At 40.2% G+C, this 120,748-nt stretch overlaps 4 protein-coding genes and 1 long non-coding RNA gene across 9 annotated transcripts; 3 read left to right on the top strand and 2 right to left on the bottom strand.

The window, feature by feature from the left end:
* Positions 1-3,631: 3,631 nt before the first annotated feature.
* LOC306993429 lies at positions 3,632-8,059 on the bottom strand. Its single transcript, XR_013796450.1, has 4 exons — positions 7,516-8,059; positions 6,112-6,199; positions 5,403-5,466; positions 3,632-4,882 (listed from the first exon to the last, which is right to left on the bottom strand). It is a non-coding gene; the product is annotated as an uncharacterized lncRNA (long non-coding RNA).
* On the top strand, positions 4,736-43,000 carry LOC306992969 (uncharacterized protein). Of its 5 annotated transcripts, none has more exons than XM_079602323.1 (12): positions 14,430-14,724; positions 15,921-15,980; positions 16,070-16,130; positions 17,442-17,994; positions 25,460-25,584; positions 25,837-25,933; positions 34,618-34,718; positions 37,919-38,002; positions 38,099-38,166; positions 38,247-38,330; positions 39,611-39,665; positions 40,133-43,000. In XM_079602323.1, exons 3-12 carry the CDS (start codon positions 16,113-16,115, stop codon positions 41,153-41,155), a joined length of 2,208 nt encoding a protein of 735 aa, XP_079458449.1. In that variant the 5' UTR covers positions 14,430-14,724; positions 15,921-15,980; positions 16,070-16,112; the 3' UTR covers positions 41,156-43,000. The 5 variants fall into 5 exon arrangements, with proteins under 5 accessions (XP_079458451.1, XP_079458447.1, XP_079458449.1 ...); XM_079602324.1 differs by having other exon boundaries at positions 16,073-16,130; XM_079602325.1 differs by lacking the exons at positions 14,430-14,724; positions 15,921-15,980 and adding an exon at positions 4,736-4,760 and having other exon boundaries at positions 16,073-16,130.
* A 10,087-nt stretch (positions 43,001-53,087) lies between these two features.
* On the bottom strand, positions 53,088-69,585 carry LOC306993268 (uncharacterized protein). The gene is made up of 4 exons (XM_079602941.1): positions 69,095-69,585; positions 66,987-67,095; positions 55,913-55,976; positions 53,088-55,785 (listed from the first exon to the last, which is right to left on the bottom strand). The coding sequence occupies exons 2-4, from the start codon at positions 67,051-67,053 to the stop codon at positions 54,987-54,989; spliced, it is 930 nt and encodes a 309-aa protein (XP_079459067.1). The 5' UTR covers positions 67,054-67,095; positions 69,095-69,585; the 3' UTR covers positions 53,088-54,986.
* LOC306993218 (uncharacterized protein) lies at positions 69,563-84,232 on the top strand. Its single transcript, XM_079602859.1, has 5 exons — positions 69,563-69,704; positions 70,014-70,079; positions 70,502-70,529; positions 82,757-83,232; positions 83,306-84,232. Exons 1-5 carry the CDS (start codon positions 69,686-69,688, stop codon positions 83,815-83,817), a joined length of 1,101 nt encoding a protein of 366 aa, XP_079458985.1. The 5' UTR covers positions 69,563-69,685; the 3' UTR covers positions 83,818-84,232.
* An 11,040-nt stretch (positions 84,233-95,272) lies between these two features.
* Positions 95,273-104,858, top strand: LOC306994753 (uncharacterized protein). Its single transcript, XM_079605550.1, has 3 exons — positions 95,273-95,339; positions 95,478-95,547; positions 101,429-104,858. The coding sequence occupies exons 2-3, from the start codon at positions 95,537-95,539 to the stop codon at positions 103,008-103,010; spliced, it is 1,593 nt and encodes a 530-aa protein (XP_079461676.1). The 5' UTR covers positions 95,273-95,339; positions 95,478-95,536; the 3' UTR covers positions 103,011-104,858.
* Positions 104,859-120,748: the final 15,890 nt, after the last annotated feature.

The raw sequence follows: 120,748 nt of genomic DNA on the forward strand, positions 1-120,748 counted from the left end.
AGTATTGTAGTGGGGTCTGGAGAAGTGGCTATAATCTAACAGGTAAACCTCTAACTCTGGAGCAACAAAGTTACAGCACCTTAAATAAATCTAATCCCTGACATGACAAAGTGAATAACAGGTCATTCTGTCCTTGAGCAAGGAAGTTAACTCTAAATCCACCAGGTGTGCTCATTATGGCAGCACCATGCACCTTCAAGGGGTTTGACCAAATACAAATGGCATTTCTCATCCCTTATGTTACATTAGATGTAATTTGTAAAACAACTGGCCGCTGGATTGAAAAATAATGATGTCTGAAAAGACTGTACCTACATTAGAAGGTTTACTTTGTTTCAAAGTAGTCAATCCATAACCTGATCTAAGATATTTAGGGACACGTGAAAAAAAAAAAAAACGTAATATATTCTAACATGACTAAAAGCCATTAAAATGACAATAATCCAAATAGTAACCACATTATTCAAAATCAACATGTCCAGGCACATTTTATTTATTTGTCTTAACTAGTTCTCAAAATTAAAATGAAGAAAAATATTACTTAAGAAATACAATTTATTATTATAATATGAGTGTTATTAAAGGGATACTTTAAAATGAAAATTCTGTCATCATATACAAACCCTCATGTGGTTTTAAACCTGTATGAATTTATTTCTTCTGCTGAACAGAAAGGAAGATATTTAGAAGAATGTTGGTGACCAGACAGTTTCTGGTCTCATTGACTTCCATAGTATATATTTTTTTTCCTACTATGGAAGTCAATGAGACCAGAAACTGTCTGGTTTAATCGTATTAGCTTCCTAGATAGCTTACCATCTATCTCTCTCTCTCTCTCTCTCTCTCTCTCTCTCTCTCTCTCTCTCTCTCTCACACACACACACACACACACACACATACACACACACACACACACACACACACACACACACACAATATCCCAGCATTCATTGCAATCTTACATCGCAGCCTGCTTCAGAGCTAAGGCAGGGTCCCTAAAGAACCCGCGTATCTAACGTTAACAGTAGTTCCGCTCCGCATTACATTAATTACTTAATTTGCACGCAAGTTTTATTTCTTTTTATATATACCGTACCGTACCGTTTCTTTCGGTTCAATATATGAATACACACTACACATTCCGTTCTACTTCATACACATACAGCTAGCAATAAACAAACATAGCCTACTCTTCTAATCATTACACTGGGTATCTAGTTAATGCAACTCGAACTCCTAATATTTTACTATAAGCAAGATATAAAGATAATCAAAGCACTTACAGGATTTTCATTCAGGATTTCGCTCTTTTGCCGCGTTCAGCTGCGGGAGCACCACAACAACAATCTGTGAGTGTGACTATAGACTGTAAACAAAATATGGACGACGCCTCTTCGCGTCTCGTCTCTGACGCTGTATAGGACGCTGCTAATAGCTGCCCTGATTGCTGCCTCACGCTAGAAAATAAATAAATTACTGTTATAAATATAAAACGTCACTAAAGACCTATAATTTTCAAAATAATTTTTAATGTTAAAATATACTTGTCGGGGACCCCCCAAAATCCAAAAATAAATTCTTATGGGGGGTCCCTAAGGACTTATGGAGGATCCGGGACCCCCCCCCCCAGACCCCCTCATTTCGAACCCTGATTACAGTAAATCTCTGCTGATTTATAATACATTACGTTTGTTTTGCGTGATCCATATTAATTTTGATTTAAAATAGGGCTGGGTTAAATACCGGTACATATTTCTCATTTTTAATTGCTTCTTATTTTTATGAAGGAATATCAATTCTTAAATTCGAAGAATCAATCGTTTAATCAATCATTTTTAGTTGATGAACGAACAGAACATTTTAGTGCACCTTCTATCCTTTATATCGCTTTGTGCTTCGTTATAAAGTTTTATATTTCAAATTATGTCTATTTAATTACCAAATTTAAACAAATACCATTTTGACATTTTTAATCTTGCGTGTTATAGCTCCTCATTGTAGCTCCTCAGTTCAAGCGGTTCTTAACTGAATAACTTTTCTTCCTTTCTACTAATTTCTAAATAAACTATCATGAATAAACTAATTATGTCACATGTAATCACTCAAACTAAGAAAGCTTTAGAGCAATGTTACATTTACCTCATAAAAGTCATTCAATAAACTCATTAGACAATTAGAACAAATAACTCTAGAAAATAACTTTTCCTCTACCTTACATATTCATTATATGTAGCCTACATCTCTTTTTTCTGTATATTGAAATAAATCTAACCATCTAAAAGTTTTTATATCAACCATTTAACCCATAACGCATTATAACTTTATTATTAAAACTTCCTTGGGTGCAATTTAAGTGTTCGTATACAATTAATTATAACCTTCAATATTCTTGGAATAACTGCTAACCCATTATCTGAACTTATCTCTGATAGCATTTCTGCATCTAGGAATGACAGACTCAAATATAATTATCTGCTGCATCAGCATTCTGACCTTTCTTTAAGCCCCAAAAAGTCAAACCAAAGACACACACAGAGGACATAATGGTGTACAAATATATAGCTGAATTACTTATCTTCTAAATAATAAAATCTTCAACATCCCTACAGTGGACAGCTATTCAGTTGCTCATCATCCTATATTGGCATCAAATTGCAAGCCGTTGTGTGTCGATTTTTTCCCCGTCCAAACCAAGATGCAAATCTCACACGCTCACGTGCATTGGCTCGTTTTATCAAGTCGAAGATGACAGGCTCCCTAAGCATGATCCCATTCAGTTCGGTACGTTCGACTGCCTACGACATATGTAACCGAGACGTTCTTTCTTCTGAGCTTAACTTTTTTTCTCCACTCATTCATGATTTATGATTTGTTGGAATCCAACAAAACATGACAACGCTACGCATATTTGAAGTTCATAGAGTCAGCAAAGTCAATTGTGAGAAAAAACATCTATAAAATAGATGTTTTGAAGAATACTTCTAGGTTTTTTATGCTCAACGGAAATGTTTCAGACTATACCTTTAAAAAATAAAGTGATTTAGTTATTCTTCAAAAAAGAAAGAAAGAAAGAAAGAAAGAAAGAAAGAAAGAAAGAAAGAAAGAAAGAAAGAAAGAAAGAAAAAGTTATTGTAAAAGTTGAAAGTTTAGTTAAACTTTAATCTTATAAATGATATGGGTGACACTTTACAATAAGGTTCGTTAGTTAACATTAGTTAACTACATTAGTTAACATGAACTAATAATGAATTGCACGTATAAAGCATTTATTAATCTTTGTTAATGTTAATTTCAACATTTACTAATACTTTATTAAAATCTTGTGCACATTAGTTCATGCACTGTGAACTAACATGAACTAACAATGAACAACTGTATTTCTATTAACTAACGTTAACAAAGATTAATAAATACAGTAACAAATGTATTGCTCATGGTTAGTTCATGTTAGTTAATACATTAACTAATGAACCTTATTGTAAAGTGTTACCATTAGGCTATATAAAAAAAAACATTTTGTTTGGGAGTTAAATCTTTCTTATTTATAAATGCATTTCTGCATTTACTATAAAGAAACTTCTCAATTGTTTTGGCAGAGGTCAATTCCCCCCAAAAAAGAAATCGGTCTGTTGAAAAAAAAAGATATATATATATACAGCATATATGACATTAGGACATTAGGGTTGAAGACAATTACTTTCGGCATTTGTTTTATTTAAATACATTTGTGTGTGTTCATTTTATTGCATGTTTTGTTATGAAAGTGATAAAGTACTTAATATACACAAAATGACATCATTCACTTCTTATGATCAATAATGCAGAGCAAAAACATAATATTACTCCAGCATCTCTGCAGTTAACAAAGTATTGTTTTTCTTTATCAAAAAGAAAAATGGCTTTCAAATATGTCCTATATATTTCCAACGTTTGACAATGCTGCCATTAATCATTGTAGGACAATGAAATGTTGAAATTATCCAATGAAAAGTGATATTGTTTGCTAGTTGTGTTGTTCTCTGTCGGGTGGATCCAACAACAAGTTGTCTCTCAGCAGTTTAATTTTTAATTCTGTCACGTTGAATTGAAAATATTCTATATTCTGTCTTTTAATTGGTTTATTTCTTTCACTGAATTTTTCAACTGGCAAATTCCTTTCTGCAAATCATTAATGAATGTTTCTGTTTTCTCCTTAAACTCCATCATATATATCTGTTGATGTGTGGGTTTTGCAGACTTGTCCTTTAGCCGCTTGTTGTCTTCTATAATGTCTTTGAGGATTTCAGGCACAGAATTAACCTTGGCGATCATTTCTGAAAAGTTTCTAGACAAAAGCCCAACTTTAGACATCCGGTCTCCCACTTTACTGTCATGATCCTGAAAGAGTCGCGCTTTTCCAACGCAGGAGGAGAAATGTTCACTTAAAACCTGGGCTTTGTGTTCTGATTGAGAAAGATCTCGGAGTATTTCCTCAGTACGTTGACAGATTTTTTCCAGCTTGTCAATAATAAGGTTCATTTTATCCTGAAATCCTTTACATTCCACTTCAATGGTTCGTTTTAAGTTCTTTAATTTCTTCTCCTGCTGTGTGTTCTTGTATATCCCGAAAGCAGAACATAATACAGAGACTACAACCGCAGCTGCCACTGTTCCAGCAAACATGTCAGAAACATCTTCATCATTTAAAATGAGAGATAATGCTGCAAACAACACCGCGATTCCTCCAGATATCACTGCTGCTCGGAGGACAAAAATAGCAGGTCTGAAACCATTTTTTAACTCATTGGTGATATCACTAATTTTCTCTAAATGCTTCTTGAATTCTGGGGAAATGTCCTTATGGAGTCTGTTCAATTCCTCTTGGAGATTAATAACATCAGATCTAAAAGGAAAACAAAGCAGAGACATTTGTATATTCTGTCCATCACATAATACATTTTGTTATATATTAGTGCATATGAGCCATATTCATGTTGTATTATGTGATGTGATTCTGTCCTGTGCCACTAGGGGGCTGTATGTGCTCGTGAAAATAAACTGGCTAGATAATAGTAACATTGCTGAACTCTCCATTTGTTTTGTGTAAAGGCCGCACGGGCACACGTCTAAACTTAATCCGCTGTATTAGCAACCAGTACTAGACTTCGTTTAGGAATAGTCAGTACAATGGTTATTGTGTATATTAGCTTATGTATCAATGAAAAAGTTTCTTTAGTTTGATACTTTATGCTACATATACAGTATGACTTCACAAACTTTAGTATTATGATTATTTTAAACATTGCCTCATTATCAAAATGATGTTAAACACTCAGATAATTATTCTGGTCCTTCATATCAAGTGAAAACCCATAGATATCATGAACAGAACACTGTATTAAAACAGTAAGAGCATCTCTCACCGCATGTTAGGCGGTTCCTCAATGCTGTCGCGCCGGCGCCGGCGTCTGGGTGAAGACATCGTTGCTGTGATTAAAGAACACAAGAGTTGTGTATCATGTTAAGATTAGCACAGCACCACATTGCACATTTAAGCGACTAGCAGATCATAATGCAAACAGTCAAGCCAGTCATCTATTGCTGGATGCTGCTTTACTGCTGGTTTAAAATACTTAAGCAATCGTATAAAACAACACGAAACAACTAAAATGATTGACAACATATCTTCCCTTCCACAGATGTATGAAACGTGTTTATGAGAGAGCCACGACACATGTGTTGTGTTGATGCGAGAGAAGACAATCTTATATTCATTAAACGCTCACTTATGCACCATTTTACAAAAAATAAAAATACATAGACATACAGTATATAGACAAAATAGACATAAAGCCAAATCAACTTGAAATGTAACAAATTAAGCTATAATGACATTTTTCCTCTCCTGTAAATATCTTGTGTTAACATCATGTGACGTTTCATTTTTAATTAGCATTTTAACTCACGAACCCTTTTAATTTCTTACACAAACCCCAGTTTTGGGAAACTCTGGCAAAATGTGTTTTATATATATACTTCATGATGTTGACAAAGAATGGAATGAATATGATTATGTTCGTCATGTAATTTAAATCAGTTTTATTTCTATAATGTTAATAACTATGATCTTACCCGGGTAGCGTGTAGAAGTTGAGCTGAACTCATCAGAGTGTCAGTGTGACTCAGATTTGGCATCGGTCTTCTTTTAGCTTCTTAAAGCCTGTCAAAACATTTCAGAAGAGAAATTTGACATTAAATAGATATAAATATACCATCAGAGAGATTCTGTCTGAATAACAGTCAACACTGAACAGAAATCTTATTATCTAATATCTGAATAATCAATAGATAAACCGAAGCACGTCAGCGCACTTGCCCACGGGAATATCGTTATTACAAATACTACAAATTGCATACTTTGTCTTCAATAACAAATGTACATTATTTGATAAATAAAACATAGCTATACTTTGTACAAAATACTATTGTATACTATAATGTATTTTTATAGTATACTTTGAATGCATTGTAACAATGATCATATCCAGCACACAGTTAAAATTTACCTAAAATATATTTTTAATAACGTGGAAATAAATACACTTATATAATTTATATAAATACACAAAAATAAACTGAATTGTCACTTCAAGTATATTTTTCCTAAAATATAGCCTACTAAAGTACAATTATTTTAAAGTGTACTTTAAACTAATTTTTAACATGTTTTGTTATTTGCAATGTATTGAAAAAGAGAATATATTTTAAATACAAGTATACTTTTTTTCACTAGGGTGGCCATTCATTAAATGCGTTTAGATGAGATTTTGTGTCATCTATGGGTCAAGAATTAAACTGGGGGGATATTAAAAATTGGAGTATTTCTATAGAATGTGTGATTGTAAAGTTATTCGATCCGTTCAGTGTTTCTGGTTTCTGGTTTCGTTTCGGCCGAATTATTTTACGCTTCAGTAAAGTAGTGGCCTTGGCATGTGTACTATTCGAAATGTGAAGAATAAGCCAATTCATTGTTAAACTCTCAACCTATTTCTCTTGCTGACGAATCAGCGAGATTTGGACAATAAGTCTAGGCCAATCTGTTATTATTTTTGTAACTCGTTTGCAATGCCTTTTATTTTCACAAATAGTGGTAGGGATGTTTTCAAAACCCTTCACATTATAATAAAGATGGTAATTATTAATGTAGGAAAATGTTTTCAAACATTAACCGACGTTAATATGTCAACGATATGCAGAATAGTGCAGTCCTATACCAGAGGAAACGATTAACCATGACATGTGTACATTAATTCAACAGAAAAATCAGAGAAGCATGAAATAACAGAAGCAAGATATTCGATCGAATTAAAAATAAAAAGTGTCAATTAGATAAAACTGGTATTATACTTGACATTCTGTTCCTTCTGTGCGTGACTACTTGCACTCGCAACTCCATTACAACTTACTGCAAACTGTACATACAGAGCACACAAACAACACACACACACACACACACAACATTAACACTAGACCAACCTTTCTGCAGTCCTGATCGAGGCTTGTATTTTGCGCACTAATAACCGATTGTGATGATCTATAAATCCACATGTTAAACCGAGCTCGTGCTTATAACAGCGAGACGATACAAACTTAGTTACACTGATCATGCACAGAACCTATCTATACAATTTAGTTTTAAGACATTTACGTAAACCAAACAGAAGAAAAAGATAAAAAGTTAGGCTATTCTTTAAAGTTAGCCAGAATGAAGCTATAAACACACAGCACTCGTTTAGTCCTCTCTTCTTTCTCTTCCTCCTCCGCTCTCCCGCCCCAGAACAGGTTCATACAGGTTTACAGTACAGAGCAAACACGACATGAGCTTTCAGAACCTGCTCTACTGTAGGCTATTTATTGTAGCATATTCTAGCAACTGAAAAAATCACGGTTTCAAAACCACTATAATTTCCCGTTATTCCGTTCCTGCTGTTTCTTTATTTCTCATCACAAGTGTAGGAATCCCTCAGGTTGTGGAGAGTAACACGAGTCTTCCTGGTTACACGAGCAGTCAGTGTGTGTTCACGTGTTTTTTTTTTTTTTTTTTTTTTTGCCGATCTCAGTTCTGGACTTGCACAAACTGCATTGCAATAATTTTCCAATATGTCCTTTGTGTGGAAATGCATGTAGCATAACTTTTGGATCATGATTCAAATGCAGAGGTTACCTCTTATTGTAAATAGCTATAGTTCGGTCAGTAAATGATAAATATATGAATATATCGGCTATCACTATGGTATGTGTAAATCCGGTCTGATCAGGAACTCTCATGCCATGCAACAAAACAATAAATCTCTAATCTGGAGAGAAGATCTCAGAGAAAGAGCAAAGTACACAACCTGTTGTTTTTCCCCTTTTACATTTGATATAATTTTAAATGTCTCAGTGTAAACGGTCAGGGTTTTCCTCATGGTAAACTGGGAATACACTATACATCAACTACACTGTAAATGTAAACCATTGTTTCAAGTCACATGCAAGTCACAACGCTGGCTGATAAACACAGATGTAGAGGCTGTTAATGCATGAAAATTTGAATTTAACATCAACAATCACCATCTGTTTTTTCTAATTTGAAGGGATTTGATAATATATCTGCAAAAATAAAAACCATTACACATAAGTTATATAAATAGCCTACCCTGATAATGAGTGCACGTTTAATTGTAGCTAATATTTTGAATTCTCATCAAAGCGTGCTATTAATAACACTGTTAAACCTTGCTGTAAAAACGGCCAAGTTCTGACAGTATACACAACATTTCCCATTAAAACAGTAAATACTGTAGAAAGCAATGCATTCTGTGTAATATTTGTTGTTTTTGAGAAAATATCCTACAGGAATATTTACTGTGAATTACTAGAGCTCAAAGTCGACACTCAGAGGCCGTTCCACATCACACACTATAATACACATCTATACACTATTCCCTATATTAGTTCACTAATTTTTCTTTTTTGTAGTGGACACAATTCTCTCTCATTTTAAACACTATAGCAGATTTAAGGTATGATATAAAAAAATACCTTAGTGCTTCAAAATTAAATTAAATTGCTCATTATTATTGCAAAAACTTTAAATTCAATAATATATTGAACAAATGTTACTTTATCAGCTGCACTTCACTGTTGCTTAAACATTGCTTTTGAATAACAGTTTAGCTTCAGTGAACCGTAAGTCAAGCAATCAGGCCTACATTACACACTTTTAATACACACACGTTTGTGTTCACATAAAGCAACAAATCACAATCTGAGGACAAAGGTGAAATAATAATAATGTATTATTTATTAAACTAATCTTGTCTGACATGTAAAATACTTAAATATCAGCACTGATTGTTGATTGAACTGCATGTGTCAAAGGAACACCAGACTTATGTCATGAAACTGAATATCATCATTATGCAATATTATATTGTGATATTCCCTAATTGGCTTTTCACTAATGTTACCACAGCTAAGACATTTATTTTCTTTGAGTTAATGTGAATTTAAGTTACATTAAAATAGTAATATTTACTTTGACTCCAACACTTTTTGTATGAAAGTAAACATTGCTGATGAATGACCCTAAATATTAGTAATACTTTTCTATTGTGTTTCCAGATGAACTGAGACCGTTCCACTTACGTGTTTTTAACTCCATACACTGAGTAAAGTGAAAAGTGATCAGTTATTGATTTTGTGTTGTAAATGAAAACGTATAGGGCTGCACGGAAATCTAATTGCGATTTGTCAGGTTAAAATAGACATTTTTAATGTGATTTTTAAAACAAATAAACTAAATGATAAAAAAAAAACAAGTTTGTTGTGCTTGTTTTGGGACTTTATTGTTTAAAACCTTTATTTATTATGAGAAACAGGTACATTTTATTTTATAAACTATTCACAAACTGAAACAAATGTTTAGTTGTTCATAATTTAGTGTAGATTTTTTATAATTATTCAATATTGTGTATCAGTCGACAAGCCAATAGATGAAAACTGTTTTCCAGTGTGCTGATGTGTAATGTTTCTGACAGTCATTGCAGAGTTGAACAAGATTATGAATGATTATATAAGATGTTAATTATAGCTTTACAGGAAATATTAACATATTTGATTGATTTTATTGATGTTCCTTCATGTTGTTTTTCCACACTTTATACAGTCTATTTGTACTAGTAAAACATTTACACAACTTTCCCTCTGTGAAAGCAGGAATCAGGAAGATTTTTCCAGCCGTATTTATGAGATTATGTTACATTACATTTAATGCAAACAAATATAGTCTAATAAAAGAGGCTAGTAAATAAATACACTAAACAAACCTTCTGTAATTTTTAGTCTCACCACTAGAGACCTCTCTCCATAAAGCTTGTGAGATTACACAAGAAGTGTTTCTGAATTATGAATTATGATTGAATGATTCCACCCTATTTTGCGACTCAAAAGTAAGCCTTTTTTTATGAGATTTTGAATGCACTACAAACCAGTGTGTTTATGACTATGATGAAGGAATTTAAATAATATGATAATTAAAAGTTCACAATGTAAAGTTGCATAATGGACTATTTTAACAGGTAAAATAACTGGAAGCGAATGAAACCAGAAACCTCACATTCAAGTTACAACTGGCCATGCCACTCTTTTTAGGTTACATGTGTGAATATGCTCATTTAAATCAGTTCATCTTTATTCATTTCCCAATAGCAATTTGGTTGCAGCATAAAATCATAAGACAATCACCATATAAACAATACAAACATATAAAACAGATCTTAAGACAAAATAAAATGATCCCAATTCCAGTCAATCATATTCACATGTTGGCAACGAGAGCATTTTGTGTTTTAGTGTTAATTATGTCAAAAAGCCACGAGTGGTTCAACGGGCACAGGAATAAGTGTAGCGTGTCTAGATCGGACTCCCTCACACACACAAAGACTAATTCAGATACGTACACGTTATAACATCATAAAACAAATAATCAATTATAATACCATTTGTGTCATGATCCTGGTTCTTTCCTTCTCTGTTTTCTTCCCTCTGTCTCCCCCTGCTGGTTATATTTTGTCACACCTTCTCTTTCCTCGCACTCTCACGCACACACCCGTTATCTCTTCCTCTCACTACCGTCAGCTGGCCCTCATGCTCATCTCTTCAACACACCTGTTCTCTATCTTCCCCTTTAGTCCTCTCTATATCTAGTTCTCTCTTTCTTATCGGATTATTGTTTGACCTTCATGCACGTAAATGACGTTTCCCGTTACTTCTCTGAGGTTATCCTGTGTCCTGTCCTGTCCTGTCCTGTCCTGTGTTCGTAAACATCACCACTATCTTCTGCTGTGTTTGACCGCACCTGTGCTGATCCAGTCCCTCCGTGGAGTGCAGCAGAGGGGTCTGGTCTCACCGGCGGTCCCTTCCTCACCGCTAGAGCCATCCGGGTCTCCGCCTGAGATTTCCTGGAGGAAACAGCAGAACACCTTTCTTTTACCTTTTTGTGAGAAGACTTTCCGTTTATTTCTGCCTGAGTGGCATTGCCTTGTTTTCCATTAAAGAAGTGTTCACCTGCTTTCATCTCTGGACTCCTCTGTACCGTGACAATTTGTACGCATACATTCAAAAGAAACATTGGATGTGTACACATGTGCAGGCCGCACCACACAGCATGAATCTGATTCGTTCCCCTTATAACACTCTTCATACGATACATATTTATTAACAGTCAACCGGATCTCTTTTCTTTCATAAACAGAACTAATTAAACAAATGAACACTACACAGTGTTACGTGACACCAAGGCCCCTCTTGTCCCTTCACGAGGTCAACTTGCTCATTTTAATCCTCTGTCTTTTTCCTTCCCATAAAAAAGTTTAACTACAACTCTCTCTGTTTTGTCGGCGACTGATGCCTAGTTCACACTACAGGATTTTAAGCCCGATTTAAGCCCGATTTGCAAATCGTTGAGCTCGCCGACAGGTCGGGTTGTTATCGCGTGCAAATCGCGGGGGATTAGCGGCCGATGAACGCTCGCCAATCTGTTAGTATGAAAGAGCCAACAACGCATCAAAGACGCTCGCAGACGCCTCGTGGACGCGTCGCCGAGCCCAGAAAAATATCTAGCATGCTAGATATCCAGAGCTGTCGCACGACTCAACCACATGTGATGCCATGAGCTACAGCCAATCAGAGCAAGGCATGGGTTGAGGTCACTGGGAAAATACCGTTTATATACTGTATATGGGATTTTTTTTTCTTTTTTTAGAGCAAATCATCGCGCAAACAGTTTGCAGCACTAATTTCTGTCTGACGTCCATATTCAAACAAAGACTCGCGTGTTGTGTACTTGTGTTCTTCTTCGCTGGGTAGTGGCGCGCGTGCTGTATTGCGTCATTTCCGGTTCGTTTTATCGCGTGATTTCTTCGTGATAAAACGTGGTTTTGTAGACAAGATAGAATCGTTGGCTGACAGAGTTGTTGTCACCTCGTGTAGTGCGTTACCTCCTGTTGCGGATCAATCACGTTGTGTCGTGTGGTGTGAACAGCTCAACAACTCGAACACTCCTGATTTCACAGAGAGCAAGTCATGTAGTGTGAACCGCACAGTTCAGCCCGACATTTTAAAATCCTGTAGTGTGCACTTGCCTTGATTCAACTTTGGTGGCAAGTTGGGATATCAGGGTCGAATTTCAATTTCCAGAAACTTCTCCATGAAATCATCTTGCTCTTTTCCCAGCCTCTCAATGGCCTTCAGTATATCATCTAGTATTATTTATGGGCTCAGATATCTGCCGTCGTATCTTCGGAAGAGGCTGTTGATCAGGGCGTCTGAAGATGGTATCCTCTTCGCCTTCAGGGGTTAGTTTAGCATAACCATGCACAGGAGGATTCACACTTTCTGCCATTCCTCCCATTTGTCTCAGGTTTAACTGATTGAGGATCTGTAAGAGAATTGAATTTAGTATCTTACTCTGAACTGGTGAACAAATATAATATCGGGAGCCAAGGAAACTTTTGGAAGTATCTGCAGATTAGACACGGTGTCAAGAACTAATTGAATGCAAGAGATAACCCTGTTTATGCTCATCTTCAGTTGCCGTGTGAAGCTCAGACTGCTTATGTGTTACACATCACTGCTTAACTGCAGATTTCTGTAATAACCTGGGAACAATATTGCAGGATTATTATCCATGATAATGACCGTCTATGTATTTATTATGTCTCTGGGACTTTTTATTAGTTATTATTGCAAGATAAGAAACAGCACTGCATTTAATACACAAGGAAAAAGAAATAATACAGAGAAATAACAATGGCTCCTCACCCATTAAGAAAAATATCATCATAATTCTTAAGAAACTTCTTGTTCTTATTGGTATCAATAAGTTTAAGAGATTTTGGAATAAGGGAGCTCTCAGCGATAAAGCAAAAGTATTGAGAATTTATTTGTGTGAATACAATTATTACAATGCAACACAAAGGAATAAGCACCAAGATCCATAGCATAGTCATTACAAAAACAAAACAAAAGAAAGAAATATATCTTTCAATGAAAAGTTTCATATTTTGTATTGTATTTTATAAAAGGAGAAAGATAACAACTCAAGTTCTCCCAAAGAGATTTTAACCTGATTTTAATGGTAATAAATGAAACAAAGTTTCTACATCTACTTTGCAAAATACACATTAAGATCAACAAAAGTAGAGTTGGCTGGCTAGACATTGTGTTGAATCTTGAAGATGTCTGTGGTAATAACCTCATCAGTTTTGAGAAACCGACTGGAAAGGGAACAACGGAGCAGTGCATTCTGGGTTATGGCTGCTGTAAATGTAACCTGCATAAAGATGGCACTGTTTTCACTGTCACAATCTTGATGCTTCGAATCTTTTCACAAAACAATCAGAGAAAAGCTTCAGAGATTTAAGAGGCTTTAGTTCTCCATCTCTACTCAACAGTTTTAGGCATTTTAGCAAATGTTTTGATCAAATTTACTGTTTTAGAGAGCGTTTACTCTTGTTTTTGTAATTATTTTTATTTAAACATTGATTAAATGCTTAATTTAATAGTTGAAATCTAGTTTATCTTAGACCATGGGTTTGTATTGATGTTTTAGTGTAATCAGTAAAGTCAATGTCCTTCAGTGAACCTGCAATAATGTTGAAAAAGTTCATAAAGTCTGTATACTCATGTAGAGTCTGCTTTTAAATATTAGCATAACTGTCTATCTGTGAGTGTAATTTTTCGTGTGTGCCAATTAAACTAAATTAAACTAAACTAATCTAAACTAAACTAAACTAAACTAAACTAAACTAAACTAAACTAAACTAGAAAATATACATCTTGAAACATCATTGGCATTGTTTTGTTCTGGCTGTTTGATTTGTTCTTCCTCTTTAGAGGCGGGACTCAGAGAGAAAGAAGAAGAAGAAGAAAGGCGGAACATTGAACGTTTCCTGGTGTTCATTTTTATTAATTTTCAACGATTTAGACATTGTTTGCCTTTCAATTATATTACGAAAATAGTTTAAAACTAAATAGAATATGTTAGTTCCGTATGCTATGTATAATTTAGTTTGTATCGTCGCGCTTTAAAACTCAAGAGTTTCTCCGTTTCAACTCGTGGACTGCAAGCTCGAGCTTCGGCTGTTTAAGTTTTCTTTAGGACGCAAAATACAAAAGAGCTTCGATCAAGACTACAACCAGGTTTGTCTATTCAATTTGAGATTGAATTTACGAGGAAGTAATGACGCACCCAAAACCAGACCAAAGCGAAACCGAAACCATGTAAACTTGATATGATATATTAGACTTTGCTTGGAATAGAAATAAGCGTGATTATGCAAGAGTCTACAGTAGCCTATATCATTTTTACTCAAAATGAGCCCTTTGTTGAGCAACTTGACAATATATAGGCTACAGTATATAGTGTTTTGCTTGTGCCTGATTTGTGTTAGCCTATGTTATACTTTCTAAAAACAGTCACACACGATTTCCTTTTTTAACACGAAATTCAAACAACAAATGTTGTTTTGATGTGATTTAATGTGCCGCGACAGCTGACTTGTTTATGGCTGAATCCAGATCTCTGCCGCTCAGACTTTTATAAATAGAAACAAAGATGAACATGAGTCGAGTGTTCAACAACTCTTTGGAACATAGTAGCCTACTTATCATTAGAAAGCCCAGAGTTTGATTTGGTTTGAAACTTGTTTGATTTCGGTGATTGTTAGCATTACAATTTTGTGAGTGACCCAGATATACTGACCCGTTTCCACAGATGTTTGATTGGTCTGTTGAGGCTATAAAGCTCTTCATATGGCCATGTGAAAACTATGTGATTATTTTTGTTTGCCTTTTTTATCGTCACTTTTCAAGAAATTAATAAAAAATATAAATGGACACTGAAAAAAAGGTCTATGAAACCAAAAAAAAAAAAAAAAAAAAAAATCGCAATCAATATTCAGTCACAGTGTTTTGTGTTACAGGACACGTGACTGTTGTGTATTTTTGCCAGAGTTACTTCCTGTGTTTTTACAACTGATGTGGTGTTTGGATGAACAGTGAAACACAGAAACGAATTGTTAACTTGTTTTTATGTAGTCCATTGACGTTTAATAAAGAGTTTATTTGAAATAAATAAGAGCTTCTGAATATCTCTGACAGAAATACATTAAATCTGTTTATTACCGGTAATAACAAGTGTAAGATGCAGTGAATGCAGCATTTGAAAAAGACAAGAGGCATGAAGTGATTGGCTGCCAAAAAACACCCTTTAATCTTTAAGGTTTTAAAAATTCATATTTTAAATATTTATTTGAATTTATTGTATTTATTTTAGAGCTTTTATAGGATACCATTTAAACTATCTATTTTTATTATAATTTTTTTTCTCCAACAAGTGTTGTTCTATCCAGTAACATTTAAAAAGTCTACACGTCAAAATACCACGGACACACTCTGTAATTATACATCTAATTGTTTAAATACAAATATAACAACATTTAATTCTGAGTGAGTGTTTATTTGTAATGAATAACTGTGTGTTCAGCAGATAACTGAGGAGTTGTGACGGTCTTCTGTGAGCTGGAAACATGATGGAAGAAAACCCTGTGAGTTAAACTTATGATAATGAACCTTATATGAAGAAGTAAAACTATGAACCTGGAATCATTTAATTTTAATACATATGATGATTTGATAGATTTTTTATTGAATTTGTAATAAATTGTAAGTTCTGTAACAAGTATGGGACCATATACCAAATTATTATTATTATTATTTTTTTAAGCATCAAAATGTGCAAAATGGAAATACTATTTTAAATACTATGTATAACATTAAAAAAGTTTATAGATAAGAATATAACCATTAAATGTTAGAGTAAAACACATCTTAAATATATAGTTCACCCAAAAATGAAGATGATGCATCGTTCATTATAAAAGTAATCCACACGGCTGTATGTAATGCTGCGTGACATTGTTCACAAGCTTTTTATTTCCGCGGTTGTAACACTGAGCGATTACACCAGATTACCCCAGATAGTTTTCAGCAAGTTGTTCTAATCTTTCAACACCTTCAGATGTTCATTCATGTTTATCCTGTAACTAGTGAAGAGCAAGAGATGATAGCGTTCTCTTAATTCCCTGATCTCTGTGTTTAATCCCTTATCAAAAGTGTTACATTATTAACAGACTTAAATTTGTGAAACTACAGCAAGAGTTCCTACAACACTCAGTTATTATGATGGATTTTTAAATGCGTTGTGCACAAACTAATTTGACCAACAGCATCCAGAGTCACACACACACATACAAAAAATCAGCATATCATTCTCAACAATGGTGGCAATAAACAAAGATGAAAAACATAAACTCTGATCATCACAAAACAGGATACAGAAAGTGACAGCAAAAATACAAGCAGATAAAATACTGTAGAGCATTTTGCGAAAAGTTTGTTTTGCGATTGCATTACGACTGCAAACTGAGTGTGATGGTGCGTTCACACTGGACGCGAATAGCGCGTCAGGCGCGAGTGATTTCAATGTTAAGTCAATGCAAAGACGCGTTACGCGCGTAAAACGCGTGTAACGCGTCTTTGCATTGACTTAACATTGAAATCACTCGCGCCTGACGCGCTATTCGCATCCGGTGTGTAGCAGCAGTAAGGCGTATAATGTGCTTGTAGTTTTGCAGACTTGGTCTGAAGGTTTCTGTACATGAGTGAACGCCTTCACTGAGTGAGCCTCAAGTAACACTTTTTCATGCTCAGAAATTCTAAAACAAGTTACCACAGAATTACAATTCATAATGACTATTTAGTGTATTATATGCTGAACACTAAAGGGGCTCATTCAACCATATTTAATATGTAAATGTCATAGATAATTTATTAAGATATATTTTTTCCCCCTAAAGATGCGTCACCATCACAAACTCTCTAATGACAGTGCTGACTGTGGTTCCTCAGATAGGAGCATCGGACTACCTCGTTCATTCAGTGCTGACAGTGTCGGACTACCTCCTTCATTCAGTGCTGACAGTGGTTACAGTGGTTCCTCAGATAGGAGCATCGGACTACCTCGTTCATTCAGTGCTGACAGTGTCGGACTACCTCGTTTATTCAGTGCTGACAGTGGTTACAGTGGTTCCTCAGATAGGAGCTCTGATCTTCCTCGTTCATCCAGTGCTTACAGTGGTTACAGTGGTTCCTCAGATAGGAGCATCGGACTACCTCCTTCATTCAGTGCTAACAGTGTCGGACTACTTTGTCCATTCAGTGCTGACAGTGTCGGACTACCTTGTCCATTCAGTGCTGACAGTGTCGGACTACCTCCTTCATTCAGTGCTAACAGTGTCGGACTACTTTGTCCATTCAGTGCTGACAGTGTCGGACTACCTCCTTCATTCAGTGCTGACAGTGGTTACAGTGGTTCCTCAGATAGGAGCTCTGATCTTCCTCCTCCATTCAGTAAGTACATTTCATGATGAATATGATCAACATCAGTTCCCTTTCGTCCTGAGAACTCCGACGTGTCGTCGGGGAGTTCCCTGACGAATTGGGATCACGCTAGGGAGACCAAATGCCTACGAGATAATTAAAACGAGCCAATGAAAATTGGCATGCAGGAATGCATTCCGCAGCCCGCCTACCAGCGCGGGCATAAAAGGCGGAAGCAACGCATGCATAGTGCTTTTAGCTTCGGAGCCGACCGGTTGTGTCCTCTCTGAGTGAATGAGCTTTAAGATTGTATCTTACGCTCAACGAGTCTGCTGTTTCGGGACGGGATCTCTCTGTGTTGGTGAGACGCCGTTTCAGCGACCGCGCGGTTCCTGTCTGCCGGCTGCGTTTACACGCTGTTATTTCAAAAGCTGTTCTCACAGCTGGTAAACGGTTGAGTGCGCACAGCGGGCTTGCAGTTTCCCCGCTGTGCTGCCGCGTTGGTTCCCTGTGTGCTTCAGCACAGTAGAGAGAGTACTTTCTTCCTGAAAGAGCAACACGAGTGAAGATCGCGTCCTTTTCAGGATGACGTTCCACTCGTGTTTCTGGATGCGATCGTTTCCTGTCCTCATTTGACGGCCACGTTCATTGTTTTACATGCCTAATCAGTGTGTGAGACTACGTTCGTGGGTGGTTCATGTCCTCTCGGGAGTGCATGACCACGTCGGCACGTTGTTCGTCTCCCCTTTCACGTAAGGGCTTGAGCCGCTCAGTGTGCCGTGTGCCGTCGAGCGCCGGCTGACAGCGCGGGTTGTCACGGCAACCCAGCGCGCGTCATTCGGCGCTCTAGATGCGCGGTCGAGACTCGTGTACCTCTACGAGGTTGAGTCCCTTTTGCTTGTTCCCCAATCTAGTTCCTTTTCTAAAAAGGAGAGGACTACTTTGGCTAATGAGCATTTGGTGATTACAGGGGGTTACAGTGCGGCATGTCTCGTCAGGTGAAAGACCCTCACGAGCTTCCCACTCCTCTAGCGCATCGCAAACATGCTGAGACTGTGTTCGTGGGTGGTTTATGCTTTCTTATGAGAGCATGACCACGTCGGCACGTTGTTCGCCTTGCCTGAAGGCTTGAGCGCCCAGCGTGCCGTGTGTCATCGAAATGATGGCCACGTTCACTGTCTTGCATGCCTGGTGACGGCCACGATCACTGTTTCACATGCCTAATCAGTGTGTTGAGACTGCGTTCGTGGGTGGTTCATGTTCTCTCATGAGTGCATGACCACGTCGGCACGTTGTTCGTCTCCCCTTTCACGTAAAGGCTTGAGCTGCTCAGTGTGCCGTGTGCCGTCGAGGCTTTCAGATGGGATTCTGGTCCTTCTCATGGGGGACCAAGCATTTCATTCGGGGCTCCAGGGAAGGACAGATGTCGATCGCTACATCGGAGAGAGGGCTGTTATACTCTAAAAATGATGCTGCGTTCCTACTATAATAGAAAATTTTTGGCAGTATGGAAGCATTTTGGTGCCAATATGGCAAGCCAAACATGCCTAAATCTGCAGAAGTTTTTCCTCTCTCACTACCCCTGCACATTCAGTGCACGTGGGTAGTTCTGACTCGGGGTGGAGCTGCGCTTGTGACTGACCGTGATTAGTCACAGTGCTGGCCCTAGGGCAGACGATGTCCACACTGGTGGTCCAGAAGCGCCTTTAAACCAGCCCGCTCGGGGTTTGTTTCCCCTCAGCAAGAGGATGGGAAACGACCCTGAGAGGAGCGACCCAGAGTATGTGATATCTGCTCTTCGGGAGTGTGTGTTATCACCACTCCTTCCCCCGGGGGAGGGCCGGGTGGAGAATTTCGTTTCTGTTCCGCCGCTGGTCATCCAGTCAGCGGTACCCAAATTTTGAGCAGTTCACTTCCTCTGAGTCACTCACGGGCCCCAGCGCTTAGATGACAGTGAGGGCTACGGCCTTGTCCCTCTCGTCTCTCGCTGGGCGATGAGGCGGAAACCAGGACTCGAGGCCCCCGGGCCTCGCTCCTCGTTTCCCCTCACGGTCGGGACTGGCAGTAAAATAAGACCTGTCTCCTCCGTCCGAGAGGGTCAGAATGGCAGTGTGCGCCGCCCCGAACGGCGACACTCCCGCTCCCCAGCTCGCGGATAGCCGGAGGCGCAGAGACCTGGACACGAGGAGTCAGGGCCTCGTTCCTCGTCTCTCCCCCTCCCTTCGTCACCGGGCAGCCCGCAGCAGAACGCCCACGGGCCTTCTCTGCCGTCTGCCCCCCGGTGGAAGCGGGTTGGTGTCGAGTTTGACGCCCAGACCCCGCTCTTGGTCGCTACAACGCCACCAGAGCCGGGTCCCTGTCTTCAACCTCGCTGCCCCTCCGCGGGTACGCCGGTGGTTCGGTTGGGCACGTTGGGGCGGTCTCTAGAAGCCTGGCTAGCGCTTCTGAGTCCGTCCCAATGGCTCATCCGCACCATCCGGTTCGGCTATGCAATTCAGTTTGCACGCCGGCCTCCCAAGTTCAGCGGCATCCACTCACCCGTGTGCAGTCAGTGGATGCCCCTGTCTTGCGGAAAGAGATCGACGTCCTGCTGGCGAAGGACGAGGTCGAGCCGGTCCCTCCTGCCGAGATGAGGTCTGGGTTTGCGGCCCCTACTTCATTGCACCCAAGAAAAGCGGTGGGTTATGGCCAATCCTGGACCTGCGAGTTTTGAATCGGGCCCTGCACAAACTCCCGTTCAAAATACTCACGCAGAAGCGCATTTTTCGAATGCATCCGTCCCCAGGATTGGTTTGCAGCGATCGACCTGAAGGATGCGTACTTTCATGTCTTGATTCTTCCTCGACACAGACCGGTTCTACGGTTTGCTTTCGAGGGCCGAGCGTGTCAGTACAAGGTCCTACCCTTCGGGCTGGCCCTGTCGCCCCGCGTCTTCACGAAAGTCGCGGAGGTGGCCATTGTTCCCATGAGAGAACTAGGCGTTCGCTATGCGATCACAGGGACATGGTGCTTCGGCACCTCAGCCGGTTGGGGCTTCAGGTCAACTGGGACAAGAGCAAACTCTGCCCCGTGCAGAGGATCTCTTGTCTCGGTATGGAGCTGGACTCGGTCACTCAGACTGCGGGCCTCACGGAGGAACGCGTCCAGTCAGTGCTCACCTGCCTCAGGTCCTTTCGAGGCAGGACAGCGGTTCCACTGAAACAATTTCAGAGGCTCCTGGGGCATATGGCAGCTGCAGCCGCAGTAACGCCGCTCGGCCTGTTACATATGAGACCGCTTCAGCGCTGACGTCACGATCGAGTCCCGAGGTGGGCGTGGCAGAGCGGCACGTTCCGGGTCAAAGTGACCCCGCACTGCCGCCAAACCTTCTCCCCATGGTTAGATCCTGCGTTTCTTCGGGCCGGAGTGCCCTTAGTCCAGGTGTCCAGGCATGCTGTGGTTTTCACAGATGCTTCTGCCATGGGGTGGGGCGCCACGTACAAGGGCATGCAGTCTCGGGTCTGTGGACGGGACCCCAGCTGCATTGGCACATCAACTGCCTAGAGTTGCAAGCAGTACGCCTAGCCTTGTGTCGCCTCAAGGGGTTTCTCAGACACAAGCACGTACTGGTCCGTACGGACAGCACTGCGACCGTCGCGTACATCAACCATCCCGGTGGTCTACGCTCCCGTCGTATGTTGCGACTCGCCTCCCACCTCCTCCTATGGAGTCAGAAGCATCTGAGGTCGCTTCGTGCCGTTCATGTTCCAGGGGCGCTCAACCGTGTGGCAGACGAGCTTTCACGGCAGCCTCCCCTGCCAGGAGAATGGCGACTCCATCCCCAGGCGGTCCAGCTGATTTGGAGTGTCTTCGGAGCCGCACAGGTAGACCTGTTTGCCTCTCCAGACACGACCCATTGCCAGTGGTTTTACTCCCTGAACGAGGGGACCCTCGGCACGGACGCCCTGGCTCTCAGTTGGCCCCGGGACCGGCGCAAGTATGCGTTTCGCCCAGTGAGCCGCCTTGCACAGACTCTGTGCAAGGTCAGGGAGGACGAGGAGCAGGTCCTTCTAGTGGTGCCGTATTGGCCCACCTGGACTTGGTTCACGGAACTCATGCTCCTCGCGACAGCCCCCCCCCCTTAGCCGATTCCTCTGAGGAAGGACCTCCTCTCTCAGAGACGGGGCACTCTATGGCACCCGCGTCCAGACCTCTGAAAACTCCATGTCTGGTCCCTGGACGGGACGCGGAGGTTTTAGGTGGTCTGCCACAGGCAGTGATAGACACCATCACTTCCGCTAGAGCCTCCTCTACGAGGCGCCTCTATGCGTTGAAGTGGAACCTGTTCGTCGCTTGGTGTTCCTCCCGTCAGGAGGACCCCCGAACTTGCCCGATCAGACTCGTGCTTTCCTTCCTGCAAGATGGGTTGGAGCGAAGGCTGTCTCCCTCCACCCTCAAAGTGTATGTTGCTGCAATAGCCGCAGATCACGATGCAGTAGAGGGTAAATATTTGGGGAAGCACGACCTGATCATCAGATTCCTTAAGGGTGCTAGGAGTTTAAATCCACCTCGCGTTTTGCACCCTGTACCCTCTTGGGACCTAGCTCTGGTGCTAAGAACAGAGCCTCAAAGTCCTCCTTTGAGCCTTTGTCAACAGTTGAGCTTAATATCCTGTCCAATAAGACAGCGCTCCTGTTGGCATTGGCCTCTTTCAAGAGGGTCGGGGATCTGCAAGCTTTTTCGGACGACGAATCGTGCCTAGAGTTCGGGCCGGGCCTTTCTCACGTTGTTTGAGACCCCGGCTTGGATATGTGCCCAAGGTTCCTACCACCCCCTTCGCGGATCAGGTAGTGATCCTGCAAGCGCTGCCCCAGGAGGAGGCAGACCCAGCCCTAGCTTTTCTCTGTCCCGTCCGCGCCCTGCGGGTTTATGTTGACAGAACGCAAAGCTTAGGACCTCAGATCAGCTCTTTGTTTGTTATGGAGGCCAGCAGAAGGGGAAGGCTGTCTCCAAGCAGAGGTTGGCTCACTGGTTAGTGGATGCTATCACCCGAGCTTATGAGTCTCTGGGTGAGCCTTGTCCTCCCAGGTTGCGTGCTCACTCCACTAGAGGTGCTGCCGCTTCCTGGGCTTTGGCTCAAGGCGCCTCGCTGACAGACATCTGTAGAGCTGCGGGCTGGGCGACACCTAACACGTTCGCTAGGTTTTATAGCCTGCGTGTGGAACCTGTTTCCTCCCGACTGCTCGCTACGGCCAGTGGTGCGAGGGAATAGGTTGTGTCGGCTTGCTACGCCATCCTGCGCTTCGGCCAGGTACGTGCGTTTTTTGCTCCGTTGGCGCCCAACGTCGGTGAGCCTCGTGAGTTCCTCCATCACCCCACCGGTGCCTGGCGTAGCGGACCGCCAGCGCCAGGTCTGCTACCTCTAGTGGAGTTGCTAGTAGACTGGGTGTTCTCTAGTGGTCTCTACTGTGACCCTTATGCCACGTGGAGTTCAGCCGTGTCTTCCCCTAGACAGACTCTTTCTGTCGTCCCTGTTGAGTTCGCTCCCACTTCCTCGGACGGGACCACCTCAGGGACTGCCATATGTTTCACTATCCCACTGGGCTAGTACATATGTGTATTCCAGGCCTTCCTCAGGCAGGCTGGGACTTCCGCAGCGTTCCCTTCCCCTTTTTTTTGGGTTAGGGAACGTTTCCCAGTGTTATCCAATATCCACTGAGCGGGTCTTGTGGAACAGCAGTGTGATTCCTAGGTAGCTCCCGCAACTTATTCAGAAACTGCTGCAGGGTAGCTTAGCTGGGCGCTGGAAGGGGCCAGCACCATGGCGTTTTATTAGGGATCCCAATTCGTCAGGGAACTCCCCGACGACACGTCGGAGTTCCCAGGACGAAAGGGAACGTCTCGGTTACGTATGTACAGGGAACGGAGACGTGTCGTCCCTTCGCCATGTTGCTGTACCTTCGCGGAGGACTGGACACCGTTCGCCTCCTCAGCGAAAAGCACTATGCATGCGTTGCTTCCGCCTTTTATGCCCGCGCTGGTAGGTGGGCTGCGGAATGCATTCCTGCATGCCAATTTTCATTGGCTCGTTTTAATTCTCTCGTAGGCATTTGGTCTCCCTAGCATGATCCCAATTAGTCAGGGAACTCCCCGACGACACGTCTCCGTTCCCTGTACTCAGGGAACGAGGGTTACATACGTAACCAAGACGTTTTGTGTTAACAGCTTTAAACATCAGATCACCCTCAGATAATAACAGTTAAAATAATTCTGTGTAAAAATGTGTTTGTACTAAATCTATTTGAAAACAATCATGTTTAAAGGGAAATTAATATTACATTTAGTCATGTGTGTGTGCATCTAAATATCGATTGATGCATACAATTCAAGTGCAAAAATTATTTGATGCATTGTGATTCATTTTGAGTTTTTTCTTCTTTTATGATTTGTTAGAATCTGACAAAAATGGCAGCGCTACACATTGAAGTTCATAGAGTCAGCAAAGTCAATTTTGAGAAAAAACATCCCTTAAAATCCCTGGTAATCAGGGCTGGGTATCGTTCAATTTTTTTACAATTTAAATTTACTCCCGAATAGATATTTGACAACACGTCGTCTCCCCCGATCTTCTCTCTCTGGTCATGTGCATTTGTTTTCAAAGCAGCCGGCGAACACACAGAGCCATGTCGGGTTTATGTAAAGTAGCAACATTTTATGTAAAGTTCACATTAAAGAAGATCTACATTTCTCAGTTTCATTCATGGCGAAAACGTGAAACGTTCCATAGTTTAGTGGAATATTGCTGCCACCTACTGGAAAACGAACACATTTATTGCCTTTACTAATAAGTTAGAGATACGAAAATGTCTCCAACTCCAAGGTTTTTTTTAACATCATGGAATGAAGAAGTTGAATTGTTGCTGCTTGTAAAAAAAAAATCTAAATGATAGCAGAGCAACAGAAAGAGCAGGTGAGTATCATTAGTCAAAGTCTGATAACAATGACTGTGAGGGTCTTTTGTGTTTTGCATCTAAATTGAGTCTTACTGGCCTTTCTAGCTGTGATATAGTAAAAACCAAGACTTCTCTCAACAACCAGCTTAATTCATTAAAACAAAGAGAAGTGTGTGTGTGTGTGTGTGTGTGTGTGTGTGTGTGTGTGTGTGTGTGTATATGTGTTAACTGTCACAGTAGTTTCTACCTTCTGATTTTTATTCACATAAATTGTATATAACTATTTATATAATTTTGTAAATTAAATGGTACTTTAATTTATATAATATTTTGTTATTTTGAACATTGCACACCAATAAATGCAACCTCAACACATTAATATGTTATGCTAATAAGTATTAGCATTAAATAAATGTATTAAATAATTAAAAAAAAACAATAATAAATAAATATAAGGTAATCAGTAGCTACTTAATATATTGTAAATATTTTTTTAGTAATATTTGTATTTAAATAGTGTTATTTTTGCTAATGGTAATTTCCTATTTGAATGTTGATTGTAGAAGTGTTAAAAAAACATGAATACACAATAACAGAGGAACTTGGACAAGGGATTTCAGGAAGAGAGTTTCTGGTGAAGAGTCCAGATGAAGATTTCCTTGTGGTCAAAGAGATCAACTACAGAGATGTAAGTACAATCAAGAATTCATTAAAGTATTGAACATATTAATTATGGACGGCACTGTCGTCTCACAGCAAGATACTCCCTGGGTGTGATTGTGTCCCAACTCTGGCATAAAACCTGTGCCAAACCCAAATGTGTGTGTGAAGTGAACCCTGCAACAAGCGGAAATAATGCTAGAAAGATGGATGGATTGATTGAACATATTAATAAGATCATATAGATAAACATCACATAGATTAAACGTGTTCTTCGCAGAATGTGAAGTTTAATCTAGACGCAGCCAAAAATGAAATCAACATCCTGAAGAAACTGCAACATGGATATATCATTGCTTACGAGGAATCCTTTGAAGGTGAGTCTGTTTAAATTACAGAAAGAGAAGCATGACAATGTTCCTTCAGTCTGAAAGGTATTTATTTTTATTTTTGTGTGAACAACTAACAGTGAATATGTTGGGTAAGATGGGGAAAGATGAATGATGTGCATTTACTTTTAATGTGTAATGTACACTTTTAATATGTACGGGGTATAAATACAAGTCATTTTGACCTTAAACTCATTTTAAAAACAAATTTCATCAGAGTGGTCCAAGAATAAAAAAAGTTTTTAAAAAGTTTTGTGGTTGAAATCTAAAAAAGTAACATATCCTTCTCTCACGGGTCATTTTGACCCCCTTAGGAATTATTGTAATGCGAGGAATGCTGCAGTTCACATAGAAAAACCTAAAAATGCTAAAAATTCAAACTAAAAATGCTAAAACTACCAAAAAAAAGGATTTTATAATATCTACAAGATGTCTAGGACCCAGAGGAACAGCTCAATTGCTCCATATAGAGCTATAAGCCCATCTAGAGTCATGAAATATCATTATATTATAGCTTGTTTTCCCACAAGAGGCAAATATACCAAATATAAGATGTTTTGAGCTGAATTAAAAGGGTTATAAATGCAATTGTGTTATTTTTAGAATGTGAGGAATGTGCTTAAATTACTATTTCGTTATTATTTATTGATCAAATCTTGTAATTTAAAGGTAAAAAAATGTATATAAAAAAAATTTGCATTAAAAAAAAAACTGATCAAAATAAAAGAAAATAAACTTTATGAAAAAAAATAATAATTTAAAACCCCTTCCTCATCACCCCCAATTTTGGCATACATGACATACCCAAAATAAAAAGGTTGCAGCTCATAAGTCATTCTGAATAGACACATAACCAACATATATTTAGAAAGCCAACCCTTGAGAGTTTACAATTCAAGACTCAAAATTAACCAGATTATAAACCATGTTATTAATATTGAGATATATAAGCTCAAACATAAAACAAAAACAACAAATATTAAGAATATATTTATTAAATGTATAAAAATATTATGTGAATTTAGGAACTTATTACCACAACTAAAGTGTAGCCACAACTGTGGTCATGCTTCATTTCAAATCTGAGAATGATATATCTAAAATTATGCATTTTGTGAAGCCTATTGTGAGACCATATCAGGGGAGACTTTGGAGAAGGCTAAAAGATTCTCATCAAATATGTATTGCCTGTAATAAACACTCATTTACAGTCTCTGACTAATGTCTGGCGAGGAGAACTGGCCCCATTCATGTTCTTTTCATTTAAATCGACCAACCTTTCACACCTCTGCCGGTATGAGACTTAATCTTCATTATTCTTTTGTCCTTATTCTTTTGTTTGAATCCAGCCAGATTATAGCCGTTCTTCTGGCATAATGCTTGGCCATTGACACCTAATGTACACGAATATTCCACCCATTAACTTTACTCTTGTTAGGAAACAAACAACACCACAAATATATTATTACTTTAAATGTGAATTCTTTCAAATATATATGGAATAGAAAGCTTGTGTAGCAGGTGCAGCACAACAAGTAGCTAACGTTAGCCTCCAGCTACATGACACAACTTAATTTATTAATATTACACTTTTATTTAAAGCTCACTTTAAAACACCATCGAGTATTTGTATCATATTCCGGTCGCGGTTTAAAATGGTTTCAAGTCAAAAAAAGATTTTGAAATATGTCATTTTTAGCATTTTATATGAAGCTTACCTTTATTTTTTATTCATATAAAAATCCCCCGAATTGCACGAAAAGAACACACAAAACACATATACTCGAATCGTGCATTTAATAGCTTCTTGTTTCGGTGAAGAAATGTCACTTTCGCTTTGTTTATCACGGATGTCCAGAATGAGGAAGTGTAGACAGGACCAGAAGGTGTCAGGTTGAAACACTTGCAGTGTTGCCAGATTGGGACGGTGATTTCCAGCCCAACAGCTCACCAAAACCCGCCCACTCCAAGAAAAAAACGCCCAAAATTTTATTACCAAAATAATGTGATATAATTTTATGGCCATGTCATTCAAGGTTGATAAGCACAATTTGTATCTCCTTAAAACAAAATAACGATGGTAAATAAAAAATTAAAAATAAACAAATTTCCAAGGAAAACGCATCAAACCAGGGCAATAATTAAGGAGAATTAGCAAATATGACTTTAAATGTCCAGGTGGACACTGTCAAAATGGCAATCAAGAAATTAACAATGACTTTAGCCCTCGGAAGAACACATTGCAGAACATAACGCAGAATTTACCAGTCAAAACTGATTCATCGTTGATTCAAACCTTTGTCAGCAGCTTTCAGGGACAAGAGTGCATGCAATCTGGATGGTGTAAAAATGGCAGATGTCTGGTTAGGCTAGTGTGCACATGACATGACCATGGAAATGACTCTGTGTCGTCCCATATTCAGTTTCAATTCAAGTAATTCAACTGTGCTCTCCTCTCAGTTATTCACCATCAAGTCATCAACCCCCACATGTGTACGTTTATTGCTCACTATCTAAATTTTTACTGTAGATGCAATTTACTGCATGTCACTTTGGCATTAGCGATCACTTGAATATACAGCTACAAGTTATCGCGCTAAATCGCGTCTTCCTGCTGATCGCTCGTTGATTGGCTGAAAGTGCGTGCTCGCCGGTGACGTCAACACCAACGCCAGCTGACTCTGCGCTGCGTGTGTGTGTGTTGTAATGTCATGATGACCGATTTTATGCACTACATGCACACTTTAGTTTAGTTTTTTAACCAATTATTCTTTAAAATGTAGATGTTTGAAAACCGCCGAACTGACCCCAAACCAGCCCAAATTTTGTCCACCCGCCCAAACCCTTTTTTACCCTCACAATCAAATTCAAAACCGCCCAATCTGGAAACACTGAACACGTGAGATGATTGACAGCTGAATAGCAAATCATAGCGCTCCGAGGTCAAATCTCACGCGATCCAGGAAGAGGAGACACATATCTAGCTCCGTTCGCTGTTTGGCACTTTAGATTGCTTAAATCACTGGAAACCGAATAGAAATTTGTATTCTGTATGAATAAATAGTTTACTAGATTATGATAATTATTTCTCCAAATATGCGCACCATTGTAATAATTGCCCTGGCGGATTCTTTATATTTTATGTATTTGAACAAATAAACCGGAGAAAACGAGAATGAATGTTTTATGAGTGATGATTTCTATTCAAAATAACGAACGTTACAGATTCATTATTTTGCACTAGCTCGCATAAATTAAGAAATAATGTCACAGTTTAATCATAAACAGTGGTCAAATATCGAAACTGGAGTTTTAAACCTTCCTAAAAAAGCTAATATTGTCCAGATTAAGTAAGAGTGTGATGTTTTAACTAGTAATGAAATTAACAAAACAATAATCCAGGATCACTGGTGATCCCTGCATAGCAAGGGGTTTTAAGAGTCATTTTAAGGCTTCGGTAGATTTGGCCCGGCGAGGGGAAGATTTGTTACTGAACACGTGTCAGGATTGTGGCAAAGGATGAAGCGAGTACTCAATTTACAGAGGTAATTGACTTTTACAAATAATGACATAAAACAAACAAAAACTACCCCAAGGGGAAAAACAAGAGAGTTAAGTTACCACTTAAAAGTCAACATGACGATGACCAGCACAGGACTGCAAACACAAGGGCTGGGTCCCAATTCGCCTACTTATACGACCTAAAAGTATGTACTCTTTTTGTGAAGAAAAAGTACATACTTTTGAGTGTGTAGCAAAAAAGTAGGCAAGCTTTGAGACACTACTTCGTCATCATTAACGGACAGATCTGTCACATGCATCCTGTCAGTAAACTGCCCTGTCAATCATCTTGTCACAGTTAAAATCCTCCATTCAATCTAATTTAATTTCCTACCGTTTCGGAGAGAAATGTAGTCGCACGTTCATCTGCCAGTCGCGGGTCTTTCATGCGGAGACTCTCCTCATGTGTTTGGAATTTGAATATAATGATGCATTTAAAAGTTAATGGCTAAACGTGTCTTTACAAAGTTCACAATGCTGCTGCAGAAGCAATATAATGTGGACAACATTGAATAAATGCATTTTCGTCAGGTTAGATACTGATAATGAATCACTCAAACCCCTTTATCTAAACCTCTCTACATAACGCCGGACTCCATATCTGTAGTTTTTTTTTTTTTACACTTTTCACTCGTGTTTGTAGTTCTAACCGAATCCTCGCCCAACGCGCGATGGGTTGTGGGCAATATTAGCCGTAAGAGTGTTCATTGATCTGCACTTCGGATTCTGGCCGGAAATAGTAGACCATCCGGGTATCTTAGGAACACTTATTTCAACATACTACGATTTGGGACGTACTAATTCTACTTTCGAATGCTATTTAGGACGGATAGTATGTGAATTGGGACTCAGCCAAGGAGAATAAATAGGGAGCAAACAAGGCAGGTAACGAGCGAGGACAGGTGGGGCTAATTAACCAATAATCAGGTGACAAGATGGGCGGGGCTTGGAAACACATGACAAACCATGTGCTCACAACAAACATGTGAAAAACAATCACATACGGAAATGTAATATATGTACACATATGAAATATACATATATTAAATATATCCGCATATATTAAATATGCCCATAAATATGCCATTATATAAAACCTATTAGAAAATGGAACAATTGACATAAAACCAGCCCATATATTTTATGTATGTATAATGAGATAGAAATTGAAATGAAATGTGGATATGTAGAATTGATCTGTAGACTTGAAATAAATAGTTAAATAGTAAATAAATAGTTTGCCATATATAAATTAAACATATCGGTGACATATATGGTCAAAACATACAGTATTATATAAATAATATTCATATACATCATATTAATATATGTCAATATACTCATTTAATATGGAAAATTTATATATGTTAAAAACCTATATCAACATGTATGTAGAGATGTATATATGTGATAGCAATATATTGTCTTATATTTAGCATATATGACGGCGTCACTAGCGATATAGGGACATATATGTCATATATTACATTTCCGTATGGGAGCTCACACAAAGCATGACAACATGAAAGCACACAGTCAGTGTAACACACAAGCTGCATGCAACAGCACAAGACAAAACACGACATGAAAGCACAACACACACGGACAGAAGAACAACACACGAGACTGAGCGAATACTCATGAGACAAACACTCGGAGCAAGAATGCCCGAATCCCGACACAGAACCGATACTGAACATGACATCAGTGCCGGAATACGAACACCACGCTCCGATCATGACCAGGCGCTCTGACAAGAAACTACAGGAGTGTCAGCGCTCTGTCACGAAACCAAGAACAAACTAGACCGGAGTGACACAACCCTGATAATGCGAGGGAAGGATGAATGTTAAACAGGTCATTTCCCCATTGCCAAGAAGCCCTTAAACTTTTAATTAGTTTAAAAAGTGAATAAACAATGACAGAAAAATCTAAATCTTAGTATAAGAGATTATTCAGAAAGGTAAATATTACTTGTACATGACTTATATACAGGCATATGAATACACTACCGGTCAGAAGTTTGGAATAAATATGATTTTTGTGTCACCAAGGCTTCATTTATTTGATAAAAAAATACAGTGATATTTGTGAAATATTTTATACTGCATCAAATAAGTGTTTTATATGTGGATATATTATAACATGTAATTAATTCCAGTGATCAAGCTGAATTATCAGTATCATTAAGATAAAGTTTATCATTACTCTATTACTCATGTGACACTGCAGACTGGAGTAATGATGATGCTGAAAATGTTTTGGAAATGAGAGAATTTCTAAACTTTTGACTGGTAGTTTATACATGTCATTTTGTAAATGAAGATATTCCATAATAATACATCATTGGTTTTATTAGGGCCCAAGCCCTGAAAGGGCGAAGGCCCTATTGTTTTTCTTAGGATTATTATTTATTATTCTTCTTCTTTATTATTATTATTATTATTTTACTACCTTTTGGGCACTTTTGGGGGCCTTAACGTGCTCAAAAACTCTTGAAACTTTGCACAAATGTCAGAACCTGCGGCCATCAGAGCCGCGCTTAAGCTGGTACCCGGGCGTGGCAGGGGGGCTCGGCAGCGCCCCCTGGAATGGGATTCAAAAACATGTCCATATATCAAACACGCTTGCATGTAATAATATGAAACTCGGTACACATATAGATCTCATCGGGCCGAACAACTTTCGTGCTCTAAGTTTTACGCCAGTCCAACAGGAAGTCGGCTATTATGGGCTGTATGGAAACGCATGTTCTGGCATTTGAAACACTTCTCCCAGAGAATTCATCCGATGACCACGAAACTCGGTGTGCATGAAGCCAAGACATGGAGGATGATAAATTGCGAGGGGATTTTTGATATCTCGAACGGTTTGGCCGTGGCGAGGAAACGAATTTATGGCGAATATTGGAAACAGGAAGTGTGTTATAACATCCTCATACATTAACTGATCTTGATGAAACTTCAGCAGTGTGTTCGCTGTAAGAGGCCGATCACATGGATGTGACTATTTTGAGTCAAAGTTATAGCGCCACCAACTGGCAGCAGGAAGTGTGTCACTTTCAAAATGCTTTGAAATCACCCTCTTATTTTTACCGATTTGCTTCAAACTTCATCTGTATAATGTAAACACACGGCAGATGTAGACCTGTGAAAGGATTATTGATATCTTAAATACTGTTGCCATGGCAACGCATCAAACTTTAATATTCTTTTTTAAAGTTTTTGAGACTCTTAGCATACTTGAAATTGCATGAAACTCGACAGACAATTTACATTTATTGCCTAGTACACTTGTGCAAAGTTTCAGAAACGGGCGTGGTAAGGGGCTCAGTAGCGCCACCTTTAGTCAAAAATGGGGTATTAGTTTTACCTACAGTAACAAAAATCGGTATTTATATTTATCTCCCCGAGCCGGACAACTTTCTAATTTACAGTCATTAGCTCCAACCAACAGGAAGTCAGATATTTTGGTTTGAATGTGATTTGATGGGAATTTTGCCAGTCTCTCTCAGTGTCTGTGTGTGTGAGAGAGGAGGGGGGCTTTATTTTAACCCTTTCTCTGCTGTGTGGTACTTCTCGGGCACTTTTGGGGCCCTTAACGTGCTCGAAAACTCTTGAAACTTTGCACACAGGTCAGAACCTGCGGCCATCAGGCCCGGCCTGAAGCTGGTACCCGGGCGTGGCAGGGGAGCTCAACAGCGCCCCCTTGAACGTGGTCTGAAAACTTGGTCCATATATCAAACACGTTTGCATGTAATAATATGAAACTCGGTACACATATAGATTTAATCGGGCCGAACAACTTTCGTGCTCTAAGTTTTACGCCAGTCCAACAGGAAGTCGGCTATTATGGGTTGTTTAAAAACGAATCCCCCTGGAATTTTATATACTCCTCCTAGAAAATAATTTTGATCGCCACCAATCTCAGTCAACATGAAGTCAAGACATGGAGGATGCTAAATTGCGGACGGATTTTTGATATCTCGAACGGTTTGGCCGTGGCGAGGAAACGAATTTATGGCGAGAAAAGAGAAACACGATGTGTTATAACGTCTTCATACATTAACTGATCTTGATGAAACTTCAGTAGTGTGTTTTTTGTAAGAGGCCGATCACATGGATGTAACTAATGTGAGTCAAAGTTATAGCGCCACCAACTGGCAGCAGGAAGTGTGTTACTTTCAAGATGCTTTTGACTAAAGTGGGGGGGGTATTTTTACCTACAGTCACAAAACTCAGTATGTATTTTGTGCACATCGAGCCGGACAACTTTCTCATTTACAGTCATTAGCTCCGACCAACAGGAAGTCAGATATTTTGGTTTGAATGTGGTTTTGTCTCTCTCTGACAGAGTTCCCCCTGCCATTCTGTGTGTGTGTGTGTGTGTGCGTGTGTGTGTGTGCATGTGTGCCCCCCCCCCCCCCCTCGTGTGTGTCTGTGTGGGGAGGGGAAGGAGGGCACACACACAGACAGCCCCCCTGTCTCTGTGTGTGTGGGGAGGGGGGCAGAAAGACTCTATTAAAAATAGGTATATTGTGCCATCTAGTGTTTTATACTATGTATACATGTGTTTTTTTCTTTTAAACAAGTGTTTTAAAGTACAGTAATTTCAATGAATATATATACCACACTTGATAGGAATTTTCGGTGTTGTGTACTTACAATAGCTGCTGATTTCATGTGTCCGTTAAGTCCATGAGACTGTAGGGTGTCTAATTTTTCATTTTAGGTTTCTGAAGGGTGCTCACGCATACTTTGTGGTTGATATGTGCCCTCGATGTGCACTTTTGCAGAACCCACACTGATGCAAGCTCTAAAGCAGACTTCTTCTCGACAGTCAAAGCAGAGTTACGTTATTGCCCGTCGTGCACAGGAACCCTAAAGGCACCGGGGTGGCGGTTTATATATATATATATATATATATATATATATATATATATATATATATATATATATAAATAAATATAGCTGCAAGCAGCGATGGAGGGCCCAAGCCGGTGGCACCGCCACCTCGGTGCCTTTAGTGCAACTAAAGGCACCGGGGTGGCGGTGCCACCGGCTTGGGCCCGTAATCGCTGCTTGCAGCTATATTTTTTTATTGTTTTTAAGATGAAGAATCTGGGTACTTGTACATTGTGTCGGAGTACTGTGCCGGAGGAGATCTATACAAGAAAATGAAAACACAAGAAGGATTTTTTGGAGAAGAACAGGTGAGTGTTATATCAAGTCAAGTCACCTTCATTTATACAGCGCGTTTAACAGTATGGATATTGTTTCAAAGCAGCTTTACAGTGATAATAGAAAGTACCGTAGCAGTGAATTTGTGAAAACGCAGACGGTGTGCACATGCGCATCGCGCTTATTCGCTCTAGAGCTGTCAATTATATCATGTGATGCTAACTGTAGCTCTAATTATATGTTATGATGTATTTTGTTAAAAGCATCGTAAGCATTATAGTTTGTTTCTGATGTAGTACAAAATTTTATCTTAATTTACTGTTGTATGTTGTGCAGGGAAAGAGGTTAAAGCCAAATGGATAAACCTTTGAGTTACAAACACAAGGGAAAATACATTATTGGTCAGCGCCACCTATCGGTCAGGCGTGAATAAGCCGAAGGCAATCGTCTCGGTTACGTATGGTAACCCTTGTTCCCCGAGGAGGGAACGAAGACGTAAGTCAAGATGATGAATGGGGATCGCTTGCGAGAGCACTTCGAGTGAAACTAAATGATAATTTATTATTTATCATGCGATAATTGCCTCAGCTGCTGTGCATCGCGGCGCGAGCATAAAATGTGCGTCGCATCCTTGTCTTTCTGCTGAGGAGCCGGACCAAGCTCAGCAACTGTGGCGAGGGGACTCACGTCTCCGTTCCCTCCGCAGGGAACCGTACGTAACCGAGACGTTCCCTTTAATCAGTCACTGGGGAATAGGGACATCTTCCAAACGCAATGACGATAGTGCAAGCCGGATGTGAGCACTCACATTCTCGTTGAAGGCACAACAGCCTGAGTGAAAACAGCTGTTCTGCTCTCTGTGAGATCGTGGCCAGCGCTGTAACACCAACACCAGCTTGAAGACGTGATCTCCTGAAGAAGCAGACTGAAGTTTAAACACTCTCAGAAGAGATTGCAGAGCAGGAACAGTATTCACCGTCTGGCTCTATAGCGAAAGACAAGGATGCGACGCACCAGCTAATTATATACTTACTGTATGCTCGCGATGCACAGCAGCTGATGCAATTATCGCATGCTAATGTGCATTGGCTCGTTTCGTTTCACTCGAAGTGCTCTCGCAAGCGGTCCCCATTCGTCAGTCTTGACTTGCGTAGTAGTGACTGACGAAGGGGAACAATTGTTTCACATTCAGTGTGAAAGGACCTTAAGACACTGGTTGCTATGATACAGAATATCTGCTGAACTGTTACTAGCATATGATTTCACAAATAGTTTGTTTCTGAATATAATGTAAGGTACATTTTGGATGAATGCTTGTATTGTCTTCTGTTATAGTTGTATCAGAATGTGTCGGTTGGGTCTTTGTCCTCCACTGTGATTAGATGGTTTGTAAAAAGTGACAGTGATTAACACCATGTTTTACACAATTTTACATATCTCAGTGACCAGAGAGATGCTTTAAAACAATACGATACAAACCCTGGTGGACAAGCGACTTAAAGGATTAGTTCACTTTTAAAGTGAAAATTCTGTCATCATATACTCACCCTTAAGTTGTTTCAAACCTGTATGAATGTCTTTCCTCTGCTGAACACAAAGGAAGATATTTTGAAGAATGTCGGTAACCAGACAGTTTTTGGTTCCCATTGACTTCCATAGTATATTTTTTTCCTACTATGGAAGTCAATGGGAACCAGAAACTGTCTGGTTCAAGGTCAAGTGAACTGATCCTTTAAAGGGCACCTATTATGACATTTAAAATGTTCCTAATGTTGTTCAGGGAGTCCCCAACAACAGTTTTACGTGCATGGAATGACAAAAAACACTTTTGTTTTCGTATAATATGCATTTATTTTTACCTGATTTGCTCACCGACTCCCAAATGATTCGTTCAACGACTCATTTTTCCAAACCCCTCCTTTGCGCTACGTAATCTACGTTGATTGGTCAGATGACCCAGCAGTGTTTACAGAGATAATACTTATTTTTAACACGGAGTACAATGATGCTTTTATCAATTCAATTTTGTTATAATAATGATTATAGTCCACTGCTTTAGTTTGTAGTAAAAAACTAAAAATAAGATGAAGAATTTAATGTTATGTTAGCGAGCATAGCCAGAGTTCATATTGTAAAAGCACAATCAGTCTTTGTTTGTGTTAGCCCGATGCATAAACGTAACGTTTAAAAAAAAAAAAAAAAAAAAAGTTACGTTTCTACGAGGTATTATTCTATTCTTTAAGACAACTCCGAAAACAACGACAAACACTTCACATATCTCAATACAATTGCCATTGAAGACCTAGAAGCTAAACGGTGCTTACACAACAAACAAAATAATTATTAAGCATGCTACATAAAACATAAAAGCAACAATTATTAATAACACTTACAGGCTGTGATACGGAGGAGGAAGCTGATGCAAATACACTTGGAACTGGACCTTCCTTCAATATCAGCCGGCTCGCGAATCCAAGTTTGATTGCATTTAAAAAGCAATCGTCTTCAAAATGGCGCGAACAAAGCACAAGGCTCGGACTATACTTCTGTGGTATAGTTGTATATATGAATTGTAGCCACTTAGTCTTCAAATGCTCCTCCATGGGCAGATGAAAAAAGTTTGCTTTTGAGTCGCACTTCAGTTCAGAACACAGCGTCTCGTCGCCATGATATTTTCAAGTTTTCCCTGCTGGCCTAGGAGCGCAATAAGTGGGCGTATCGTATTCAAATAACTTGACAAGTTGACGTCATCTAGTCAGAGAAAAAGCTTCGGTCTTCTAACGATTCATAAAAATGACTCTGAGTCGACTCTTACTTTTGAAAGACAATAACTTTCATATTTCAAACTTTGCAGGATGTTTTTGTTCACTTAGATCTATGTTACACGCTACATGAAAGGTAAATTTCAAAATTCCATAATAGGTGCCCTTTAATAGGAAACCTATTTAATAGATAAAACCCCTGGTGGACAAGCGACTTAATGTCACATTTACTTCAGAAAAGTTATCAATAATTACAGTTTGTTAGTTAGCTACAAAAGAACTCCAGAGAAGAGCTAATATCACTCAGCCCTGTTAATACTCGACACTGAATGATACATTTGGGGGTAAAACACTTTTTGTCACTATGGTAGACCAATGGCAAATATGCAACCTTTTACAACTCAAGATACCAAATAAAAACAAATGCAATGCATGGAATAAATGACTGCTTTCTTGTTTCTTCTGTGCAGATCCTTGACTGGCTTGTTCAGATTTGTCTGGCTCTGCAGTATCTTAATGAGAACAATGTTCTCCACAGAGATATAAAACCTCAGGTAGACATTGACAAAAGTCATTTAATCATTTATTAACATGAAAGCCAAATGTGTTTGTTCATGTGATGATTTATGCATTTTCTGGTGTTCTTCTAGAATGTTTTTCTTACTGAGGATGGTTACATCAATCTAGGAGATTTTGGATGCTCAAAAGTGCTGCAAAGGTGAAATTAAAGAGTAATGGGACTTTTGAAGGGATTTTGTCCATCCATTTTAATTTACATGTTTGATTTTTCTTTTTAAGAGCTGATGAATATGCAACATCGGTTGTGGGTTCAGATCTCTATGTCAGCCCAGAAATCTATGAAAAGAGACACAATTCAAAAAGGTATGCTTGTATAGATAAAAGTAATACATACATTGATGCCTGGTTTCACAGACAATTTAAAATTAAACCTTAGTTTAATCCTCAGGATTTGGCCTTAGTTCAATTAGGACATTTAAGTAGCTTTTAAAAACATGTCTTAGAAAAAAAATAGAAAACTTTCAGTTAAAACAACTCAATAATGCATTTTAGTCTGAGACTTAAGCATTGTCTGCAAAACCGGGGGTTAAAGAACATGAAAGTTAAGCATTCAGATGAAGGTCTTCCAAAACAATACAATTTACTGTAATGAGTGGCTGTTATAATAAAGTACAAAATGAAGAATAGCTCTAGTCTTTAATCCAATAATCAATTTACATTAAGTCATTTCGCAGACACTTAGAAAGAGAGCAACAGAAACAATGTGTTAAAGCTGTGACAAGTGGGGTTAGTAGAGCTTATAGTTGTAGTGACATGTGGGGTTAGTTGTTGGGGTCGGATACGTGACCTTGTCTAGAATAGAAATAGAAATAAGTGGCAATGGGTTTAGTTCAGGTTTAGTTAGTTAATGCGCCACACATTACGTCATCATGTTGGAAAGGTCGTGGTACTTCCGACTACATCTTGCGTGACCTTTCCAACATGATGACGTAATGCGTGACGCATTTCAGAGATGGTACAAGACGGGCATTTGTGGTTAAAAAGTATATATATATATATTTTTTTTGAAAATGACCAATCATTTTGCTAGATAAGACTCTTATTTCTCGACTGGGATCATATAAACACTTTGAAGCTGCATTGAGAATGACATTTGCACCTTCAAACCGTTGGTTTCCATTGAAGTCCATTATATGAAGAAATCCTGGAATGTTTTCCTCAAAAACTTTAATTTATTTTCGACTGAAGAAAGACATGGACATCTTGGATGACATGGGGGTGAGGAAATTATGAGGACATTTTTATTTGAAAGTGAACTAATCCCTTAATGAGTCAGGGTTTGAGGAAAAACATACACCTCGAGTTGTTTCTTGAAAATGTCTAAAGCTTCAGAGTAGACAGGAGAATCACAGCGAAACAAGACCAGTAAACTGAAACTACACCAAACTCAAAGAACACAGGGCTTACATACACAGGGATGACAATAACTATCATAATGGGGACATGTGTAACCTAATTAACAATCAAGGAGATTAACTAGAACACAATCTAGCAGGGAAACCCAAATCTCAATGAAAAACAGAACATAGATGTGACACTATATCAAGAGAAGTAACTAACTACATTATACTGACTTTGTTTAGTGACATATGGTCATTGGGATGGTTGCTTCATGATCTCTGCATGCTGGATGTGTGGGTGAGTATATATATATATATATATATATATTTTTTTTTTATCCATCTATTCTTTAAAGTGGGACTCCAATGTTGGATCTCTATTTTCCAATATATGGTCACAGGGCCATAAACACACCCTGCACAAATGGCCAGTCCATCAGTGATTAAAAAAAGTCAATGCTAATTAAAATAATCCTATGGCTCAATTAATTAACTTCAAAGTGTACAAAGTGTTCTCTTTTTTTCCTCTGCATTTCTCCTCTTCTCCAGCTTGCTTCTTAATCTATGTATATAATAAATCTGGAATTGTGTTCTACAAATACTGGTGGCTTTTTGTGACATATTGCCTTTGTTATTATATGGCAAGTTACTTTGGAGAAAAGTGTCTGAATTATAAATTGTCACATAAATAATGGTCTCTTTATATATTGTTCATTTTTAATAATCTAGAAGTTAATCAGACTTTAATTTTTCTTTATCTGACAGTCAAACATCATAGAGCGCCGCCGTCTACATGCCAGTAGCTTGAGAGGAACCAAACCCGAAATCTCAAATAGGTACTCGGAAGATCTAAGGGGATTAATCTGTCAAATGCTCAGCCGTGACCCTCATATGAGACCTTCAGCTGGTGAGATTCTGGGAAAACTATTCCTGAATGATGCAGTACAGAGAAATAAGAAGATTCCAGATGCACTGCAACAAAACTTCTTGACTTCCATCAATGACTTTAATGAGGCCTACAAGCACTATAGTGACTTTGAGATTGTAGTCAGTGAGTGGAAAACCACAACAGATTCACTAGAGGAGATACACCGTAACTGCACTATAGGCAGTCTGTCAGGTGCAGGGATCGGAGCCGCTGGAGGAATCACTGCATTAGTTGGGGCAATTTTGTCATCGGTCACATTTGGAGCGTCTCTGATTGCAACTGGTGTTGGGATTGGTGTTGGAGTTGCAGGTGGTATAACCGGTGCTGCATCCAACATTACCAATACAGTGAAACAAAAAGCACTCCGTGAGAAGTTTGAAAAAATTCAGCAGGACTACAAAAAAGCAAGTGAACCGATTCTTAAGTCACTCATAACACTGAGAAAGGTAATGAGAAAACTTTCAAGGTTCCGTGATTTTGTCCGTAGCTCAACTCTTGATAAAGTGCAAATGTCATGGAGAATAGGCAGAACCACAGTAGCTGGTGTCACAGAATTTGTGACTCTTGGGATGCTGGCAAGTTTCGGCAGAATCGCTGTTCGGGCTGCCGGTGTCGGGCGAGCAGTAGCAGCCGCTTCAGGAGTGTTGAGTGGAATATTAGTCATAGTTGACGTCGCCTTCATCGTGAAAGATGCCAGAGAGATTCACCGGATGAGACAGGGAAGAGTAGATGATCCAGAAAATGTTGAATCCTCTGTACTCAAAGCCATCGTACAGATGAGGAAAACACATACAGAGCTTTGCGAGGCCTTGAGAGTAATTCAAGAAACAAAAGATGAATTGGCCAAAGTAGAGATTTAGAGAGTTTAAACATATAAATATAATGCGACTCAAGCAACACTACTGATGTATATGTGAGCTTAAGTGAAGAAAGAGGTTTTTGCAGAAAACGATCTAAATGTACAGTATGTTGCACCGAGCCACACAATAGAAGAGATGTGCGATGTGTGAAGTCAGACTTTTGCAATCATTCTATTTTGTAACTATCAACTTTACTAATAATTGCATGGATTATTTGTATTTATATGCACAGGAAAACGTCTCTGAAATAATTTTGTTCTAAAGTTGATCAATTTTGTATTTCTCTATCTGTGCACACCTGGGATTAGTAATTTGCATAAACATGCCCAAATAATCTCCATATAAAGGCTTTCGTTTACAGCCTTTCATCACTCTCAGCAAACATGCAATAGAGTTCACCATGAACTTTGAAATACTGCAATAAATATAAAGTATAAGGAACAATAAACACCTTTAAATACAGACTAAGATACGCTGTGTGCGTGCGTGCGTGTGCGTGTGTGTGTGTGTGTGTGTGTGTGTGTATGTGTGTGTGTGTGTGTGGTTATTGATAATTTAAAGCCATTCGTAAAGCTTTCACGTACAACTGTATATACAAAATTAGTGTTTGAGAATGTATGAATTACAAATTTTTTCTATAACACAGTTTGTTTATGGATTCATTTTTTTTATGGATTACTGTTAAAGCATTCATTTTTGGTGTGTTTTAAACTTATGTTTTAGTGATTTGTGGGTAATTGTTTAAAAGTCAAATTCCAATAGAAATATAGAAATAATATAAAAATATTGTCAATAGAAAATGTTTCCGATATAAACTTCAGATGACAATATTCCTCTTAATTCAGATTAATGTATATCTAATACACTTTTAAAATAATGATTCCGTATTACTTGACTGTATTCTTTATTGTTCTTAAATGAATCATCATGGCAAAATTAGCATAATTTGTTAATAATTTGCCACATTTTGTATGTTACACTTCACTGGATCAGAAATGTAATATACAATGTGTCTTTAATAAACAAGAAGCAAAATAAAAAGGAGTCTGTTGTTTATACATTTACATTCAACATTAAACCATTTAGCAGACACTTTTATCCGACTTACAAATGAGGAGAACAATAGAAGAAAATTAAACCAACAATATGGAAACAATATCCACGTCCCAGTTATATGGTGTATAATGCCCTTTTCACAAGATGTAAAATAAGTATCTGATGTCCCCAGAGTGTGTGTGTGTGTGTGTGAAGTTTTAGCTCAAAATACCCCACAGATATGTTTATATAGCATGTTAAAATTGTCACTTTTTAAGGGTGAGCAAAAATACACCGTTTGTGTCTGTCCCTTTAAATGCAAATGAGCTACTGCTCCCGGCACAGGGGGCGGAGCTTTAAGAGCTTGTGTGTGTTATAGTAGTGGGAAGTTCAGATCATTTTACTGACTCTGATCTTTGAATATCGTTCATCAAAATTAACAAATCTTTTTTCGAGTAATTTCGTTCATTTCAGCAGAATGTATTTAAACCAAATTCCCCAAACACATCAAATGTTGATCGCATTTACAAAAAGAAAAAATGCAATGCAAGGAAAAGGCCAAATTATGAGAAACAGAAATGATTAATTAATTTATCTTGGTCTTCAGGCTATGCAGTCTGTTAGTTTACCTCACCTCCCGAAGCTATATGTTCATCCCATGACATCCTCATAAACTGAGTTTTGCAGTAGTTTACCTCACCTCACGATCTGAGCCGTTCACGCATCATGTGTCTTTAGCCATGTGACGAGGAGTGATGGAAAAAAATGGTCCCCCACAAGAAAATTATGGTGTAGGACTGAAAATAATCCAAGATATTTGAAAGGAAAGAAAATACATTTGTTTTACTGTTTTCCACCCTCAAGAAATGTACAGTTTTCAACCATCTTGCTGACAACGTTTCTTTAGTCATTCGGCAGTCTTGCAGCCTGAACTCCTGCAGGAAATCCACCCTTTCAGATGCTGCCGAAACCCGGGATCCCTTGCAGTGAGTTTTCAGAAATTTACTTTGATCGGTCGTCAGAATGAGGACATTTTTTCACAGTTGATCTTATGAATGGATTAAAGCTGACCTTCTGACCATGGAATGGGTAAGTCTATTTTCATTGTTTAATGGTATGATAGGACAAGTCTACGTTTGCATGAATTGAATGGAACAGAAATTATAAGGATTTAAATAGCTTCAATAGTCCCATTACTGTACAAACCGTGAACATTCAGATCTCCTCAGGGATGGAAGGGACATTTCTGATAACAGTGACGTATTGTTTGCTTTATGGAGCAAAACAGTTTAGCCTACCTTGTGTAAACTCAAGAAAGACTACATTGGAATTAAATGTCCAGATGAGGAAATGCTCCAATGGTGGGAAATAATTGGCAAACATCAAAATAAATAAAAACATGGTGAAATAATTGAGGCTTTAAACTTCATAAGTTCACAAGGCTACGTGAGTTAACAACGTGTCTATCTTCAAGTATAGATGCTAAATGTAAAGTAGTGCAATCTAAAAATGCAGAGGCAAAAAAGTCTGAGGCAAAGATTCAAGATATTCAATCACAGCTTGATAAATGACTAGCTGAGCAGTTAGACCTGACTGAAAAGTGTAAAAATCACAAGGAAATCATTGCAGATCTCAAGGCTAAGCTAAATGCTAAAAAGTCTATGTTTCCCAAAATGCTGAACAGCGATGGGACTAAAAAGCATGTTCATTTCTTAGAGGAGGTGATTTGCTCTAATAAATCTGAAACGTTTAGTTCAGAAAGTGCAAGCGGCTTAAGAAAGTGTGCCTATTACAGGTCTTAAAGGGGTCATGACATGAGAAACCAAATTTGCCTTGATCTTTTGGTATATAAGAGGTCTTTGTACCATTAAAACGTCCTGCAAGTTTCATGGCTTAAGACTTCCTCCCCATTATAAACGAATCATTTATTTACTCAAGCTCTAAATACAGCTCGTTCTGGATCCATGGTAAGAAGTGACGTCACGGTACGAAGTGACGTACCAGCGTTTGCATACGACCGCCTCCAGGCAGAAGGCAACTACGCTTTCAGCGCAAGGCAACTACGCTCATTTCGTATCATTGTCGCGCCCGCGCGCCGCGCGCCTCACAAGTGTTCAGTCGCCGGACAGCGAGTGGGTCTGTGTACAGGGAGATTACGATGCCGCAGATGTGCTGTTCCTGCTGTGGACAAACAACATCTTTGAATACGCTGCGAAAGATCCAGACGTCAGGGAAAAATGGATGCACTTTATTTTTTGCGGACGTCCCAGTCACGGCAGTGTTAATGTAAGTGTTTGCTCTATACATTTGAAGGATGACTGTTTTGAAAAAAAATCCCAATATGATGCTGGCTTTGCTAGAAAACTGTTGCTCAAAGATAAGTCCGTGCCGACTATTCTGGGCTCAAAACGACGTTGCAAACTTACTTTTTATCACTGGCTAATATAAACACATTTGTATAAGAGAATCTTGAAAATATGTCGCCTGTCTAGTGCGTTAGGCCTACATGTTATAGAAAATTAAAAATGTTGCCTTTATCAATGCTGCATCTTCAAATATGGCCTGTGCATGCATTTCTGTCCGTGGTACACCCTATCATGTCATTGAAATTAGTTATAACTGTTAATGTTAAACTGTTAGCAAATTAAGCTATAGGATAATTAGGCAACAATAATCCGTTTTCAAATGTCTCGGGTTACATTTTTTTATTAATTCAAAATAGTTTCACTTTCCATGTGGACACGGGCTGATCCAGTCTTCGTTGTTGTGGTGATGGTTCATTTTCCTCTGATTCCGGCTCAAACATAATAAGGTTTTATCATTGCAAGAGCCATCGCTTCGCATGCATCACCCGCTATTAAACAGTTACGCCGAATCCGCAAATGTTCTGGCTGGGGGCGTTAATAATTGATGCATAGGCACTGACGTTAGCCAATCATAACAGTGGGCGTTAACACTGAACTCTTAAAGGGGAAACACCCCCAAAACAGACTGTTTGAATCAGAGGTTGAGAAACAGGGTGGGAAAAGGTCATAAATCACTACATTTTAAAAGTTTTTTGTAAAAAAAACTATAGTAATACTATAATTACACCTAAGGGAACATAATAATAAAATAAAAAAACCCATGTCATGACCCCTTTAAGGTGATGCAACACTGTAAAGAACATAGCAAACATCCCTGTGGTAAAGAAAACAGGTTTTGCTGTTCCTGTCAGAAAATGTCATTATATTTACATTTACATTTATTCACTTGGCAGACACTTATCCAAAGCGACTTACATTGCATTTCAAGGTACACTACAGAGTAAAAATGCTGGTCACTGTAGGGGCAGACCATCACCTTATATTCAGAAACATAGAAAACCACTTTCTAAGAGCAAAGATCAGCGATCTGCACTTACTGGTGAAACTCAGTGAGTTAACTGCTTTGTTCATGCAAGGCCTTCAGCTATTAACTTCACTCACTAGTGGGTTAGCAGCCCAATAGCAACAAGTTTAATAGTTATACATCTAAATTGCAATGATCCTGTTTGTATTTTCAAATTTGTAATTGTGCGTAACACATTGTTCTCATAGAACACACTTCATAGTTGTTTTTGCAACTACTGTACATGTGCACATAGGCTAGTTAAAGGATTAGTTCACTTTCAAATAAGAAATTCCTGATAATTTACTCATCCCCATGTCATCCTAGATGTCCATGTCTTTTTTTCTTCAGTCGAAAAGAAATTAAGATTTTTGAGGAAAACATTCCAGAATGTTTATCCATATAATGACTTCAATAGCAACAAACGGTTTGACGGTCCAAATGTCATTCTCAGTGCATCTTCAAAGTCTCGACACAGTCCCAGCTGAGAAATAAGGGTTGTATCTAGCGAAACAATCTGTCATTTTCTAAAAAAGAATATATATATATATATATGTACTTTTTAACCACAAATGCCCGTCTTGTACCATCTCTGAGATGCGGCATGCATTGCGCTGGAAAGGTCATGCGTGACATAAAATAAAACTACAATAATAATGTAATGCAGTACAGTACAGTACTTTTTTATGCAAATGAATTAAACTGAAAAGTAATTTGTAATTTCTTAAAAAAAAAAAGTAACTCAAATATTAATGTGTAAATGTATAAAGTAATGCGTTACTTGACTCGTTACTTCAGAAAAGTAATCTGATTACGTAACACCCGCAATCTTCTTGTTAGTAATTTGGTCCTGTTGCATTCAATGATAAGTGTGATGTATTTTAGGTAAATTACTGTCAAAGAAGACCGTTGTTGAGGGGGATATTATAATTGTATATATTTTGTTTGCCAAAAGGTGATTCTGTGGCCCATGAACTGCATCATCAGAGATTATATCAAGAGCTGTAGGCTTTGAACAAAGCAAACCCGTATCTCACCAGTAAAGTTTAGATGGATGACAACTATAATCAAGGTAAAGACGATTACATTAGGCACACGTGAGTCTGTTATTATTAATGCGAAACAAACCGTATAGGCCTATATGTGCTCTGTATGTGCGCACTGATAACTTTATGCATGAGCACAGTAATATGGTCTCATGTCTGTTGTGTTATAGGAGTGTGTGAGGGTCTGAGGTGCTTATGTATATGGACATCAAACACTCGCTCTGACAGGGGAACTGTTCACTGATGTCATGCCACCTTCAGATCACCACATTACACACATTTTAGTAGCATTATTGTGTGTGTGTGTGTGTTTCTGTGTTTAATAATTCTGAACGGATCTGTATATGCATTAAGGTGGTCTCCATGTGGTCCTCTTTGGTATTGCAGATTGACGTGTAGTTATTTACAGCATATAAATAACAAATGTAACATTTATTGTTTTTGCCTCACAGTTTTGCTGTTGCACTGTACAATACATAAATTGTGAATTATGAAAAAAAAGTCTTTAAATTAAAAAAAGCTTCCATAAAGTACAGTTGTGAGAGTCATCCTCAAACTTAGTCTTGAACTTGGTAAAACAACTGCTTTATTTAAAATATATTTCAATCCTTTAACATGTTTTAAGTCGTATATGTTTTCCTTCTGTTCTTTTTTTTTTTTTTTTTACTGTTAAGCATTTAATCATACTGAGAATGATGATTGCTAAAATTGTTGGATGTGGCACAGCTCTATCCAGAAAAGTGTCCATAAATACAGATAAAGTTGGCAATGAAGCTGCTGTGTCTGAATGCCAGTATGTCCGGAGTGAACGTTACGCCCGCTTCACACATACTCTGTGTTGCGGTCGCTTTCACATATAAAGCGTGCGTTTGCAGTGCACAACTGATCCGCGGCTGTACCACAAACACATTTACTCTCACTATTTGTATTTCAAATCCAGAAGTTATCAGCTACTTTTATTAAAAAAAAAAAAAAACGTTGTCAGTATTGCGATTCTCTTTGCACACATATACACTCTTTAATAGACGTATTCACTTCTAAACACAATTTAAACAACATATTATTCAATGCATTACTTCTATATAGATTATATATAAAGTAGGCCTAAGCAAGTGGTAACATATTTAACCATACTTGTATATTAAAATCGCAAAAATTTTAAATAAAAACTTAAAATTGACAAAAACGGCAGACTCATACCTTTTTCTTTTGCATAATTTAAATCTTTATAAATCTTGTATGTCACAAAGAACTTGTTTTTCCACCTCCACGAATGAGACGAGTGTTGTTCATTATGTCCTTGTTGAAGTAAATTGTAGTTTTCCTTGCTTTACCCTGGTCTTAAAGTAAAAAGATGACTGTGAAAAATAGTAGTATTTAATTAAATGCATTTATGGTGAAATTACTACATTTTATTTACAACCCCAAATCAGAAAAAGTTGGGACACTGTACAAATTGTGAATAAAAACAGAATGCAATGATGTGGAAGTTTCAAATTTCAATATTTTATTCAGAATACAACATAGATGATGACATATCAAATGTTTAAACTGAGAAAATTTATAATTTTAAGGGCAAAATAAGTTGATTTTAAATTTCATGGCATCAACAAAGTTGGGACAAGGCCATGTTTACCACTGTATGTGTGAAATGGGCGTAAGATTCAACTCAATGCAACGCAGGGAGATTTTTCGTTTTCCGAGTGATGTTACCGTTTTGTAGACCTTCTCGTATTAATTAGAATTATTTGTTAATTCGGTGTTGCCTTGTCCCTGTTCATTGTTGAATGAAGATCGATGAAGTAAAACTACAAACATGAGTAAAAAGTGTAAAAAAAAAAAACCTACAAAACATGCCAGAAATGTGCGACCGAGTTTAGAAATTGACTGACTACTCAAAGTTTAACCTGACACAAAAATATGTGTTTCATGTTATATTTCATCTGCAATGAATGTGGACTTTTATAAAGATCCGTTTGGCCATTAACTTTTAAATGCATAATTATGCATTAATATGAGCAGAGTCTATTCTATTCAAGACCTGCGTCAGATCAACGTGCTTCTGCATTTCTCTACGATATAGTAGGAAATTAAATTAAATTAAATTAAATTAAATGTGGAGGTTTTTAGACAAGATAGGATTAAATGATTTTTTTTTTTTTTTTTTTTCATGTTAAGTGATCACAGAAGAGATGAGTTTTCAGTTGTCTTTTGAATGTGGTCAGGGATTCTGCATTCCGGACGAGGGTAGGGAGATCATTCCACCAGCAAGGAACCGTGAATGAGAATGTTCTGGAGAGTGATTTTGTGGCTCTCTGTGATGGTACCACGAGCCGTCGCTCATTGACCGATCGCAGGCTTCTGGTAGGGATGTAGACTCGTAGGAGCGAGTGAAAGTAGGAGGGAGCTGAGCCTGTGGTCGATCTGTAAGCAAGCGTCAATGCCTTGAACTTGATGCGAGCAGCGAGTGGTAGCCAGTGCAGAGAGATGAACAGAGGAGTGACGTGGGCCCTTTTGGGCTCGTTGAAGACAAGACAGGCTGCAGCATTCTGGATCATTTGTAGAGGTTTAATTGCACATGATGGAAGACCAGCCAGAAGAGCATTGCAGTAATCAAGCCTAGAGATAACCAAGGCCTGGGCGAGAAGTTGTGTTGCATGCTCAGTTAGGAAAGGCCTGATCTTCTTGATGTTGTGCAGTGCAAACCTGCATGATCGAGCTGTCTTTGTGATGTGGTCTGTGAAGGTCAGATGCTCATCAAATGTTACTACAAGGTTTCTGACCGACCTTGATGGGGTGATTAAAGTTGAATCTAGCTGGATAGTGAAGTCGTGCTGTAGAGACGGATTGGCAGGGAGGACGAGAAGCTCAGTCTTTGCCAGGTTGAGCTGCAGGTGATGCTCCTTCATCCATGCCGAGATGTCCGCCAGGCAGCTTGAGATACGTGCAGCTACTGTGGGATCATCAGGTTGAAATGAGAGGTAGAGCTGGGTGTCATCAGCATAGCAGTGGTAAGAGAAGCCATGTGCCTGTATGATGGGTCCCAGTGATGTGGTGTAAATGGAGAAGAGGAGCGGTCCAAGAACTGAACCCTGAGGAACCCCTGTAGTCAGTTGATGTGCTTTGGATACCTCACCTCTCCATGCGACCCTGAATGATCTACCTGTGAGATAGGACTCAAACCAGTGGAGAGGAGTTCCTGTGATGCCCAGTGATGAGAGGGTGGACAGGAGGATCTGATGATTCACAGTGTCGAAGGCAGCAGACAGATCCAGGAGAATGAGAACTGATGATTTGGAGGCAGCTTTTGCGATCCGTAGGGCTTCTGTGACTGACAGCAATGCAGTCTCGGTTGAATGCCCTTTCTTGAAGCCAGATTGGTTTACATCTAGTTGGTTGGTCAGAGAGAGGAAAGATGATATTTGGTTGAAAGCAGCTCGTTCAAGTGTTTTTGCAATGAATGGTAGGAGAGAGACAGGTCTGTAATTCTCTAAGAGTGATGTGTTAAATGTCGGTTTCTTTAGCAGTGGAGTTACCCGAGCCTGCTTGAATGCTGTAGGAAAAGTGCCAGTGTGGAGCGATGAGTTGATGATGTGTGTGAGTGCTGGCGAGTACTCTTCTGCTACACACTCAAAAATATTGAAAACCTTTAGAGCGTAGGCTATAGTAGTCTAGCTATATGTAGGCCAATTGAGACGCAGCATGAATGTCGACGCGGAAACGCGTTTCGTTTTTGGATTTTTGTCCCTCACCGCGTCCCATAACGTGGTTTCACTTTCTCTATAACGGACTAGTGCGGTGTAGAATTGCTATTTTACGGTTATTTTTTAAAGAAAGACACAGAGCTGAACTAAGTAAGATACTTTCTGAACTTTCTGGTAAGATATATATATATATATATAAATGCTTATGATGAAACTAGGTTTATTAGTGGAGTGGCTAAGTGATATAATCGTTCAGTTTATGATACAAGCGTGAAAATTGGCATGAGCAGTCTCCACGGGTCACTTGACAAGAAAATTGTCCGAACCACTTGAAATTTCAAGATGGCCGATACCTTAGTGGAGCAATTAGGCTTAAAGAAGAACTTTTTTTAGTTAATCTTGATCGTTATATCTTCTTTAGAAAAAAAACCGAACCGGATTGTTGCTTGCAACACGGAGCTGCTACCGCTAATGCCCAGAGCTCCACTCAGCTAACGGCAGTTATGGGGGCATAGGCCTATTCATAAAGAGTGTTTTTGTGCCTCTTAACAGACACAACATGCAATTAAAATGTCTGTCCAACATGAACAGGGTCCTTAGATGACAACAAGATGCGTTTAGCAACTTAGCCATTGTTTAAATTCACCTACATAGTGTTTTAGACGGCTAGCTGTAGTCTCGCACTGAAGTCCCGTGGGAACTCGTGTTGTGAGGAAACCTCAAAGTGTCCCCTTTCAAAAGAGACCAAAACCATGCATATACTCCAAATGGTTCAAGAACAGCATGCAATTTAATTTGGGGATGCCTTTTTTTAGGCGTTTTTGGCTAAATTTGCAGGAACGCGAAAAGGTTAAAGGTGCTCATGCAATATCTATTATTATTATGCACATGTGATGAATATCGTAATACGAGGCAGTGAAACTCATTTCCTATAAATCAATCAGCATTAATAACGACAGTAATATCGCGGTATTGAAGCTGGACTGTGACGCTATTTCATTCTAGAAAACAATTTTTTTGCATTATTTTCCTATCACTGTAAATCTGCCTTGAACAATTGATTGTAAAAAAGCGCTATAGATAAAGGTGACTTGACATGTAAAATACTTAAATATCAGCACTGATTGGTCATTGAACTGCATGTTTTAAAGCAACATCAGACTTATGTCATGCTACTGAATATCATCATTATGCAATATTATATTGTGATATTCCTTAATTAGCTTTTCACTAATGTTACCACAGCTAAGACATTTATTCTTTCAGTTATTGTGAATTCAAGTTAAATTAAAATAGTAATATTTACACTAACTCCAACACTTTGTTTTAATGAAAGTACACATCGCTAAAGAATGACCCTAAATATTAGTTGTTGTTTTTTTTCTATTGTGTTTCTCTATGAGAGATGAAATGAGACCGTTCCACTTATCCAGGTGTTTTTAACTCCATACACCAAGTATGGACAAGTGAACAATGATCAGTTGAATATTATTATCATTGCTAAATAAAAATATTAAACACTATAATAAATATTACTATTGTAATAACATTTTCATTATTAAAAATATTTACGAATAAATATGACAAAATAATAATTCGAAAATAATAATAATTCCATGTATTTAATGAAAAACCACATGTTAACATGCAGGCAGCATTACTATACATCATTAGAAAGGTTTTAAGTGTTTATAACAAAATATTATATTATTATGATAAAATTGCTAATTATAATAATTTATACATTTGTGTGTGAAGGTATACAAAATCAAAATGTATTTAATATGAAATATGAGCCTCTTGTGGATCTATCGTGAAAAAAACCTATACATTTCTGCACACTAAAGAAAAAACGGATTATCATATGTTTACCTCAAATTTATTTGGAGAGAATTATTATTTTTCCTATTTTAGGACAAAATGGGATGTAGTGAGCATTACCGTGTGCTAAACACACTTCTGTGTCATCCAGGCTGAAGCCAGAGGGCGCCCTCGCACAGAAACTCCACATAATACATCCTCAACAGGTTTTTATTTATTTACCTTGCAGAAGTAGGAAACCCCTATGGGCATCATACTATCAATGTAGAATAAAAGAAGATAGAAACGCTAAGATTCATTTAACACGACCAATAAACACACAAATACAACAATATATGTTTATCTGAGTTCTCCAAGCCTTCTCAGGGATTTTCATAATAATAAATGATATCGTCTATATAGTCCATTGCTATCGACATAGCGTTTATCACTTATAGAATATAAAATATGTTGTTTGCCTCATTCTATAAGAAGCCTATCTCACAGAAGGAAGTTATTTCAAACACTCGTGACATTATAAAGAGAAAACATGTTACTAAATGTTGGACAAGAGGTTCATAAATGCTTCTTATGTTTGGAAAGATGTTTGACGCGTGTTGCTTTTTAAAATGCACGATATTAGTGACTCAAACTCGTGCTTTCAGAGATAGAGCAGCGTTTAATACTGATCACAGACCGATCTTTACTAACACTGATATATATTTATTTAATTTAAAATAAAACAAAATATCGCAGCCTTTTCGATTTCATATTCACACTACGTCAAATCACCGCTTCGGTTTAATTGCAGTTTAATGTGCAGCCCTAATATATATTCATGATAAATGAATCATTCATATTCTCAGCATCTTTTCCCCTCGCCATATCTTCATATTTCCAGTGTTATGGATATGGAGGCGGTCGCTCGGCCTCTAAATGAGGGCATTGCTACATTAAAGGGTTGAAGACAATTACTTTCTGCATTTTATTCAAATAAATTTTTTTGTGTTCATTTTATTGTTTTGTTATGAAAGTGATACAAATAAAGTACACAATATACACAAAATGACAACATTCACTTATTTCGATCATTAATGCAGAGCAGATAATGATAATGAGACACAGGTGATTGAGATAATGGACGATGAGTCCGAGCAGTGAATTATGGGAAATGTAGTTTGTGAGAGAATGTCATAGTCTGATGTGGAGCCCTCTGGTGGCTCTCAAGGGCACTCCAGCTGGTGACCGTTACACGTTTTCAGCATGCTTTGGAAACCAGTTTTGGTAGATGTTACCACATGAAGTACATTTACTAAGTTGAACTGACAAAAACATTAACCACAAATTATTAGTAAAAATAAACTCACATTTATTACTTAATTAATAAAACAATATTATTGCCAAATTATTAATCACATTTGTTTCCCAGTCTGTAATATGCTTTTTACATCATACATTATCTTCTTGTTTACATGTGATTCACTCTGGCCAGCAGGTGGACGTAAATTGGACAATGGTGAAAAAAAAAACAGAAAGAGCTTTTTTTGGCCTTGTAAAAAGCATGAAGGTGATTTTAGGCCCACATCAAAAGTTTTGATTTGATGAAGATTTAACACAACAATTTTAACAATAAAATAAGTTTACTCTTATAAATGAAAGTGATTTAATTTAAAGAACAGTATGAATACAAAATAATTAATAAAATTGAAAATCCAGAGCAAAATCACTGTAAATTTCTGCACGTCACAAAGAATTCCTGAGCAAAAAACTTTTTCAGTGAAATCCTGTAAAGCTATATCCATTTAATTCTACCTTTTGACAATAGTAAGGCAAGGAAAGTTGATTTATAGCACATTTCAGCACATTTCATACTATACTATGGCATTTCAAAGTGCTTTACACAGAAAGGAATAAAAATAATCACAAAATGAGAGCAAGGAAAATCAAAACAGTTATTCAAAATGCTTTACATTGAAAGGAGTTGAAATAATCACACTATGGCGATTCATAGTAACATTAATTATTGTGGGACAGTGGGATGTTCATATAATTCAGCATAATAATCAGTTTTGGGGATTTTTTTATTTTTTTTTAAGTAATGCATTACAATATTGTTACTCGTTACTCCCTAAAAAAGTAACTAATTGCTTAAGTTACTATTTATGGAATATAATGTGCTACATTGCTGTTTTTTGGCACATGTAACGGCTCTTTAAATGTATTGGAATGAATAATCCTCGGCCTGAAGGAAACGCAAATTCACTCCTGTACTGTATATAAAAATAAAAATAAACCTTTCAGCCATTCTGGGTTGAAGAATAGGATGCAGGAAAAACAAGTTCAACAATATTACTTAATAAAAAAAACATTAAAAAAATAGTTATTTATATACAAAGTTCTTTTTGCTTATTAGTATGGTTGAAGTTAATCACTGAAAGTCAGTGGCAAAGACATTGGTTAATTAAGTGATATTAAATACATAAAGTATTTTTGTGTAATTTAATATATTTAATTATTGGTGATGTGTGTAATATTTACTGTTTTTTTTATTCATTTTGAGAAATACTGAATCAGTTTTTTTTTTGCAAGCAAGATGTGTAAATGCATGCTTACATTTATTCTAAAACTTCAATAACCATCATGTTTACACACAGCGCACACAACACCTCTGCACTTACTCTTGATTTGTCTCAACATAGCTCTGTCAATAAATGAGTTACTTTACTAGTTACTTGACAAAAAGTAATCTGATTACATTACTCAAGTTACTTGTAATGTGTCACCCCAACACTGGTAAAGATGTGTGTGTTGTCAGGCTGTTGTTCTCTGTTAGGTGGTTCGAGTAACCAGTATTGTCTCAACTGTTCATATAGTTAATCAGATTGTATTACATATTTTTTTTTTTATATGGCCAATTTCATTCAAGACGTTCTCTAACTGATTAATTCCTTTCTTCATTTCATCAATGAATTTCTCTGACTTTTCCTTAAACTCCTTTTCCATTTTTTTTTCTGTGTCTGTGTCTGCAGGCCTGTCACTGTGCGCCTCATCGCCATCTTCAAGAATCTCTTCAAGAAGTTCAAGCATACTGCTAATCTCAGCAAAAGTTTTTGAAAGGTCTCCAGTAAAATGCAAGCTTTCAGACATTGGTGTTCTTGCTTCTCTGTTGTCATTTATCTGGAAAAGATGCATTTTCTCAAAGCAGTAGGAAAAACGTTCACGTATTTCATTGGCTTTGTGCTCTGATAGCGTGGGGTTTCTCAGTATCTCCTGAACACAATTAAACATCTTTTTTAATACATCAATCACAGGGCTGATTTTATTCTGTAATTCTGTCAGTTCGTTCTCCAAGGATTTATTTAAGTTCTTCTCCTGCTGTTTTTTCTTGAAATTCCCAATAGCATTAAAAATTGCACCGGCTGCAAGAAGAGCTACTATTCCAGCAGCAATGCCTGAAGCCCCCATAGTAAAAAAAGATAAAGCAAGTCCCGCAATTAGGCCACCGGCACCAACACCTGCTGTTACTGCTCCTCCTGTAAAGACTTGAACATCAGATCTGTAATCTACTTCAAACCCTTGGACAAGCTGTTTCATATTCTTTATATTCTCCTGGCATTTAGGAGACATTTCCACATGGAGTTTTTTCAGTTCCTCTTCCAGATGAATAACATCAGATCTACAGAAAGAAAGAAAGAAACACAGAGACACATACTTTATGTATATGTATATATATATATATATATATATATATATATATATATATATATATAATAACATAAAACACAACATAACATGTCTCTCACAACACATCAGGCAGTCCCTCAATGCTGCGGCGCCGGTGGTAGTGTCTACGTGATCTCATTGATGCTGTAATTAATAAAAAAAGAGAAAACATTATCTTTTTTTAAGACCAGTGATCCCTTAGTAGTGGATCATCTTCCTGCAAAACATATTTTATAAAACTGACCTACAGTTTCACAGACAAGGCTTAAATCTAGTCCCAGACTAAAATGCATGTTTGAGCTGTTTTAACTGAAAGCATACCTTAAAGTAGGGATGGGACGGTATGAAAATTTCATATCACGATTATAGTGACCAAAATTATCGTGATTATCAATATTATCACGGTTTTGTTAAAACGAGATGAAAGTGTTTAAAAAGAACTGATGCTCACACTGAAAACATTTCAACAAGTTTCATATTTGAAAATCAACAAACAAATAAAACAAGCAGCTCTATGCACTTTTTAAAGCAAGATTATATCCTGTGACATATCCTTCATTATAATGACCGTCGTCAATAGCAACGCATTATAACACAGCGCACATCTATGTATCAACGGACGCGCACTCTCGTTTCATTCAAATATATTGTTTGAATAATATTGTTGTGATCATCTTGTCTGGACGATTGTTTTGTACGCTGAACAAAATCGATTTATAAACGGGTAAGATTTAAAACATTAATCTCAATTCAATATGTCCCCGTAATTATGTGTTTAAAAAAAAAAAAATCTGTCTAATAAGTGTAACTTACAATGAATCTATACATTAATATTCCTTAAATGTCACTCTTAATACTAATAGTAGTCTTGCTTGAACTTGTTCGTTCGTCTTTGGTTCAAAGCCACTCGCTGCGAACTTTTTTTTGCGGAAGCTTCACGTTTATTTCAAGCGAGTGAGAAACAATATTTCAACTCAAAACAACATTTTGCACCTAATTATTTCCCAGACGTAGTTTTGGTATTGAGGTCAAAGATAACTTGCCTTGCGTTCGCTATACAACAGTGGGTGGTGGTCACACAAGACGACTCGGCAGATTTGAAGTGTTTCAGCGACTTTTTGTTCTGCAGACAAGGTGACCATCCTCGATTAAGTTTCCCTCGGGACTTTTGTAAAAGCCTAACCACACCTCAGATTTGGTCCTCTTAAAAGGCTGAAAATTCACTGCCATCCGCCATTCCTTCTCGAATAAAAAAAAAAAAACATTGCGCGCTGCGCCTGCGTCAGACTGTTGCTGGCTGGACAGGATTTACAGTGAGTTATTAAAATCGCGATAATCAAACACGGTTTTAATGATAATTACATTTTAGATGGTAATACTAACCGTCAGTACATTTTATCGTAGTTTATCGTGAAACCGGTAATAGTCCCATCCCTACCTTAAAGGCACACTATGCCATATTTTTGGATTAAAATATCCAAAAACCACTAGAACAATGTTATATATTTTGTTGATTCGTGTACTCTTACATTATCCCAAATATTTCTAAGAATGTTTAAATCCAGAGACAACTGAGATCTTACAGTGTGACATAGCTTACATCGCAACAAGCGACAATCATAAAGGACTATTATAAATTGCACAGTGTGAACCCGGCTTTAGAGAAAAAAACATTACTGGTGTAAATCTTGACACAAAACAATGACACTGATTATTTTAAAGGCATACTATGTTATGTTTCACCGCTAGAGGTCGCTTATTCAAAACAATGGCGCTTGATTTTGTGAAATCATGGATTTATGGGAGTTGTTGTCTTCACCTCTACAGCCGGTAGAGAATATGACAGGACTCGGGCAGAAATCATATTCATGGATAATGTATTAAAGATATATCAACGTTACAAAAGCCGCTGGAGAGATTGCTAATGAGAGACGAGCGTGACACACGGCTCGAGAGCAGTGGAGCTTTTATTACACCGCTTCTGGTTCTTCATGGGGAAACGCAGTGCTGTTTTATCATATACATTTGAGTGTGTTGAAAGTTGTTATAATGCTACTCTGTGTATTCGCTCGGCGGCTACTATATGAGACACTTATTATACAATGCAGTGAGCTAGATCGATATTATACATGGTAAAACTACATGGTACAATCGCGGTTAATCAAGAAAACAAGATTTAAACAAAAAGACGAACTGTGTCGAGCTGTATAACAATGATCAGTTTTCGGTCGATGAATATATCCAAACAGTTTTTCACCTGTCTAATAAAACACATAATATATTAAAGTGTCATAAAACCACCCTGTTTTAGTCTAGTCATTCACACCTCAGAGATCGAAAAAGTTAAAATATATATATATATATATATATATATATATATATATATATATATATATATATATATATATTAATTTTTTTACAGACACATTGAATATTAAAATATGACCTCTGAGAAAAAGGTTGAGGCTTAAAAATTTAACCCTAATAATATTCTCATTACATTTACGAACTCTGCAGTCTCTGAACAAACAACAGGTGAGTTTATCTGAAATAATAAAAGGCAGTTACTTTTTTGACAATTGTTCCGGATCCGGACCCGGAGAGAATTCAATCCGCCTCCATTTCGTATTTCAAGAGCACTAATTGTGTGTAAGGGATTAAAAGTGTGGATTTCATACTTTGATAAATGCTTGGTAAAATCATTTGTTTCGGGGATTTTTATGTATTTTTGAAGATGGTCCGAAATGAAAGCGAAGTCGAAATATTTAAAGTTTTCCTCCGTGATATTGTTGTCAGGATCCTCCAGTGAGTGTATGAAGTTTGACGTAACCGGGCGACACTTCACCGCAGTGATACATATTGATGCGTAGTGTATTATACAATATCTATCTATGCAATAGTTTATTGAGCATTTTCTTTTAACAGTTTTAAATGTCAGTTACTGTGCGCGTGAAGAACAGTTATAGTGCTCTGACTCCAGTGTTGTGAGAGACAGACACCCGGTAGAAAGTAGTTAAGGTACAGCAATAAAGTCCAGCAAGATAAAGTTGTTTAATGCAAAACCATAGACCTTTATCTACAGATCAAGTATAATTATAGTAACATTGAATCATCTTGGAGAGAGTTTTTCATCGTGTTGACCGTCGTAACCAAACGCGACGCGCTGCTTGATGCTGAATGGAGAATGACTGACAGCCGCAGCGGAGGGAAAAGTGTATGTGATCTTGAATTTAATTACTTAAATATTAATTTATATCTCACATTATACTATATAATGGCTTCAGAACACTTATAATATAGTGCACGACAACTTTATGGTGCTTTATCATTTTTTGCAAATGTTTTGTTTGTGGGGCCCAGAATAGTATACGCACAATATCGGATTTGGATCGGCCTCGTCTGACCGATACCCGATCCGGCAAAAATGTCGGATCGGTGCATCTCTAAATACAGCTCAGTGATTGGATTGAACGAGCTCTTTCTCATGAATATATGCAGAGAGTCGCTCAGGGTCAACTGACGTAGAATTGTCCCGGCAGCCAAACACACACTCCAAATAAACGCTTCTACCTCACATTCACTAACGCTGGTTCGACTTTGCTTTTCAACCCGGAAGCACGAAATTGCTCTGGAAAACGCAAAAAATAACCAATTTCCACTTATTGACAACATTTATGAGTGCTTTTAGTGTTTTCAGTCAGGGGCGGAGGCAGATGATGTAAACATTCGGGGCTTAGCCCAAACCTAGGGGGGTCCGGGGGCCTACTCCCCTGGGAGATTTTTTTACCATTTACGTCAGCTAAATGCACTATTTTTCAGGCTGTTTGAGATAATAGACTGCTTAAAAAACTATACACTATCTGGGAAAATGATGATTGTTAGGCCTACTCAGTAAAAAAAAAAAAAAAACTGGACGCGCGAATGAGGTGAATTCGCGTCTACCGCGCCGCGCTAAACGCCTCATTCGCGTCGCAGGACCTCCAGACGTGCGTAAACGCGTCTTCACATTGACTTAAACATTGAAATCACTCGCGCCAGACGCTCTATTCGCGTTCGGTGTGCGTTCATATGTTCACATCTCTAAAAATGAGTTTTGGGGTTTCATGACCCTTTAAAGCGTCTTTGGTGTTTGTTTGGTTCTTACAAAATAAAACTAGAACTTGAGGGTAACGTGTGTATGATGTCATGATAACACATACAGTACGTGCCTGTGCTGAATATGGTTACAGATTATTTTTTGTCAGTTTGACATGACAACATACAACTTTTCCATTTTCTTCTAATTAAAAATATTCCTACGCCTTGCTTGTCTTTTGAGCGGTCATTTCTGAGCTCAGCACGACTGACACAAAGACAATGCATGGGAGAGCTGAGGTAAAATAAAAACATTTAGTTTCCGCTACAGATAGACTTTTAAAAACAGTATTTTTTTTTTTAACGTATTTTATCACTTTTTTTTGTTTATGTAACACTAACACAGTTCAAGGTTCAGGGAAAGAGGATACGGGAATTGGTGAATGGTAAACTTTGTCAGCTCCTTGTAATGTTTCCAGATCTCTTTCATGGAACATGAGAATGGTAAAGTGTGCATCTGACCTTCATTAAGACGCTCGTCACAGTATCATCAAAACCACAGAAGTTTGAATGCTAAAAACTTTAGTAAATAACTTTAAAAACTATATTTTTGTGTAATCAACTATTGTTTTCAGTGTTGTCAGTAGCAGCTGAACTACTGCACATCCCTACTGAAGACAGGTGGGACTATTTCACACGAGCTTGATGATAGTTCATTCAGAAAATAGTCAATTATAAGATTGTGGATACTTCAGTTTTAATTTTTATCTTTTCTCCAAAATGTCACTTTCAGAGATTTACTGTTTTCAGTGCATAACATAGGTTGTATTTTTTTGCATTAAAGGTTGTGATATGATTTATCTTAGTTTAATTGTTTTACCTCAGCTATTTTAACAGGGTGTAGGCTTTTAACTATATCAGTAAAGAAGAGCTTCTGCCCTGTTTTGCTCACATATCTGAAAATAGATTTTGCTTACTGCATAATACTGTTACCCTCTTTGTAATGACTTAAAGGACAAGTTCGGTATTTTACACTTAAAGCCCTGTTTACAGATCGTATCTGATGAAATAGAAAATTTTGGACACATGCTGCTGTCCCGAGAATCTTAGTTCCCTTTCGAGGGAACTCGCGATGCGTCGATGACGCTTTGGGAACGCGTACAGCGTGAACGAATCTGAAGCAGCTGTGTCAACTTAGTCCAAAGTAATGAATGAACGAGCGCCACGTGCGGGTGACGTCATGACCAGGATACAAAAGCGCACTCGGTGAAACCGGCACTTCAGCTTTTTTGCCTCAGCAAAACAATCTGTGTGTCTGACTGTCTGTCTATTTACTGTTGTCCGTGATTTATATATATATATTTTGTGGATATTATGGCGAAACAATTATACAGGCTGTGTGCTTCTCCCTGCCCGCGTTATTTAACGGGTGGGGACACACACGAGCTGTGTGTAATGTGTTTGGGAGTGGAGCATGCGGTGTCAGCCTTCGAGGGGGCTGACTGCCATCATTGTGAGAAGCTTCCGCTTCGCATGCTCCGCTCCCGTCTGTCACTCTTTGAGGAGAGTGGTCAGGCTCGCGATCCTCAGGGTGCAGGACCCGCTGTTGCCGAGGCAACACGGAGAATGCATTCCTGGGGATCGCAAAAGGATCTCTCAGAAGGGTTGGAGACGGGTCCGAGGACCTTATCTCCTTCCTGTCCTGGGAGATCCAGCGCTCTCTCTCCGGTGTCGGAAGCCCGCTCTGCGGCTTCTTCCGCCCGGGTAGAGAGCCCAATGCTTCAGTGCTCTAGCTCCGAGGAGGTAGATGTACTAAGCATTGGCAGTGACACAATCACTGGAGAAGGGGACTCGCCATCCTCTTCTCCAGCATATGAGGAGCTGGTGGAAGTGATAACTCGTGCTGTGGATAAATTACATATTGAATGGCCAGCCGAGAAAAGGGGCGCTCGTCCGAAAAGCAAATTAGACGAGCGCTTCTTACCATCTAATGTTTCACTTCCACCACGAGGTCTTCCATTTTTCCCTGATCTTCACAGTGAGCTGTCTAGATCATGGGATAAACCATATTCTTCTCGGCTCTTTAGTCCTCAAGTGCATATTTATTCGGGGATTAGAGGGCTGAGAGAGCATGGTTATGAGTCGATGCCCCGAGCTGAACAGACGCTCGCGAGTTATCTGTCACCCGGTTCAGCATCGTCTCTGAAGACCTCGGCTTTGCCCACTAAGCCATTAAAAACGACATCTACATTAGTGGGCAAAGCATATACGGCAGCAGGTCAGGCTGGAGCGTGTCTGCACACTATGGCACTGCTCCAGGCATATCAGGCTGAGCTGCTGGGGGATTTGGATAAAAGTGAGGGAGTTGGTCCCGAGGAGGTTCGAGAACTTCGTCGGGCCACAGATTTATCTCTCAGGGCTACTAAGGAGACCGCCAGAGCAATCGGGCGGTCTATGGCAGCCCTTGTAGCCACTGAGAGGCACCTCTGGCTGAATCTGGCAGATCTAAAGGACAAAGATCGTTCTTTTCTGCTTGATGCTCCTGTCGAGCCTTCTGGTCTCTTCGGCGACTCCGTCAATTCGGTCGTCGATAGATTCCAGGAGGCTAAAAAACAGTCAGAGGCTTTTAAAAAATTTCTCCCTCGCCGAGTCCAACCCCCTGGGGCTGCTGTGCGTGAGCAGCCCCAGCCGTCAGGCTCCTCATATAGAGGTCAGCAAAAGGAGAGTGTTGCGTCTCGTGCACCTCCGCAAAAATACTGGAAGCAGACGCAACACTCTCAACCGAAGTCTTCTAAGCCGAAGCCGGATCTGAGGACCGTTCTTCAGGCTAAGAAGGCGCAAAAGAAAAGGTCCTGACGCCAATGGCGTCAGTCCAGTGAGGGCAGCCCCACCCGGGGTGCAGCGGGTCACACCTCAGAATACGGTGTCCGTTCCACCTCGGTGTCCTCAGGGGACCATTCTGCCAACCCCGCCACCCTTGGTGCTTCGGGGCGCAGTGGTTCCCAGCGTATGTCTGGCGCAATGTCGACCCGACATTGCGTCGGACATGAACCTTCTGAGGGGGGTTCAAAAACAGTCAGTTCGGGTAGTTCCTGCCGGTATGTTTCAGGTCCCCGAGCTGAGTGTCTCAGTTACACCAGAGACCAGCCCCGAGGGGCTGGTTCCCTTAGTAGATTTTCTGTCAGAGTGGAAGATTCTGCCAAATATTTCTCGATGGGTCCTGCATATTGTAGAGAGAGGATACAGAATCCAGTTCGGTTCTCGTCCTCCTCGCTACAACGGGGTGTTGCTCACGTTAGTGCATTCCGAGCAGGCTCTGGTGATGGAGCAAGAGGTGAAAGCTCTGTTAGCCAAGAGGGCTATAGAGCAGGTGTATCCACCCGACAGGGAATCGGGTTTTTACAGCCGCTATTTCATAGTTCCAAAAAAGGATGGGGGGTTGCGTCCCATTTTAGATCTTCGTCTGTTGAATCGTACAGTACAGAAACTCAAGTTCAAGATGCTGACACTCAAGCAGATTGTGACTCAAATCAGATCCGAGGACTGGTTTGTTACAATAGATCTGAAAGACGCTTACTTCCATATCTCCATCCTCCCTCAGCACAGGAAGTTCCTGAGGTTTTCTTTTGGGGGCAAAGAATACCAGTATCGGGTACTTCCGTTCGGTCTAGCACTATCACCCCGCACGTTCACGAAATGCGTAGATGCAGCTCTGGCCCCGCTCAGGCTGCAGGGCATACGTATTCTGAACTACATAGACGACTGGCTGATTCTAGCGGAATCAGAGCAGTTAGCGGTTCGGCACCGAGGTGTTGTTCTCGCTCATATGCGGAAATTGGGGTTGAGGCTCAACGCCAAGAAGAGTGTGCTGTCTCCATTACAGAGGACCACTTTTCTTGGTGTGGTATGGGATTCAGTCACGATGCGGGCCACTCTATCGCCCGCTCGTGTAGCTGCTATCCTGACAGCCACGAAAGAGCTAAAGCTAGGCCAGTCACGCACTGTAAAACAGTTCGAGAGACTGTTGGGTCTCATGGCAGCGGCGTCCAATGTGATACCCTTTGGCCTGCTGTACATGAGACCTTTGCAGTGGTGGCTCAGGACCAGAGGGTTCTCCCCGAGGGGAAACCCACTTCGGGTAATCAAGATCACGCGGCGGTGTCTCCGCGCCTTGGTTATGTGGAGGAAACATTGGTTCCTGTCCCAGGGTCCGGTGTTGGGGGCTCTTTGTCATCGAGTTGCTATCTCGACAGATGCTTCCCTCACCGGCTGGGGAGCGGTAATGGAAGGCCGCTCAGCTCAGGGTCTGTGGAGGAGTCATCATCTCTCTTGGCACATAAATTGCCTGGAGATGATGGCTGTTTTCAATGCGTTGAGGCACTTCCTCCCAGACCTGAGGGGCCACCATGTGCTTGTCCGGACAGACAACACATCGGTGGTCTCTTATCTGAATCGCCAAGGAGGTCTACGGTCGCGTCCACTGTACAAGTTGGCGCACCAGATCCTCCTATGGTCCCTAGGGAAATTACGCTCTCTGAGGGCAGTGTATATTCCGGGGGTACAGAATATTGGAGCAGACGTCCTGTCGAGGCAGGAGCTGAGGCCAGGGGATTGGAGACTCCACCCCGAGGCGGTGGAGAAGATATGGGAGTTTTATGGCCAGGCTCAAGTGGACCTGTTTGCGTCTCAGCACACGACGCACTGTCCACTTTGGTTCTCCCTTACTCACCCAGCCCCCCTGGGGCTGGATGCTATGGTACAGACGTGGCCGAGGCTACGGCTGTACGCCTTTCCCCCTGTTGCTCTGCTCCCAGGAGTTCTGGAGCGAGTCCGCCAATGCGGAGTAAGCCTTTTACTAGTAGCTCCGCGCTGGCCGAGTCGAATCTGGTTTGCGGACCTGATTCATCTCCTAGACGGTCCTCCCTTGGAGATCCCGATCAGGAGAGACCTTCTGTCTCAGGCCGGGGGCATGATATTTCACCCCCGACCAGAGATTTGGAAACTATGGGTTTGGCCTCTGAGGGGGCCCAATTCGTAGAGAGTGGTCTCTCAGCCGAGGTTGTTGAGACCATTCTAAGCTCCAGAGCGCCCGCTACAAGGAAGTTGTACACTTTAAAGTGGAGAGTTTTCACTTCTTGGTGTCACCAGCGACAGTGGGATCCGGTTTCCTGTTCAGTAAACACAGTACTGGAGTTCCTGCAGGAGCGCTTTGCGTCAGGTTTATGTCCGTCCACCTTGAAGGTTTATGTGGCGGCTATTGCGGCTTTCCACACCCCGGTGGGGGGTACATCTTTGGGTCGAGACCCCCTGATTACTCGTTTCCTTCGTGGCACCCTGAGGCTAAGGCCTGCAACTCGTACTAGGATGCCGGCTTGGGATTTGGCATTGGTTCTAGAAGGCCTATCTGGGGCTCCGTTTGAGCCCTTAGAGTCGGTCTCAGAAAAATTTCTTACTTTTAAGACTATTTTCCTCCTAGCCATTTCTTCCCTTAAGAGAGTCGGAGATCTTCAGGCCCTTTCGGTATCTCCTACCTGCCTGGAGTTCGCTCCAGGCATGGTTAAGGCATTTTTATACCCTAAGCAAGGTTATGTCCCTAAGGTACCTACCATCACTCCTAGGCCTATTGTGCTGCAGGCTTTCTGTCCTCCTCCGTTCACTTCATCGGACCAGGAAAGGTTGAACCTCTTGTGTCCAGTGCGAGCATTGGACACTTATGTTCATCGGTCTTCTTCTTGGAGGAAGGCCGACCAGCTGTTTGTTTGTTTCGGATCACCCAAGAAAGGTCTTCCCGCTTCTAAGCAGACAGTTAGTAAGTGGATAGTTGAGGCTATTACTCTTGCTTATGAGTCCTCTGGCCAGCCTTGCCCTTTGGTGGTCAGGGCTCATTCCACTAGAAGTATGGCGGCCTCTAAAGCCTTAATTTCTGGAGTTTCTCTCCAAGACGTTTGTGATGCGGCGGGCTGGTCCTCTCCGCTTACATTCGTCAGATTTTATAGCCTGGACCTGGATGCTGCCCCAGGGTCCCATGTTCTTAGTGCTTAGTGTTTTCTGGATGACAGTATTACACTCAGGCATTTGTAACTATGGCGGTTTGGGTATTCTCGTTCCCAAAGCGTCATCGACGCATCGCGAGTTCCCTCGAAAGGGAACGTCTCAGGTTACGAATGTAACCATAGTTCCCTGAGAAAGGGAACGAGACGATGCGTCGCCCTGCCATACTTCCTGCATTCCTGGGATTGTCTTGCTTCGGCAAGTTTATGCTGAAGTGCCGGTTTCACCGAGTGCGCTTTTGTATCCTGGTCATGACGTCACCCGCACGTGGCGCTCGTTCATTCATTACTTTGGACTAAGTTGACACAGCTGCTTCAGATTCGTTCACGCTGTACGCGTTCCCAAAGCGTCATCGACGCATCGTCTCGTTCCCTTTCTCAGGGAACTATGGTTACATTCGTAACCTGAGACGTTTTATTTCGCTTTCCCCCTCACCCCCATAATGGCAGTCTATGTGCACTGGAAGATTCCTTCCTAAAAACACATTAAACTTTCGTTTACAAAAACGTGAAACTCACCGAGTGGTCAGGGGTGTTCACTGATATGCACTCTCAAAAATCGCTGAAAAAGATGCAACAGGTTTTATCGTAGTTTTTGTCCAACTCCATTGACTTGTATTGAATGTGCTGTGTGAGGTACGGTATTACTCCGCCGCTTCTTCTTCTGCTTCTTCTGTGTATTCAATGAAATGCCAGCGGTTTGCTTGCAATCGGCAAAGGTGCATTATCACCACCAACTGGTGTCTATTATTCAAGCTCTCAACGGAAGAATCTGGGTGTGACGCGTTTGGAAAAATAGGTCCACAAAAGCGAAATAAACCTAAAATTCTCGGGACAGGAGCATGTGTCCAAATTTTAATCTTAACCGTTCTATTTCATCAGATACGATCTGTAAACAGGGCTTTAAGTGTAAAATACAAAACTTGTCCTTTAAAAATGCGTTTTCAAAAACAGCTTTCAGAGCAAAAACTGAATTCACAGCTGCCTGAGCAAAATGTGGCTAAAAATTCATAATGTATTTTTGACTCACATTTCATTACAGGAGGATTGTCCATGCTGTCATCACTGGAGCCAGAGTCACTCTGATGCTGATGCATCTTTTTTAATACCAGTTAACCAATCAGTCGTGTGTTGTCAGCCTAAAGATAAAGGGTGACAAAAAATCAGGATTAGCAAAATACCAGAATAACACCGCTTGATTATCTCAAATGAATTCACAATTACATTATCTCTCCTGTCTGAGAGTGTATAAGGCATTGAACTGTGACAGACAATCAGAACTGACCCTTATTTAATTCCGGTTTAATATCCCATTGAAGAAGTACCTGGTTAATGCACTGCACGCCACAGAAATCTGCATATTATTAACTAACAACCGTTTGCACTATGAAAACCATTCAAATTGCCCCTGACAGTAGACAACATGCGCTTTTCGGCAATATACGGCTTATTATGGTAATTTCATGCTTTCCGTCAGCAAATGACAGCCGCTTTCTAACAGAGCGGGAAGGAAGGATTTTGCACAGAGAGATACGAAGCGCGGCAGGTTAGAGTGTTTTGGATTTCCCAAAAGCATCGTAAGACTAAGAAGTGTGTAAAAACTGTACGACTGATCTTAATATTACGGTCTGTTTCAAAAAAGCATATTGTAGTCGAAAGTCATCATAGATCTACGAGTGCTCTGGAGTAGGCTATAGTTAAAGCAGACATAATCCGGCCGTGATATTAGAGGTAGGATATACTGCCCTAAAGAAAGCCAAAATTTTAGCAAATAAATCTTAAATAATTAATGCTATTATACACTCACTTTTGTTCCAATAAAATGGCAGTTTTTTTTTTTTTTTTTTTGCAAAAGCCCCTTTAGGGACTCGACCCGTGGTAAAAATTCTGCTATTGTCGCTTTAGCGTAAATAATCTATTGCTATTTGCAGTTAATGTAAACCATTTATATTTGATATACTTTTTGTAAATGGCATATATCGCTATTTTTACCTCGCTGCTCTCTGGCATCTATATATTGAAAACAAGTGCCCCTTTTCAACAGTGACATCTAGCGGTAAACTGTCATTACGTTGTTAAACTAGTAATTACTAAAAAGGTTTACTATAATAATAATAATAATAATAATTTGAGTTGAGTACAATTGAAGACTTAAATTAAGTCGGTCTGACATTTCTTTTAAAATTTGCATTTTTATCAGGCTTCTATTTAGGTTCAGTCATATCACTTTAATGGCAATGACTGATTGTTATTATTGTTATATTGTTATTATTACTGAACCTAAATATAGGAGCCTGATAAAAATGTTTTTTTTTTTTTATATAGCTTTTCTCATTTCCTTTTTCTTCTGCTTTTCAATGCCGATAAACAAGAATATTACTTTTTAGTTTTCTTTGTTATATTACTATTCTTTGTTATATTTACAAATGACTGTGCTGAAGATGGAAGAGGCTTTCACGTGCATAATCTACAATTAGGGTCTACATTAGCCCACTAGTAAAAGTGTTTGAAAGGTGTTAAATTACATTTAAAAATAGTTAATTTGTAAAATTCTTACACTTTTTTGTGAATGTACTAAATGTTTTGAATGTGCACAATCTACAAATAATAGTGTTAAATAAAAGTCAAATTTTAAAGTTGCATTTAGTTAGTTTGTTTATTGTTATAATGTTCTTGCACATTTTGCGCATGTTTTGAATGCGATTAATACCCAATAATTGTGTTATTATAATATATATTTTTAAACAACAATTAAACAATGAATCGACAAAAACATTGACTGTTATTGTTATCGATTAGTGTTGTATTTTATTACAGTAAAAAAAAGATGAATTGAGGTAAGGTGAAGGTTTGAATAATATAACGTTATGGGAACTTTAAGAAAACTTTCCTGGCTAACCAAAAACAACCATAACAAATAACTTTCTGGGAACCGTAGTAAAATGATATATAGACTCTAATCACAGCCTATCACAACTCACGAGCTCACGCATATTTCTATTCCACACACAGTCTTACATCAAGTGAGTAGGCTACTTAGTTTCGGTTTGGTCAGGCTTTCGGTGCGTCATTAGGCCTAGTTTACTTAATCCTCGCAAATTCAATCTGAAATACAAGTAACCCATTACACAGACTAACCTGGTTGCAGTGTTGATCGAAGCACTTCTGTATTTTGCGTCCTAATGAAAAATGACACAGCCGAAGCTCGATCCACTTGAAGTCCACGAGTTGACGGAGAAATTCTTGAGTTTTAAAGCGCGACGATAGAAACTACATTATACTTAACATACGGAACTAATATATTCTATTTAGTTCTAAACTATTTTCGTAACATAAATAAAAGATAAACATTTAAGGTCTAAATCGTTGAAAATTAGCCAAACTGAACAACAGCAAACTTTCAATGCTCCGCCCTTCTTCTTCTTCGTGCTTCACTCTCTCGGAGTCCCGCCCAGAGCCGTTAAATCTTGAATATGATGATCACACTGCGATCTCGCCGCCACGCGGTCACGTGATACGTGTAGCTCTCAATAGTTCCAAACAAATCCGAATGTCGACGCGAAAACGCATTTCGTTTTGAGATGTTTGTCCCTCATCGCGTCCCATATCGTGGTTTCACTTTCTCTATAACGGATCAGTGCGGTGTAGAATTGCTTTTTTAGGTTCGTTACGTTTACATTTTTTTAAGAAAGACACAGAGCTGATAACGAACTGGTCGTAGAGTGAAATATGTGGCGTTTTATTTCTGGTAAGATTTTTTTTTTTTTTTCTTAAAATATTTGAATGCTTGTGATGTTGGAAATTCTGCTTTAGTCGTATTGTCCATCGGAGGCAACTGTATTTTTTATTAAGCTCTCCAAGTGTTGTTTTCACTGAAGTTTAACAAAGTTTTATTTTAAGTCGAGAACATCGACTGATAAGTTTTGTCCTCAAAATCAAATAATTAATTGAATACTTTGTTAAAGAACCGCTGCAGATTAAAGGTGCTCGTGCAACATCTATTATTATTATGCACATTTGCTGAAAATCTTAATACAAGGCAGTGAAACTCTTTCAGGGACCCACCAGCTTCACCCTGACGACAGTGATGATCGCAGAATTGAAAAGCTTCCTTCAGTGAACCGTAAGTCAAGCAATCAGGCACATTATGCACTTATTAAGTTTGTGTCCACATAAAGCAACAAATCGCAATCTGAGGACATAGGTAAAATAATAATAATAATAATAATTGATTATTTATTAAAGTAATCTTGTCTGACATGTAAAATACTTAAATATCAGCATTGTTGATTGAACTAAAGCAACATCATTATGTCATGCTACTGAATCATTATGTCCTATTATATTGTGATATTCCTTAATTGGCTTTTCACTAATGTTACCACAGCTAAGACATTTATTTTCTTTGAGTTAATGTGAATTTAAGTTAAATTAAAAGAGTAATATTTACTTTGACTCCAACACTTTTTTTTATTAAAGTTCACATTGCTGATGAATGACCCACAATATCATTAATTTATGTTGTATTGTGTTTCTCTGTGACAGATGAACTGAGACCGTTCCACTTATCCAGGTAAGTGTCTTAACTCCATACACAAAGAAAAGTGAAACATTATCAGTTATTGATAAGGCTAAGTTTATTAAAGACGCTGCTAATTTTATAACTCCCATGGTTACTCACATTTTAAATCTCTCTATCTGCCAGAATAAGGTACCGGCTGAATTTAAACAAGCTAAAATATTTCCTCTTTTTAAAAAAGGGAGTAGGCTAGAGTGTAATAATTATAGGCCTGTGTCAATCCTGTCTTCGTTATCTAAAATTTTTGAAAAAATATTATTTGACCAAATTGAAGAATATATTTCCAATTTTAATATTTTATATGAATTTCAGTCTGGTTTTAGAAGGTTGCATTCCACAGAGACAACTATTCTATATTTGACGGATTATATAAAGAAAGGAATAGACAAAGGTAAATTAAGTGGGATGGTACTGCTCGATTTACGAAAAGCTTTCGACACAGTTGACCATAGTATTCTGTTGCTAAAATTAAATGCTATGGGTTTTGACTCTAATTCATGTAAGTGGATAAAATCCTATCTTACAAATAGGTGTCAATTGGTCGATATAAATGGAGTGTGCTCAGACTCTTTGCCGATCTCTTGTGGAGTACCACAAGGTAGTGTTTTAGGGCCCTTACTTTTTTTAATTTATATAAATGACTTAAAGATGGCCTGTTCTAGCCACTTATCATTATATGCGGATGATGCCATAATAATAGTTACTGATGAAAATAAAGAAACAATAGAAAACAAGTTAAGAAGAGAAATTGTAGAAGTGTCTAAGTGGTGTTTTCAAAATAAGCTATTTTTGCACTTAGGGAAAACCGAGGTTATTTTATTCGGTTCTGCTGCTAAATTGAAGAAATGTCCCAATTCAGAAATAAGGGTGGGAGATGAATATTTTACTTTTAAACAAGAAGTGAAATTTTTAGGATGTATTCTTGATAACAAAATGACTGGAGATAGCATGGCAGCTGTAGCTCTATCGAAAATAAATAATCGAATCAAATTTTTAGCAAGACAGGCTGCTTATTTAGATAAACAAACAATGACAATGTTAGCTGGTGCATTAGTGCAACCTCATTTCGACTATGCAGTAACTTTTTGGTATAGTGGCTCTAAAAAACATGTTAAAAATAAATTACAGACGGCTCAGAACAGGTTGTGCAGAATCGTTCTGGGGTTGCATCCTCGTATGCAACTTAATAATAACCATTTCAGGGAATTGGGTATTTTAAAAGTGGATAAAAGAGTAATGTTTATTAAAATTATGATGGTGTACAAAATTATTCAGAGAACTGTCCCTAAATACTTGTATGAATACTATGTTTTTGTGAGAGATGTTCATTGTATTTCTACAAGGGCAAGGATAAATAATATATATTTGTACAGGTTTAAAAGTGTAGTTGGGAAGAATTCGTTTTTGTACTCAAGTGCAGTTGCTTGGAATGAATTGCCAGATCATTTAAAACAATTACAAGAGGCATGGCCCTTTAGAAGAGAAGTTAAAAGATGGCTTTCCAATTAGGATCCCATAAGAATTTGTAAGGTGTGAGTTGCTTGTTTTGATTTTATTCCCACTGAACTGTTCGTTTCATTTTATGCATGTAGAGGACCACAATGGAAATAAGCCTGAGGCTTTTTTGTGTATTTTATCCTCAACAATTTGTACTCAAATGTATATGAACTGCCTCTGGCATGATTGTATAAGTTTATGATTATTGTTGAATAAATCAAATCAAATCAAATCAAAATATTGTGTTGTAAATTAAAACTTGTGCATATAGGGCTGCACGGAAATCTAATTGTAATTTGTCTGGTTACAATTACGATTTTTAAAGTGATTTTTAAAACAAATAAACAAAACAAAATGATAAAGAACAACAAGTGTGTTGTGCTTGTTTGGGGACTGCACAATTTGGCGCAAAATCGTGTGCTTGAATATTATTATTATTATTATTATAAACAAAATAAATATTACTATTGTTACTATTGTAATAATTTAAGAATAAATATGACAATATAATAATTAAATAATACCAATAATAATTTAATATTAATTGAAAAATAACATGACAATACCTAATAACATGAAGGCAGCCTATGACTATTAATGTCATGAGTCTGGTAGCCTTCTCTGTCTCCCTCTTCTGGTTGTACTCGCACACACTCTATTACGCACACACACACAGACTTCACGCACCTTCACTCATCCTCAGCTGTTTCTAATCGCTACTCATTATCAAGCTCACTCTCTCACACCTGCTCTCTCTTCCTTCTAATTATGGTTGCTACTTCTAGCTTCCCCTTTTCTCTGCTGTTTGCCAGATTATTTCGTACCCAGACGTATGCGTGTGATTGCTATTACCTGCTGTTCCTGTCCTGTCCTGTCTTGTCTGTGACCGTCATACATCTAGCCTGGTTCAGGTCTGTCTCCGTTTGCTTATATTAATCATATGCTCTACACTCTGTCCAGCCTGCCCGTTGCTGAACAGCATTCTGAGCGTGCATCTCACCAACCCGTTACCGCTCAAGAGATCAGTGGATAAGAGCCCGCCGGATCCCTTTCTCGGACTGTTTGCGGTTCCCCTTTTGACAAAGAGACTTTCTGCCTTTTGTTTTTGAGCATCGTCACTGACGACTGGATTTCTGTTGTTTTTTCCTGAAGAAAGGATTTACTTTGTTTGGACTGTTCTCTCTGTCATCATTAAAAGAGACTGTTATTTGCATCTTCGCTTTTGGGTCTAATCTTTCCACATAACAGAATAATCTGGCCAACATGGACCCAGCGAATGAGAGTCCGATTCAAGCAGCTGTCGAGATGCAAGGTGCCATGCTCGGCAGACATAATGAGGAGCTGACTTCCGCCCGTCGTGCGGTTGAGACGATGGCTGCCCAACTCGCAGATCTGTCCCTACAAGTCCACCAGCTCAGAAGTGTTCCTTCCAGGTCGTCGGAAGCCCCAGAGCCCAGAGTAAACAATCCCCCGTGCTATGCCGGTGAGCCCACTCAGTGTCGGTCGTTTCTCACACAATGTGAGGTGGTTTTCTCCCTTCAACCTACTACTTATTCCAGGGGGCGAGCCCGGGTGGCTTACGTCATCTCTCTCTTGACCGGACGTGCTCGTGAGTGGGGGACCGCCGCCTGGGAGGCTGAGGTGGATTTCACTACCTGTTTTGACTCCTTCAAAGAGGAGATGATACGTGTGTTTGACCGTTCCGCTCATGGGGAGGAGGCTTCCCGCATCCTTTCCTCTCTTCGCCAGGGAAGACGGACTGTTGTGGATTACTCCATTGAGTTCCGCACCTTATCGACCACTTGTGGATGGAATGAGCCAGCACTTGTCGCACGCTTCTTAGAGGGGCTTAATGCCAGCATCAAGGATGAGGTTATTGCTCGCGAACTACCCACCCGTCTTGATCCTCTGATCGACCTGGCTATCCGTGTAGAGAAGCGGTTTGATCTCCGCCGTCGCACCAGAGGAATGGATTACGCCTCTCAACCAGCCGTTCCAACCGTCTCCGCTACCTTTTCAGCCAACTCTGAGCCGGAGCCTATGCAACTTGGGGGTCTTCGCATTTCCACCAAGGAGAGGGAACGCCGTGTCAACAATCGGCTGTGCATGTATTGCGGGGCGGCCAACCATTACGTATCCGCTTGCCCAGTAAAAGCCAACGCTCTCCAGTAGAGGAGGGACTACTGGCGAGCGCTACTTCTCTGATCTCTCCGTCTAAATCATGCACCATTATTCCCATTAACCTGCACTGGTCTGGTTCCTCCGTTTCTTGTAATGCATTGATAGACTCTGGTGCCGAAGGGAATTTCCTTGACGAGACTTGGGCACGCAAACAAGGTATTCCCCTGAGGAGATGTGAGGAGACCACTCCCCTTTTTGCCCTAGATGGTAGTTCCCTTCCTAAGGTTCATTTGCGGTCCATTCCCCTATCTCTCACTGTGTCAGGCAACCACCACGAAACTCTTTCTTTTTTAGTTTTTCACTCTCCCTATTCCCCAGTAGTATTAGGACACCCCTGGCTAGTTAAACATAACCCCCATATTAACTGGTCTAATAATAGTATTCTCTCTTGGAATCTGTCTTGTCATGTCGAATGTTTATTGTCTGCTAATCCTTCTGTGTCCACTGTCTCTGTGTTTCAGGAGGAGCCAGGTGATTTGACGGGGGTTCCGGAGGAATATCATGATTTGCGGGCGGTTTTCAGCCGTTCTCGGGCCACTTCTCTTCCTCCTCACCGTCCCTACGATTGCAGTATTGATCTCCGTCCCGGTACTATTCCGCCCCGCGGGAGGCTTTTCTCCTTGTCTGCTCCCGAGCGTGATGCGTTAGAGAAATATCTCTCAGAGTCTCTCCGCGCCGGTACTATAGTTGCTTCCTCTTCTCCGGCTGGCGCAGGGTTTTTCTTTGTTAAGAAAAAGGACGGCTCTTTGCGCCCGTGTATAGATTACAGGGGGCTCAATGACATAACCGTGAAGAATCGCTATCCCTTACCGCTTATGTCATCTGCCTTTGAATTGTTACAAGGGGCAAAGATTTTCACTAAACTGGATCTGCGCAATGCGTACCACCTTCTCCGCATTAAGGAGGGGGACGAGTGGAAGACTGCGTTTAACACTCCGTTAGGTCACTTCGAATATCGGGTTCTTCCGTTCGGGCTGGTCAACGCTCCCGCTGTTTTTCAAGCTTTAATCAATGACGTCCTCAGAGATATGCTCAATATTTTCGTCTTTGTTTATCTTGACGACATATTGATCTTCTCTCCCTCTCTCCAGGTTCACGTACAACACGTACGCCGAGTCCTTCAGCGCCTCCTAGAGAATCGTCTTTTTGTTAAGGCTGAGAAATGTTCTTTTCACGCACGGACTGTTACTTTTCTCGGTTCTGTAATTTCGGCTGAGGGCATCAGTATGGACCCCACTAAGGTTCAGGCGGTCACTGATTGGCCAGTTCCTGACTCTCGTGTGGCGCTTCAGCGATTTCTTGGTTTTTCAAATTTCTATCGCCGTTTCATACGTAACTTTAGTCAAGTAGCTGCGCCCCTTACCGCCCTCACGTCAGTCAAGTCGTGCTTTAAATGGTCAAGGTCTGCCCAAGAGGCTTTTGATCGTTTAAAGTCTTTGTTTACCTCCGCTCCCATTCTCGTGACGCCAGATATTACGAGGCAATTTATAGTCGAGGTTGACGCGTCTGAGGTGGGCGTCGGAGCCATCCTGTCCCAGCGCTCATTTTCTGACGATAAGGTTCACCCTTGCGCTTATTTTTCCCACCGTCTCTCGCCCGCGGAACGCAATTACGATGTCGGTAATCGTGAACTGCTCGCCATCCGTTTGGCTTTGGGGGAGTGGCGACAGTGGTTAGAGGGGTCTACCGTTCCATTTGTTGTCTGGACGGACCATAAGAACCTAGAGTACATCCGCTCCGCCAAACGACTAAATGCACGTCAAGCGCGTTGGGCTTTGTTTTTCGGTCGTTTCGATTTCACTATTTCGTTTCGTCCAGGCTCTAAGAACATTAAACCCGACGCTCTCTCTCGCCTCTTTGATTCCACAGACGTTTCTCCAACCCCTGAAGGGGTCATTTCGTCAGGTCGAGTAATTGGTGCAGCTATCTGGGGAATCGAGAGATTAGTTAAACGCGCTCTGTCCCGCTCCGTCGTTCCACGCAATGTTCCTAGGAATCTCCTCTTTGTACCCGTTACGGCGCGCTTAGCGGTGCTTCAGTGGGCTCACTCCTCTAAATTGACTGTCCATCCCGGCGTTAGGGGCACTCTCTCTGCCATTCGTCAACGATTTTGGTGGCCCACTCTCGAACGAGATGCACGGCGCTTTATCGCCTCATGCACGGTTTGTGCTCAAACTAAGTCAAGTAACTCTCCGCCGGCTGGTCTTCTTAGACCTCTCCCTGTCCCGTCTCGTCCTTGGTCTCATGTCGCTCTGGACTTTATTACTGGTCTCCCTTCGTCGGCCGGTAATACCGTCATCCTGACTGTGGTGGATCGCTTTTCTAAGTCCGCGCACTTTATTCCTCTCGCTAAACTTCCCTCTGCCAGAGAGACGGCCCAGATAATGGTCGCTCACGTTTTCAAGATTCACGGTCTCCCCTCAGACGTCGTTTCAGATAGGGGGCCTCAGTTCACGTCACAGTTCTGGAGGGAGTTTTGTCGTCTGATCGGTGCGTCTGTCAGCCTCTCGTCTGGTTTTCATCCCCAGACTAACGGGCAGGCTGAACGCACCAATCAGATCGTCGGTCGACTCCTGCGTACCTTGGCTTTTCGTAATCCCTCGTCTTGGGCTGAACAGCTGCCCTGGGCCGAATATGCCCATAATTCTCTGCCTACGTCCGCTACCGGTCTTTCCCCGTTTCATTGTTGCTTAGGGTATCAGCCTCCTCTGTTTTCCTCTCAGGATGCTGAATCCAATGTTCCGTCAGTAAAGTCCTTCATCCAGCGTTGTAAGCGAACTTGGAGACGGGTTAGGTCGGCTCTTTGTCGTTCGAGGGCACGTACTCAAAGAACCGCTAACAAACGTCGTGTCAAGAGTCCTAGATACATTTGTGGCCAGAGAGTGTGGCTTTCCACCCTCAACCTGCCTCTCCAGGTCACTTCCCGCAAACTAACTCCTCGTTTCATCGGACCTTATCAAATTTCCAAGGTCATCAGTCCTGTCGCCGTCAAATTGAGACTCCCCCCCAATCTCCGTCGTATCCATCCTGTTTTTCATGTCTCTTGCATCAAACCTGTCGTGCGCGCTCCTCCTCGTACCCCCCCTCCCCTCCCTGTTCGTATCGAGGGAGCCCCTATTTACACCGTTCACAAGCTCCTTGATATGCGTCGTCGGGGTCGCGGACATCAATTCCTGGTAGACTGGGAGGGGTATGGTCCTGAGGAGAGAAGCTGGATTCCTTCCCGGGACATCCTGGACCGCTCGCTCATTGATGACTTCCTCCGTACCCACCAGGCCCCTCCCTTGGGAGCGCCAGGAGGCGCTCGTTGAGGGGGGGGTACTGTCATGAGTCTGGTAGCCTTCTCTGTCTCCCTCTTCTGGTTGTACTCGCACACACTCTATTACGCACACACACACAGACTTCACGCACCTTCACTCATCCTCAGCTGTTTCTAATCGCTACTCATTATCAAGCTCACTCTCTCACACCTGCTCTCTCTTCCTTCTAATTATGGTTGCTACTTCTAGCTTCCCCTTTTCTCTGCTGTTTGCCAGATTATTTCGTACCCAGACGTATGCGTGTGATTGCTATTACCTGCTGTTCCTGTCCTGTCCTGTCTTGTCTGTGACCGTCATACATCTAGCCTGGTTCAGGTCTGTCTCCGTTTGCTTATATTAATCATATGCTCTACACTCTGTCCAGCCTGCCCGTTGCTGAACAGCATTCTGAGCGTGCATCTCACCAACCCGTTACCGCTCAAGAGATCAGTGGATAAGAGCCCGCCGGATCCCTTTCTCGGACTGTTTGCGGTTCCCCTTTTGACAAAGAGACTTTCTGCCTTTTGTTTTTGAGCATCGTCACTGACGACTGGATTTCTGTTGTTTTTTCCTGAAGAAAGGATTTACTTTGTTTGGACTGTTCTCTCTGTCATCATTAAAAGAGACTGTTATTTGCATCTTCGCTTTTGGGTCTAATCTTTCCACATAACAATTAATCAGTAAGGTCTTAAATATTATATTTATATGATAAACTTGCTAACTATGATCATTAATTTTCTGTCAGAAGGTATGCAAAATCAAAAACGGTAAACTAAAGAAAATATTATGTAATCATGTGTTAACTCACATTTCTTTAGAGAGAATTATAATTTTTTCCTATTTTTACACAAAATGGGATGGAGTGAGTATTACTGTATGCTAAACACACTTCTGTGTCACTCACACTGACGCCAGAGGGCGCCCTCGCACAGAAACTCCACTTATATCCAGTATATTGTAGTGTATGTATGTAGTGTTGTAGTGTATGTAAGTATGTAGTGTTGTAGTGTATGTATGTAGTGTTGTAGTGTATGTATGTAGTGTTGTAGTGTATGTATGTATGTAGTGTTGTAGTGTATGTATGTAGTGTTGTAGTGTATGTATGTAGTGTTGTAGTGTAAGTATGTAGTGTTGTAGTGTATGTATGTAGTGTTGTAGTGTATGTATGTATGTAGTGTTGTAGTGTATGTATGTAGTGTTGTAGTGTATGTATGTAGTGTTGTAGTGTATGTAAGTATGTAGTGTTGTAGTGTTGTAGTGTATGTATGTAGTGTTGTAGTGTATGTATGTAGTGTTGTAGTGTAAGTATGTAGTGTTGTAGTGTATGTATGTAGTGTTGTAGTGTATGTATGTAGTGTTGTAGTGTATGTATGTAGTGTTGTAGTGTATGTATGTAGTGTTGTAGTGTATGTATGTAGTGTTGTAGTGTATGTATGTAGTGTTGTAGTGTATGTATGTAGTGTTGTAGTGTATGTATGTAGTGTTGTAGTGTATGTAAGTATGTAGTGTTGTAGTGTATGTATGTAGTGTTGTAGTGTATGTATGTAATGTATGTAAGAAGTAATATATTGCACGTCATTCCAGGAAACCTCTATGAGGTTCATATATCACTGTAGCTGAATAAAAGAAGATAGAAACGCTTAGATTCATTAAACATGACTAATAAACACACAACTACAACAATAGCTGCGTTCTGCAAGCCTTCTCAGGTATTTTCATAATACTAAAGTATATATATATATATATATATATATATATATATATATATATATATATATATATATATATATATATATATATATATGATAAGAAGCCACACTAATAGTTATTTCAAACGCTCATGACATTATGAAGTTAGTTTGGAGAGAAAACATGTTACTAAATGTTGGACAAGAGGTTCATAAACGTATCTAGTAATTACTATTAACTACTGTACTATTAATATATGTAGTAACACTTGTATGTAGTGTTGTAGTGTATGTATGTAGTGTTGTAGTGTATGTATGTAGTGTTGTAGTGTATGTAAGTATGTAGTGTTGTAGTGTATGTATGTAGTGTTGTAGTGTATGTAAGTATGTAGTGTTGTAGTGTATGTATGTAGTGTTGTAGTGTATGTATGTAGTGTTGTAGTGTATGTATGTATGTAGTGTTGTAGTGTATGTATGTAGTGTTGTAGTGTATGTATGTAGTGTTGTAGTGTAAGTATGTAGTGTTGTAGTGTATGTATGTAGTGTTGTAGTGTATGTATGTATGTAGTGTTGTAGTGTATGTATGTAGTGTTGTAGTGTATGTATGTAGTGTTGTAGTGTATGTAAGTATGTAGTGTTGTAGTGTTGTAGTGTATGTATGTAGTGTTGTAGTGTATGTATGTAGTGTTGTAGTGTAAGTATGTAGTGTTGTAGTGTATGTATGTAGTGTTGTAGTGTATGTATGTAGTGTTGTAGTGTATGTATGTAGTGTTGTAGTGTATGTATGTAGTGTTGTAGTGTATGTATGTAGTGTTGTAGTGTATGTATGTAGTGTTGTAGTGTATGTATGTAGTGTATGTATGTAGTGTTGTAGTGTATGTATGTAGTGTTGTAGTGTATGTAAGTATGTAGTGTTGTAGTGTATGTATGTAGTGTTGTAGTGTATGTATGTAGTGTTGTAGTGTATGTAAGTATATAGTGTTGTAGTGTATGTATGTAGTGTTGTAGTGTAAGTATGTAGTGTTGTAGTGTATGTATGTAGTGTTGTAGTGTATGTATGTAGTGTTGTAGTGTATGTAAGTATGTAGTGTTGTAGTGTATGTATGTAGTGTTGTAGTGTATGTATGTAGTGTTGTAGTGTATGTAAGTATGTAGTGTTGTAGTGTATGTATGTAGTGTTGTAGTGTATGTAAGTATGTAGTGTTGTAGTGTATGTATGTAGTGTTGTAGTGTATGTATGTAGTGTTGTAGTGTATGTAAGTATGTAGTGTTGTAGTGTATGTATGTAGTGTTGTAGTGTATGTAAGTATGTAGTGTTGTAGTGTATGTATGTAGTGTTGTAGTGTATGTAAGTATGTAGTGTTGTAGTGTATGTAAGTATGTAGTGTTGTAGTGTATGTAAGTATGTAGTGTTGTAGTGTATGTATGTAGTGTTGTAGTGTATGTAAGTATGTAGTGTTGTAGTGTATGTATGTAGTGTTGTAGTGTATGTATGTAGTGTTGTAGTGTATGTATGTAGTGTTGTAGTGTATGTATGTAGTGTTGTAGTGTATGTATGTAGTGTTGTAGTGTATGTAAGTATGTAGTGTTGTAGTGTATGTATGTAGTGTTGTAGTGTATGTAAGTATGTAGTGTTGTAGTGTATGTATGTAGTGTTGTAGTGTATGTATGTAGTGTTGTAGTGTATGTATGTAGTGTTGTAGTGTATGTATGTAGTGTTGTAGTGTATGTATGTAGTGTTGTAGTGTATGTAAGTATGTAGTGTTGTAGTGTATGTATGTAGTGTTGTAGTGTATGTAAGTATGTAGTGTTGTAGTGTATGCATGTAGTGTTGTAGTGTATGTATGTAGTGTTGTAGTGTATGTATGTAGTGTTGTAGTGTATGTAAGTATGTAGTGTATGTATGTAGTGTTGTAGTGTATGTAAGTATGTAGTAACACTTGAGTCATTAGTTAGTTACCATGATCTTCACTTTAGAATACGGATCCAAATATTTAGTAATTTGTTTAGAAGTATGTAACACTTGAGTCATATGTCTATTCATTTGTCCTGCATTAGTTATTGATTAATTGTGCATGAATTATGAAACTTTTTCAGTAGTTCTGTGGGAAGCATAAATAAAAATAGTAGTTATTTATTAACTAATAGTGAACTACCACTTCCATCTGTGTGCTGTTACTGTATTTGCTGTAATTCATTATTCAGAGTTTCTTGTTAGTTAATAGTAGTTACTAGATTTAAACATATTTAATAAGTGTTTTGTGGACTTATTTCAGACACTTTAATTTTTTGTTATTTTTAATAACCATGCATAAACATTTTTCTCTCAAAAATACAAACATGTACATGCATGTTGCTCACATATTATGGCAGTCCTGTTTGTGATAAATATAGTGTAATTACACCTTTGCCATTAATATGTTTATAAGCTACTGAAATAATCATGAATATCAGAACATCTCAAGGACCCCAAAAACACGTTAGACCCCCGAGGGTTAATATTGTGTTACTCTTTTGTTCCTGTGTAGTTATTCATGAATGAAGGAACCGTATTCTGAAGTGTTACTCTGACAAACTCGCAGTGCTTTCAGAGATGGAGCATTTATTACTGATCACATCTTCACAAACTCACTGTGCATACATTTAAAATCGAAAAAAATAAGCCTAGCCAAATCACCGCTTCGGTTTAATTGCAGTTTAATGTGCAGCAGTGATGCGCGGGTCAATGTATAAACAACCCGCACCCGACCGACGTTTTCAACTAACCCGCCCGCAACTCGACCGCAAAAATCAAAGAAATAAAATATTGTATCTGACACGCTTCCAGACCCGCGTTTTTTTTTAAGTAGCGAGTAAATGCTCATCGTAGCGTCATTGGGCCATAGACGGAGGAACTAGGGGCACAGCATTTTTCTGAAGGCTGTATGATATCGCCTAGTGTTATGTTATAAAGGCTTGATTTATTCATTTATTTCGTTTTATTTTCTTAACAATTAAGATGCTGCATGTGTTTATCCAGTCTAATCGGCGTGTGCGTCTCTCCCCCGACTTTCCCAACAAAAATCCCCCCCGCCCCCGCTCAGAAAATACATAAAACTGACATTACTGAGATATATGCGTTTAAAAGTAGCCTATTAAATTGGCACAATGGCATTGCTCAGTTCAACGTGTTGGAAATCGGGCATTTTGTCCCGCGTCAGCATTTATTCAAAAGTTAATAACGCTCAACATTCAAAAGGTAAATAAGGATTTCCCACTGTCATCTCTGACTGAGCTCGTGCGTCATCCTCGCGCAGTTATTCAGCCAATAAAGTGTAGACCTGTGTATTTCATAGAACATTGTGTCTAGCACTATATAAATTACAAAGGTTTAATTGGCATCTTTATTTCAAACGACTGACCGAATATCATGAAAAATATTTTTGGATGACTCGTAACCGCAGGCACCCGCTCATTTTGGATCAACCCGCGCATCACTGATGTGCAGCCCTAGTGTATATTCCATGATAAATGCCATTAATATTCTCAGCATCTCACCATATCTTCATATTTTCAGTGTTATGGATATGAAGTTGGTCGCTCGGCCTCTGAATGAGGGCATCGTCTCCATCTGTAAGATCAGCTCTTGCCTTATGGAAGCAGACGTAGATCCCAACACTGACATGTGCTCCAGTTACACAGACATCAGGGAACACATCGAACACGCCGAGCGGAGCCTGAGACACTCAGAGATGATGATCATACACAAACTGAAACATTTGGATGAACACATGGAGCAACTTGTACAAGAAAAAGAAAAGGTTGAGCAGCAGCACAAAGACCAATGCATGAGCATGGATAAACTGCGCATCGAGAAGACTTCTGTGGAAGAATCCCTGAGTTATTCCAAAGCGGCTTTGAAGACCGCTGAGAAAAAAGTGGAATTAACTAAATATGAACTAAAGCGGGAGAAAGAGAGGGTGGGCACGGGCGCACTGGTGACAGGAGCAGGAGTCGCTGTTCTCATGATACCAATAGCTGGATGGATCGCCGGTAAGAACAAATCCTACTTTCTTCATATTAAAGAGGTCAGTATGTGTCTGATAGGATTTCTTGTGTCCTCTAGGTCCGATAATGATGTATAATGGAGTTTGTGTAATCGAGAAGGCTTTAAACGCTATCAGAGATGCTGAAGAAGAACTCAAACGGACCAACTCCCAAGTGAAGGAGAACAGCAGGACGGTGTCTGGTTATCAATCCAGGATCTCTAATATTCAGAAGGACATTTATAAGACCAATAGTGTGCTGTGTAACATTCAGAAGGACATTGAAGAGGTGAAGCATCAGCTGGAGATCTCCGGGGATTTCCAGGAGAAGGTCAGGAGAGCCACACACTCACTGAGCGTCCTCAGAGGAAGAGTCTCTGTGCTGGAGACACAGACCCGCAGCTTCATCCTCTGGAGACCTGTGGTTAATATGATCAAACATGTGATGATGGCAGCAGGGTTTATGGCTGAGAACCGGCTGGTCTGCAGTGAAGATGTTCCAGACCTCATTAATGCTTTGAGGGAGAATATGGACGGACTACTGGCTTTATGCGACTCACACAATAATTCTGAACATGACAGTTATTACTGATCATATAATTGTAGAATACATACAGAAAGAAGAACAGTGAGTAATGACAATAGTGTGCTAATGTGAAATGTGTCTGACAAAGACATTGCAAAGTTGAACAAGATTATGAATGATTATATAAGATGTTAATTATAGCTTTACAGGACATTTTAACATAATATTTGCATCCTTTTATTGAAGTTAATTCATGTTGTTTTTCCACACTTTATACAGTCAGACAAGCATGTTTTTTTTTTATATTTACAGTTGAGTATTTTGTACTAGAAAAACATTTACACAACTTTCCCTATGTGCCTTAAAAAGCAGGACACAGGAAGAACAGCCGTATTTATATGATTATGTTACATTACATTTAATACAAACAAATATAGTCTAATAAAAGAAGCTAGTAAATAAATAAAAAAAATGAACCTTCTGTATTTTTTTTTGTCTCACCACTAGAGGCCACTCTCTCCATAAAACTTGTGAGATTACACAAGAAGCTTTCTGAATTCATTTCGATTTCTGAAGTGATTGAATTGTTTTGCAAAAGCATTAATTGTGTTGAGGTGCTGGGAGCAATAGACCAGCATGACACTACAGCAACGCCAAAAGTCATGGGACGATTGTTAGGGAATGCATGAACTGATAAATGATTCCACCTTATTTTGCAACACAACAGTAAACCCTTTTTATGTGCCTGTAAGTAAGCCCTTTTTTTATGTTTTTATAAGCCCTCACGGCCTTACACCCAGAAATGCACAAGTGGAATGACATCCTGAAAAGGAGATAGGGTCACGCTTGTGTTGCTCTTTCAGTTGAAAACCAAAAAGAGAAAATAAAACCGCGCTGAGGCACACCGAACCGACACACACACACACACACACAGTGTAATGCTGTGAAAACAGTGAGCTGTAATGAGTATAAACTCAGGAACGCCCACCAAACCAACACACACACACACACACACACAGTGTAATGCTGTGAAAACAGTGAGCTGTAATGAGTATAAACCCAGGAACGCCCACCAAACCGAGACACACACACACACACACACACACACACACACACACACAGTGTAATGCTGTGAAAACAGTGAGCTGTAATGCTCATGGCCACAAATAAATGTATACAACTTTGGAAGAACTTAAGGGTGAGTAAATGATGACAGAATTATCCTTAAAAAACAGAATAGACACACTGCAAGTAACTTATAAGTGGTCTACACAAAGGGCGAACTTTATACAGTATTTACAAATGATAAAGTTTATGACTTTATATAGCCACTCTCATTATTCTTTTCGGTCCCCAGTCCAACAAGGAACTATTGTTGTATATTGTTACAATAATAATAATCTTATTATTGTAACCCCAAAGCACTTCGATGTCTCATGGTAATGAAAAGGTGACTCCACAACCTCTGAACTGAATACAAAGAGCTTAAAGGATCCCATAAGTTCCAGCAAGAACCGCAAAGATTGTCAAAGCTCCCCCAGTAACCCGACTATAGGAGAAAAAGCTTCGAGGCACTTAAATTACATTTTGAAGTTACTTGAGTATCCGGCAGGATATTTGAGGCACCTTTAGATATTTGGTCATAACACACTTTAAAAAACACTTTAAAGCATCATTATACAGTGAAATTGTCACGGTAGACGCATTCTCTGTTCCTTCTAGTCTTGTGTTTATGTTGTGGTGCGAGCGCATGTGGGTGGTGGGCGTGAATGTATGACATCACTTGATCCGCTCCAGCTGATCATCGTTTCTCATCACCAGCTGCAAGCTATCACCACACTATATATACTCACCGCTGTTGTATCATCCTTGTCAGATCGTTGTTTGATGTCGTTCGTGTTTGGTGTTCCTGGTGTTCGAGTCGTCCTGTCCGGTTCCTGTCTTCATGTTCAACTCTGGAGTTCGTTGTCTTCACCATCACCTGCACTTCACGTCATCACGGATCACTGACCATCGAAGTCCCTGCGTCACCTTCACCATCAGCTTGTACTGTCCCCGTCTGTCATTGAGTATCACTGTTCAATAAAACCTGAGTACTTGCTTTTGCTTCCGCGTCTGTTCTGTCATGACAGAACGATCTGACCGTCAAATGGAAGCAGCGAGTGTTTCATCGGGGACTCTGGAGGAATTTATCCATCACACCGTTCATCGGATGGATAACCAGCAAAGGGAGATCGGCGACACGGGTCGTGCAGTGCAAGCCTTGGTGACGCAGGTGTCCGAGCTCACCCAGCAGATCCAACGCTTACAAGCTCCCGCTGCGCCGCCCACACCAGCCGTTCCCCCACCACCTCCAGCGGACTCTCATCGAGCGGAGCCCCGCCTCCCGGTCCCGGAGGCGTATTCTGGTGAGCCGGCTTTCTGCCGTGCATTTTTGAACCGCTGCTCGATGCACTTTGCATTACAACCACACACGTTCAGTGCCGAGCAGTCCAAGGTGGCATTTGTATTGACGCTGTTGACCGGGAGGGCGGCGCTCTGGGGAACGGCAGTGTGGGAGAACCAGGACCCATGCTGTGCCTCGTTCCAGACCCTCGCCGCCGAGATGAGAACCGTCTTCGACCGGGCAGCATCAGGAAGAGAGGCGGCCAGGGCTTTGGCCGAGCTTCGCCAGGAGGAGAAGACCGTATCGGATTATTCCATCGAATTCCGGACCTTGGCGGCGGAGTGCGGATGGAACGAGGAGGCGCAGTGGGACTTGTTCCTGCATGGGTTGGCTGACCGCGTCCAGAGGGAGATCTACGCCCTGGATCTGCCCAAGACCCTCACTGGCCTCATCGACCTGGCGCTGCGGGTGGACGCCCGGCTGTCTCGGGTAGAGCGTCGGGTTCTGCCCACCCGTCCCTTCGGAGCATCCTACGAGCCCAGATCCAGTGGCAGGGACGTGGTCAGCCCCACCTACGATCCCGAGCCCATGCAGGTGGGTCGAGCTCGGCTTTCCCGGGAGGAGAAGGAGAGGCGGAGGTCCCAGGGCCTTTGCTTGTATTGTGGAGGGACTGGTCATTTTGCGTACAATTGTCCAGTAAAAGGCTCAGCCCGATAGTAAACTCGAGGCTACTATCGGGTGGGATCTCCGCTAAGACCTCATCCACGACGACATCTACCTCCACGCTCCTTCCGGTAAGACTTAGATGGTCAGTTCACCAGCACGACTGTCACGCACTTTTGGATTCGGGAGCGGAAGGTAATTTTATGGACCACGGCTTTGCACTGAAATTTCAAATTCCCCTCCGACCCCTCACACACAAGATTGCCGTTCATGCCCTAAATGGACAAGACCTTCCCACCATTTCCCACTCCACCGAAGACATCACCCTGATCACTGCCGGCAATCACTCAGAGACCATTTCATTTTATATCATGGATTCCCCCCTTGCACCCGTCGTCCTTGGACATCCCTGGCTCCTCAGACATAACCCCCGCGTGGACTGGCAGCATAAGGCCGTGCTGGAGTGGAGCAAGGAGTGTCATAAGTCCTGTCTGATGTCTGCTTGTTCGTCTGTACCTGTTTCTGTTTTTCAGGAGGAAACAGGGGATCTGTCTAACGTGCCCGCGGAGTACCTGGACCTGAAGGAAGTGTTCAGTAAGTCTCGAGCTGCTTCTCTCCCTCCGCATCGTCCCTATGACTGTGCTATAGATTTACTGCCAGGTAAGTCTCCGCCTAAAGGCAAGTTATATTCACTTTCGGTTCCTGAAAGAGAGGCTATGGAGAAATATATTTCTGATTCTCTAGCAACCAAGTTCATTCGCCCTTCCTCTTCTCCAGCGGGGGCGGGGTTCTTTTTTGTGGGGAAGAAGGATGGGTCTCTGCGACCTTGCATTGATTACCGAGGGCTGAACAACATCACGGTAAAGAATACTTATCCTTTGCCGCTGATGTCTTCCGCCTTTGAGAGGTTGCAGGGAGCATCCGTCTTCACAAAATTGGATTTACGTAACGCTTATCATTTGGTTCGCATTAGGGAGGGGGATGAGTGGAAAACTGCCTTTAACACCCCCAGGGGGCACTTTGAATATTTGGTTATGCCTTTCGGGCTGTCCAACTCCCCCGCAGTTTTCCAGGCACTGGTCAATGACGTGCTGCGAGATATGATCGACCAGTTCATATATGTCTACCTGGACGACATATTGATATTTTCATCTTCTCTCCAGGAACATGTGCAGCACGTTCGGCGAGTGCTTCTGAGGTTGCTAGAGAATGGGCTTTTTGTCAAGGCGGAGAAATGCGATTTTCATGCACAGTCTGTCCCTTTTTTAGGATACATCGTCTCGTCTGAAGGGATGCGGATGGACCCTGAGAAGATCAAGGCTGTGGTAGATTGGCCAACCCCGGATTCCCGCAAGGCCCTGCAGAGGTTCCTGGGGTTTGCCAATTTCTACCGGCGTTTTATTCGCAATTTCAGCCAACTAGTCGCACCTCTGACTGCCTTGACCTCCCCCAGAACGGCGTTCAGGTGGTCGGACACAGCCGAGGCTGTGTTTAACAAATTCAAAGGCCGCTTCGTTTCAGCCCCCATCCTCGTAGCCCCTGATTCCTCACGTCAGTTCGTGGTGGAGGTCGACGCGTCAGAGGTGGGAGTAGGAGCAGTGCTGTCCCAACGTTCCTCTTCAGACGACAAGATGCACCCTTGCGCGTTTTTTTCTCATCGGTTGTCTCCGGCTGAGCGTAACTACAACATTGGTAACAGAGAGTTGTTGGCAGTTAAGTTAGCTTTGGAGGAATGGCGCCACTGGTTAGAAGGGTCGGGGGTACCTTTTATCGTCTGGACGGACCACAAGAATTTAGAATACATCAGAACTGCGAAAAGGTTGAACTCCAGGCAGGCTCGGTGGGCTCTTTTTTTCGGTCGTTTCGATTTTTCCTTGTCCTACCGTCCGGGTTCTAAGAACATTAAGCCCGACGCCCTATCTCGCATCTTTGATTTTTCCGAGCGCCCGGTTACTCCCGAGTGTATTTTGCCCGAGACGCTATTCGTTTCAACACTCACATGGGAGGTCGAATCGAGGGTCGTTAAGGCTCTAGAAGGGGTAACGCCTCCGCCCGGCTGTCCACCGAATCGATTATTTGTGCCGGAGGGATTACGGTCTGACGTCATCCAGTGGGGTTCTAGTTCCAACGTGGCTTGCCATCCAGGGGTTAATCGTACTAGTTTTTTAGTCAAGCAACGGTTCTGGTGGCCCCGCATGGCTCGCGACATCCATGATTTTGTTTTGGCTTGCTCGGTTTGTGCCACTGGTAAGACTTCCAATCGACCTCCTGATGGGTTACTCCAGCCGCTGCCGGTTCCTTCGAGACCCTGGTCCCACATCGCTCTAGATTTTGTTACCGCCCTCCCACCCTCCCAAGGGAACACGGTCGTTTTGACTGTGGTGGACCGGTTCTCGAAGGCAGCCCATTTTATTCCCTTACCCAAATTACCCTCAGCTAAGGAGACGGCGGTTGCGGTCATAGATCACGTCTTTCGGCTTCATGGCCTCCCGACGGACGTGGTTTCTGACAGGGGACCCCAGTTTGTGTCCAAATTTTGGCAAGAGTTTTGTAAACTTCTGGGGGCGACGGTTAGTCTTTCGTCTGGGTTTCACCCCCAGAGCAATGGTCAGACCGAGAGAGCCAACCAAGATTTGGAAAGGGTGTTGCGATGTTTGGTATCTAAGAATCCTTCCTCTTGGAGCCAACAACTCTCCATGGTGGAGTACGCACACAACACGTTACCAGTGTCGGCCACGGGCCTGTCTCCGTTTGAGTGTAGCGTAGGTTACCAGCCACCTATTTTTCCCAGTCTGGAATCCGAGGTTGCGGTCCCCTCTGCTCACGCCTTCGTCCAGAGGTGTCACCGCACATGGACTAGAGTCCGTGAGACTCTACTCCAGGTGGGGGCGCGCACCAAGGCTAGGGCCGATCGCCACCGGTCTAAGCCTCCGATATACGTCGTGGGTCAAAAAGTGTGGCTTTCTACCAAGAACATTCCTTTGCGCTCCGTCTCGAATAAACTTGCACCCAAATTCATTGGCCCGTTTCCTGTCACTAAGATCATTAGTCCAGTGGCAGTCCGCCTCAAATTACCTCCCGCGTACAGGAGGGTTCATTCCGCCTTTCATGTGTCTAAAATTAAACCTGTGTTTCATTCTCACATTAATCCGCCTGTCCCGGTTCCTCCCCCACCGCGACTCGTAGATGGGGAGACCACTTATTCGGTTAATCGTATTCTGGACTCTAGGCGGAGGGGACGCGGATTTCAGTACTTGGTGGACTGGGAAGGTTACGGTCCGGAGGAGAGAAGTTGGGTTCCTGCTCGAGACATAATGGATCATTCCCTTATCGATGACTTCAATCGGCAGGTAAAGGACTCTGAGAACGCCAGGAGGCGTTCTTAGGAGGAGGGGTACTGTCACGGTAGACGCATTCTCTGTTCCAGCTAGTCTTGTGTTTATGTTGTGGTGCGAGCGCATGTGGGTGGTGGGCGTGAATGTATGACATCACTTGATCCGCTCCAGCTGATCATCGTTTCTCATCACCAGCTGCAAGCTATCACCACACTATATATACTCACCGCTGTTGTATCATCCTTGTCAGATCGTTGTTTGATGTCGTTCGTGTTTGGTGTTCCTGGTGTTCGAGTCGTCCTGTCCGGTTCCTGTCTTCATGTTCAACTCTGGAGTTCGTTGTCTTCACCATCACCTGCACTTCACGTCATCACGGATCACTGACCATCGAAGTCCCTGCGTCACCTTCACCATCAGCTTGTACTGTCCCCGTCTGTCATTGAGTATCACTGTTCAATAAAACCTGAGTACTTGCTTTTGCTTCCGCGTCTGTTCTGTCATGACAGAAATGCTCTGCTGTGAAGGTGATGGAAGGAACGTAATGTTGCTACATTAAATAATATCTGACATTTATGTTAAACAACATTATGTTAAACTTTTCTTGAATTAGTGTACTAATGTTTAACAAAACAATGAATATATGATTATCAAGAGATAAGTAGCCTAATAAAGGACAGTGATGAGACAGACACCACTATGGAGAAATAACAGGAGGATGAAATCTGTCATAAGAGACTTCACGTCTGTCCTGATGAGTGACAAGCAGCCATAAACAAGAACATACTAAGAGAGAAAGGTATTGGAGTGCAAGTGCCAGAAATAACTTAATAAAACTTAAATATAAATATATATTATTTTAAATGATAAAAATAATAATTTCTCAAAGAAAACAATACAATGTATTATGACTGATATGTGGCATAAACAATATTTAAAAGGTCAATAAAATGTACACTGTACTTCTGTCAAACCATGTGCAAAGATTGCAAGCCAAAGATTGTTCTGTCTGAACAAAAAGTATTTCGGTAACACTTTATTTTGATGGTCCCTTTAGAACTATAAGTAACTGTGCAACTACATGTCAACTAACTCTCATTAGAGTATTAGTAGAGTATTAGTAGAGTATTAGTAGACTGTCTGCTTAATATCTGCAAACTCTTTATTGTGATGCTCCTCCAACAGACACTCAACTGACTATAAGTAACTTTGCAACTACATGCCAACTTATTCTAACCCTAACCCTACCAGTCTACTAATGCTCTACTAACACTCTAATGAGAGTTAGACATGAAGGGGCAATGTTACTTATACACAACAGAATGTGTTAAAGGGACCATCCAAATAAAGTGAAACCAGTCTTTCAGCTCATCAGAACTAGCAACATATTTATTAGAATAGTTCATTGACAATGAGAACATCATGTCTGTTCTGGAGGATTGACTGAATGATGATTTGAATGAGGATATGTTGAAATCTGAGGTAAAAGTTACTGTAGAAAATGTCTCTCTAGATCAGTCACGAAATTTGTTAATCACACTACTGACTTTTGGAATACATTTGCAATATGGTAAATACATAATATTATATGAGCCAAGCCAAGTATATAAGCCAATTTTAAGGACCTGGATGTTGTTCACATAAACAGATATTAATAAGACCAGCACTGGTGTGATTTGAGAAGGTTATTAAGAGTTATTTAAGAGTTATTAAATGTTGATTATGTGGGTGAAATGACATGGGTATGTTGTTTTAACACTTCCTGTTGGATGTTAGATGTCCTGTGTCCTGAATGATAGCAGAAAGCAACGAAACATCGAACATTTCGCAGGAAACCGCTGCCCCCCGAAGCCAGAGGCGGCGGGGATGGAGAGGTTTGGTGAGGGTAACGGGAAGGGGTGGGCAGATGTATTACGCGCCCCTTCCTGTGGGGGATTGCAGACCATCAGCACTTCTTCTTTTTCCTGATGATAGTCCTGAGGTTTGGCCTTCGGAGGTTATTGAGAGCGGCGAGCTGGTCCCCTTGAGTGCGGCGAGGAAGGAACTGAACAAAAGCTTCCTCATGCTTTTTCACCTCCCTGATCCTGGTGATGACAGTATACACAAGTCACCAAACACGTCAGAAGGCAAAATTGGGGCATCAAGGAGAAAAACGCGGCCTTTGTCCTTTATCCCTGTGAGGTTGAGCCTCAGATGCCTCTCCGTGCTCACTAATGCAGATATTGAACGGCCGATGGCACGGGCCATTTGCTTAGTGGCTCCTGCAGCTTGATAAGCTTTGCCCACGAGAGCCGAAGTTGTTCTACATGTGTACCTGGTCTGCAACAGTGTTTAGGTAAGTAGCATGTGTTCAATTTACATCCACATGAATGGCCAGACCCATGGTTTCCAGCAGAACGTTGTCCAGAGCTTCACAATTCCTGCTTCAAACAGTGATACTGGTGCCATCACTTCCCCAGGTAAAGAGCGCACATATCCACAGGCATCCACGTGATGTAGAAATAAACAGGACTCATCAGACCAGTTGTCTTTCTTCCACTGCTCCAAGCTCCGGATCTGACAATCATCCTTCCTCGGATGGAAAATTCTCACCACTGCTGACAGAGCAACACACAAGCCTTGCGGTTTCAGAGATACTCTGACCCACACTGTAAAATCCAACAGTGGTTATAAAAATCTAGTAATCTGTACTATTGACATACTACGCCTTTTTCACTCAGAAAACCCAAGTTAAAATTAATTGATTAGTTTGAGTGCCATTTGAGAACCGACATGAGAACCGACTGTTTGCTTTCCATCTAATCTACCCAGACCTTGATATGTGTCTTTGTCAGGAGATGATCAGTAATATTCACTTTACTTGTGAATGGTGATTATGTTTAGGCTCATCAGTGTATCTAACTTCAAAATAATGAGTTGTTGAAACTAAAACGTTTTCTTTTTTTTCTTTTTTTTTTTACTTAGTTTCTTAAGGCAATCAGTTTGCATGCTTTGTAAGCATGGGTTGTATTTTACAGTTTTCCACGGCCATAGACTAAAACTGAATTGTTCAGTTTTCCTTCCATGTATCCAACTTGAAAATCATTTGAAACACAGACAGCTCAGACAGTTTAATCTCTTAAGTTTGTTATGCAGAAAGCAACGTCAACAGTTTTTCAACAAGTTTTCGTTTATATAACTGTTTTTACCAATCCAGTTTCATCATTACTCTGTTCTAGGTAATCTGATCTGAAAAATGTTGTCAGTTTTGTCAGATACATGTCTTGACCCTTTTTTTACTTATATTTTAATCAATGTTGAACATGAAACAGACCCCTATTCATTATCATGCTGCTATCAGATACACCAATGTCCCCTACAGAACACTGTGACATACAAGAACTTCTCTTATTCAAAGAAATGTAGAGCTGTTTCTAACCTGCAGAAAATTAGATTTCAAAAAGGAAAATGCAAATTCATGTTACAGTAGAGAATCAAAACATAGAAAAAAAATATATATATATTCTGATTAATTGCAATTACAAGTTTTGTATATATATTTTTAGTGTGTGTGTGTGTGTGTGTGTGTGTGTGTGTGTGTGTGTGTGTGTGTGTGTGTGTTTGTTTTTGTGCGTGTGTGCATGTTTGTGTGGGGTGAGGTGTTTTTAATTGCAGGACTGCTCGGGGTGAAAACCAGTAACATACCTTAGAAGATAAAATTAGCAGATGGTGTGTGACAGACTTAAAAACATTTCGGAACTTGTTCTCTATTATTACGGCAATGTGGTTCAGAAGTTGAGGGAATGAGTTAAAATAATTGTGAATAAGAACAAAATAAATATTTATGCAAAAAATGTATTATTTGCTATAATGGTTTACTCTCAGCGGCAGTCGGTTGGTTGTACAGTCTACATTGTTAAAAGCGCTATATAAATGAAGATGACTCAACTTTAAGGCGAGACACTACAGGTGAATAGGGTACAATTTTAAAATAATAAATATCACCATGAAACTTCCTCAGTTGATTACTTACACAAGTTCATAAAAAAAATGTATTACAAGTTTTTGAAATTTGTATGTTTAATTATGCAAATTAGGCATTATCTCATTAAATATGCACAATGTTGCATATATTTTCGGTAGATAGATCTGAACATATGATAAAGCCAGGTGCAAAATTATTTTTTCATTTTGATTACACACAAGATGAAAAAATATGTTCAGAGGGATTTCAGGATATAAGCTTTCATTACCTAGGAAATCTAAATATACTGTCCATAGATTTTCGCCATATTTTTTTGATTATATAAATGAAGATGACTCAACTTTAAGTTTACGGTCTCATAATTTTTTGATTGAAGTTTGTTTCAAGGCTTTTTTAGGGAACAGGGTTGCAATTAAGTAACCTGAGACGTTCCCTTTCAAAAGCCATTCAATGCTGCGCGAAGAGTGCTATGGGAATGAGAATACCGACCACACTGGAAGTTTCTGGACACCTCAAGGTTGTGTAGTGTGTGCGCACAAACACGAGAAGGGCCTCAGACATGAGCTGTAGATGTCGACTCAAGGACATGTGAGACCGGAGTAACATGAACATCCAAATTATAAAATCGAATAAATGTGTGCAGAGAGGACCCGGCTGCCGCATCACATACTTGCTGTAATGGGGCGGCTTCTTGCTAAAGCCCTGGAGGAAGCGACCCCGCTGGTAGCCCTAAGCGCTAACACCTAGTGGCAAAGCTTGACTGCGCGCCTCATAGGCTGGGCCGATAGCATCCCTCACCCAATGAGTCTGCTTTGTGGCGGCCGCCCCCAGGTTATGGCGCCGACTTACGCCACTGGCTAGTGCGGCAATGAAAGCCCCAGAATTGAAAGAGTGGGCCAGTGCAATGGTAGAAATTGCATCTTATGAATCTATGTTTAACCGAGTAAACGACGTCAGAGAGGAGGGGTTGTCTCCTTGGGAAGAGTTCTGGAACACATATTACAGTAAAGTCTCAAAGTGAATAGATAACCCCTTTGAGTTTTGTCCTGTACTGTATTGATCATTATCAACTGTAAGAACATGTAACCCTTGTTATATCATAATGTTGTACTCCTGTCACCTATACACCTTCCAAAAGAAGCAATAAAAGAAGTACACTGAAGGGAGGGACTTCAGCCAGTTAGGCTTGTTAGATCAGTACGTCAAAGCTTTTCGTTCAACCAGACACTCGACTCAAAGGCTGGTGTGTAAAGATGTTCATTTATTTTTACATTTAATAGCAAGATATCTCTCAGTGTTTAATATGCAATTAAATGTAATAGTGGGTTTTTTAAATGCAGTGTTTTACCTGTAAAGTAATGAATTGTTTTGCTGTAAGCAGACTGGAGAGTGACAGTGAAGGTCATCTGTGAGGTCGACACATTCAGTCCAGCGATTACCATGAGTTCCGGGTGAGTTGAAATTGATGTACTTTATACAGGATGAGTATGTACTGTAAAGGGTAATCCACTGCTAGGTGCACCACTAGATTTTAATGCACAACATGGAAGCAAAACCAGATTTTTGCCGCTGCATTGTACATTAAAATCATGTAATAATGCACATTATCTTTGGATTATCCCACTTATACCACGATCATTTGCCAGCACTAACATGATAAAGCTGTTATTAATGTTTGCAGCAGCAGGGTAAAAATTACGGTTATTTTCGTCAGATACGGTGTGTTAGATCTAGCATTCTGCCGTTTTAAATCAGACAGAGATAAAGTAGTGCAGTAAGATTACATTTATTTGAATTAATTATCAAGAGAGATGTGTGTGTGTGAATTACATGCGTCTACGCAACATCTAGTGAATCGGTGAGACTAAATCAGTAGTGAAGCTATTTTATCAATTGAAGAGGCAGGGCAGTGTTGACAATGTTATGTTTGTGCATATTACATGTGTGTGATTTAACTGATTGGAACTACCTGTGTTTAATGAAAACCTTCCAGACATTTAGAATAGAGTAGACAGACTATCAATTAAAATGTAATTAACTGAATAGCCTGGGACTCAAAAAATGAAGTACACCTGAGCCTGAGCAATGCTAATAAACAAATGTAAATCACATGCAGTTTTCACATACATTAAGCATTCACATCAAAACTGAAGTAGGTTTTGGGCTTAACTGATATAAAACTGCTTTGGCATCCAACCGCTTTTAAAAGTTTTAGGGGTGGGCCAAAATCTTATTTAACGATTGATAAATGATATTACACGATAACGATATACAGTCATGTGGAAAAAGTAAGGACACCTTATTAAATTCCGTGGTTTTCCGCATCAGGACATAATTAAAAAAAGAATCTGGTCCTTGGCAGGTCTTAAAAAAGGTTTGGATAAAAAGGATTAGAAAATAAAACCTTAGATGAACAACAACACATAACACATCACACCGTGTCATTATTTATTCAGCAAAAATAAAGCCAAAATGGAAAAGCCACGAGTGACAGACTCTGATTCAATTTCTTGTAGATCCACTTTCAGACATCCCAACCTGCAAAAAGTTATTTCAGGGAGGTATCCTGAAGCTATGGATATGACATTTCACCACAGAACATGACTTTACTTGTATGCCGAAATACACCTGAATATAATAGAACAATGAATGAATAAAAAAACTATTTAAATACACGCCAAATGTAGCCTATAGGCCTACATCATATATCTTTTACTTTTGTTGCAAGCTTTTGTTGTACTTTGTTGCTGCTTGCTTCGCAGATTTTAGCAAACTTCCCAGAAACCTCAACCTCATAGCACTCTGTGTCAATGAATTTGTTTATCTTGAAAGACATCAGATTCACAAGTGTTTCTGAGACATCTGACTCCTAAATTCTGTCTTGATGTGACGCACAATGCTGAATGCCCTTTCCACATCATAGTTAGAATTTGGCAGCACCAATAGCACCTTCATCGGCTGACAGATCCCCCTGAATCTCCACTGCCCTGAGCTCACAGATCTTACTTTGGACAGCTTCCCCCAGAACTCATCGACTGGTAAATTATTGTAATTTGGCACCAGTGCTTCAAGGTTAGTTGAGACATAATCCAGGATTTCTAAATGGAGTTGTTTTCTAGCATCTGCCTTCCTCACATTTGGATATCTCTTTGCCAAAGTCAAAATTTGCTCTGGTTTCACATCATCTTGGTTCTCTGGATTGACCACTGACAGATTTGTCAAGATTTGGTCTCTCATTGGGAACTTTTCCTTTTCTTTTTGAAAGCTTCTTACATGGAATGCCCTGGCATCTTTGAATAATTGCTTCGTCTTGTGAGTGGAGAGTGCTTCCTCATCAAGAATCCAACAAAAATGTCTTCATCTGGACAGTGAATTTCAGTTCTCTCAATGCCTTTGGCACAATAAATCTGCTTGCCATGTCATGCAGGAGTACTTCCACATTGTCATTTAACTTGAAAAAAAGCTGGAGCGCTATGGCCGGAAAGAAAGAAACCCTAAAGATGAAGCGCGTTCCATAACGCTCAAAGTCAACGTACGCGGGGCAGGGTGGCTGTGAGGGTTCGCGTTGTATATCCACTTCACCCTTAATAGCCTTCTCCTGCTTTCTTGGGCTGCCAGCAGAGCACTCGCTGCCAGATCAGAGGATGTTAGTGACAACACATCCTCATCTGGCAGCTCAATCTCGCGAGCCTCTGAGGTGCGTGAGAGATTAACATCTCTCTCAAACTCCTCGACAAGCTCCCTCTGAAATCTGAATCCCATGATTCTAGTCTGTGCTCTGCCTCAGCACAAGTGGGACCTGAATCGCCTGCCTATTTACCGAGGCATGTCCCTCTTCCACCGAGAAGAGGGCCAGACGAGAACAGAGTTTTCTTAAGGGAAATCTTACAGTTGACCGCCTCTTCCCTTCATGTGATGGCTACCCTGCAAAAAATAAATTTTGTTTGGTTTACTGGTGTCTTTTTTCCCATAAGTCCATTTTCTGACTTTTCCATGATCATCAAGCACTTTTATTTAATTATATTATAATTATAAAATTGAAAACTGTGGAAGGCCAAACAGTCATAATGCAGGAAGGTAGTTCTGAGTCGGGGTTGAGCTGCGCGTAGTGACTGACCATGACTGAAGTCACAGTTCTGGCTCAGCCCGTTGATGTCCATCCTAGTGGTCCAGAAGCTGCGTCGAACTCACGGCGTACCTACGCCGTAGGCTGTGTGTAGCGCGCGTACCCTCCGGCGTACCCTGACGTGCACCTCTCCAAAAATGTAACAACGCGTCAATTCTACGCGGAATCAAGCGCTGTGATTGGTCTGCTAGAACCCCTCCCTCGGGTTTCACATGCTCCCTCTGCATGTGTAATTGCGCGTCAACGTGGACAACGACGCAGAAGTATAAATGAAAACCAACGCGTTTCCTACAGCATAGAGGCTCCGGCGTAGGTCCGACACAGAAGTATAAATCAGCCTTAAGCCTTGCAGAGGTGCGAGACATCACCAACGTTCACTTGCACGATGGTCCTATCTCACAAAGTGGCCTTTCGGCAACATTGTTGTAGACTGTTCCCAGCTGTTCTAAGCAGTTCAGAAGCAGGCTAAGGTAACCAAAACCTTGTCCCGATGTGCTCCCTGAGTCACTGGTGGAGTACCCCTCAGTCTATTCGTTGCCAAGGGCGCAAGTTGCCTGCAAAAAAATAAAAAATAGACGGGCAACCCAGAATGGTATAGCTGCTCTTCCCCGGAGGAGGGCCGGGCAGAGAACTTTTGTTGAATTATTATTTTCCGCCACTGGCGTCTCAGCCAGCAGTACAAAATTATCAGCAAAAGCAGCTTCTCTATCTCTGGGTCCCAAGAAAGCGAGGTTGGCGGTGTGTGACGTTATGCCTTGCCTCCCTCAGCCCCCTCTTGCTTCGCCAGCGGAGGTCTGCTGCTGTCTTACTCATTCCCTGTCAATCGGTGGGGTCAGGATAGTAATGCACTGCACACTCAGACCCCACTTCGGGCCGCTATGCTGTCTGAGTCGGGTCCCTGCATTCCGGGTACGTCTGTGGTGTCGTTGGTCCCTCTTGCACGGTTCCTGAGAGCCTGGCTAGCACTTCCCAGTTAGTTTCGCTGGCTCATCCATACCATCAGACTCGGCTATGCAATTCAGTTCGCCGGGCGTCCCCCAACCTTTGCACCGGGCAGAGATCGCAGTCCTACTGGCGAAGGACGCGATCGAGCAGTTCCTCCAAACAATATGAAAATCAGCTTCTACAGCCCTTACTTCATTGTACCCAAGAAAGGCGGTGGGTTACAGCCAATCTTGGACCTGCGTGTCTTGAATCGGTCCCTCCACATGCGGCCATTCAAGATGTTAAAGCAGAAATGCATTTTCAAGTGCATCCATCCCCAAGACTGGTTTGCAGCGATCGACCTGAAGGATGCACACTTTCATGTCTCTATTCTCCCTTGTCACAGACTGTTTCTTGGCTTTGCGTTCAAGGGGCAGGCATATCGGTTCAAGGTCTTACACTTCAGGCTGACCCTGTCGCCTCATGTCTTCACGAAAGTCACGGAGGTGGCCATTGCTCCAATGTGCGAGGGTGCAAGGGTGGTGTTCTCATTCCCAACTATCTCTACGACTGGCTCATTCTGGCGCAGTCAAGAGAGCAGATGTGCGAACACAGGGATATGGTGCTCAGTCACCTCATCCACCTAGGCAGGGATAGGCAACTTCGGTCCTGGAGGGCCACTGTCCTGCAGAGTTTAGCTCCAACCATAATTAAACAAACCTGAACAAGGCAATCAATGTTTTCAGGATTCTTAGATAGATACAGGCAGTTGAGTTGTTATCAGGGCTGAAGCTAAACTCTGCAGGACAGTGGCCCTCCAGGACCGGAGTTGCCTTTATGACAGCATGCAATGAAAAGACCTGGGGGTAAAGACGATTATCTTTTTGAAAATATTATCTGTATTTGAATTGGTTTCCCAAAACATTGTTTCTTTACATTAGAATGTTCATGTTAAAGATGTATGTTACATTATGTTGTTATATTGATGGATACTACTAGTCTAAAATGTAAGCTAAATATTCTGAGAAACATTTGACATATTTTACAGACAGACAAGACTTCCACCAAGCGGACCAACTCTAATTCATCAAGGTCCTCCAGTACGATTTAATCTAGGCACAGAGAGAAAAGTGTTCTGACCACTAGGTGTCACCATTGAGACGGGTGTCGGGTTGTTTCGAAGCCTCGACACAATACGACAGATTTGCTTCAACTGTTTCACAAAGCCTCGATCTGCACACCCCTACATCAAAGTACCGTGAGAATGATTCAAAAGCATTCGAGCTGTCGAGCTCTCTAATCGTTCTCATGGTACTTTAAATTCATTCACATTCACGTCTCTGCAGCATCGCTTCAAGTCCAACAAGACGCTTGTGTCTCTCTTTTTTTCTGTTCTTGTTGTCTTTCTTTTCTTCTGTGATTCTGCTCATTATCATCAGGTGTCACCACTAATGATCAATCATCACTTAATGAATCACTTAATTATCTCATTAACTTTAGCACTGCTCCTGTGTTATTTTAACACCTTGTAGTTGGACACATATATACTGATAGGTGTTCATTTAACACTGGGGATTTTGCTGTATATTTAGGCCCCGTTTACACGTACATGGTTGATTTGAAAAACGGAGACATTTCCCTTCGGTTGTGCCCCTCGTTTACACGCAAACGGAGAATTCTCCTCTGAAAACGATTCTTTCTAAAAACTCCGGCCAGAGTGGAGATTTTGGAAAACTCTGTTTGCACGTTTTCATGTAAACTGAGAAAAACAGACTTTTAGGTAGCGACGTCACAGTATGTGACAGAACTTGCACTGCGTCAAAAGTGCGACCTATATTTTGGGATTCTGATTGGCTAACGTGGGCTTGAGCTTCTCGTTACACTGCCACCTATAGGTTTGGCATGCTCTTGACGGCATATACACGGGTTCGTGTAAACGAACACTTTTCTGAAAACGGAGAGGGTGAAATGTCCGTTTATGAAAATAACCGGCCACGTGTAAACGTAGCCTTAGGTCAAATTAATTAATATAAGACCTCCAACCATTATGTTCTTCTCAAAGTAACATGACAGCATGCAATGAGAAAGTGACTGATCTAGAGATAAACATGAATGTTTTTTAAAGGAAGTTATTCGGAAGGAATTACTTTTTAAAAGAATATGTTTTTACATTTATATCAAGTCAAGTAATTTGTATGAACATATTGAAAATGTCTGTATTTGTAATGTTCAATTCATTCAATGCGAAAAATTTGATAAACATTTGCCTCCTTATTTTACAGACAGCCAAATCTTCAACCACGCAGATCAATTCTTATTCATCAAGGTCCTCCGAAACGATACCGTCTTCACACAGAGAGAAAAGTGCTTGATGATCATGGAAAAGTCAGAAAATGGACTTATGGGAAAAAAGACACCAGTAAACCAAACAAAATTGTTCTGCTGGTGGGAGAAACCGGCGCTGGCAAGACGACCATCATCAACAGCATGGTCAACTACTTACTGGAGGTGAAGTTTAAGGAAGAAATGTGGTTTGAAATCACAGAAGAAGAAGCCAGAGACCAAGCAGAATCACAAACCTCTGAAATCACCATGTATGAGGTCTGTCCTATAAAGAGTCCTGTATCTCTCACCATCATTGATACTCCAGGATACGGAGACACTAGAGGACTGGAAAAAGATCTGGAAGTTGCTGAGAATTTATCCATGTTGTTTCAGAGCAGTGATGGAGTTCGTGAGATTGACGCTGTGTGTTTTGTGATTCAAGCGTCTAAGAATCGTCTTTCGGACAGACAGAATTACATTATAAGTTCAGTTCTGTCATTGTTTGGAAAAGATATTGTGAACAACATTGTGTTTCTAATCACACACTCTGATGGTCTGCCACCCAAAAACGTCCTCGGTGCCATTAATAAAGCTAGAATCCCCTGCAGACGAGACCACAGCGGCCAGCCTGTTCATTTCTTATTCAACAACCGGCAGGCTGACATCCGTCACACTGGAGAGCGTCATGTTCGTGCTCAAAGAGACGCCTGGGCGGACAGCATGGAAGAGACAAAACAATTCCTTCTGTCTATGGAAGAAAAGAACAGAAGAAGTTTGGAGTTGACTTCAAATGTCCTGATAGAGCGCATTCAATTTGAAGCGTTTATCTGCAACTTACAGCTGCGAGTTGAAGAGAAAGAGTCAAAAAAGTCAGAAAAACTTGAGATCCAGCAGGCAATGAGACAAAACAAGGAAAAGATTGAGATGCGTACAAACTTTAGCTTTAGAGTAAAAAAAACTGTCAAAGAGATGGTTCCCATTGAAAGCACTTCATGGAAGAGCAGGAAGGCGACGACCTGCACCGTCTGTGAGGAAAACTGCCATGAGGTTGGCTGCTGGTGGGTTTCTGATCCCAGTAAATGTGAAGTCATGAAAGACGGCTACTGTACCGTGTGCACAGGGAAGTGCCATTACAGCAAACACGTCAAAGAAAACAAGAAATATGTCATCAGCAACTTGAATGTTGAGATGGACTTTGATAAAATCAAAAAGGAATATGAAAAAGCTCAAACTAAGAGATTTTCAGTTGTAATGGATGATCTTGACAAAGATCTGCAGGAGCTTGAGGACCAAAAGTCAATTCTTCTGTTCAATGCTTACAAGACCATCAAGCATCTGTCTCAGATCGCATTAAAGCCAGACTCGGCCTTCACTCTTCAGCATCTGGACTTCTTCATCCCCAGAGTGAGGGAGGCTGGGAAAGAAAACTGGGTCAAAGAGCTGGAAGAAATGAGGAGAACCGCTGAATCTGAAGAAGAAAATAAAGATGCTCTGAGTTATCTGAAAGCTGGTCTGACAAAACTGTTGTTCTTAAAATAAAAAATATATATATTTTAATCATAGTATCAAGCTACTAGTTCTTATTTAAAAGGCAAGCAACTCCAATACAATGTTAGTTTATGAACTGTAATAATAACTGTAATATTTTTGGGAACTGGATCGTAGTTTTAACATAAAATGTCACATTCATGAACATCGATGTGTTTACTTTTGTGTTAAATTAAAATGCAATTATTAATTGTTTAGTTATTTTAGTTTTAATTTAGTTTATCAACTAAAGTTATAAGTACAACTTTTGATTTGAAAAAATATAAAAAATGTTTAAATGAATTAAGATTCATACAATGTATCCCACTCCTTCCATTTCACACCACCCTCTCCATCAGTCATTTCAGAAACCGATCTCACTAACCATTTCAACAAAATCCACCTCACAACCTGCCCACTGGACCCCATTCCATCTGCACTGGTCAAGCTCTGCCTCCCCTGTCTCAGCCCACTCATCATGGTCATCATCAACTCCTCTCTCACCTCTGGAACAGTTCCCTCTTCCCTCAAAGTTGCCGCCATCACACCAATACTTAAAAAACCTGGCCTGGATCCTGACAACCCCAACAATTTCCGCCCCATCTCCAACCAACCTTTCCTGTCTAAAATCCTGGAACGCTCGGTCGCCTCTCAACTAAAACATCACCTCCTCTCCAATCAGCTCTACGATTTCAGTCTGGATTCCGCACTCATCACTCTACTGAAACTGCACTACTCAAAGTAACAAGTGACCTCCTGCTCGCCTCTGACTCTGGTTCCCTCTCCATTCTTCTCCTACTTGACCTCTCTGCCGCCTTCGACACCATTGACCACTCAATCCTTCTACAACGCCTACAACATATTGGCATCTCTGGCTCAGCTCTCTCCTGGTTCACCTCCTACCTCACCAAAAGATCTCAATTAATATCCATCAACAACTGTACGTCTCACACCATACCTGTCAATCAGGGAGACCCTCAAGGCTCAGTGCTAGGTCCCCTTCTGTTTATCCTGTATATGCTTCCCCTTGGACTTAATATTCATAACCACTGACTAAAATTCCACAGTTACGCAGACGACACACAACTATACCTCAGCACCAGATCCATCACTCCTGCCACAGTATTAACCATCACAAACTGGCTCTCTGCAATTAAATCCTGGATGAATGCCAACTTCCTTAAACTCAACTGCAATAAATCGGAAATTATCGTCATTGGTCCCAAATCACTCCTCTCCTCCTCCCAAGACTTCACTCTCTCTGTCGATGACCATACAGTTACCACCTCTCCCCAGATCCGAAATCTTGGTTTCATTTTTGACCACACACTCACATTTAAGCCCCATATCCGTCATATCACCAAAACTGCCTTTTTTCACCTACGTAACATTGCTCGCCTACACCCCACCCTCTCCACATATGCTGCTGAAACTCTCATCCATGCATTTATTACATCAAGACTCGACTACTGCAATAGCCTCCTATATGGTCTCCCTTCCTCTGATTTACAAAAACGCCAATGTGTTCAAAACTCTGCTGCCCGCCTCCTCACTCACACCCGCTCCAGAGACCACATCACCCCCGTCCTTCAACAGCTTCACTGGCTCCCTATAAAACAGCGCATCCATTACAAAGTTCTGCTCATCTCCTACAAAGCTCTCAATAACTTGGCCCCTCCATACATCACAGACCTCTTACACCACCACCGTCCCTCCCGACGCCTCCACTCTGCCGACTTAAACCTTCTCAAACCCATCACCAAATCAACACACCGAACTTTGGGGGACCGAGCGTTCGCTATCGCTGCCCCCACCCTTTGGAACTCACTCCCCATCCACATCAGAAACTCGGACTCACTGACCACCTACAAAAAACTGCTCAAAACTCACCTGTTTCAGCTCGCCTACAATCTATAATTGCACTCTCCTCTTTGTTTGTTTGATTCATTTGTAAAGCGTCTTTGAGTTCCTTGGAAAGCGCTATATAACAATTATGCATAATTATTATTATTAATGTAATTATTAAAAGAGTCCTCGCATCTGAAAACAAGCTGTTGGTTACAAATTCATTTATTTGAGAAAAAAACTGGAAGAAACATCCTATACATTTAGGTATTTTTAGTATGAAAACGCTGATCTCTGTTTCTGTACCAAATACTAAGTTCTGCTTTTCTGATGTATCAAATACTTATGACATGCAATAAAATGCAAATTAATTACTTAAAAATCATACAATGTGATTTTCTGGATTTTTGTGTCCGTCACTCACAGTTGAGTCTATGATAAAAATGACAAACTTCAACATGTTTTGTAAGTGGGGAAATCTGCAAAATCGGCAGTGTATCATATACGTGTTCTCCCCACTGTAGCTCAACATCTCAACATACAAATTCCAAACATGGTGATGACCAACAATTGTAATTCAGTAAAAATATGAATTTAGAACCTTATGACAGCTAAATAACAGTGAAATAAAAGCAGCAGCATAAATAAAGCTGTTTAATGCAAAGCAATTACACTATTTTTAAATAACAATTAATTCATATTTTTATCAGGTTCCAATGCATGCTGGGAACTGGCACAACATTGTTGAATGTAAAATTGTTTCTTCAGATAACTACATTTGGATAGTTGGGATAACATTTGGACAAGATAAGTATACAATTACAGGATTTTTGCTCTGCACTTTCTATTTTAGAAATGTTGGAGTTTTTTAAGCACACGAGGTGTGTTCGTTATTATGCAGTGTGCAGGCCCATTATCAAATAGCACTGCAAGTCAAAATAGGTCATTTGTTTTTATTGTTTTCCGCCCCCTCTTTCTACCACAAGGATGATGACCATGATGACCATGTATTGGTTGAAAAATAAACATTACATTTATTGTTTAAAAAATAAACATTTGTAACATACTTTGGTTAAAATTCCTCAATGGTTGTGTAAAACAACACCCTTTTTACCTCCTCAAAAACAGCTCTGTTCACAGCGACCCGTTTCGGTGCATGTCTCTTTAAATTATCACATCATTCCAACCAGCTGTCAACAATCAGTAATTAACATTTCTATCCAATCAGCATGACTGGAGACCTATATACATACTCATTTGACTCACCAACGTTCCTCGACAGTTTTTCAGCATCCCTCCACCACCCCGTCTCCTCACACTCGCCTGGTTACTTTCTAAACCAGCAATACGGGGGGAGTACTCTGGGTTCGGGCCGAATACCGAGCCCGGAGCCCTCTCCTCGGACAGCACGCCAAATATGCATACCATTTATTCCATCTGACTTATTTGTAAGTGTGAAGTCGTGAAATGATAATGAGCAACTGCTCACCTGCTGGAGGTGTCGACACAATACACTAAAGTGATGCCTTGGTGGACCGTATACAAATGGCTGAGGGCGGAAATATGCTAATATTTGTAACGCATACAAAGTACACTGTTCATCACTGTGTATAATATGAATTGGTCGGTTGGTCCTCACTTAACACAAGAAGGTTCAAACATTGGATGATCTTTGTGTATAAATCAATAACTGGACATACTCCTTTATATTGAACTACACTCTTAACACCTAGTAGATCTGAATACAAGCTAAGATCAAGTAGATACATACTATATGATGTTCCACAAATTAAAACAGAGTTTGGCAAAACTGCTTTTAGTTACAGTGCTCCAACTTCATGGAATGAGTTGCAAAACCAGCTAGAACTGGAGGTTTTTATTTCACATATTGAATTCAAGTCTTATCTAAATCAAATTTATCATCATGTTTGTGATTGTTTTAGATAGTGATTTTCTGTGTATTTTAATACTTCTGTGCATCCCTGTCTTTTGTTGTTTGTTGTCTGTTAAAGTGTATCCTCTATGTGCTGCCTTCTTGGCCAGGGCTCACTTGTAAAAGAGATTGTAATCTCAATGTGATTTTCTTCCCTGGTAAAATAAAGGTAAATAAATAAAAAATAAATAATATTGGAAATATGTTCCAGAACTCAATTTTAATATTGAGCTATTTTTTTTAAAATTTGGAGCGCTGTCAATACAGAGAACAACGACAAAAATCGGTGTTGCCTACACCGTGTTATCCTAGTCGATTGTCGAGTTCACGCGCGTGATCATAGGTAACTATGTAACGCCCGTGAACTCGACAATTGACTACTGTGGACTTCGACCGAAAACAGGAACTAAATACAGGTATGTGCGCTTGTTGAATTAACATCATTTTTATTAATATCTTTCACATCTCCTGCAGTCAGATTCACAAGGAATCACTCAACATGGCTGGGCACTTGTAATGACACATCAAGGATGTTAAGAGGATAAAAGCAGGTTTAAAATGTGCCCCCATTCAAGTCAATAGGGTGTAAATTTTAAAAAGAGGATAACACAGTGTAGGCAACACCGATTTTTGTCGTTGTTCTCTGTATTGACAGCACTCCAAATTTACAAAAAAATGAGCACAATGTTAAAATTGACCGGAGTTCTCTTTTAATACAGGAAATATGCTAATAAGGGACAATCGGTCAGCTGTCGTGGGCAGTTTTCTGTCGTCAGAAAATCCAAACGGCTGCATGCAGTGGCACTGATGTCCATCATTTGGAAATCTCCAGTCATATTTGCCTTGGCCACCAAAGAGGATTCTGGCGCACTCTCTAAAAAAGACAGAACATATTACATTTCAGAAAATTGTGTACTTAGATGTTGTGTCCTGTTAATAACTGTTAGTGAACACTGAGGGCGCTAGAGTGCACAGTGAGGATACAGGCGAATGTTATGTGTTGAGAAGTGGAGAAGAATAAAGTTGGAAGTAGTGTAATACGTCTCTCGGCTCGTTCGTAATATAACCTTTATAAAACACCACAATAGGTTAACAGGTGATTGCTTAAAAAAAAAAAAAAACTTTGTCCCTAGTTGGTAAATATAACATGTAATGCTAGTATAAAGAACTTTAACAGTTTCTTTATAACTTTTCACAGGAATGTGCGTTTACCACAGTTACTTACTGTGAAGTAACACAAAGTCTTACTTTTGTAATCTTTCGTTTTTTACCTGTAATGCTACCTTTTGCTATTTATGAGAAGATTTGCTAAGGACTACTGCTAGCTGGAGCAGCATTTAGTGGGGAAATAAACCCTCTGTGCTCTTAAGTCGTATAACATTTAATATATGTACACGTCTATTACATGATGCTAACCATTAAATATACAATAATCACTAACCTTCAGCAATGGCTTCATTCAGCGGACTTGAGCTCCCTGTGTTTACTGTCTCCACAAGCCCACAGCAAAATCTTTGGTCCCCGTGTTTCCAGTATAAGCCGGTCTGTGGTCAAGGATACCATCAAGAAGCAGATACCATTTACTAGTTTTCCTGTCTGATCCGCTCTGGTTGTTGTGGTCTTTTAACTTTTTGTAGATCTGCTTTAGTTATTTGATTTTTTCGCGGCACTGCTTTGCCATGTGATGGATGTCCAATGCCGCCAGCTGAGCAGAAATACAAGCGAAAATTCTCATGTTTCGCTTGGTTCCTTCAAAATCACGTTGGATTTCGTCCATAGCATAAATGTTTAGAAGTGCCTAGACTTTGGCGTCGGTCCATCTATCGCTGTTTTTCATCCTGTACAGTAAACTGTTCCTTGAATGTGTAAACTGTTGTGTGTATTTACACGGCTTTTTAAACATGACGAGAAAGGTTGCCTCCGGTGCGAAAGCCCCTATTTACAACAATAGTTCATATTGTTACAATAGAGTCCCACAGCTGATTAGCAGAAGAATTTCAGTAAGATTCAGTAATAACGGGAGTTAGCCGGTTAGCATGAGACCTATGTGGCGGAGGGAAATATACCACCGCCTTGTGGGGGAAATATTAAGCGGTTTACTAAGGAAGATTGAGTGAGCAACAGGATCCTAGTCGCCCCACCCAATGCTTTTAGTCTCTGTACAACTGTTGGCCCAGTTGTATGTGGTTTCTATCGTGTTACAAAGTGTAAATGCTCAAGAGGCGGTGAGGTGGGCTTCAGGATTGACTAAATATACGGCAGCAGCCTGAAGTGTGTGTATGTAGAAATCTCAGGAGTTAAACCTAGTTGACTACAAACCCCGCCCTCTCCGGATCTAACAGAATAGGTAAGACGCTCCCACTCCTTAGAATAATCCATCCATCCATCCATCTTCTTCCGCTTATCCGGGGCCGGGTCGCGGGGGCAGCAGTCTAAGCAGAGATGCCCAGACTTCCCTCTCCCTAGCCACTTCCTCTAGCTCTTCCGGGGGGACACCGAGGCGTTCCCAGGCCAGCCGAGAGACATAGTCTCTCCAGCGTGTCCTAGGTCTTCCCCGGGGTCTCCTCCCAGTGGGACGTGCCCGAAACACCTTCCCGGGAAGGAACAGATGCCCGAGCCACCTCAGCTGACCCCTCTCGATGTGGAGGAGCAGCGGCTCTACTCTGAGCTCCTCCCGAGTGACCGAGCTCCTCACCCTATCTCTAAGGGATCGCCCAGCCACCCTGCGGAGAAAGCTCATTTCGGCCGCCTGTATCTGGGATCTTGTTCTTTCGGTCATGACCCAAAGCTCATGACCATAGGTGAGAGTAGGAACGTAGATTGACCGGTAAATCGAGAGCTTCGCCTTGCGGCTCAGCTCTTCTTCACCACGACAGACCGGTACATCAACCGCATTACTGCAGCAGCTGCACCGATCCGTCTGTCAATCTCCCGTTCCATCCTTCCCTCACTCGTGAACAAGACCCCAAGATACTTGAACTCCTCCACTTGAGGCAGGAACTCTCCACCAACCTGAAGTAGGCAAGCCACCTTTTTCCGACTGAGGACTTAGAATAAGTAACTCAAAATTAGCATAAACAGTTTTAGCTTAACTAACAAGAAACACATTTATTTATACTGCGTGAATTGAAATTATTCAGTTTTCTTTGTTTTCACAGGAAGCGTAAAAACTATTTCAAGTGCAGTCAAATCAAAGTGATATAAAAATGTGAAAAACAATAAAGGGAGAAAATCAACACATTTCTGTCGGTTTCAGTTCAATCTCAACAAAATAACATTCAGTTCCACCTTTTAAGCTCTGAAAACGTTTCACCGATAGATTCAGTTAACGTTCAAATGAAGTTCAGAAGTTCACTTAATAAAAGTTAACTCCAATTCGGCTCAAAAATCCAAGATTCAATTAAAAAATCCAGGGATAGAGTTATACTCTGTCCACTTTGAGTTCACGGGTCAAACAGTTCAGGTATGTGCACAAAAGAAAGTTTATGAATCTCTTTGCAGGAAAATTCACTAATCACAGTTCCATGACGGATAACTGCACGATTGAACAGTTCAGTTCTGATCACTCACTGGCAGAAAATGGCAGTTTGCTTACCAGTGTTCAGTAGGAAAAGAGGAAAAGTTTACATAACCACTCTTAGTTTGTGGATGAGGCGCTGAATGATGTCCAATGGATGGCAGGGTACGGTCTCTTCACTCACTAAGCCCCAACAATTGTCCTCGCGATCCTGACGACAGTTTATTTTGTTTATTTTGTAAAAACTTTACATCATGTCTATTGTCTATATTCACAACAGCAGTGAATATGGACAAGTTTCTTGTTTCCTAGTTATAGTGGGATGCAGATTTTTTCAGACCATATTTTCGACCTGCCAAAATATGTAAAAAAAAGTATTAATGTACCACAACTACTGGACAGTATAGGCTATGTAATAATGCATAATGTATACCACAAACAGTCACAATACAGATTGTCTTAATTTTCAACACAATAACATTTGAAACATGTTAAGCATCAGTTACGGAGCTGAGAATCATCCCATGATTTTGTGATTTGCTCAAACTAGAGAATTAGTGCTCTAAGAGCACATGCGGCTTTTGCCTTTTGGTGACCCATTTCAGAACAGAAAGTAATAATGTGTTACATAATGTGTTTGTTTTGACAGTGTGTGTGTGTGTGTGTGTGGGCGATCTGGGAGCAAGGTGACACCTTGATAATTGCGGGTGTAACATACAAAACAAAAACATCAGCATACCTCAGAGGATTGAGGATAAAACAGGGAGAGGGTGTGTGACATATTTTAAAACTTTCTGATATTTCATACTTAAATATTTTGTTTTGTTCAAATTTATTTACTTCGAGGTCATTAATTTACTCATAATTTTGGGTATATTGGGCTTGTTAGCAATTGCATATCAAGGACGTGCAGATCTGTGCCTTCAGTGAAGAACAACTATGTTATTTATTAAAGTATTATTGTTTTATTGATTTTAATATAATTACAAACATGTTTATAACATCTCAAATCCTAAAATAAAATAAAATAATAAAAAAGGTTGCAAACGCTTTAGATTACAGCCCCCAAAATGCTGCGTAATCAAGAAGGATTTACAGTGTAACCTTCAGTAATTATAGTGTACCTATAAATTCTCCTCATTCTCTCACAACACAACGTTCTGCTCTTATGTCATGAAGATACTCGACAAAACGGACATTTTCGCATAAGTTTGTGTGTTATTGTAAGTTCAAGCTTGAAAGAGAACTGTGTTCTGGCGTGCTGTCTGTGCGCACGATACTGGCGCGTGTCTTTCAATGTGTGTCAGTCGCAATTGCGATATCCAATTCAATTCAATTCAAAGAACTTTATTTATCCGTTAGGAACTTCATTCGTGTTGAGCATCAATGCGTGTACAGTTCCACAAACACAGCACAATATAACACACACACACCTCCATAGAAACAAATAATAAAAGATAACCAAAGCTTGCAAAATACAATAAATACATAATAAATAGGCAGTAAACATTAAAAAGGTTGCTTTAAAAATAAATAAAAAAGAGAAATAATCACAGATTCGCACACACGGGCATACACCTTGGTGAGTAAATGTATCAACCATTCATGTTTCTGATAGATGTAGGCACAACACAATCTCTGGCCTGAAGGTAGAAGACTATAGTGGCTGTGCCGTGTGTGAGTGTGTCTAAGGCTATTTGTGTTCCTTTTATTTTTGTCCTCCTGTTATAAATACTGATAAGTGATTACTGCACCTGGCCAATTATTTTTCTACTTATTATTATGATTTTGTTTAATGTGTTGCGATGAATGTTGGATAGTGATCCAAACCAGGCTGATATATTAAACATTTAATGTTTTCACTGTTTAGTTGGAAAGTAAGTTTGTGATCAAGTATTGTCCCAAGGTATTTGTATGATTTAACTCTTTCTATTGGCTGGTTGTTAACTAACAAAGTGGGAATGATGGAAACATCCTTGCGGAAGTCAACAACCAGTTCCTTTGTTTTAGAGGCATTGAGGTCAAGACAGCTCTGCTTGCACCACTCCGCAAAAATGTCCATCTCAGTCTGTAACACTGTGAATTAGTGGTCCCCATGATCACAGTGTTTCATGTTTGTTACGTTTCATGTTTCGTTTATTTCAGGCAATGGCACAGAAAAGTTAGCCTGGTAATACCAAACTCTGCTACTTCGCTTTGCTTCATAGACAGAGTCTGGCATGGCATCATTGAAAAGTGTTTTCTTTATCGCGGGGGGGGCGCTCGTCTAAAGTATAAAATCATTGGTTACCCGTAAGCCAATCACATAACGTTTGGTTATGACGTGTGTTATGCGCCAGCTCAGCAGCATCGAACTGCCACTGTAAACACATTATAAATAATGCGAAAACGAAACCATCGAGAGAAATACTTAATTGCAAGATTACAGCATGACATGGCAATATTTACGAACTGGAAAAAAAAGGAGACACTGACCTGTCAAAAGGGTGCCAGTTCGAGCTCGACAGATAAAAGAGACCTAGATAACTTACACCCTCTAAAACTCCAAGGACCATAAAAAAGCCGAGGAAGGCCACTGACTTGCCATCACGGAGCAGTGTCACCAAGGTGGGTTAGCATAACTTTTACCAAAACCTGTCGGGAGTAGGGCCACGACATCACCTCCATTCAAAATGTTTACCAAACACTCTTCTTGTTCATCCTTCAGTTTGGAAATGCCGGGAATATTCTCCACAACAGAGCGAATTGCATTCCTTGTCTCCATATCCGTTGTCGTTTTCGATTTCCCCAATCTCAAACTCGGCGCTTAGCGTCTACGTCACGGCTCTCAGCCCGCCCTCTTTTCGTTGATTGGCCGGCTGTTTTCAGGCCGGCGGAAAACTGAGAGACATGTCGATGTCTCAGACTAAGTACAGAAGCGAAATGAAATTGAGCGGAAGTACGAAGTCTGACGTAGTCAGGCTACAGAAAAGTACAAGGTAGACAAAATATAGTTATATATATATATATTTAACAAAACAGAATATACAGTATTTAAATATGACAATCTTAATACCAAATAAATAAATAAATTATAACAACAGTGTATACCAACAATGTAAGAAGAATAAACAATGCCAACAATGGTAATGGACAATATACCAACGATGGTAAGAAAACATTGTTCATCAGAATATTTAGTGTATATTATACCTGAGTTATTGCTCATTAGTATATAGTGTATACAGAACTGGTGAGATTACAGAGCCTTGTGGGGCTCTGGTGGATACTATTGTAGATGAACTGAGGTGACCGGTGACTCGGACCCTCTGGTGTCTATCTGTCAGAAAAGACAGGACCCATAGAATAAGGTCCGGGTTCACGGCCATTTGGAGCAATTTTTGTCCCATCAAGTGAGGTTGCACTGTGTTAAAAGCACTCGAGAAAACCACAAAGACGAGTCTAATGAATGACCTGGGCTTTTCAAGATGGGAATAAGTGCCATGTAGCAGTGTTAATATGGCATCATCCACACCTCTGTGCCGTTTGTATGCAAACTGAAGGGGGTCAACGTACAAACTGACCTCCTCCTGAAGCTGGGAAAGAACAAGCCTTTCAAAGCCTTTCATTACCAGAGATGTTAATGCCACCGGCCGGTAATCATTGTTAGAGGTGGGATTCCTCTTCTTGGCTATTGGGCAGATGACTGAGGATTTCCAGGTTGATGGAATTGAATGTTCTGAGAGAGAGCGGTTGAACAAATAACAGAAAACACCTGCCAGCTGGCTGCGGCAGGCCTTTAGCAACCGGCCACAGATCTGATCAGGTCCTGGTGCTTTGTTAGGTTTCATCCTCTTCAGCATGAATTCCTCTTCCTCCTGCTGCAACTCCAGATTTGCTTGGGCAGATATCATAGGAGTGAGTTCAGCTATTAGCTCTTTCCTCTCTTAAGAATAATCAAACTGATCAAACCTGAAGTAGAATTGGTTAAGGTCCTCCACCATGTTGACAGAGTCTCTTGTCCCGGATAATGCTGAGTTGTTAATGGGGAGGCCAGTGTTTTAACGCCTCGCCAGACATCCCTAGCTTTGCCTTCCCGAAAGAGTTTCTCAACTCTCTACTTATATCCTTTCTTTGCTTATTTTATTTCCTTGTTCAGTCTATTTTGGATGAGTTTGGTCTCAATTCTGTTTCCTGAATTGAATGCTATTTTCATTTTCATTAAGAGTGGCTTTCAGTGCTTTTGTAATCCAAGGTTTATTGTTAGAGAATACTTTCACAGTTTTTTTGTGAGACAATCATATCCTCACAGAAGGTGATATAGTGGGTAACCACTTCAGTGGCTTCCTCAAGGCTGCTTCCCTGAGTCAACACCTCCCAGTCTGTGCTATCAAAACAGCCCTGTAGAGATTCAACCGCATTATCATCCCACCTTTTCACCAGCTTCTTGGTCACACCCTCTCTCTGCAGTTTTGTACGGTAAGCAGGGATCAGATGGACCACATTATGATCTGCAGTGCTAAGAGGGTTTTTTTAGTATGCTTTGTATGCATTATTTACATTCCCATAACAGAGGTAAATTGTTTTGTCACCTCTGGTGGCGCATGTCACATATTGTTGGTAAGTTGAAAATGTCTTGTTCAATCTGATGGACACGCGCTGCTACACTCTCAGAAAAAAAGGTACGAAAGCTGTCACTGGGGCTGTACCTTTTCAAAAGGTACACTTTTGTACCTAAAGGGTGCATATTGGTACATATTGGTACATATTAGTACCTAAAGGTACATATTTGCACCTAAAAGGGACAAAAGTGTACCTTTTGAAAAGGTACAGCCCCAGTGACAGCTTTTGTACCTTTTTTTCTGAGAGTGTATGGCCTCTGCCACGTGTGACGTTGCCAGAGGGGGGGGATGTAAACAAGTACTAGAGCCAGCTGACCAAACTCCCGGGGGAGATATTTGGGTCTAAATGACACAGCAAGCAGCTCTAGATCAGGTATACAGCAGGAGTCTTTGACATCAGCAGTTCTGCTCCAGTCTTTATTCAAATACACACACAACCCACCCCCGTGTTTTTTCATGCTACTTACAGTGTCCCGGCCCAGTCTGAGCGGAGAGCCGAATCCGTCCAGAGAGAGCTCGGAGTCCACGATCGTTTTATCCAGCCAGGTTTCCGTGAGGCAGACCAGACTAGCCTCTTTATATGCCCACTGGCATGATATATTTGCCTGTAGTTCATCCAGTTTGTTACGTAAGGAGCGAACATTGGCGAGTATAATGGAAGGTAGCGGCGGACTCCTCTGTATGCCGGTGAGCCTTTTCAGCCTCTGCTTCACTCCACCTCTCCTTCCCCGCTTCCTCATCGGAGATTTCCGCCAGTAGTCACGGCCCAGCCCGCGTTGTCTCGGTATCAACTCTCCACAGCTGTCCAAGTTCGGTGCTGGATAATCCATGTTTCGAAGAAGCAGCAGATCATCCCGGTTGTACTGCAGAATTTCGCCCCCGTGACTCCCAGATAGTGCCATTAGTAGTTTGACTGCCCAGAGCAGCAGCAACGTCAGCTCGCACTTCCTCATCATGAAAAGTGTACTTTACAAGCTTTGATCTCACTATAATAATGTCCAGAAGGGCAAACATTCATAGAAACCGTGATATTACTAATTTAGAACTAAATTACGGGTACTAGATAAGCTTAACACGCAACAAGACGCTCTCCACCTGTCGCCATTACAGCGCCAACCATCTTTCGATATGATTAATTGTGCAGCACTAATTAATAAGATAACTAATTACATTGGTCGGACTGTTCAGCTCTGTTTCAGACTGACACCTGCGGTTCAGGCTTGTCCTCATCCTCAACACGTGCCTTTTTCAGTCGCGGAAAATACTTTTCAATACTCATCTGGATTGAAGCGGCAACCATTTAGTGTAAGTAAAACAATGACATAACATATAATACATTTATTTGATTCACAGCTGCCACATAGGGCCTATAGTGTTTTGACCTCGACAACCCGACTGCATTTTGCGACTACGATAGTTAACTTTCTAAAGAAGGCGCAATCGCTTGTCTGCTAAGGTTCGGGTCGAGTCTCTAACATTAACACACTGACAACATTGAATTCAGAATATAAAATATTTTTTATAGCACTTTTAAATGTGTAATAGTGTAAAGGAATCCATGAGATACCAACCTTTCGTGAACTTGTGACTTTCGCCAGCTGTCTTCTCTGCAGCAAATAGGCCAAGCTTACACGCTTCCAAGGATGAACTCGTTTTCATGGAGACGCTGTGTGTGTGTGTGTGTGTGTGTGTGTGTGTGTGTGTGTGTGTGTGTGTGTGTGAAAGAGAGACGCGTGAATGACAGAGGGAGAGCAGGGAAAAGAAATGCAGCTGAACGAATACGCTGCGTGTTTTAAATAGCATTAAAAAAATTAATGAATAGCCGTAATATTCGTAATATTAATTAACGAAACGCAATATGTCGCGGCCGGTGTTGATTCTGTGGTGCACTGCCACAAATTAGTCTATGTGTGGGCAGGCCTGGACTGGTAATCTGGCACACTGAAAAAAAGGCAGTGGGCCTTATTACGCATTAAAACCCAATTACGCATTATTTCCACATCTGCATAGTTGACGATTACAGCAATTTGACGATTCTAGCAGAACTAGAAGTTTAATGAGACGCGTTTGTATCCATTTTCCGTTTTTCGCCAAAATAAAAGCTTGATGCAGTTTCTGCCAAAATAAAAGATCATGTGCTTATCGTTTCAAGTAGGCCTATAGAAATTAGTACAAAACTAATTATGAAAGTTTCCTTTACTTTTGAGTGCACTTGTTTTACAATATATGGCTATTTGGCTACTGTCATGGGATTAATATTACAACTATTATTATGTAGTGTAATGTAGACAGACACTGTTAAAATGTGTTACTAAAATAGGTTTAATTTCTTTGTTTAATTTGGATACTTAATATGGGTTGGATTTTGAACTCTCAAACTGTACCACATTGATGAATTTAACATTACAATGCACAAAATATTCTTACGGGGGAGCATGCCCCAGAACCCCCAGGGACTGATGTCCATCCATCACAGCTTTACCAAAAATCCTGTGAGAGATATTGATATTGCTATGTCAATGCAGCTCAAAGCATGTTTTGGGATGCATCACTGTGCAGTATTGTTTATTTGTATTAATAAATGACAATTTTGTACTTATTTCATCCGTTAACTCTCACTCGTTCCTACTCACTCATTACGTGGCATTAGTGTTTTTTATGAATAGGACTTGAACAAAAACATATTCAGGGGCATGCAAAGATGGGGGGTGTTTATGATCATATGTAGTGGGCCAGTCTGGGCCAAAATGCCAGGGCCAAATTTTTGTCTCAGTCCCACTGTGTGTGGGAAACACTGACACTAGTCAAACAAACCAGACTTTAGGAGTCAAACGCACTCGGGCACTGTTCAGATCGCCTAGTGTGAGTACACTCAGGGGCACAGTACATTTTTTTTCATAACACCAATACCTGACATTTTGTTCGACAAACTAACCAGACAGTACAGTTGGTAGATTAACGTCAGTTGACTTGAACTTGAAAAATGAATTGATGTCTTTCCGCAGTTGAAACACACCTTAATGTTCATTCATGTGTATTTCACGCTAGAAGAGATGATCGGTTCATGTGCCGTCTGAAATGAGATCTGTCATCACACATTAAAGAGCGACAAAACAGTAGTCATTTTTCACATTTCTTAAAAACAACATTTGAAAGCATGAGACTTTGCTTCACACCTAAAGAAACCTGATCTGTCTCGTCTGTCAGTGTCTTCTCTGCTCCACTATGTATTTTTCACTGTGTGAGAACATGATGTGTGTGTAAAAGTGGCATGGCTTGTTGGACAACATTAACTAAGACGGGCGTCTCTTTTCGAAAGGTCAACTGATAAAAGTTCATATCTGTGTTTTGTATTACATGAGCGATTATTTCTAGACAGCTTTGTTCTTTATTTATTATTTAATTAAAAAAAAATTGGAGCAACTAACCCACTGTAAAATCCAACAGTTATTCTAACTAACAGTTAACTTTACTTAATGTGTTATCTTAATTAAAAAATCTAGTAATCTGTACTATTCACATACTATGCCTTTTTTTCCTCAGAAAACCCAAGTAAAGATTAATTGTTTGGTTTGAGTGCCATTTTGTCAATAAAAAAAAAGTGTTTGAGGGGGGGCCATTCTTAACCGACTTCTCACTCATTTCCTCCACTTCTGCAGTTATCTTTCTCTAGTTGCATTCACTCATTTCCCAAAGTCATCTTGACTGGTCAACTGTCAATATAACGGATATATTCGAGAGTACATCAAATAAGCAGACTTCATAAATGATGTTGATTTGGTAACACTTTAGAATACTGTTCATTCATTAATGAATGAGTAAACACTATTGCTACTATTAACCAACAATAAAATGTGATTAACAAATAAGTAATAATGCTCAGTTGAATGTGGTAGTTCACTATTAGATGATAACAGAAACAAAAGCTTCGGGAGGGAGCAAGGCCAAAATGATAAACTTAAAGGTTCTAACTAAATTTGAATCTTCTAAATTACCTATAACAAAAAGAAAAGAAAAACAGCAAACTGTCTCACTCAGAAAAAAAAACAGGAGAAAAAGATAAATTACTAAGAAAATGGCACCCAACTCCCTACCGGTTTCCAAATAACAAAAGATTTAACAACTTGAACTGTCAGCAAAAAGGTATTCCAGAGCACGTTCTTGGCAAAAACCAATCCAATACCTTCAATTCAATTAACAGTTAATATTAAATGATTTACAAAGGAAAACAAAGAAAAGCAACATTGGTAAATGATCTGGATCAGAAGAGAAGAATTCCGCATGGGGAGAGAAAAACCTCCAGGTCTCTCTGCTTTAAGATGCTTGTATCGCTGGTCTTCTTGCAGGAACCAATGGACGGTGTGCTAGATGACCATCAGTAAATGAGCTGCAGGAGTCTACAGTCAGCACATGGAGAGGATAGAGAGAAGAGGGAAATCACAACAGCAGAAATACACAAAATACACAGCAATGACCTTAAACATCTGCACAAGAGAAAAACTATACGTCCTTGGACATGACAACAGTCACAGGTAATATTGTAAAAACAGTAAACAAGTATTACTAACAAGTCATGTTGCATTCCAAGTGTTCTGCCGCCGTACAACGTCTTTACATGAAGAACAGAGTGAAACTTACGGTTTTAATAACTGAATAAGATTCTGCTCCGTGATCACACACAGTCTCGTCTCATTCAGAAGATACACTCAAACGTAGCAGGACGCAACCGTGGTCACGAGACATTGCCAATAATCAGCAATTGAATCTCAAAAATAGTGATATTCTTCAATGCATGACTCCCAGCATGCATTGCGGCATTAAGAATATCACTATTGTTGAGACTCATATGCTGATTATTGATGTCTGTGTGTCTAAAGATTTGGTTTCCCCAATTTTTTTTTTTTTTTTTAAATAATTAAATTCAGAATGTGTGCTCTTGGGCAAGAGAGTATTGTTGGTGAATATAATTTACTAATAACAAATAACCACTTTTTGTCAGGGATAAAATTAGTAAATTACTCTTTTTTTTATGATGCTGAAAACTATATCACCTGATCATCTTTATTTCTGTCTTTCTTTACGACAAATTATGTTTTAATTAATATTACAAAGACCATAAACCATAAAAAAGACCAAGAGGCAAACTGACCAACTGAAGAAACACTGATTATCATAATGGTGACCAAACATTTCAATTTATTTGGCATGTTTCATTTTCTGAGTCAAGCATGATGTTGAACCAACATCACATTGTAACATTGATTAAATGGCATTACCATTCATTTTTGGATGAAATTTCAACATTAATTGGAAGTGCAAAAGAGATGTTGATTGAATGCAGTTAACGTCGACACATTAACACTGATTTAACACTGTTTGGATGTTTGCTTGATATCTGGACTGTGATGATCAGCCCCACAGTGGAAAATCAAACTATATTCGCACCGGCTGGGCCGGATCTGCACAGAATAGAACGGTTAATAAACAAGACCAGTTTAGCCGACGGTGGAAAAGTGTTTATTGTGTCTGGGGAATTTAAGAGAAAGGTGAGGCATTATAACTGCAGGTCTATCAGAACAAAGGCTGAGCTTGCTAAACAACAACAGCAACACACCGTAGAGGATTGAACACAGGGTGTGGGACATACTTTAAAACTATTTGGAATTATATATGTTCTAGTGTTATATCACTGTATAAGATCTTTAGATTTGAATAATGGGATTCTGGTTTTACAGGTTTTACCTTTTGTGCATGTTCATATTTCTGTTGAAGCCCACGCCACATACTTTTACAACGCACACCATTCGTTTTTTGTTGTTGTTACATAACTGTATTTCACAAAAACACATCACCT

The sequence above is a fragment of the Phoxinus phoxinus genome (genome assembly GCF_949152265.1).
Source record: "Phoxinus phoxinus genome assembly, chromosome: 2".
Taxonomy (NCBI): domain Eukaryota; kingdom Metazoa; phylum Chordata; class Actinopteri; order Cypriniformes; family Leuciscidae; genus Phoxinus; species Phoxinus phoxinus.

What these genes read in the sequence shown, in the direction of transcription:
- LOC306993268 (XM_079602941.1), bottom strand. Translation starts at nt 67,053, where the DNA reads ATGCATCAGCATCAGAGTGACTCTGGCTCCAGTGATGACAGCATGGAC. An exon ending in CAATCCTCCTGTAATGAAAT is followed by an intron (nt 55,977 to 66,986) that starts GTGAGTCAAAAA and finishes TATTAATTACAG; the next exon opens with CATCAATGAGATCACGTAGA. An exon ending in GAGGGACTGCCTGATGTGTT is followed by an intron (nt 55,786 to 55,912) that starts GTGAGAGACATG and finishes TTCTTTCTGTAG; the next exon opens with ATCTGATGTTATTCATCTGG.
- LOC306993218 (XM_079602859.1), top strand. An exon ending in AGACCGTTCCACTTATCCAG is followed by an intron (nt 70,530 to 82,756) that starts GTAAGTGTCTTA and finishes TCATATTTTCAG; the next exon opens with TGTTATGGATATGAAGTTGG. An exon ending in AATAGCTGGATGGATCGCCG is followed by an intron (nt 83,233 to 83,305) that starts GTAAGAACAAAT and finishes TGTGTCCTCTAG; the next exon opens with GTCCGATAATGATGTATAAT.
- LOC306992969 (XM_079602325.1), top strand. An exon ending in GATTTTTTGGAGAAGAACAG is followed by an intron (nt 34,719 to 37,918) that starts GTGAGTGTTATA and finishes TCTTCTGTGCAG; the next exon opens with ATCCTTGACTGGCTTGTTCA. An exon ending in ACAGAGATATAAAACCTCAG is followed by an intron (nt 38,003 to 38,098) that starts GTAGACATTGAC and finishes GTGTTCTTCTAG; the next exon opens with AATGTTTTTCTTACTGAGGA.